Genomic DNA, 144,179 nt, shown 5'->3' with positions numbered 1-144,179 from the left:
CATGCATACACAATGGAATATTACTCAGCAATCAAAGAGAATAAAATCTTGGCATTTGTAGGTAAATGGATGGAGTTAGAAAAGATAATGCTAAGTGAAGTTAGCCAATCCCCCCTAAAACTGCCAAATGTTTTCTTTGATATAAGGAGGCTGATTCATAGTGGGATAGGGAGGGGGAGCATGGGAGGAATAGACGAACTCTACATAGGGCAGAGGGGTGGGAGGGGAAGGGAGAGGGCATGGGGTCATTAATGATGGTTGAATGTGATGATCATTATTATCCAAAGTACATGTATGAAGACACAAATTGGTGTGAATATACTATTATACAACCAGGGGGAAAAATAAAGAAAAAAGGGTAAGATTTCAGAGTACAAAGGAAAGGTGGTAGACTTATGAAGACAGGATTGAGAGTGTCAGAAAGTGAGAATATAAGAGATTGATTTCCAGTAAGTGAGGAAGAGGATCAAGATTTAGACAGATTCCCTGTCATCTATCTTTATATCTATATCTGTATTACTTTCATATTCCTTGGTCACTGTTAATGTACTTCTACTTTGTTTGAATTTGGCAGACCATATTTTTACTAACTTCTATATAATGACAACTGTCATTACCACTGTCAGTGGCTAAATATAAACAACATCAAAAATCTCAAAACTAAATAAGAAAATAAATAAAGCCTGGTTGAGTTTTTCACTGCTGCTTAGACTTGATTTCACCACAGAAACCACTTTCAGTTTGGGGACTAGTGACAACTGCCTGACAACTTTACTATCCCTCTCTCGGGTAAAGAGCACCTAATACGAGGTCCCAAAGTGTAACAAAACAAAGTAAAAAAATTCAAAAAGATAGTGGTCCAGTGACAATTATGAGATGAATACCTAGGATAATTCATCTCATGTATTGATAAAGCAAGGATAGTTGCCTGAAAGTTAGATAGAACCAGAATAAGAGAAGATATTGTCTAGGTTTGAGGTGAATGCCAGAGGAAGGCTTGTAGGATGGGAGAGTATAGCATAATATACAGGATATATTAGGGTGTTGGTGAGGGAGGCCAGGGATGTCTTTAAAATGGCTACGCTCTATAATAAAATCTTCCTACATAAATCATATGTATGAGTTCATATTGCTGTCAACCTAACAAAAATTTTTATGTCAACATAATAATAATTTTATTATGTACATGAATAATAAAAATTACCAATATTAGAACTTGAGTGGATACAGTGATATTCAGTAATATAGTTATTTTGGGGGGGGGATGGTCTACAACTTGGAGAGGGAAGGGGGAAAATTGAATTATATGACTACTGAGTTGGAGGAACATATAAATGTTTTATTGAGCAATTATTGTTATGGGGGGATTGTGTAATGGAAGCCCTTGAGCTATAAGAACTGAAAGCTAGGAATTTATAGCAATAAGTGAGAAGACAAAAGAGAACGTTTGGATGCACAAATTTCATTGGTGGAAAGGATAGACTTGAGATTTCCCCTGGATGTGCCGAGAGTGGGTTTGGTTATTCAGGTACTGCCTTTTCATTGGAAGAATTTGGAAGAAAAGAAAAACGGTTATGCAATACCAGTGTCACAATCTTTACCACTTCCAGAGCCTCCTGATCACCATGTACCAAAATTACTCCTCTACACCCCTTCTTCCTATTAATAATCTGAAGACAAGATTATTTGCTGACATTATTACTGAAAACATTAGTATAATACAAATGAGTTTAGCTTTCTGCAGAAGTCATTTAAACAGGATATTTTTTTTTGAATACAGCTACAGTAACAGAGAATAAAAATTAACTTAAGCCATGACCAAATAGGAAAGGAATTTGTAACCCCATCAAGGATATTAACATATTAAATTCATGAGCAGAAAAAATAGGGTTTGCCTGGGGCCCCTAAACACAGAAGCCACCACAGCTATTATCGTATTGCAGCTGTTTCCATTAAAATCAGAAGCATAAGAAAGCTGCTTACTATCCTCAGCAGCATTTGACATTGCTCTGTGTTTTCTGTTCAACATAATAATACCCAAAGGGCAAATGAGACATACAACAATTATAAAAGAGAAGACAATATTGACATCATAACCAGAAAATAAGACTTTGACTAGAAAATTCAAGAGAACTTACTTTAAAAATTTATTCACGTTTGAGACTTTATATAAAACAAATATATAAAATGATAAGGTTTTGCCATGCACTGATGTAGTACACTAACCAGCTTTAAAAAGAATGGTAAAAAATCAAGACTTATGTAGATGTTGGTGGGTCTGAATGTGTGTGCTTCTGTGTTCATTCGTATACGTTTACAACTCTTCATGGTTAGGCATATTTTCCCTTCAGAGGGGGCATCTGAGACAATACCTGGACATCAAGGCATACTAGGCCCTGCAATAATTAGTGGCTAATTGTGTGACATGGAGAAAACAAGAGAAAGGACGTACAGGTAAGAGATGCTTAGTGGGGCTGGGTTTGGGGTTTAGTGATAGAGCACTTGTCTAGCATGTGTGTGGTACTGGGTTCCATCTTCAGCACCACATAAAACTAAATAAATAAAAGAAAGGTTAAAAAATAAAATAGCATAAAAAAGAGGTGCCTAGTGTATTTAATAAACAGGAAGCCAAACAACAAACAGCAGAGTGCATTTGGGGAAGAGTCCTTGAGGATGGAGTTGCTGAGATGGTCAGAAGAGGATCAGAGGGCCTTGCTGTGCTAGAAGGGACATGATCACTTCTGCTCAGAAGCATCTGAGGGCCATTTGAAGGGTGGTTTGTGGGGATGTAAAAGAGGAGGCAAGAGAGCAGCAGGAGGCTCCAGCGTCAACCACAGCAACAGATGATAGCTGAACTTGGATGGCAGTGGTAGACGTGGAACAGAGGTGACGGGCTGGGATAGGTTTTAGGAGTAGAAGTAACAGGACATAGAAGCGGAAGGAAAGGGAAGAAAGAAGTATGGTGCCTAGATTTTTGGTTTGAGTGACTAAAGTTATAGTAGGAGGTGCCACTTATTGAAAAGGAAAAGATCTGGTAGAATTGAGGGGAAAGCGGGAGTTGTGTTTTAAACCTGTTTCGGTTTCAGGGGTATTTATTACATATTTAAATGGAGATTTCCAGAAGGCATCTGTATATATGGATCTAGAGCAAAAGGGAGATGTCAGAGGAAGCATCCTGAGTTGTCCAGCATTTAGGATTAGCCAGAGAAGGTTCTGGAAAAGATAATGAAGATGGCAGTTGAGGTGGTTGGAGACCCATGGAAGTGGGTGTTTCTGGGGTACTTAACTGTACTAAACAACATGCTGAGATATGACGATAGTTGTGAGCAGAGAAGTGACTGCGGGATTTGACACCGTGGGGGGCATCTGTAATGACCTGAATGGTCTGGTGAAGATGTGCAGCCAAGTGGGCTTTATAGAAACTGAGGATGAGAAGACGCAGGCTGTGAGGATGGACAGGTTTTAGAGAGAAGTCCTGCTGAGAAGGGAAAGGACAGTAGCTGAAGGGACGACCAAGAGGCTGTGTGTGGTTGTGTTAGTTGGAGAGAGATAGTAGAACAGTGCTGCAAGCCAATACGGAGGAGGAAACACCTCTGTGTGCCTGAGGGGACAGGATTCAGACTCTGAGGTGATCTTCTAGTACTGTAGCAGGAGATAGGGGAGAAAGTAAAGCAGCTTGGTAATTTAATGATTATTGTGCTTATTTTGCTTATTTCCTCAATAGAGTTAAAGACAAGAAAGGGCAGTGCTGTGTGTGTGTGTGTGTGTGTGTGTGTGTGTGTGTGTGTGTGTAGGGTATTAAAGGGATGAAGGGTTTGAAGATTGCTAAGAAGGTGAGAACAAGCCCTCTGGGAAAGTAGGAAAGCAATCCTGCTGGGAATATGTATTAATATTTACTAGGATTATGACCTGGGTCTTGCTAGAGGGGTTCACCATTAAAAAATATTTTACTGCAATATTTGACACTGCAGAAGTGTACATGTTATGCATGTGTAAATTATGCATTATATATGATAAAACAAAGATTGATGGTCCCAGCACCCACGAGAGACCTCTGTTTTGGAACTTGACCATACTGCTGATGCCCTGTGTACTCCTCAATGCCCACTATTAGTAGAATAAATACTATTCTGAAATGTATTTTGTAACTTAAGTATGAACCAGTGGTCCAGTATACCCTAATACCTTTCTGCATGATTGTTTTTTGAGTGACTATTATTCATTATATTGTTAAATTAACTTGGAGCAATTAGCAATTCGACTGGAAGCTAAGTTGAATTTAATATAGAATTTCAAGTAGCTCATATTTAATTCCTTTAAAATTATACCTTGAAAAGCAGACTTCTGTGAGATGATAAACAAGAGGATAGGTTTCAATAAATCTTCCATTTGCACCAGACTCAGGCTTGTATCACATTCAATATTACAGAGCAAGTGTGTGATTGAGTCTATACACTTTGGTGGCAGGAAATAGCACATTTATTTATTATTTTAAATCAATATAAAACTTGCTCTAATGTCCTATACTGTGAGAGAGATGAGAAACTCAGTCTTAGTCTTTAGAGCTCTGAGGTCTGAGCTTGGGACCAGCCTCTCTGGACCCAGAGGACATTAAACTCCTACATGTTGCGACTTCCCTAGGGCTCTGCCTTGAACCTGTGCTCAGGTTTCTGTACATACAACTCTGTTCTCTTCCTTCTCTTGGGAAATCTTTGCACTTCTCCTTGTTAATCCCAAAGGCACTACTACTACTTTATCGTTTCTTACCTCATGATGCACTTATCATTAGAATGTCAAAGAGTTGAGCTAGGAAAATTCTCTGATTTCAAATCCTTTCTTCTTTCCAACCTGCTGCAAATGTGCTCTGAGGTATGAAGCAAAGCCCTCCCCACTTCTTGGAATTGGTGGTGGGAAGAAAGGGGCAACATATTTAAACAAATTGCTTTCTCAGCGAAAGCTTAATAATTTTACTTAAGGCATCCATGTGTTACTGAAGAAAATATTTTAAGAAGAAAAGAAAGAGAAAAAAAAGAGATTGCAACCTATAAGTCACTAGATTTTGATCTTGTTTTTTCAGTCTCGTACTAAAAATTCTTGGATGCCTCGTTTAGTTCATCTACTTCTTTTTACAGGTGCAGCAAGTGACTTGCAGAGGATTTTGAATGAGCAGAAGCCAGATTCTGTGATTTCTTAGCTCCATGATCTTGGCAAGTTCAATAATCTCTCTAAACTCAACTCCTTCATCTTTGAAATGAAGATCACTTTACTGACCATTAGGGTCCATGGGAAGGTTTACAGAGGTGTCATGCTTTTGTACTATCTCATTCAGAGACTGGTATCTAGAAGACACTGGTATCTAGAAACACTGTGGGTTTCTCCCCTTGCTCAAAGCCATATATGCAATGTGTGGCAGATCCAGAATGAGAGGCCAGGCTCCTCCTTCTAGTGCAGCTCTTTTCCTATTGCACCATCAGTACCATCGTCCAAGAAAGGCCTTGAAATATGGACAACCAGGCCATATTTACAACAGACAAATCTGTCACCAGCAGACAGGCAGAGTGGATTCTCAGTGTGAGAAAAACAGCATGTCATTTATCAATCAACCCTTTTTATTTAAAAGATTTATGATAGTTGCAAAAACACCTGGCAACGTCAATGGCCTTTGTGACTGAGCTGCAGGGGGTGGGGCCAAGATCTAACAGTAGCAAAGGTCAGGCTCCCAGATGGTATTTTTCTCAAGTTGGCACTCTTATCCCCAAAGATGAGCCAAGCGGTCAGCAGGCACTCAATTAGCAAGTCTGTCATGCTCTGGGATGAGTGGAAACAAGGCCAAGGTTTTGGGTCTCCTCTCCTTATGCACAGACATGTTCCAAAAGCAGAAAATAATGTGTCAAGATGGCCAAGTCCATCTCTGATTCCAACGAGCTAACTCCCAATGGGTGTGACCTGTCACTAGGGCAATTAGGAATGACCCCCAGCCTGACCCCCATCACTAGCAAGGAAACAATTCCACTAGAGAATCTTCCTGATAGAGGGCCACCTGTGTCCTTCGAAGTGAAGGACAGCGTACTCATTACATGTCATAGAGTTAAATCAGATACACATTTATTAATTCACTTAGTCACTCAACCAGCAACATCAAACCTGGGGTTTTGTAAACAAATATTTTCAAACTTACCGCTTGTCAGCAAATTGGTTCCTTTGGCTATTAAAACAGAAGCTAACATTTATTGATTCAATGCATTAAGCACTTTATATGAATTATCTCTTTAATTATCACAAAACCACTTATGAGACGTTTTCTAGTATCTCTGCTCTACAGATGATGAAAATGAGGTTCATATTACTAGGGTCCCACAGTGGCAAGGCCAGGATTTGAATCTTGATTTGTCTATGTTTAAGCACTTGTAATACTACCTTTCAGGGCTCCAACCTAGCACATGGGACTTTTTCTGTGACACTTCATTTTAAAAAAGAATAATACTAATTGCAGTTGTAGCAAATGTGTGTGTGTGTGTGTGTGTGTGTGTGTGTGTGTTTTGTTTTTTGTATCAGGGATTGAACCCAGGGATGCTCAACCACTGAGCCACATTCCCAGCCCTATTTTTGTACTTTATTTAGAGACAGGATCTCACTGAGTTGCTTAGCACTTCACTTTTGCTGAGACTGGCTATGAACTCACGATTTTCCTGCCTCAGCCTCTCAAGCCTCTGGGATTACAGGCATTTGCCACTGTGCCTGGCTTGTATTTCATTTTGAGTCATGTCTCACTAAGTTGCTTATGGCCTTGCTAAATTGCCAAGGCTGGCTTTCAACTCACATCTTTCTGCCTCAGTTTCCAGAGGTGCTGGGATTATAGGCATGAACCACTGCACCTGACAGAAGTAACATTTTTGATGACTGTATTTCTCATAAGCGACATGGGCACCTATTCAGAAACATTCAAAGGAAAAAAATTACCATCCCCCCATACACAGCAAAGTCCTAGTCTTACAACAGCACCTGTTATAGTAACTTTCTGCCTGAAAGAGTGTCATCAATCTTGCTAAATAAGTGTCATGTTGGAGGTGATCTAAAATGTAAATATATTCAACCCTAAGCCAGAAAACTCATTATATAAAATGCTGGTCATAGTCAAGTGAGAGCAGCACCTAAAAATTAACCTGTTCATGTTGGTAGTGGGGAAGTACCAGTTTTCACAACTTCATACCTGTGTATCACCTTCTGGAGCAGGTGGTTGGATATAGAAGAAATAACACATGTAGTCTGGATATCATGGTACCAATCCTGATGCTATGTAAGATTAGGGCCTTCCCAAGTCAAATATTCTACATAAATCTCCATTTCTCCCCATCAATATGTTTGAGAACATCCTCCTAATGTAGCTCCTCAAAAATCAGAAGACTCTTAATATCATGAAAGTTTCCCCCATAGAACTCATTCAATAATATGCAGAGAGGATTGTCTTATCCTCTACTAAACTTAATGAGGTTAGTGACCATGTGACCATGACTTATATCTAATCTAAAAGGCAGAGATAGTTATACAATATATGTTCAATAATACTGCATTGAAAAAATAGAAAAAATAGAAAAATAGAAAAAATAGAAAAATTGAAAAAATAGAAAGCATTGGCTTTCTATTGCTGTAATAACAGATTACCATATAGTCTGTGGCACAAATTTATTCTATTGTAGTTCTGGAGTCAGAAGTCCCAAATGATTTAACTGGGTTAAAACCAAGGTATCTATAGGGCTGAATCCTTCTGGAAGCTCTAGGGCAGAATTTGTTTCTTTGTCTTTTCTAGAATTCTTTCATTTATGGTTCCTTCCACCATCTTCCAGGCAAGAAGAGAAACAACTTTAAATATCTGACTTTAAACCTCTAGCCTCCCTCTTTTAAGTATAAGGATACTGATAATTGCATCTTGATGGACCCACTATTTAATCCAGGAAGACTGCTTTATCTCAAAGTCAGCAACCTTAATTCCATCTGCAACCCTAATTCCCCATTACCCTAAAATATAACACATTTAGCTTTCAGGACATTGTTTTATGGACATCTTTGCTGGTGATGGAGGTGAGGGAGGTGTTGTTAGTCTGATTACCAGAGAGACTAATCTAGAAAGTAATTAAGGTGAACTCAAGATGTATTTGCACAATTTCGTCTTCTAATTCTACAAAAAATTCTTGGAAATTCTGAAAGGGAAGTAAATACTAGGCCTGATTTAATTGGATCTTCTGATCGTGTTTTTGTTTACGTCATTTTGAGACTTGTTTCACAAACACCTCAGTGTGAGGTTTGCTGCTACTGCAACCAGTCCTCTGGACTCTTTATGACTAAGTTGAAGGGTGTATTATTTTAAGTTGTATTTCAGTCTCTGGAAACTTTTTTTTGTCTGATATTGTTTGGTTTCCTTGATGCAGTCAGGCCTCCAGTCAAAGTGTGTCATCCTTGAGGGAAATCCATCTAGAAGGAAAAATGATATCAAACACACTCAAAGGCTTCCAGTACAATTAGAGCCCAGGAAATTTTAGATCCTCTCATAACTAAGCCTTACTGACATTGGATTCCACAAACTCTCTTAATATTTAGATATTATTTGAGATTTGCTGTCAAGAAATGAAGAAAAAAGAGGAGAGAGAGAGACAGAGAGAGAGAGAGAGAGAGAGAGAGAGAGAGAGAGAGAGAAAGGAAGGAAGAATGGGAGAAAGAGAGAAAAAGAAAGAGAGAGAAAGGGAAGATTTAATGATAATAATATGGTCTATCACTTTCTCCTGTTTTAACACAGGACACCACACAACATAAAAATTGACGATTTATATTGTCAATGGACAATGAAAACATGTTCAACTATAATGACTTAGAATAAAGATATATAGGAATGCCTAGCTTATTTTGTGTTTTTAATTCAATTTTTTAATTTAGCTTGTTTGTTGATTTTAGTTATGGTATAGGTATGAAGTGTCCCCCAAAAGCTCATGTGTGAGATATACAAGAAAGTTTAAAGGTTAAATGATTGGGTTCTGAAAACTTTAAACTAATCCATGCATTAATCTACTGATAGAGATTAACTGGGTGGTAACTAAAGGCAGGTAGGTTGTGACTGGACAGGTGGGTGTGCCTTTGGGGTATATATTTTGTTCTTGTTGAGTGGCACTCTCTTTTTCCTGGTGGCTATGTCTTGAGTTGCATTCCTTGGCCCAGAACAATCGAGACAGCTGTCTATGAACTGATATCTCTGAAATGCTGAACCTCAATAAATTTTCCTCCTCTAAAATTGTTCGTGTCGGGTCTTTGGTCACAGTGGCAAAAAAAAAAAAATTACTAAAACAATTTTGCTCACTTAAGAACCTCTGAAGCAAATTTATTGACTAAGAAGTGGAATAAAATCAGGCTGTTTTAAGTCTCAGAAGTAAATAGAATCTACTCCAATTAGTTGAAGCTGGCTTTAGCTCAAAATTCCAATTATTTTTAAGTTCTAGAAAAGTGAATGAGGATATTCTGGATTTGTGAAGTCATGGCACATAAATGTGTTTGCAATGAGAACTCTGTCAGTGAGCAGTGGCTTGCAGTTGTTGGGTATGAGGACCAGCATGATATCATGGGACTGGTGCACTACATGGCTATTGATGGCAGCTTGTGAGTGGGAAGTTTGTAATTATAGCAGGTTGTTAAACACATGGAAACATGCTCTCTGGGAGTCTTACAAGAAATAAATGGTGGGATGGGTTGTGGCTCAGTGGTAGAGCACTTACCTAGCATGTGTGAGGCACTGGATTCAATTCTTAGCACAGCATATAAATAAATAATAATAAGAAAGGTCCATTAACAACTAAAAAAACATTTAAAAAAAGAAAAGAAACAAAGAAATGGCAAAAGCACAATCTTTCATATTATTTTCTGTGATCTGCTAACTGGTAAAATATTAGGATGTAAAATCATGTGTTTCCTGCTTGCAAATTCCTTTATAAATTTAGCTCAATAAGTTTCATATATTTATAAATTATTCCTATGGATCCACCTGTGAATTAAACTTTGTAAGGAAGTAATGAGTTGCTACCAAAAAACCCCATAAATATGTCTCTCGATCACAACAAATTATTGAACTGGTTTTGGACCAGGGGTTTTTAACAGCAGGTTAATGGGTAATTGAGTAGTCCATGGAAGGATATCAGAAAAGTCTCTATAAGCATAGGAAAAATGTAAATATGATGGCATTTGTTTTCTGGTATGCAATGCCATAGCTTTCACCAGATTCTCATTGGACCCTGTGTCTAATAAATAAATGAAAGGAATGGTTCATGATGAGAGATGTAAAACTTTTTTTTTTTTTAACAAGATGCTGTTTACAAACCTCAAAAAAATTGTTTTGGAATCAGTAAGCTATTTTTTTTCTATCATGCATAAAAATTGAGCACTAGATTTTTGGAAAGTCAATGTTAAATTGTAAAAATTAATTGCTAGGCAACTTGTGCATTAAACATAGTTTTCAATTAACTTTAACTAAGAATTGGACTAAGAGTTTAAATATCAACCATCATATTTATAATTCATTAAAGTTACTTTCTTTAAAATTCACTTTGGGGGCTTTGCAAACTAGTGTGTCTTTATTTTTTCAAGCATTTCTGTCAGAGCTGAGGACATGGCTCTGTAGTAGAGCATTTGCCTAGCATGTTTGAGGTCCTGGGATCAATCCACAGTGCCACAAAAAATAAAAATGAGAGATAAAAATAACTTTTCCCCTGTTAAAAATATGAAAAGCCATAACATCTAGACAGACTTCTATAATATTGGAAATGAACACCTACCTTTTCTAACAGGGGCTGAAAAAGTTAGATTCTATTATTAAAATAAAAAATGAAAAAAATTTTCAAATGCAATATTAATTGCATTGTGAATTTCATCTGTAATTCAACATCCTAATTGGATTTATTCTTGACATATAAGAAAATCAATATCTTCCTTGAAAGGTAACAGTAAGAAATATTATTCAAATCTTCTAAAATCGTCAGTATCTATGGATTTTGGTAGGAGAGGAAATATTGACTACTGACCCTGACATACATATATATATATTGGTACTGGGAATTGAACCCAGGAAAGCTCTACCACTGAGCTACATCCCTAGTCCTTTATATTTTTAATTCTGAGACGGGGTCTCACAACATTGCTGAGAGCCTCCCTAAGTTGCCCAAGCTTGCCTTGAACTTGGGATCCTCCTTCCTCCTGCACCAGCCTCCTGAATCACTGAGATCATAGGTGTGCACCACCCCTCCTGGCCTGATCATGATTTGGGAAGCAGTGTAGATGTTGAACCTTGTACATTTAGACCCCATTGTGGGGGCTTTCATTCAGATGAACTAGGAACAAAACTTGGCTTTTCTAGAATGAGTCAAGAAAATCGTTTCAGAAAACTTCTGAAAGGAGAAAAACAGTTTGGAAATGAAGGTGGAATTTAATCACTTCTAGTATTATTGCTATTGATTTTTGTGTACTTTTGCAGGGTTTGTGTAATTTTATATTAAATCTGGTACCAAAGGCAATTTCAGGGATGCATTATCAATATCACTCTGAATATTTTTCAAATATGCAAATTTTTTAAGTGAGAAAGGTTTCATTTTTCTGAAAGCGCAGATTTCTTCTCCCCAAGATTCTCTGAGTCACCCCTAAAACTTCACAACTTGGGATTTTAAGTGAACTACCATGGGCACAAGTCATGACCCAGATGACGAAAATGTCTCCCAGTTGCACAGGCCTGGGTAGGAAGCCTCATGGCCAGTACAAAAACATTACAGCAAGATGAGGGTGAGGAAATGAAAATAAAAGGCACATTCTGTCCCATTGTGCCCTGTGGGCCAAGTTCCCCAATGCTTAATGGCCATGGGTGGAGGCAAATAGCAGCAGATCATGTGCCATTAGAAGAAAACCTTGAAAAGAGACATAGGCACCTTTTTTACTCCAACAGCTTCTCTAACAGAGGGACTCAGTGGATCTCCCTAAATAGCTGGCAGCCCTCTGGGATGAAAACTTTTCTGTTTTTTGTTTTTATTGTCATATTAACAATTTGTTTTTCTTATTACAATATAACAAACGTTGATTGTAGAAAATTTAGCAATACATAAAGAAAATTCCCCTCTGAACATCCCTCTTCCATTCCTATTTGCTAGAGCAAAATACCTGAATGTGAATAATTTATAAAGAGCAGAAAGTGCTGGGCGTGATGGTGCATGCTTGTAATCCCAGCATCTTCGGGGGCTGAGACAGGAGGATGATGAGTTGAAAGCCAGCCTCAGCAAAAGCAAGGAACTAAGCAACTCAGTGAGATCCTGTCTCTAAATAAAATACAATATAGGGCTGGGGATGTTTCTCAGTTGAATGCCCCAAGTCATGACCAACATTCACCTCCACAGTCATGACTCATCTCCCAATGGCCACACTTCTTAATACTTTTCATTGCAGATTAAGTTTCAACATGAACTTGGGACGAGATAATATTCAAACCATAGCACAATTAAGCCAGGAAGGACAACTACTAACATGTTACTCGTTTTTTGTTTGTTTGTTTCTACATCTATAGCTCTGTCTCTGTGGCAGCTCACAGACAAGGTCCAAGGCCATTCTCTTGATGTGTTATGCTTAAAAGAATTTCTGGACACTTGCTTCTGACTTTTCCCAGCCAATCCCTTCCTGCAGTCACAACCACACATCTCAAACACACATGTTTTGCAGAAAGAAAGGGCAGAAGGAAGGATAGTAGAGAGGAGAAAGGAAAGTAGGGAGGGAAGCAAAGAGAAGGGAAGGAAAAGGAAAAAGAAAAGAAAATGAAAGATTGCTTTTGTTCTACTTTGACCTTGGAAATTGTTTTTCTGTAATGTCAGGACATTTGTCCCCAGTGTGCCCAAATCCCTCCCTCCATCCTTTCCAAAATTTCTAAACAATTTATTTGTACCTGAAACCCATAGAATAGGAGATGAATGAAGAGAAGATGATGCTTGATTCATTTAGAACTGGGCTGTGAATAAATCTCTGTTAAATTCACCAGTCAATTCACTCAAAACCTCTTAAAGTGGGACGATGAGCAAGTGGTTCAACAGTTACTAAGTCCTGAATAAATGAGTGCTGAATTGAGTTAGATTTTATCTCTGAGGCCGGGTAGAAGAGGAAGACTAAATGAACAGGAAGTCATTCATTAGCCCCTGCAAGGAGGTGGAGGTAAAGGAAAGGAGACTAGGAACGAAAAAGACACACTTGCAAAACTCACCACCTCTTTTCTTCAGTGAAGCAGATCTAAGCAGATGTCATCCACTGAGGTATGTCCCATCAGGCTGCTGTGTAAACAACCCCTCAGCTTCTCCTCTGTGAGGGTGTTCCCCATCCAAAGGGGGTCCTTTGGGTGTAAATGGAGAGCTGTGTTAATCTGGGCAGGACTGCATTTGTATTGTGGAGTAACAACTCCCCCAGCTGAGACAAGCCTTAGGCAAAATTATGAGCACAATTTGCTTGGGGAAGTTAGACGCGGCTCCTGAAACACCCCAAAGGGACATCAAGATTTGGAATGCCTTACGGGAGCTCAAGAAGAAAATGAGAACAGACTCTCATAGTAAGGACCAGATAATTCTCAGTAAGTGTCACAAGTTTTAGGTTGTGTCCAAGTTAAAATGTTTGAGCATCCAGGATAGGCTTTTCTATTAGTGCCATGAGAGAGGTTATAGATAAAGCCAGAAAGGTAAAAGTACACACTAAGCTGTTTATGCAAGCAGAATATTGTGCATTTTATCTTGTTATAAAAGACAACAAGCCATAGAATTTTTAGGCAGAAAAATGACTTGATTAAAAATTAATATGTTTGATTTATGTAAGAAAGGGGGGTCAACTTGAGTCGAAGGAACTATATTAATGAATAAAGATTTAAGGCTTTATGAGTAGAGCCCACAAAAATTATTTCAGCTGTTTTCCTTGTTGTATTTAAAAACTCGGGTATGACTCATGCTATGGTTTGAATGTTTTTTTGCCCTCCAAAACTCACACTGAAACTTAAGCCCCTACAACAGCCTTGAGAGATGGGGCTTAATGGGAGGCATTAATGTCCTGCGGGCTCTGTCCTCAGGAATGGTTTAATGCCATCACACAAAGGTTCCTTGGAGGGAATTTGTTTTCTCTGTGTCTTTCCCTCATCCACCATGTGATGATGCAGCAAGAAAGTCCTCAGCTGTGCCTTGATTGGGACTTCCCAGCCTCCAGAACTGTGAGCCAATCAATTTTCTGTTCATTATAAATTACCTAGTCTCCGATATTCTGTTACAGCAGTGCAAAACGGACTAAGACAACTCACAACTTAAGGGGTTTTGAATTGAAACCGCTTCACTTTATGACTTTTCTTACTCTAAATAAAACCTCATCCCTGCCATTAGTAACCACCAATTCTTCTCTTTGTGATTACACATTATCTCTAAAAGGAATCCAAAGACCCACCCTATGAACACAAGTGCTATTGCAAAGTCAAAGATAGGACAGCACAGTGGATTGCGCAGCTGCACTTAGAAGGAAGTTCATTGAAGAATATGAAAATTTCTGTTTTCCAGAACATAGCCTTACAATGTGCCTGGGATCTTCCTGTTTAATGATCTTTTTTCTCTCTTCCTTCCTTCCTCCCTCCCTCCCTCCCTCCCTTCCTTCCTTCCTTTCTTTTTATGTTTGTGGTACTGGGGATTGAACCCCTTGGACACTCTATCACAAGCTATATCCCAGCCTTTTCTACTTTTTATTTTGAGACAGGGTCTCACTAAACTGCCCAAACTTGCCTAGAACTTGTGATTCTCCTGCCTCAGCATCCTGAGTAGCTGGGATAACAGCTGTGCACCACCATGTCCAGCCCAAATTAGACATTTTGAAGAGCAGAACTTAATTTAAATGAAGGAAAATCTGGCAGCCTCCAGCTTGCGTAGCTAGTGCGTCTTTCCTATTGCTCTCAAACCTGAGTGGCTCATCTCAGTGTTGCTTAGCTTCCCATTTTGCAAGAATGTCACAAACCCTGCTATCTATCCAATATCACTTCTACTGAGGAAAGTAGACTTTTATTTTCCTGTCTCCTGTGCCATGAATTGGGAACATAGATCAAATCTTTAGATGAGAATGCAAAATTTCTTTTTGTTTTATCTTTAAATTTTCATGTGATTTGCAAAATTGGTGTCGTATTTTTATTTTAGTTTTTAAAAATTCTTTTCAATCACCTGGTAAAATCACTGCTCTAGGAGGCTATCTGATATCCATTTTTGACTTGTAGTAGCCCAGGGCAAAACAATCTGTTCCTATTTTTCCAAAGAAAGCACATGTTATTCAGCTTTCTTATACTGTGACAAAATGCCTAAAGAAATTGACTTAAAAGGGAGAAATTTTATTCTGGCTCATGGTTTCAGTCCGTGTTTGGTTGGCCCCATTGTTTCTAGACTTATGACAGCATAGTATATCATGGTGGGAACCTGTTGTAAAGAAGGTTTGTTTTTTTCATGGTGTCTAGGAAAAGAAAGAGACAGAAAGCAACCAGAATCCCAATATCCCCTTCAAAGGTATGTCTCCAATAACTCAACATCCTTCTACTAGGTCTCACCTACTGAAGTCTCACCACCTCCTAATAGTGCCACAAACTGGGACCTGTGACCAAGGTGACCAAACTTGTAATACCTTTGGAGGGTACTTTCCAAATCACAGAAAAGCATTTTCGCAAAAAAATGATACAGAATGAGAAGACTGGAGTCCTGCGTTCATGTCAACCCTAACATTTATTAGGTGCCAGATCCTAAGCAAGGTAAATGCTCTGAATTCCAATAATACAAAATGTATCTTCTCTCTTAAGGATTAAAAATATAATTTCAAATCCTTTCCCAGGTTATTGATCAATTGGTGAAGGAAAAATCTGCTGGAACATGCATACTTTTTAAAAAAAAAACATTGCTCATGAGGTATGTTTGGATAAACTTTGTGAAAGCACACTTCTCAATACTCAATATTTTTTTTTCTTGGCACATGTTAAAATTTTGTTTAAGTAATTAATAAAGAAGCTGCCAGGAAGACAAAAGAGTTGATTTGACAAGTGCTTGAGGAATAGGGATTATCTTGTCATTAAGAAAAGAAATGTTAAATTAGTTAAAAGCTAGTTAGTAGGGTTAATTTCTCTTTTAGCAATAAGTTGTCATTTTCTCTATGATCTTTTAATAGTTGTAGGTTGTTAATCAAATACACTGTAGGAAAAATTTTATTCTTCTTCTTCTATAGAGGCATGAAACTCAAAGTAGATATGGTTCTTCTCAGCAGGATATTAAAAAATCCAGCGTCATCATCTAATCTTTTTTCACATTTTGAAGTAAATGATTCTTTCATATATCTAACAGAAAGAAATACAATCTGCAGATTGATTGCATTTGTCAGAAGACTCCTTAAAGCCTTCTTTGACATATAATGAAAGTTCAGGCGGGTTTCAATTCAGGCTGTGGATTTCGTTAAAGATTCCAGAAATTTTGTATTCAAGTTGATGAATTATAAGGTGAAATCTCATTTTAAAAGTTCTTATTGTGTGTTCACATAAGACTTGGAAAGGTGTTCTAAAATATGGAGATTAACTTTCAAAATCTGCCATTTATCAGTAAATTCTATCCCATTGCCAGGTCCACAGTGAATAGGAGGAAAAAGACTTAATGGCTGATGTTGTTATTTCTTAAATATTCATTATAAAAGTAGTTCAATGTCACGATAAAAAATTAGAAAGAACAAAATCATTTAAATAGAAATTAGAAGGATCCTTTCACCCTTTGATTTCATTTCCCTGTGGAGAGTTGTTTCCTGTTATGCATACAGTTAATATTAATATTGTGAACTGTATTCTGTTATGACCTGTGAGCTTCCCACATACACACACACACACACACACACACACACACACACACACACACAGAGTTTTTAAAGATGGGACCACACTATGCAAGATTATCTACAACTTTTTTTTCTCATGTAATATCTTTTTGATATATTTCCATGTCAATGGATGTGGATTTTTTCTGTTGAACACCACAAGTTCTTCCACTGTGTGAACATACTGCATTTCAGTAGATTCCTATTGAGGGGCACAAAGGGGACTTAGAATTTTCACTGAGGGGCAGCTAATAGAGTTCTTGAGAGCACAGACTTGCACCAGACAGTATGAGCTCCTAATCCCAGTTCCTCCACTTACTTGGGTAAACTACTTTATTTTCCTTATTCCCAGATATTTCAACCATAAAATGGGGTGAAATAGTCCTTACTGTAGAAGATTATTATAAAGTATTTAGAGATATTGAATGCTTAGGCCAGTTCCTACTTCAGAGTAAATACTGCATGAAGGTTTGCTGTGACATTTTTATTACTATAAACAATACTGTGATCCATTGTTTTATATGTATGTATCTGAATCCTAATTTATAATTAAGATCAGAGGTTTGAAAAATAAGACTATGGTGAAAATAGCCAATGAACTCTTAGTTTTCATTTCTTATTTAGCAGTGGTAGAATGATTTTAAAAGGCAGTGTATGCCCTGTTTATTGAATGCCAGTGCTGGACATGCCCTGTTCATTGAATACCAGTGCTGGAAACGAAATAAAAATATAGTGCAGTAATATGCTACATGACAATCTCAGACAATGATGGACTGAATTCCCATGGTGGTCCCGTAAGTTCATAATAGAGCTCAAGAATTCCTATTGCCTGGTGAATGCACAGCTGAAGAGGCAAGAGGAAAGGAAAGTGCAAGAGAAGAAAAAGAACTCCTCTGAAAACTCACAGGGAAGGGCTTAGCAGAAGGTTTTACAGATCTCAACAAGTTCTTTAAGAGCTTTGGAAAGATGGGCCCCAAACACTGAAAGGTATTCTTTAATAGAGAAAAACATTCACGGTGCATTATCTACTTAAAAGCAAATCTATGATGAAGAAAAGAAACAAACCTAGCAAACCTCCGTGGACAACTCCTCAAGAAGAGCCTCAGGCAGGTCCTCCAGAAGGATTCCAGATGACGGCATCCTTATCATAGGAGGTGACAGCTCCGGGCCCTAAGGACTTTCCAATGGGACAAGAAACGAGGTGGAAGACAGTGATTTTGATGGTCCTGACTCTGTGTAGGCCTAGGCTAATGTGTGGGTTTGTGTCTTAGTTTTTAGCCAAAAGGTTTAAAAAGCAAAACAAATACACAAATTCAAAAACATAACAAAGCTTACAGAATGAGGTTATAAAGAAAGGAAATATTTTTGTACAGGTCTACAATATGTGTTTTAAGTTGTTATTACAAGAATCAAAAAGTCAAAAAACATTTAAGATTTATAAAGAAGAGAAGCTTAAGTAAGATTAATGTATTATTAAGGAATAAAATTTAAGATAAATTTAGTATAGTCCAAGCATATGGTGTTCATACAGTCTACAGTGGTGCACACTAATTTCCTCTGCTTCAAAATCACTCCTCACTCACTCATTGACTCACCCAGAGCAACTCCCTAGCCTGCAAGCTCCATTCATGATAAGTGCCCTAAACAGGCATATCACTTTTTTATCATTCATAGCATATTTTTTTACTGTATTTTTAATATGTTTAGATAGATTTATGTACATGCATAACTATCACTCTGTTATAACTAACTACAGTATGCAGTAGAATTTTGTAGTTCAGGAGCAATAGGTTATACCATATGGCCCAGGTATGTAGTGAATTACTCCATGTAGGTTTTTGCAAGGACACTCTGCATGCACCACCATGCCCCACTCATTTTTTTTTCCCATTTAAAAGGATGTTGGACTTGGGTTTAGCACATATAGCTTTTACAATGCTGAGGTTATGTTCCTATAATCCCTAGTTGTTCTAGTGTTCTGATCATAAATGGATGCTATATCTTGTCCAGTGCTATTCCTCTTCTCGGACTATACCCAAAGGATCTAAAAACAGCATACTACAGGGACACAGCCACATCAATGTTATGGCAGCACAATTCACAATAGCTAAACTGTGGAGCCAACCTAGATGTCCTTCAGTGGATGAATGGATAAAAAAAATGTGGCATTTATATACAATGGAATATTACTCAGCAATAAAAAATAAGATCATGGCATTTGCAGGGAAATGGATGGCATTAGAGAAGATTATGCTAAGTGAAGTTAGCCAATCCCCCCCAAAACAAATGCCGAATGTCTTCTCTGATATAAGGGGGGTGACTCAAAATGGGGTTGGGAGGGAGAGCAAGGGAGGAAGATTACCTCTAGATAGGGAATAGGGGTGGGAGGGAAAGAGAGGAAGAAGGGGAATAGCAAGGATGGTGGAAGGAGACAGTCATCATTATACAAAATACATGTATGAAGATGTGAATTTGGTGTCAACATACCTTATATACAAACAGAGATATGATAAATTGTGGTAGAAAAGTGTATTAAGAATTGTAATGCAGGGCTGGGGATGTGGCTCAAGTGGTAGTGCGCTCACCTGGCATGCGTGCGGCCTGGGTTCGATCCTCAGCACCACATAAAAACAAAGATGTTGTGTCCACCGAAAACTAAAAGATAAATATTAAAAAAAATTCTCTCTCTCTCTCTTAAAAAAAAAAAAGAATTTCAATGCAGGGCTGGGATTGTGACTCAGCAGTAGAGCTCTCTCCAAGCACGGGCAGGACCCAGTTTCGATCCTCAGCACCACATAAAAATAAAGGCATTGTGTTGTGTTCATCTATACCTAAAAAATAAATATTAAAAAAGAATTGCAATGCAAAAGAATTATGAATGTAACACACTTCTCTATTGTGATGTAAGAAATAATAAAAAATGAAACTCTTAGCCATGCTAATGAAGAAAAAGAGAAAAACTGAAATTACTAAAACTTGCAATGAAAAAGGAAATATCACAATGAAAAATATCACTGAAAAACAGATGATAATCAGAACCTATTTTGAATATTTATACTCCAATAAAATAGAAAATCTTGAAGACATTAACAAATTTCTAGAGACATATGACCTTCCCAAATTGAATCGGAGGACATAGAAAAATTTAAATAGATCTATTTCAAGCAATGAAATTGAAAATGCTATCAAAAGCCTACCAAGAAAGAAAAGCCCAGGACCAGATATATTCTCAGCTGAGTTCCACCAGACCTTCAAAGGAGAAATAACACCAATCTTCCTAATACTTTTTCATGAAATACAAAAGGAGGGAACCCTTCCAAACTCATTCTATGAAGCTGGTGTCACACTGATACCTAAACCAGACAAAGACACATCAAGGAAAGGAAATTTCAGGCCAATATCCCTGGTGAAAATAGGTGCAAAAATTCTAAATAAAATACTTGCATATTGCATACAAAAGCATATTAAACACGATAGTGCATCATGATCAAGTGACCTTCATCCCAGGGATGCAATGTTGGTTCAACACATGGGAACAATAAATGTAATTCATCGCATCAAAAGACTTAATTACAAGAATCACATGATTATCTCAATAGATGCAGAAAAAGCATTGGACAAGATACAGCATCCATTTATGTTCAAAACACTAGAACAACTAGGGATTATAGGAACATACCTCAACATTTTAAAAGCTATATGTGCTAAACCCAAGTCCAACATAATTTTAAATGGGAAAAAAAAATTGAGTGAGGCACGGTGGTACATGCCTGTAATCCTAGCAGTTCAGGAGGCTGAGGCAGTAGGATTGTGAGGTCAAATCCAGCCTCAGCAACTTAGTGAGGCCCTAAGCAACTCTAAATAAAAATACAGAAAAGGGCTGGGGATGTGGGTCAGTGGTACCTGAGTTTAATCTCTAGTACCCCCCCCCAAAAAAAATGAATGCATTCCCTCTAAAGCTTGAAACAAGACAGTGATGCCCCCTTTCACCACTTCTATTCATCATAGTTCTGGAAACTCTAGCCAGAGCAAATAGACAAAAGAAAGAAATTAAAGGGATATCAAAAAGGCATAGTATTGGCATTAAAACAGGCATGAAGACAAATGGTACAAAATAGAAGACACAGAGTCAAACCCAAATAAATACAGTTATCTCATACTAGACAAAGGTGTCATATGCATAAATTGGAGAAAAGAAGACATCTTCAACAAATGATGCTGGGAAAAATGGAAACCCATATGTAATAAAATGAAATTATACCCAATCTCACACCCTGCACAAGATTCAAGTCAAAGTGGATCAAGGACCTAGACATTAGACCAGAGACCCTGCACCTAATAGAAGAAAAATTAGCCCAAATCTCCCATCACGTCAGTTTAGGAACCAAATTCCTCAACAAGTGCAAGAAGTAAAATCAAGAATTCATAAATGGGATTATATCAAACTAAAAATATTTTTCATAGCAAAGGAGACAATCAAGAACATGGAGAGAGAGCCTACAGAATGGGATAAAATCTTTGCCACTTGTACCTCAAATAGAGTAATCTCCAGGATATAAAAAGAACTCAAAAAACACAACACCAATCCCCTGCCCAATAACCCAATCAATAAATGGACAAAGGAACTGAACAGACACTTCACAGAAAAAGAAATACAATTGGTCAACAAATATATGAAAAAATATTCAATATTATTAGCAATTAGAGAAATGCAAATTAAAAGAACACTGAGATTTCATCTCACTTTAGTCAGAATGGCAATTATCAAGAATGCAAGTAATAATAAATGTGAGGATGTGGGGAGAAGGTACACTCATACATTGTTGGTGGGACTGCAAATTGGTGCAACTACTCTGGAAGGCAGTATGAAGATTCCTCAGAAAACTTGAAATGGAACCACCATTTGACCCAGTTGACATATACCTAAAGAACTTAAAAACAGTTTACTGTAGTGAGACGGCCACATTAATGTTCCTCACAGCTCAATTCACAATAGCTAAGCTAGGGAGCCCTTCAACAGATGAATGGATAAAGAAAATGTGGTACAATGGAATATTAGCCAGTCATAAAGAAGAATGAAATTATGGTATTTGCCGGTAAAAGGGATAGAACTGGAGACAATCACACTAAGTAAAATAAGCCAGTCCTCAAAAAACAAAGGCTGAATGTTCTTTTTGATATTCAGATGCTGACTCACAATGGGTGAGCAGTGGGAGGAGTGGAGGTTCATGGAACTGTACTGGGAGGAATGGGGAAAGTGAAGGGGAATGAGGATGGGAAAGACAGTAGAGTGAATTGGACATAACTTTCCTGTGACCAGCGTAACCCCATATCATGTATAACCACAAGAATGGGAAGATATGCTCCATGTATATATAATATGTCAAAATACATTCTACTGTCATGTGTAACTTAAAAGGACAAATAAAAAATATTTTAGTAAAAAAAAAAAAAAGAAAGAAAGTGGGTATAGCCATATTACAGGTATGTGGAGGCACATGCTTGTAATCCCAGCAGCTTGCAGGCTGAGGCCAGAGGATCACAAGTTTGAAGCCAGCCTCAGCAAATCAGCAAGGTCATAAGCAACTTTGTGAGACCCTATCTCAAAATAAAAAAAAATAAATCATGTTTCAGGGGTTAAGTGCCCCTGGATTCAAATTCTCAGTATCAAGAAGAAAAACAAAGTGGCTTCCTGTTGATTTGATCATTTATATATTAAAGATTAAAATGTCTTACAATAAATTTCCACCATGCCTGAAAATGTTATGCTTAAAGGGCATCCCTACTTGGTTGAAGATGCAGCACTCATACGGTTGCTGAGGGACTCGTTCAACACACACAACATGCAAGAATAAAGGCTTTACAACTCCTAATTACCAGTCAGTACTTAAAACCACCTTACAAGGACACCCCATAATATTGGCACTTTACAGATAGGGATGATATAGCTCATAATGCTCAGTATAAATTGTTTTTTGTAGGTATTTATTTATTTATTTATTTATTTTTGGTGTTAAGCTTTTTGAGTTCTTTATATATTCTGGATATCAATTCCCTGTAAGAAGATCAGCTGGCAAAGATTTTTTCCCATTTTTTAGGTTCTCTCTTCACACATTTGATCATTTCCTTTGCTTTGTAAAAGCTTTTGAATTCAATGCTGTCCCATTTATTGATTCTTAGGTGTTTTTTTTTAACCTTGAACTTTTAAGTGTCATGTTAAAGAAGTTGGTGCTTGTGCCAATATGTTTGAGTGTTGAGCTTACATTTTCTTCTAACAGTTGCAGAGTTTCTGGTCTAATTCCTAGGTCTTTTATCTCTTGGTTTTTGTTTTGTTTTTACTTTTGTTTTTGTTTTAGAGAAAAAGGAAAAAGAAGGCTTATTCTTTTGATAGCAAAGGAGAAAGAAACACAGGGGACTCCAAAGGCTGTGATTCTGCCCATCAGAAGGAACAGGGGGGCTTTTAAAGAGGTGTGTTTTGTCTCTTTGAATTGATTTTTGTGCAGGGTGAGAGATAGGGGTATACTTTCATTCTTCTACATATGGATATCCAATTTTCACAGTGCCATTTGTTAAAAAGGCTTTCTATTCTCCAGCATGTTTTGGCACCTTTGTTGAGTATCAGATGACTTTATCTGTGTAGACCAAAGCTGAGAATTCATCTGATTCTGGGCTTTTCTTTATTAGAAGGCTTTTAATTTTCTATTCCATCCTATTGCTCGATATCAATCTGTTTGGGTTTCTGTATTCTAGTGGCTTAATTCGGGCAGGTCACATGTGTTTATAAATTTGTCAACATATTCTAGATTTTCCATTTCATTGACTTCCATTTTTAATAATTGTTGGTATTTCAGAAAATGTCTGTGGTAGTATTTCCATTTTCATCATCCATTTCATCTCTAATTTTGTATATTTGGGTCTTTTGGTTAGTTTGTTTAAAGGTTTATCAGTCTTGTTTATCTTTTCATAGAATCAACTCTTCATTTCATTGATCCTTCTTATTGCTTTTTAATTCTCAATTTCTTTAAGCTCCAATCTTGATTATTACCTATCTTCAACTATATTGGAATAAATTTATTCTTTTTCTAGTGTCTTGAGTCATAATATTTGACTATATCTGGGGTCTTTCTACTTTTTTAATGCAGAAGCTCAGTGCTATAAATTTTCCTCTTAGAAATGTCTTTATACTGTCCCAGATATTTTGATATGTTGTATCTCTGTTCTCATTTGTCTCTAAGAATTTTTTTTCCTCATTTGATTTCTTCTATGATCAATTCTTCATTAAAAAGTGTATTGGTTACTCTATAGGTGTCAAAATGATTTTTGGTTTTATTCTTATTGTTGATTTCTATTTTCTTTACATTATGATTTGATAAGATCCAAGAAATTCCTACCCTATCCACCCTTATTTGCCAAGACTTGCTCTATGTTCTAAAATATGATCTATATTTTAAAAGTTCCATGTTCCATTGAGAAGAAAATAAATTCTGTTGTTGATGGATGAAATATTCTATAGATATCAGTTAGGTCTGCTAGATTAATAGTAATTTTTTAGTTCCAAGGAGCCCAGTTAACTTATATCTGGAAGATCTATCTATTGGGTAGAGACATGTATGGAAATCATACAATATTATTGTATTATGGTCTATTTGATTTTTTATATTGAGTAGGGTTTGTTATATGTTGTGCATCAACATTAGGGACATAAATATTTATAATCATTATATCTTGCCATTGGATATTTATCCTAGTTTCTTTGTCTCTTTTGATTAATTTTGGCTTGAAGTCTACTTTGTTGATATGAGAGTAGCTATCTGTGCTTGTTCTTGGTATCCATTTGCAAGCTATATCTTTTTCTATCCTATCACCTTTAGCCTGTGACTATCTTTACCGTTAAGTTGAATCAGTTATAAACAACGTGGTTGGGTCTTGTTTTTTAGTTTACTCTGCCAATCTATGTTTTTTGATTGAAGAGTTTAACCATTTACATTGAGTACTATTATAGAGAGATAATTTTTATTTCCTGTCATTTTTGTTTGTTCCTAATGCTTAATTCAGACTTGATTCTCCTTTGGTTGACTATTCTTCTAGTGTGATTCATCCATACACTGACTCAGATATTAATTTTTTGTTTCTTCTGCATTAAATATCTCATTGAATATTTTTATAGTGAAAGCTTAGTGGTTAAGAATTTTTAGTTTCCGCTTATTATTCAAGGTTTTAATTTCATCTTTATTTATGAATGATAGTTTTGCTGAATATTGTAACCTTTATTGGCACTTGTTTTCTTTCAGGGCTTGATATATATTATCCAAGCACTTCTGACTTTTAATGTCTAGACTGAGAAATCAGTTGAAATTCTAATTGTCTTACCTCTAAATGTGATCTTATCTGCAGCTTTTTCATGTGGCCTATTAAATTCTATCTTTATATTGTATATAAGGTGTTTTCATTATAATGTGTATTAAGGATGATCATTTTTGATCTTGACTATTTGGTGTTCTAAATGAATTTTTTATTTATATGTCCATCTCATTGATAAGGTTTGAAAAAAACTTTTTTTGCTATTATCTCATTAAAAAGATTGTGACCACCTTCAGTTTACATTTTGGTGCCTTCATCTAAATCAATGATTCTTAGATTTGCTGTCTTAATGTTTTAGTTTTTTGTATATTTTGTAATATATTTTGTATATGATCTCTTAACATCTTTTGTTTATTGTCAACTTTATTTTCAAGATTACATACTTTGTCTCCAAGGCCTGAGAATTTGCCTTCAAAGTTGCTTAATCTATTATTGGTGTTTTCAGTTGAATTTTTAATTCAATTTATTGAGTCCTTCATTTTCAGAATTTATTTTCAATTCTTTTAAAAATCTCTCTTTATTAAAATGTTCTTTTACTTCCTGTATATTCTCTGTAATTCCTTACATATTCTTTTAGTTCATTGAAAATTTTAATTATAAACCTTCTCTTTTCTCTTTCTGGAATATCCTCTCTGTGGAGATAATGGAAGGTATTTGGGGTGGCTTGTTCCTTTGATTTTTCATATTGTATTTCTACCCATCTTGTAGGATAATTATCTCTTCTATGTTTATAAAATAGCTTTTAGTGAACTTCTTTTTCTTTACTTGGTCCTGGGTTGGGCAAATGTCTTGGTTTTAATGTTTTCACACAATTTGAACTTACTACCACATCCAGATTCTAACACTATCTTAAGAGGAAATACTAACCTCCAGTAATTATGCTATTTCATAACAGCACCTTATACTAATAAGTCTTTAAGAAAACCTTAACAATAATGTTCTGCAGCAGTCCACTAATCTGAGTGGCAAACTAAAATAAATTTCATGGATTACACATTTGGCCTGAATTTTATTTGTCTCAGTTTCCCATCCACAAACATCCTCAGGGTGAGCCAGGCTCTTCATCTCAGAGCTCAGATCTCCTATTACAAGTGAAAGAGTTCCTCATTGTAGATTCAATTTGCTGATTTTGAATCACTCTTAGGGAGCTCTTATGGTAGTGTGGCTTCCTCCGAAGACCTTATTTCATTCCTGAAAGGGATAAACTACATGGATTTAAAGGATGTTAAAAATACAGTTCATTAAAAGTAAAGAAGTTGAGTATGAAGGCAATAGGAAGGTTAAACTATTCAAAATGTGAGAGTAGAGAAAATAAAATTAAGGTAGTGCATGATGGCCTTAAAGAGGGCGAAAGTGAAGGAATAGAAGAGAGAAAACAAGATAAATTGCTATTACAGGGATAGATGAATAATAAAGAATAATAAAGTAAGAACAATAAAACAAGCAAACAAATAGAAAACAACAATATCCCTTCCAATATCAAACAACAAAACAAAAACAAACAAAAAAGAAAACAAGCAAAAAATCACCACTCCTTAGAAAAACAGAACAAAATAATAAAAGATTAATAAAAGGAAAGGAAATGATAAAATAGGGAGAACCCTACCCCCAAAAAATATAGATAGATAGATGCGGATAGGTAGGTATATATGAACCGATTGGCAAATATAACCAGAACAACAACTAAAAATACAAATGATAATGGAGAAAAGAAAACTTCTTAATTAAAAATGCTTAAATTTTTTCCACTGAGGTAGCTGAAGTTGAGTATTTACATCCTATTCCAGACTATCCTTCTGTATTTTAGTCTTTAGGCTATGTGGCTCTTAAAGAGAACTCAATTTGGTTTATATTAAATCCGACTTCCTTTTTTGATTTTTGACTCTATGCCTGCTGGAGTACATTGGAAGGGTAGCTGGTTGAAATGATGCTCAACTTCACTGCTCACCAGGTACTGGGGGTGGGGTGGGGGGATGGAACTAGAAGTATCTTCTATTGAGGTTTTGTCCAGGTGTCTTAGAATACTACTCTTCCCATTGGAAGTGGTGCAGAGATCTATTTGGGAAGTTCTGATTGCTGAAGTTGAGCTCTAAATGGAACTTCGGGTCTTTGTTTGGGATATGTACTCTGGAGCAATTAAATTCTTGCACCCCTATGGCTGAATGGATGATCTCAGCTGAGCATCTAGCATCTCCCTAGAGTTCTATTTGTAGGGTAAGGTGAGAGTCCTCTCTGGGTGGATGGTGCAGGTTTTCTGTAGCCTACCCATCACCGAAATATGGATTTCCAAGTCTCCAGAATGAATGTAATCATGCCCACCTGACTAATTTCCCCTGATCCTTTTCAGCTGGTTCTTCCATCATACAACTCAAATGGAAATTGAGTTGCACTCTCCTGTCCTCCATGTAATTACTTTGCTTGGTCATTTTTCCCAATACTTTCTCATTAGTGGTTGGTTGTTTGGACCACAGGGATCAAAGGGAGAGCAGGTTGCACTCTCCTGTGTACCTCTGTCTTGAATTCCCTTGGATCCATTACTCTCTAAAATTTGGGATGGTGATTTGCCAGGTGTGCTCTAGGTCACTCAGTATGCTCTGGCTGATACAGAGTAGAAGTATTTGCTCAGGAATGTCAGGTTCTTGTAGGAACAAAATTTGGCATAAACTCCTTTAGCTAGATCTCCACCTCATTTCTTCACTTAGAAGTTAGGAAACATAGAGCACATTTTGTGTGTCAAGATTGTCTGCTGTGTTTCTCTATCTGATTATGTTGCCCTTCCTTTGCAGTGACACAGCACCGCTGCTGCTGCTGGTCCATGTGTGTTTCTTTATATCCTCCATTCAATAGACCAGAATCTCTGTGCTTCTTCTAATCTCTGACAGACAAATGATGATTTATAATGGTGTTCTTCAGACACCCACCTCATCATGAAGCCATATTCCTATTGTTCAAATTCCAAACAGCAGAGCCAATGAGAAACACCTCCTTTCTCTACTCCACTATCATGCACTGCCCAGATAAAATTAATTCACAAGTTGGAATTTTAAGTTGGATGTTTCATTCAAGGGCTATGCTCTCAGCATAACACCCCTGAGTGCAGGTGATGTAGGCAGGAAGTCAGTTCCAGGGCAACATGAACTGGGTACTCATGCAACATTTCTTAAATCTAATACACAAAGGAATCTTTTTCGCCCTGCCCTCAGGGGCTAGCAGTTTACTTACCCTCAGTCACTCCCCGAGCGAGCCACCAAATGCCGCAGTCTGGCTGGGCACAATTCAGGAGCCACTTGTCAAAAGAAACTAACTTTATTTTTAGAACTACAAACGCCAAACAAAACAGCTCCTCAGGAAAAAACCCTCAGAGCCCAACTGCCACCACTGGCTTCCACAAGCCTCTCACCCACACAAACCTCACCACCTCCCACAATCCTCCTGCTCTTGAGGCCGATTGGCTGGGTCGCGTGGGCGGAGCCAAAGAAGTCCCCCAATGAGCAGCTCCGTGGTCTGAAAGGGCAGGGAAACAGCCCAATGAACATCACTGCAGAGGAGCCAATCAGCTAGATGTTGCTGGGGCCCGCTGTGAGCAAATCATCAGCTGGCAGCTGGAAGTTTGCTGGGGTCCCTTTGGCTGTGGCTCCCAACAAATCTGAATCCTTTGGGGATGTTTTTGAGTTTTCAGGTATGGTTCAGTAGGGTTGGGCTTGGGCCTGAGATCCTGCTATTCATTGCTTCCTAGTGATGTCAGTGTGGCTGATCCTTCATCACACTTTGAGTACCAGGCACAAATGAAGTGAGACTGGTTCAGCACCACGGACAGTGAAATGGGTGGGGCACCACTACCATTATGCTTCCATTTCAGTCAAGTCTTTATTGTCTGTGGTAGACTCATACTAAAATACACTATCAGAATATTTTTTAAAAGAACTTCTTGGATGGCTATCAGCCATGCGGTGAACTTTCCATTTGTATAAATACAAATCTGTCTGGAGGAAATAACTAGGGTTTTTAAAGAGAGAGTATGCTGAGTATGCCCTTTCTAGCATGTTTCTTTTTCTGAGATACTGGGGATTGAATCCAGGGAGCTTTACCACTGAGCTACATCAACAGCCCTTTTTATTTTCATTTTGCTATAGGATTTCACTAAGTTGCTGAGGCTGGCTTCAAGCTGGTGATCCTCCTGCCTCAGCCTCCTGAGTAGCTGGGATCACAATCATGGGCCACCATGCCTAGTTCCCTTCTAGCATTTTTAACAGGTATGCTGACAGTGCCCCTTAGGCAGAAGGAATCTTATCAGGTTTATTATCTCATCAGGAAGTTAATACAGAATTTATAAAATATTTAAGTCGCCGCATCAGTCTTAACATTATAAGGCATCTATTTGAGAGGGATTAGCAGTCTCAGTTGCACATTTGATGAACAGAAAAAGAATTAGCAACAGCTTTCTTCTGCTACATCTACTACACTATTAGCCAATTATACCTAATCAAAAGAAAAAAAAATATGACAAACTGCTATTCCAAATCACAGTGAAATAAAATTATCTTAATTTATTTTAAAATGCATTTCCAATGCCCCTTTCTCTTTATTGTATTCATTCTACACATTTTCTTATTTCAAGGATAAAATCAGAAAAATAGTTTTCTGTTTTGCCTTTATTCTTCTTTGTCCCCTACTTTAAAACAGCAACCACGGCTGCCAGCAGAGGAACCTCAGGGGCTTTAAAACTATCAATCTATTTCACAGCAGGAGCAAAGTAATTCAGATAAAAGTCAAGCAAACAATTCCAGTTATTTCCCCTATTGAAGACATTTTTATTTTCTGGTTGAGGACCCCTTCTCAAATTTGGGGATACTGTGGAATATATTTGTTGCAAAAAGTGGGTATAATTTCACACACAATTTCTAACAGGCTTTCTTTTAGCCTTGTTATCTGATCTACTTAAGAATACTCATTTTCATTCCAATGTATGCTTCCACTTTTCATTAAAATTCTATTTCCATCCATTAGAAAACATTTATAATTTACCAAGATTGCGGATGTTGATCTTCATAGTTTGACATTTTTTCCTCAAGATAATGAGACTTTCTTTCTTGACCATACCATTAAAACAAATTTGTGGAGTGTGTGTGTGTGTGTGTGTGTGTGTGTGTAATTAAATGTGTTGAGGATCTATGTAATAGATGAGAAGAATCTTAATATTATAAATTATTTTAATAAATTTCTCAATAATATTTGAAAATAGGTAATTTGCTTCTACTTAAGGAATAGGAAATATTAGGTTCAAAGTCTTTATTTTAGGTGGTTAAACTTGAATGATAGGGAGGATCACCATCTTTCCACCATACGGTTTTCTAAGATGGGTTTGTTCTAGTGGAAGCTTACACATCTCAAGTAGATACAGAAAACAACATCAATAACAAAAACACATTATGTGTGAAGTACAGTGCTGATTTGATGGTAAGAGATAGGAAATAGTTAATTCTCATCTATTATTTCAAAAGTGGGTGTAGAACTAAAATTTAAAATCCATTACTGGCATATTATATTCACTGGGCTCTTTTCAGATGGAAAAAATATTGGCCATTAGCAAAGATTAAATAATTTACCTGAGCTTACATTGAGCACTCAACTCCAGAAAAGTATATCTTGGGAGTTGCTTGGACTACTGTAAGTGTAGATAATCCTCAATTTATATGACATTTTATCTCAATCTTCACTGAGACTAATGGTCATCATTTTTAAAGAAATTTAAGTAATTTCCTTTTGGTTCTCTTACCTAGTCCATCTTTCTTCTTTTTCTATTTTTGGTTGAATCACTGAAATCTAAGTTTAGAAACAAGAAATCACTGCCACTGAGCATAAGAATATGCTTATTTCTTTTTTCATGGTCCTCATCAGTCTCTTTTTGAAGAATGCTAAGCCACTAAATGCCTAAAATGGCTCCATGGCCATGGTAAATGTTTCACTGCATGTTTCAAAGAGGGTGTCAAAAGGATTTTTCTGCACACTATGAGCCTATTATTCATTAAACTAGTGAGAGTTATCAGGAAGTGTTCATTCTTAGGATCTTTGTGGAGAAATGTGGCTTCAGGTACTACTTTATAAAATGCAGTGGCAGCAGCTAGTAGGAAAGCCCAGTGGACTCATGTGCCTTTAGAGGGGTTTCTTGACAAATGTGTAAGAAAACCTAAGAGTATTGAGCAGGTGGCTCTGGGCAAAATAGTACTGGATGCACATGGACTAAAACTAAAACCACAGATGGGTTAGAAAGGTGACTCATTTCTCCACCCCACTCCAATTCTTTGGTCCCCTCCTTTTTTTTTTTTTTTTTTTTGATATAAGGGATTGAACCCTGGGAGCTCAATCCCTCAGTCATATCCCCAATCCTTTTTATTTTATATTTTGAGTCTGGGTCTCATTAAGTTGCCTTTTCTTTTTTAAAAAAATATTTCATCTATGAGATTTCTACTCAAAAGTAATCTGCAAATTATTTTACTCAAAGCAAAGTTTTACCCCAATAAGTCTATTTCTTTTTTAAATAACTGTTTATTTATTTATTTTAGTTGTAGTCGGACACAATACCTTTATTTCACTTTTTTATGTGGTGCTGAGGATCGAACCCAGGGTCCTGCAAGTGCGAGGCGAGCGTTCTACCGCTGAGCCACAATCCCAGCCCCCATACCAGTAAGTCCATTTCTACAGTCTTTCTACATCGCCATGTCTAATTTCTAAGATTTTCTTTTAATGTGGAAATTTTTGTACGGAAGACCGCCCCCTCTCCATACATTTTCTACCCCGGAAGTAGACTTTTCTCAAAAGTGATATCAGCAGATCATATATTGAAATACACAAATAGACAGCAACAGAATACCATATTTCCTTCCAGTTTATCACTTAAAAACATCCAGGAACACACAGATTTACCATATCACTACCGCAGGGGGCTGGTGTGCTTTGCACACTCCAGTGTGGTGGTTGAAATATTCAGTAATTCAGAATTATACGATAAACTTATTGAATTGACCTTCATGTATACAGTCATCACTCTATCTCTGCTGAATTGGGGGTAACTATTGTATTATTTGACGAATAGGGCACAGTTTCCACTCACTGAGACAAGGAGGAGGGGCAAAGTCAATCCCACGTTGACTTTGACATTTGGAGTTCAACTTCAGCATTGTTTATTGGAGCCCTGAGCGACTTAATCCGCCTCAGTCCTAGCTCTGACTCCTCAAGCCCTGGACCCTCGTTCCACACTCCCCAGGGCTGGGCACTGTGGGCAGTTCTCCACGTGGGTCTGGTTTGGTTCTTTCTCAGCAGCACTCGCGCAGCCGCCAGGGGGACCCCGACCCGCCAAGGTGGCATCTGATAAGAAAGCGTCTGAGGGGCGTGGAACCGAGGGTCCTGAGGCGCCGGCTCCAAGAAAATCCCCAAATCGGCCGGGGCTCCCCCAGTGCAGTAGGGAACCGCAGGACCGGGATCTCTGACTTTGGAACCCGGGTCCGGCTGCAACCAGAGGCGAGTGGGTGTGTCCGTTTCCGCCCTCTGGCCTTCAGCCCTGCGAAGGGCGCCTGAAAGCGGTACTTTGTTCTCCAAGATGGATTTTGTCGGAGGCTGATCTGGGCTCTAGAAGTGCAACTTTGCGACTCGGGGGCACATCGGCGAGACTGGGGGTCCTGAAGCGGAAGGAGTGGATTCTGTTTGCATTCTCCAGGAAGAGGGGGCCGGCGGGGCCGGAGGAGTTCCCACGGGTCGTGGGTGGCAACGCGATTGACACCACACCGGTCCCGAGCGCGCGGCGACGCTCCTGGAAGCCCGCCCCGCACCCCTCCCCCAGTTCTCCCCTTCGAGGTTTCGGGATTGAGATCTGGGGCTGGGATCCGTCAGGAGCCTAGCAGAAAACTTTCCCTCCCAGACCCAGATACCTTTTGTCTTTCTTGGAAGCGGCGGCAACGCCTGAGCAGTGGTCCCTTGCCCCTGCCTCGCTGGCTGCCCTCGGTGCCCGTGCCCTCGGTGCCCGCGCCCTCGGAGGGCAGGAACGCTTGGACTCTGCGCCCCCGATGGCGGCGGCCGGCGACCCCGCAGCCCCGGGCGGGCACAAGCAGCGGCGCGCCCCCGGGTCCGAGGCCTCCGGCGTCACCCAGGCGCGGGGGTAGGAGCGACTGCACCCCCTCCGCCCGCCCCCTCGCCTGACTCATCCGCCCCCGGTGACCGCGCCGAGTCGGCTGCCCGAGCCCCGCCAGGATGGGTAGGGAGACCGCGGCTGCTAGTGGCTGCCAGGATTCCTGCTGACGCCCCCGACCCCACCGCCTCCTTCTCTGCCTCCGGAGGCACCCGCCGTCGGGACAGCTCGAGGAGCGAAAACCAAGAGGTCACTGGACACCGAAGCTCTGCGCTCACGACAGGTGAGGGGGCAGGAAAGAGCGCTGCTGGGCGTGGGGAGGTAGGTGGGCAAGCCCTGTGGCTGAAACGGCACGCTTCTTCAGCCTCCTCTCCTCCCCTCCGCCTCAGCCTCCAGAGTTAGGATAAACACTGACGCCTGAAGTTTGGGAAATAAACCAAGTCCGACATCCGTTCTGGACTCCTAAGTCCCCAGAGCGCAAGAAAAGCCTCACGGGGCAGCCTCCGAAAACCCGGAGTCCTGGTGTGCCTGGCCAGGTTTCTCCAAGCTACACCCTCCTTTGTTTCGGTTCCAGGGAGTCAGCATTCTCTGTAAAGATGTCCATGTCGTTAATATATGGCAGAACAAAGTATGGGCAGGGGTTCCTAAAGCAGTATCTCTGTGTGGTTGTACCTACATGGGCAAAAAAGGAGAGGTGAAAGCAATTATTTGCAAAATTCAGCATTACTGTTTTTTTTTTCCCCTGTAAAGTCTGTCCTTAAGAGAAAAGGTTTGCAAGATTTGCTTCATTAATCATTCTTTTGGGATAATTAATTGTTCAAGCCAACACTTCACATTGTGTGGGCGCAATCTCTCTGTTAGTATTTGCTGCACTTTGATTTAGAGAAGTGTGTGTGTGTGTGTGTGTGTGTGTGTAATAATGATAATTCATTGTTCAGTAGCAGGCATTGGTAATGTCAGAAAGAAAGACAGGTGCATACACACACACACACACACACACACACACACACATATATATATATATATATATATATATATTAATTGGAATGTGCTCCTCTACACTTTAGTGTGGTGTATTTAAAATGTTGGTATTACCTTGTCATTTCTTCTGAAAACGTTCAGAAGTAGTTGTGGATAATATTTCAGAAATCTACAGATATTGTTTGTCAGTAAGTATATTTAACTTTTTGGTTTTGCAGTCAAACCAAGTTCATAAGTTCACTTTCTGTAGTATTTTTTGCATAAATGTTAACAATGCCTGTGAGTGCTGTTTTCTTTAATGGTTTGTCATTTTTTGCATTGTGAAAACACATAAAATGTCCTTCAGTTTGTTATTCAGGTGCTGATACTAGAAAATAATACCATTTTGTAAAAAGTAGGCTAAATTTTGAAACTTTTAAAACTTTGCTTCATTTTTCCACTACTGTTTACCCATACCAAGCATCTGGTAGTAGTTTCATGCTTTTCGACAACTCAAGTGAGAAATAGGAGTTCTTCTAAACAGAAAATAATGCTTCCGTTAAGTGGAAACTATAGTTCAATATTTTAGCAATTTTATGTTATGGGTGTTTTACTTTTAAAAATGTATAATGAAGTGAGGAGAATTTTTCATTCTTTTAATTAGAGATTTATAGTTTTATATATAGTAATTGGGTTCATCCTGACAAACTCATATGTGCATGGAAATCCTTTTTAGTTCATGATTCCCCTCTCCCTTTTCCTCCAGTCCTTCCAAGTCCTGCTACATAGCTTAAAATCATGAGATAATTTAGTTATAATTTGTATTTTTGGTTATATAATTATCTTCATTGTCTTTGTATCTAGTCTGGGAAAGCCTTCACTAAAGAAGAAATTGATATGTAGAAAGTCTCTGTATGCAATTTTCAAGCAGTTGGGACAGAGAAGGCTTTACCTGTTGCTTCTGATGCAGGTCTAGGTAAGTGCAGAGTATCCAAAATATACCAGAAATCAGAAAGATTTAAAAGATCAGGCAGGATCACCGTAAAAGGGGGTGGGTGCACTTGTCATTTCAATTTGGAAGAATTTTTAGAGAAGTGTTGAATGCTTCAAGAGTTACATGGCTATATTTGGACTTGTTTAGTTTCAGGATTTTGACAATAGCTCATTGGACAGAGAAAGATGACTACTAACATATAAAGTAAATGAATTTCAATTGATTGGTTAAACTCTCTCATTCCCAGGGGAAATCTTAGCATAAGGAAAAAAGAAATTCGTATTTTACTTATAGAAACTGATAAGGACAAAGATAGAAGCAAAAAATCACCTTTTTATATCTTAAGCAAAAAAGATAATATTAAGTCCTCATAGCAAGTAATACATTTTCACATTATTTATCAAACAATGCAAAATGTAAAAGAGGATATAGTTTAAAAATAAATTTCGTGAACTGTTACTCACTCTAAGCAAAATATATTGGGAAAAAGAACTTGTGTAGTGACAGAAAAATAAACCTGCAATGAGATCGACCTTTCATTTTACTGAGGAATATGTGATTTGCAGTTTTATTAAGTTTATCCACTTGTTTCTGTACTTAAAATATTTTTTGTTTGCTGAGATCCGAAATGTGCCCCAACACTCAGAAAACATCAAAGGGGCTTTGCTGGGGTGCCATGCAAGCTAACAAACACTCTGATGGTAGGTTCTGGGCTGGTGGTGACGGGTATGGTCAATATGCCACAGGTCACCTAGCAGAACAAGGGTGTCTGTGAGCACCAGGGAGCTGCTTCGGACCAGGGAACAGTATGGTGTTTTGCAAAGGGCAAGGAATGGGGAGCTGTCATCTTGACTGAGCTACTGATTACATGTCCCAGTAAAAGTTCCTTGACCTTTGTGGAAGAAAAAGTACTTTGGACTGGTGACCTTTACATTCTTTTAAAATACTGCATGATGAATTCTGATGGAATTAAAGGCAGGGAGAAATCAGAATGTGTGTGGGGGATGTGACTTTACAGTTGGAGGGAGGCAGGTTGGAGGATGTGCTGGTTGGAAGGCATGGATAATGGCTGTGATGATAGGTAATAAAGGCGATTTAGCCTAAGGCATCTGGCCCATCATTCATTATCTGAGTTGACAATACAGAATAAAATAATAAATACCAATTTTCACTTGGTACTTGATGTTTTTTGATGAGTCTTTACAAATAATGGCAATTGATTTTCATAGCAACCCTCCGAGGTAATTAGAGCAGAAAGGTGACAAAACCAAGACTAGTACTGCAAAGCAAGTTTGCATCAGTATGAGCCATTGACTTTCTGCAGGGTTTATAGAGATAGCAGAAGCTAATGCACACTTCAGAAACCCTGAATAAACAGGAGAGAAGGATAAGGTTGGTGTCAGATTTCTGTGGAGGTTGAATTTCTGAGTCAAAATTTAGCTTACATTTTCAAAGACAAGAATCTCCAATTATGAGACTAAGATGCCCAGAAGGACCTTAAGTTCACAGCATATATGTTCATTCTGATTGCTCCAATTTTCACTTCCCCCCACCTCATTTCCTTCCCCTTCCCTAGCAGATTTCTGGGAATATGTCGATCACAGAGTAATTGATAAGACTAGTTCAAGAGCTTTGAGTACCACTGGAAAAAGTAAATATCCATAACTTCAATAAAGGTGAGGATTCTTGTGTTAATTAGTGGGGAGTGTTCTAGTAGCAAGTTGTGCTTTGGAAACTTTGTCCCCAAAGGTGAAATTATGCAGAAAACATAAGAGTGTAGCCAATTGTGGATCCATACATTTCCTCTGCAGTACCTTCTCACTCTGTCCTGAACACCAGTTGTGTCAAGAATCCCCCGCCCCGTACCACCACACTACCCTGTGTTTTTCTGGGAGGGAGTTCGTCAGGATTCATTTAATTATGTGCACAAAGAAACTGCATCTACCTAGGTTAAACAAAAAGGATTTATTGACAGACATGAATGGAAAGTCCAAAAGTGGACCTTGTTTTAGTCACAGCTGGAACCAGAGATTCACATGTCTTGTAGGGTTATTTCTTCCCTTTCTCATTTCTTAGCTCCACTTCTCTCTGTATGTACAGAGATAGATCACTGTTGGAAGTTACAAGACTCCACTCTTGGGTTGGGGTCCATAAGAAAGAAAGATCCTGTCTCTTCCAGATTCTGTTTGTGTGACTCTTTTGGAAGGATTCTGAGTGGCCTTGCTTTGTGGTTATGGCATCAGTCTCTATGTCCAGCAGAGATTTGCTTCTATGATAATCTCAGACTAAATCTTGTACCCAACTTTGTGTATATGTGGTTCTGGTGGTAGCCAGATTGGGAGGAGGAGGCTGGTCCATGAGGGACAATTCTATTGAGATCACATAGAAATGTGATTCTCTCAAGAAAATGATGCTGCCAATTAAAAGTAACATGTCTCTTACTGTTGATAATTTCTCTTCTTACACAAAGATGTGGAGTTTGCCCATGGAGGCAACTCAGGTACCCAAAGCTGTTCAAGTTCCGATAGTGGGACCTTCCTCCTAACCAAGGTGATATTCAGTGATGAAATAATTCCCTCCTGCCTAGGCGTGTTAAAAGAAGTGTGATTTCCAGAATAATATTGAACAAGGAGTCCCCAGTTTATCCATATCAGTGTACTATTAGCAAATCCCTGTGCTTTATTTCCAGCCTAGGGATTTCATTTTCAGAAGCTGCCCATCTGGTCATTATGAGATTGAGGACCTTTGCTTTGGGCATTGTAGACCAGGGAAAACTCAAACATGGAAGTGATGTGATGAATCCAGAAATATTATTTATGCAGTTCATTGGGTTTGTTGGAGATGGGCTAAGGGGGAGCAGCTGGCACAACTTAGGGTTTGTACTTAAGATAAGATATTGGATCCCTACTTAGAGTATTGATGGAAACTGTGTGTGAGCAGCATTATGAATTTCTGGTGAGGTTTTATAAGTCAGGATGAAGAAGTATCTGTGTTAATAGAAGCATTTGTGGAATGGAATGAGTCAGAAGGGACCGGACCAGGAAGACAGGCTGGGCCAGTAGGTGAAATGGTTGTGCATGGTGGTAGATAGGTCAACATCAACTGGATTGTGTAGAAAGGCAGCCAGTGGTCACTCTGAGTCCTAGAGGCACGTGTAGAACTGACTTTTATTGAGGACCTACCTGGTATGGGAGATCCTGTGTTGTATGCTTTGAGCTCATTGTATTATTTAAACTTCATAACATCCCTCTAAAGTAAGCAAATTAAAAGTTAGGGGAGGTAGGTTTACTCAAGATTATGTTATTATTAAGTAGTAAGTCTGGAATTCAAAACCTGGAATTTTGATGCCACACCCTGGTATGTAACCACTATGGAATACCATCTCTCAAACCCACTGTATCCAAACTAGATAATGGACTCAAAAAGCCTTCTATTGTGCAAATCAGGCTTCCAGAGTACAGGGCAGACATAAGTTGTAGAATACAGGTTATTAGAGTGAAAGTGCAGAGTGTCCATGTTCAGAGAAAAGATGGACAAGGGTGACAAGGTAAAACCTTAGCAAAGAATATCATATAGATTCTTGGTTTGGGGGTTGGGGTATAGCAAGGAAAGGGATTGGGGGCAGTATCAGGAAGTTGAGCAGGTGGGCAGATCAATAGAACAACTGACTTTTGATTGTTGATCTGAGAACAGGAGCTCTGCCATCTGCTCTGGCTTTAAATGTCCTTCCTGGGGTAAGTCAATAAGTATGTGGAATGTGCAGCCTCTCTGAGGGAGACTGGATTCTATTCGTTATCAGGCACTGTGAAAAAGAAGAGCTAACATATGTAAAGCATCTACCATGTTCTTTAGATATATGATCTCACTAAATCTTCATTACAGTCCTGGAAAGGTAAATATTATGCCCCTCCCCTTTTTGAGCAAGGAAATGAAGGCTCAGAGAGATTAACTTGCTTGCCTGAGTTCCTGGAGCCAGATCAGAATGTAAAAGAGCTGGCACAGAATCCATGGTCTATCTGAATCTAGAATTCATCTTGAATCGTCAGGGTGGCATCCTAGCCCTAGCAGGGCAAGGTCAATTTCAAGTCTGAGTGTAGCAATGGGGAAATCAGCAGGGGTATCTTGTTGTGAAAGAAAGCAGTGATCTAAGTGTTAAGACCTATGAGTGCAAATGAGAGAAGACCATCTGAAGAGACTTGTCCAGCAGGATTGCACTCAGCTTTGGCAGAAACTTAATGATCTAGTAGGCTTTTGCCCGTCCATGCAGGATCTCTATCATTATGCAGGGTAGACACGTCAGCAAGTCAGATGTTTGGAAAGCTTAATTTTAGTCACCGACTTCAGTTTAAAAGGAACTTCTGCCAACTGCTATGGCCTGAAGTTACCTTGATACTTATACTTTGTCCTGAAATATGAAAGATAAGAAGGAGGTGGGGAGGAGGGAGAGACCAGCACGTGCTGAATGCAGTAGGTATGTGGGACACACTTAAGTTTCAAAGGTATGTATATCTGAAGCTGCTCTAAATGAAAAGGTTTACTGATGGAATATGAACCACATGTCATGCACCAACAAATGCAAAGGGAAGTTTGTATCTGCTCAGATGTACAATCAAATATACAGAAGACTATTTTGTTCCCATTGGATTGTGAGATCCTTGAGATCAGGGATTCTGTCTTATAATAATTCAAGAATTGAATGACACACACACACACAAGCACATGCACATGTGCAAAAGAGGAAGGGTAATGAGAATGTCTATGACAATAGATGTATTTGTGAGAATCTTACAGCCTATTTGGGGAAGTAAGACAACCATGCATAAAACTTAATGCAATGGAAAAAATGTAATTTTAGAGTTGAAAGAATCAGAGAGCAACCAGGAGTGCAGTGTCAGCTAGTGTGGTGAAATACAAAATTAATAGCAGCAGCTGAACATAAGTGTTATAGTGCCCTTCTAACGTGAAGAAGCCAACAGGAGGTGAGTGCTGATGAATATGCATGGGCAGAGAGGGGCAGAGAGCATTCTGGGAAGGACTAAGAACTTATCGCCCTCCACCCCGAGACCAGCAGAAACTCACCTGTTGAGCACATGATACTCCTTATAGAGAGGGAGAATGTACTGTGTCTCAGCAGGAGAGAGTGAGAAATTTCTGGTAGGATTTGGTCTTGTGTTGGGTGATTTGGGAGAGGGCTTTGCTCTGGATTGAAGCAGTTAATCCTATGATTCTGTATCTTAATATAGCTGATACAGAGAGAGGCAAGACTAGAGGGGCTCCTGATGGGGGGGTAAAGCAGCAGTAGTCACGATAACCTGAATGGGGGATGTTTGGCCCTTCTGGGATTCAGATAATATTCATGTTTTTGTTCTCATTGGATTGTGATATCCTTGAGATCAGGGATTCTGTTTCATAATTTAATAACTTAAGAATTGAATCTCATAATCTAATAAGAGAGCCAGATGTAAACAAATGATTGCAATACGGTGAGTAAAGCTGGTAGAGATGAAAAGAATTTTGGAGTCTGATGAAACAAAAACAATGCAAGCTCTTCTGGAAACAGTGAACTAATCACAGAGGTGCTGAAAAGAAAATATTTTCCTTTTGAGAATCAGCATCTTTGGGCTGAAATGTGGGATGAATCCAAAGAATTTCAGTATTTTCTCTAAGCTGATGTTGGCAGAGGAGAGACACAAATTTTGGCTCCCTTGGCAACGTGAGTCAGATTGGCTCAGTGAACATATATGTGCAAGTATTTGTAATATATTAGCATTGCTGAAGAGATGGCATTATTTATAATCATAAAAGCAATGCACACTTCCCATAAAAACTTTGAAAAATATATTAAATATTAAAAATCCAGGGAGAAAATTTACCTATAATTCTATGACCCAAAGGTACTCCTAACATTTTGGCATTTCTTCTTTCTAATTTTTAATGATTTTTTTTCACAGTTGGTATTACAACTTGCTCTGTTAGCTTAACCTTGTGTCCTAAACTTCTAGGCAACTTTATTAATGTTGTAGAGTATTGGATTGTGTGTGTGTGTGTGTGTGTGTGTGTGTATGTGTGATAATTTATCAACTGTTTCCTTAAAAATGGACCTTTAGACTATTTAGAAATATTTGGTATATAGATGACACTTTGATGAAATTTTTGCCCAAATTTCAGGTTACATTTTTATGGGGGGATAAAGATTACACATTTACCTGTATACCATTTTATGAATTTTATCAGATTATTTCTTTAAGCAAGATCCATGGAAAGGTAATTCTTGGATTTAAGGACATGAATGTTTCCAAACTTAAGATACTCAATGCCAGTTTGATTTTCAGAAAAAGTGTAATTGGGATTGACAGAATATGGAAATACCCCTCCCTCACCAGGCCCTCACTAGATTGATTTTTACTTATTTGTTGTTTTTAAAAAGAAAAGCTACCATATCAAAATAAATACTAGTTTGTGCTGACTGATGTTACCCAGAACTCTCTTTTAGAATGTAGATTGGTACATTCCAAAATACATGAGCCACTCACTTCAGTTTTGAAATTTATTTAGAAGTATTCCTGAGCATGCAGAGAGGGGCCATTACAGAAAGAAAATTAGCTTATGAATGATATTTTTTTGAAAGCCAACTCTATGTGCCTCCTGTGAGGGGACTCCTCAGGTCATAGTGTGGAATGACTTGGAGTAGAGGGACTGGGAGACCATGGCCCCATGTTGCAGAGCCCAGGCTTCCAACAGCCCTGCCTCTACAGCCTTGGTGCTGAGGTCCTGGGGTCATGGAGTGATCTGACTGTAGCCTGACTTGTGCTCATGGCCCTGGAGTGTCCCCTGTCCCTGTAACACAAGTGAGGACAGGTCCCTATTGGTTTTGTTCCTGGTTCAATCCCCATTGGTAACCCAGGCCCAGGTTGTCCTGGGAAGTAGACTATAAAGATAACTTGAGATTTTCTCCTAGAGAACTTCTGCTCAGTTGGTCACTGAGATTGCAAAACAAAACAAAACAAAAAGATGCCAAGTTTTGAAGTTGCTGATGTGATTGCTTTCCAAAGAAAAGTGAACCACATCATGGTGTTGAGTTTTCATACAGATGAATTGATTTATTTCACAAGAAGGAGGAATTTGGATTATCCTTAAACTTCTGTAGGGTTTTCATTATCTCATTGCATGTGACTACAATGGAACTTTTAAACTTACTGCAGGATCACTTTGGGTGACAATTTCAACTTTTCTATCATTACCATATTTCTACAAAAATCATTCACAATTCACAATTCTGAAATAAAAAATATTTTGGTTTTCTTTTAAAAGTTTAAGAAAAATATTACAACATCATTTTCTTTTATCGATCTCAGTCAATGATTTTGGATAAAATTATTTTTATTCATTTGCTCAGCAAATAGTTGCTTAGGAAGATGATGCTGCAGATGCTGTTAAATTATACTTATGACCCACTTTGTCAAGTAGGAGACACCTCTTACACAGTGAAAATGTAGAACACTGTGTGGGAAAGCATGTCCTATATATTTATTGTTTGCTTACTGATATGTGAATTTCTGATAAAATGCATAAAATAGCGAACTCAAACTTGGTAGGTTGTTAATTAACAAATGATTCAATAAATATTGTGTGCTGGCAGTTGGGGATTGGGTGATGATCTGAGTAAAAGTGTGCATTCTAGATGGGGAAGATGAATAGTAAACACATAAACAAGCAAAGCAGATGGTCAGAGAAGACCTCTGGGGCATTTGAGCTGAGACCTGAGAGGCAATAAGGAGCCCACTTCACACATTTGAACAGAGAGGGATTAGGGTGGACTGTACACAGTCCCCTGGGAGCCATTAGAAGGCTGGGCTTTTGGAGCATGATGTTTGAAGCCATGTGTTAAAATAGAGGTTGGAGTCATGAATAAAGTGATATCTTAATATGATTATGGATATTGCAGATGGGAGATACGTAGATATGCTCAAGATGTGTCATATATCACTCTTTGGCTGAAGACATTTCATGTTTAGTATGCCCACCTTCAAAGGAGTTTTAGTATAAACAAAATATTAAATATAAATATATAAATATTAATAAATGACAAACATACTTAATGTAAATGAATTTAAGTAAATATAAATCTCAATGAATATGCATAGCTTAGTAAGTCCACTAGAATGCTTTTTGTGATGTGAAGCTTATAATTTTAAACTGTGCTTGTCATGGTGACTTGTGTATTTTATGCATTTGGCAAACATTTTCTGAATTAATTATATAAAATATTTTATGTTGTGACGGGGAAAAAAAATCCTAGTATATAAAATTGCATTTAAGGCACAGGATTTTTTTATAACAAGACCAACTCTTTCTTAGGAAAAAAAATAGTATGTTAACTATTCTTTGAATATTAATAGTAATTTAAAATTATATTCAAATGTTGAAAGATGAAATATTGAAAATAAAAATATAATACAATACAAATATAATCATCTTCCCACATACCTTTTGTTCTCCCAGTGTAGGTAGAAATCTCCACAAAGTCCACATTTTAGGTAAAAGTTTCATTAGCATCATGTGGTTATATCATACCTTACTTGACTTGTGCAAGTTCCTTATGTATTTTATGAGTCTCTCAAGCCTGGAACTGACCTCTATTCAGAAGATTTCTGCCAACACTGGCACAATGGAATATAAGATGATAATAGCACATAATCAATGAGGCTTATTAATGAAAATTTAGCTCAATCTTTTTCAGGAGATCTGTTTCACAGTATACTGGTTGAGTCATCAGATGCTCATTGAGAGCATTCTAAGTGCCTGCCACTGTGTTTGGTGCTAGAGCCTAACAGACTTCTCTCAAGGACTCATCGGCTAGAGAGCCACTGGGTAAGACTAGGTACGTTCTGCAAGAGTCTTAAAATAAGATGATACAGGGGACTCCCTGAGTCTAAATTTGGAGAAGAGGTGTGATAGTGCAATTGTCAAGTAGTTCACAGATGCCTTAATTTTGGAATTTGGCTAAATGATTTTAAAAGGCAGGTTATAAAGAAGACAGATGAAAACCTCAGCACATGCCATCCATCTCCAGGTAACAAGGCCACCTGTGCCCTGCTTCTCATGTCTACAGATACTGCCCTGGGGATTCCCTGTTCTCTTCCACAGCTGCCAGAGACTCGTCTGCTCTTTTGGCAGGAGACCCAGCTGCTGGCTTGTTTGGCAGGCCCCAGGGATTCACCCCTACCTGCAGCCTCATCAACGCAGCCCGCCCTTCTTCCCTTTCCTGAATGCAGGGCTGCATCTTGGCTCTCCTGCCTTGGCGTACAACAACCTAAGTTGCTCCTCCAAGTCCTCATTGGCTCCACCTTGCCCTGAGCTTCAAAGGCTCCTGCAACTTTGGGTTGGAAGAATCTTAACCCTGCTTCCTCTTGATCATTATTATTATCTTCCTTCATTCATTTTGTAAATATTTTCTGAGTATTTACCATGTACTCTTTTAGTCCCTGGAAATGTCAGAGGAAACACAACAGATTTCCTGTCTTTCTGACCCTTACATTCCAGTTAGAGAAGACAGATAGTACACATATTATTTGTTGTGACAATAAGAAGAAAAGTAAAGCAGGACTCAAGGACAGAAAGCAATTGGGATGGAGATTGCGAGGTGTGGACAAAGAAGAGCCCTCTCATAAGGTCTGACATGGAGCTGAGACCTGAATGAAGTGAGGGAGGAAATCATCAGACTGACTCAGGAATGTGCCAGGCAGGGAAAGCAGGAAGCGCAAAGGCCCTGAGGAGGCCAACTGTGAGGTGGTCATGGGCTTGGAATGCTTGAACAGCCAGTGTGATTAGAACAGTGTAAGGACTTACAAAGAGCACTAGGGCTATGAAGGAACTTTGGACTTTACTCTGAGAAACCTAGGAAGCTTTTGCTGAAATTTTAACCTACAGTGTGGGCTTCACTGAGCCTCATCATCCTCACATTCAGTATTAGTCCCAGGAAGAAACACGCAGTGAGCAAGAGCCCAGGTGCCTGTACCTGTCAGCAGTAGGCCCTGCTTGATGGACCTGAACTCAAACCCAAGGTTCTTAGACATCATGTGTTCAAATGAAAGTGACCTTGATAAAATCCTCAAAGCAAGAACAGCCCTGAGGATTCCATAGCCAAATGGGAGATGTTTTGCTTCAGAGGCAAACAAAACTTGGTTGTGGGTTGAAAATGGTATGCATTCACAGAATCAGAATGTGAGGGCCAGGAAGGGAATTTTTCAGACAAGAGTGAAAAATCTGAGGTCCAGGGAAGCAGTTCACTTTTCTAAAGTCCACTTACCAAGTCCAGTACAAAATTAAACTCCAGGCCTTTCTCCTCCCAGTTATGTCTCTCGAGGAATGTAGGTGATAGACGCGTGCTGAGGAAAAGCAAAGCTGTGAAATTTGGATTGAGATGAGCTACTTAATAAGAACTGGGCTTTCGGGATTAAAGACCTTGAGAATTCCCAAAAAGCTCCATTAAATCCAGTATTCATTTGGTCTCAGGTACTCGTGAAGACCTCCCATGTTTCCAGGTACTAATTGTGCATGGGAATTCGGAATTTGGTGGCCCTGGAGTTTATAATCTGGGAGTGAGGGGGTCAGAAAAAAATTACACCATCAATAATGATGTAATTGTACATGTGATTAGTGCCACAAAGATGGCTGAAGAATACTCTCCAGCAAACATCTAAGATGGGACTAGAGACAAGAGAGGAGCTAGTTTGGAGAAGATAAGAGCCAGATGAAAGTCCTGTGCAGCAAGGTTGGGGGAGGAGGAGTTTGGTATCTTTGAGAAACAGAAAGACTGTCCTGTTGCTGGATCCCAATGAGAGGAGGACAGAGGATAGGAGGAGGGTAGGTTTCCATCATACAGTGCTGTGAGAACCAGTAACATCTGATGCTTGATCCTAAGAGAAGCATAAGGCTTTTTAAAAGGAAGATTGATACTGATATAAGGTGAGATTGAGCACTTTGGTGAATTTGTGGTGGGAGTTGGGGGAGGCAAGACTGCATAAGGGAAGAGATAACAGGGCCTGATGCTGGGTGGTGGCCATAATGTTGGAGTGACATGGCCAGAGTCAAGAGAGGTTTTGAAGGCAGCATCAGCAGGCCCTGTTAACTGATAGCCCACGGGAAATTGTGGTCCCCAAGGCTCCAAGATTTGAGCATGAACAAGTAGATGGATGACAGTAGCATTTATGCAGATGAGGAAGCCTTTTTTCCTGTGCTTGGTGAATGAGTTCAGTTTTGTACACACTGGGTTTGAGATGCCTGGGAGACATCGCTGAGGAAAAGGTAAGTCCATGCTTGGTGAGATGGGTTAGGAGCTCAGATGAGACGATTGGAATGGAGACATAAATTGGAGTCATTAGTATCACGTTGACAATTACTATACAGAGAGAAACAAGGAAGGTGGCTTAGGAACAGGCACGGGGGCTTTCCAGATTTCAGCGAGTCTAGAGAAATGTACTAAGAAGTAGCAGCCCTGAAGATGGGAGGAAAGCCAGGGGTGATGTCCTTGATGGAGGGCACATGTTATGAGCGATCAAGCTTTGTTTGTGCTTGGTCTTTCCTGAGCCCTTTTTGAAGATTTGGGTTCATCTTTGTTTCCCTAACTTAATACATCAATGTAATCCTGATGTAATATAGCCTTCAAACTTTGGGATAAAATGAGATTAAAAATTACTGAAAGGTAATCTGTTTTTGATGTTCACAGCTGTTGATACTGGTAGGACAGAATAGATGCAGGAGTCATACCTTCACATTGGTTATATAGCACATCTGAAGGTCAATTTCATTATCATGCCATTTGCGGCTCCAGTGCCGCCTTCCAATTTAGTAGGTCTTGGTATTTTTTAAAGCATTTGCAAGTTTATTACTAGTTTGCATACTGTTTCATGATAGATTTTTTTTTTTAAATCATGAATAGAAGCTTCAGCTTTCCAGAGTATTTATTTTGCAGGACAGTATAGGGGGAAGTTTCTTATTTAAAAGAGAAAGGTTTGAATCTCTGAGAATTACCGTAGTAGCTTTTATTTTGAATGTATTTGAGTTCATTAAAATTGAAAAGAAACTTGTTATTGGAAGTTGCGTTTAACCTCTCCATTTGGGAACCCTCTCAGCCCATTCCATATGTGATGTTGGATCCTTAGGGAGCCTCACATCCTCGTTCTTATTTTTCCTGCAGGAAAAGACACAGTGCAGAGTCATCGGTAGTACAGAACACTAATGTGCAAAAATTGAAAATCAGCCTTGTGTGAACATTGTCAAATTAGAAGTGATTAACTACATTTACTGTACATTTTCTCCAATCTTTTAATATAGTCTTTTCATTTTTCAAAGTATTTTTTTATAATATTAAAAGGCTAAAGGCTGGGGGTATAGCTCAGGGGTAGAGCATTTGCCTAGTTGCACAAGGCCCTGGATTCCAACCCAGCACCACACACACATACACACACACACACACACACACACTCACAAACATACATAAATATTAATATTCATAAGTCACCTGATTTATAAATGAAGTTATAGAAACACTTAATATTCCTTACGATGTTCCTAGTTGTCTCTTAAGTTATGATTTAAAAGTAAAAAATAGAAACTGTCTTGGCCTTTGTGTCTTTGGGGCAGTAGCACCTTGCTGTTCCGGGTCCCCTGTTGAATAAGAAGCCTTCAGTCAGTCCTTCAGCACCTTTTCTTCTTACAGAAATATTTATAAGGGAAACTTACCAGTGGGCTTATCTGTCCTGATGTAAGGGTTCACACGTTATGTAAGACCTTCATCAGAAATGTGTCATAAGAAGTAGTGTCAGTTAGCATATGCTGTTAAGTACAGCAAGATCTATCCTTTTGCTTGCCCTCAACAACAACAACAAGGGTTTTTTTTTTTCCCCCAGATCCTTGCCTTCAGACAAACCATCTCTGAAGATGACTCTTGCAGAAAGCGGGTAGAGCTGTTTTCCTGTTCAGAGAGGACTCTGTGTGGACATTGACTTCCCCTTGGACACAGTGGGGGAAGGATGGTGATCAGCCTTGAGTCATTGTGCTGGAGACTCTGCTAACTTTTCTCCAAGGGCAGAGCTATGAGAATACCATCCATCTTTCTGTGGCAATCACAGAACATTGAGGGACAGTCCCAAAGCTGCCTTGTATCCTGCTAGACAAACATAAGAGTTTGATATTAAGCCTTGGAAAAGGGAGATAACCTTATTTTTTTTCCCTGTAATTTTACCTTCAAGAAGCTGGTTAATTAACCCAGCTGCCCAGGGTCCTCTCTGAATGGAATCTCATCCTTGATCTGTCACTTCGTCTTCCATTCACTCAAGAACCCACTACTACCCGGCTACCTGCCTGGAGTGGTTCTTCTTCAAAGATAGTTGTACAGATATATAATCAACTTTTGATTATTTGGATTCCTTATGACTTAAGAGAGGTTTTCTTTTTTCTTTTTTTCTTTTTCTTTCTTTTTCTTCTTTTTTTTTAAGAGATCCATTGCCAAGAATAATTTGAAAATCATGAGATAATTTGAGCATCACCACTCAAGAGATATTAGACCTTGGGTAAATTACTTCACCTTGCTGAGCCCCAGTTCAGTGAGGGACAGAATGACCTCCTTAGAAGGGATATCGGGGGTGGGTATAAAAGGTCAAGTAAGTAAAGAATATGGCTCAGTGGATGATACCAGTTGTTGGTGTTGCCCAGTATTGATTCCTTCCCTCCTGGCTCCCACTGTCCTCTCTCTGTCCCCACTCCCCAACCTGGGAGTACGGATTCTACACACAAGCTCTGGGTTCAGCAGCTGTTAGCTCTGCCTGGATGAGAGTCCTTGTGGGGGCAGCATCTTCAACTCTTTTAGGTCCACCTTGCACTCTCCTAGGTTCCCTTGAATTGAGATACCTGTTATGTGGAGTCTCCTTCCTCTTTTGGGAGGGTGCCTTGCACCTTTCAGACTTTCAAGGAACTTTGCCAGCAGTTAAGCCTGTTTGTATTGACAGGGACTTGTTTACCTTTGTCTCTATCCCAGACCCAGGGGATAAGGAGCAAAAATGGGCATAACATATCCCTAGGACAACAAATGCAGTCTGGAAAGGAAATAATTTTCCTTTAGTGATGTTGCTAGTAGCATTGTTACTAAAAATAGAACCCACTTCAGCTCCCTTGATGAAGAATCGAGAGTTTGCTTTTGGGGGGACTGTCCAGCTTGATTCAGAAGAAAAACTGCAGCTCCACAAAATATATCCCCCTCCCCACCCCAGCTCCTCCAGGAATTTCTGCCTTAATCTTCTTGGGGAAGGGACAAGGTAAGCTGCACTAAGCAAGAATTGGTGCTGTCATTCAGTCACTCCTCTGTGGCCAGGGTCCTCAAGGCATCTACCTTGGCTCCTCAGTGACTCTAAACCAGGAAGCAAGTCATCTCACCTGAGGAACAACTGGTGCTCTCCTAGAGGCCAGAGGTGACATTGTAGTGTGTTCACAACTCCTTATGGTCCTCATCTATTTCCTTAGGGATTATTGAGTTTGTGAAATTAAATTGAATTAGAATGGTAGCTCCAAGGGATTCATTAAGTGACTACAGCATCTGCAGGACAGCGTTGTGAGGACTGGTTTCACAGCTCACAAGCAAGTTGTACCAAGCAAGAGTGTTAGTTAGTTCAGGGGAAGAGACTTTATCTGATTCATGATTGCTAAGAAGTCAGCAACGCCATCCTAAAGAGAATGAAATGCTGTAAGTCGGCCAGGCCGGGCATGCTGGCATTCCAAAGCCCAGCCAGATGGGGACTATTAATCTACAGGAGCTGATCTAGCTCCTTTCTTGGCCTCATTCATGTTGATGTTTTGAGGCATCCTTGAAGCCATCTTAATAAAAATGAAGAGTGAGCACTTGAATGTCTGGTGGTGGCATAACTGGTTCCCGGGGCCATTAGAATTCAACCATGCATCCAAATACTGCTTTCTGGGTCTCAGAAAATACTGATTAATAAATTATGAACTTGTCATGCTTAAAAATGCAGTATTTCAGCATTCTTGTACCTTATAGTATTTTGCTAAATCACATTTGATTGGCACAGAGGGAAAAATGAATACCAAGACGTGATGAATATGTTTTTATTATGAATACATAGCATTAGCTTCCCCCTTTTCAGTTTTTGAATAATCCTGACAAATATTAAAAAGGAAGTCCATAGAAATAATTTATTCAAATAACATGAGAAAATAAGAAATCACTTCTTAAATACTTGTTCAGTATTGTAACATGGCTTTAGTCAGCATTTTATAAGAAATAAATTTACTTTTTAATGAATGTTTTGTTAGTCAATTTTAAGGATTTGATATATCATGGAAATTTTTGTATCTGTATCTCTACAGGCTCCATGATATTCTGTTGTCTATACTTTTAATTAATGAAAAGGGAATATCAATTCTTATGACAACTAGAAGTTTCCTTCGTAATTTCCTTGACTCAGAAAGGAATAATGTGTTTCTCAGATATATTATTTTGGTACTTTCTACAAAGCTTAACCTTTGAAATAATCATCAGGTTATAGCGCAGTGAACTTGGAAATATGAGCATAACTCTTCTACAAAACTTTCTGATGGATTTTTTTCCCTTCCATTTTTTAAAATGTTTGAGAGAGTTGGTTTGGGATTATTTTTGCTTTTCTTGATGTTACAAAAATTCACTTTTGGAGTACCTTTACTGTCTTTTTGCAGAAAGATTCTCTATCATGGCATCCCATCCTATGGAAGAAAACACATGAAGACCAGTCAGTCATTTTTAATACAGTCTTTCAGATATAAATGTGGAATAAAGTGGGGAATGAAAGCAGCCTCTGTTAACAAAATGCTTTAACATTATGCCAAGTGCATGTGCATTTGAGGTGTTATCAGTTGCAGAGATCATATAACAAACATTTGAGTGTCACTGTAACCACTGGAAGGGAATGAAATGGGGGAGAGCGGGCTTCCTACTGGGATGTTTGGTCCTGGAGGTGAGTGCTTGACAATCAGGCATGCCATTCCAGAGACTGAATGCCACTTGGAAGGTGGCTTTTTTTTTTTTTTTAAGGAAAATTATAACTTTATCCTGCTCTTTTATTTGTTTGTTTCAGTTGTAGATGGACACAGTACCTTTGTTTTATTTATTTTTTTATGTGGTGTTAAGGCTCGAACCCAATGCCTCACATGCACTAGGCACTCTGCCACTGAACTACAGCCCCAAGCACTCTATCACTGAGCTACAACCCCAGCCCTGGATGGTGGCTTTTTATGATAATTTTTGTAGTCTGTTTATTCAGAGTTCATTTAAATTCTAAACAGAGTTTATTGTTGGGGATTTGTCAGGCCATTTCTTTCATTAAGTTGAGTAAATGAAGTAGATGTCTCATTTTGCAAATTCAAGAGATCCTTGCAATACGTGTTTTTAACTTGAGGCAGAGATAAGTCATCTACCCTGGTAAAACACTCACTGTAAAATAAGTTAATAGACCTTTTCGTAAAGTAGGCTATTTTAGCAGGATTGTTCTCCATTCCTCTAGTCCTTCTCTCTCCACCCAAATCCCCAAAAGAAAAAGCCCTTAATTAGAAGCTCATTGTCTACAAAAAATTAATTTTCCTTGCTCTTCTGTAATTTTAAAATTACATTGTGTTCTGCTTGGAATAAAAGGAGGTTTATAACCTTGTAACCTATGATCTTTCGTGCCATTTTCCTTTTTGAAAACCTTCTCTAAGAGTCTGAGCATCGACCCACTCATAATGTTGTGTTATCTCTCACATTATTATAAATAAACTATAAAAAGAATTTTCAGATGAAAATTTGGTCATGCTTTGAAATGCTAAATAGACAGTTCAGAAAATTATCCTTCAGTTGAGGAAGAAAATTCCATTTCTCCAAAAACCAGTGCTATGTAAGACAATTGTTTTGTGTTTATGAGGGCTCTTAAGTTTGAATTATCAGGAATTTTCTTCTATTCGTTATTGCTCTTGTGTTTATGTACCCAGGTGTTTTTTGAGAAATTTGAGAAAACAACTAATATTCAGTTTCACATTTGAAAAATTTCTCTAGTACTGAAAGAGCTTTTTGGTCTTTATTCTCTGTGGTAATCCCAGCCCTCTAACACAGTAAAACCAGAAGCTTGAACAAGAACCAATCCTGTTCACAGAAGCACAAAGAAAGAGGGAGGGAACATAGGGAGTCATTTCCCTGCACAGCACTGGTGGGTTTGAAGTCTTCTCTGATGAAAGGAGTAGCTGCAGAGTTTGCTTGGGGAAAGGCTGAAAATGTCTGTGGGCCAAGCTGCTTGTCTGTGATGATGGCCCTCGAGGTATACATTTTATAAGCTAGTGTTCCAGTCACTGAAAGCCACTGCAATATTGTTAGCCATAAAGATTGGCATGAGGGAATTGCGCTCTTCACAGACCAGCAGGGAACATCTGAGGACGCGGTTTGGGAGGCCTTCTGACCTCTTCATCTTCGACATCCTTTTTATTGCCTCCCACAGGTGAAAACTTGCTCAAGTCCTTATCCTTTCCAAACATCAACAACACCTTGTGTAGAAAAGAAACCATAGGTCTTTAAAAGCTGGTATAGATGATTCAAATTAAGTTATTCTTCTCTCTATATCTGTCTCTCTCTCTCATACCGCACACAAACCAAACAAGCAAGCCGAATGTCACTTCAGTAGACATGAGCCTGGGTCATTTTGAAATAAAACAAATTTGCTTTGCATCAATATATGTTATTTTAAAACTGCTCAAAGGCAGCATTCCCCTTTTCTCACCAGCAGCGTGTGAAAACTAAGTTCTTTTATGGGTCCCCTGTAGTGCTCCCAAGTACTCCTTGTGGAGGAGTCTAAGCGTGGAGCCTCTGGATTGTATTGGAACACAGCTCATCTGCCAATAATCCTTCAATGCTAAGAAGTGAGAAGCAGAAGAGGGCCCTTCCTTTAACGATCAATCCCAAGGGGGCATGACCTTGAAGATCCCTTCCAACTCTATTATTTTCTGACAGTATATAATGAGAAGATAGTGGTGCAAGATGCTGAGAGCTTAAGAAAAAAGAATGAGGGGTTAACTGCCTGCAGCCCTCTTCTATTTATGGGAAAAGTAATCAAACCACATTAAAGGCTTTTGCAAATATTTGCATAATTCCTTTGTAGCAGAAAGGGAAGGATGTTTGTATTTGGATAGAGTTTTAAAGAGGGTAGAGTATCTGAGCTGGATGGAGTGGCCCAAGCCTGTGATCCCAGCTAACTTCAGAGACAGAGGTAGGAGCATCATGAATTGGAGGCCAACCTGGGAATGTAGACAGAACCTGTTTCCAAAAAAAAAAAAGTGGGGAGCTGACAGAGGTGGAATCCTGTGGTTTTGGCCACATGACTTGTTGAATATTTTTAAGCATTTGTTCAGCCCCCAGGACTCAAATCTGTAGAGGGAATTCTAGACGGTTATCATGACATCATTTCCATACAGTTAAGTACATTTCCCTGAAATGCTCATGTGTGAAGCTCCTTGGCAACTAGACTTGTTAATATTTAGGTTTAAACTCTCTGCCGAGAGTGGCTTAGAGCCCTGCTCAATTTGGGGGGAGAATTTCTCTTAAGATTTTTGAAATCCCGTTTGCCTTTGTGAAGGCAGGAGGGGAACACAACAGTGAGAGTGTTGGTATCCTGTGTCTTAGAGAATTGAAAATTTGCAGTTGGTTTCTGATTCTCAAAGCAGTTTTCCTTTCATAGGTGGAAGTTTTCATAATGCATACGATGGGAAGTCAAGGGAAATGGCAAGTACCACCCACACAGGGGAGAGTGACATTTCAATATTCAGTGACTTAGTATATTGTGTACTACTGGAGACCTATAAAAAAAAAAGTGACAGGGTTGAGGTTCTAGGCACAGTAAGGCTTTATCAACAGGCTAGTAAATGTGAAAGGAAAAGGGCTTATTCTGGAGAAGAGAAGGCTTGGGTTCATAATGGCTTTCAAATACAGGAATCAGAAATCTTGCTCCCTAGGGGGAAAAATCCTTTGAAAAGGTACTGCATTTAAGCCACAATTTTAGAATATTAGCTATGTAAGTGTTTCCTAAATTGGTAAGCCTGGAATGAATTATCAAGAGAGGGGCTGTGTATGTCCTTAGTTAAAGAACACGAGGCCTGTCCTCAGGATATGACGGGTTTAGATAAGTTCTGTGTCTGTTGGTGTAGTATGTGTATTATTGTTTTTGTATGTTTTCATTCAGGCATAGTATTTCATGATCTAAATTCACACATTCTCACTTTTTCTATTTCCCATAAGGTGATTGACTCTTTTGGTGAGTGGCGCAATTTGATAGTTATGCTTTCTCAATCTTGTCAACCAAAACAATGACTATTAACTTTTGTGTTTGTAAGTATATATTTGGCACTTAAAATAACTTCATGACTTAAGAAATACATGCATTACTCAATTGTAAGCACCAAAATTACTAAGGTTGAAGAAAGGAAAGCAATAGAATATCATTATAGAAATGTAATTCCTCCAATATATGAGAATTTTATCAACCACTGTGGGTATGTGTGCTTATAAAACTGTCTTAACTCACGACATTTAACACATCACTATGTAATAATAATTTAAAAGTTGGTTATGTTTAAGTAGAAGTCAGGTAAACTGATAAAAAAATTCTTAATCCTTTCTGGAATAATGATTTACCACATATAAAATAAAATAAATATTATAATATAATATAGATGCAACATGAAAATACATTCTATTCATGCTAGTTCTAACTCCATTATCTTTAGATAAGGCAATGATCCTTTTTCATTGCCTCTCACTTAAAATATTTGGATATGTTGGATTTGAATAGAAATGAAAATCTTTTACGATAAGCCCTTGATTTTATAAATGAGGAAACAAAGTTTTGAAATTGGTATCTAGTCGCACAGCAGGTTATAAGTGGAGGCAGAGCCAGATGGGGTCCTGCTGATTTTCATGGCATATTCCACAGTAACATGCTGACCAGAACCCCAAGTGTAGATTCTGAGAAAGGCAGTGCAGGCACATGCTGGAGATAGTGATGAGAGTAGATGCCTTGCTCTGCTTGTACCATTAAGTAAAGAGAAGAAGCAAGTTGTGACCTTGTGGCAAAATAGGTAGGACCAGGAACTGTGGTTTCCCAGACCAGCTCTACTGGGTGTGTGTGCAAGGTGACCTTTTTAACATGAAGGGCATGTGAGGTAATCATCATTTTAGAAATTGAATCTCATTTTTCAGTTAAGAATCATGCCTAACATTTGTTAGTGTGTACTCTGCGTTCGTTACTACATACTTGCCTTCTCATTTGGTCTTCACTGCATAGTGTAAGGTAACAGCACTCCACATAAGAATATTCTAGAAGGGTGAAGGAACATGCTCTGGGTGCCAGAACTCTTGCTCTTTGATGTTGCTTCCTCCCTTGATCCACAACTATTATCATATTATAAGATACAACTTGAGAGGAAAAAAGATGTTATAAACTTGAAGGTTTTATATATAAAGTTAAGATGGATCCCAGGGCCCTCTACCAAAAAAAAAGGGGAGGAGGGGGGAATAACAGGAAAGCAATGAAGGAGCTCTTTAGAATATTGAGAGGTTATTAATTTTAAATACAGAAGATTAAATAGGCCAGATTTAATATCAGCAGTTGATTCTTGAGTCATTGAATTTCAGATTTTCTCAGAATTCTAAGTCATTCATTGAGCTTCAGGTTTCCCCAGAAATTTCAAAATGTCTCAGTTGTGTTAAGCAAGTGACTTTGTTCAAGATTCCGTGGGCTCTTTTCATTACATGGGCTTCCATTATTACAAAAGAGTTCTAGAATCCCCATACATTTCCTTGTTAATCTACTTAAGATGGCTTCACTATACAAAAATTCCTTATCTGGATACCTGAAAGTAACTAATGAAAGTTACTTTGCTTACATGTTTATTCAACACTCATTAAGTATGGCCAGAAACGAGTGCTTTGGTTTCTTGAATTTTCTGGTTAACTGACAATTAACTATAAATGCTTTTGGCTCAGTTCTCAATAAGGTCTTAAAATACTAAATGCTCTATATCTCCCAAACAATTTTTTCATTGTAATTTAACCTTCCTCTGATTTACAAAATTTTAGGGCCTGAGAGATATGATGATTTATTTATAAATCATACCATTTTGTTTGTCTTGGTGATTTGGTTCCTGGAGAAATACAATCTCATTTTAACTCCCTAGCCCATTGTATTTTAACTAAGAAATGTTCTCAAATTCTGTAGCTGTCACTGTAGAAAATTTGAATGTGCTGCATTTTGGTGAAATAGCCACTGGCTTTTACTGTATCGTGAGACTGTGACATACATTACGTAGGATGCTGTTACGCAGACTGCAGGAGCATAAAGTGATTTGAGTGCAGAGCCGCTCTGTGTGGCTTCAAATGTATCATTGAATCTCATTGAAGCCATTTCTTACTTTACAAAGTGAGGGTAGGGCTGCCTCCCTCATAGGATTGCTCCAGTTTAAACAGGAGAAAAAGCTTGACAAGCGTTAGCACTCTTTATGCACTTTAAGGCAAAACTGTCTTTTTCATGGCTGTTTCTCTTCCATATCCTAGAAATGAATGCATTGTGTATAATGCAATTATTGCTTAATAAATATTGATAATGATTGAGGTTATGAAAAAAAAATACTGCCCAGCCAGGAAAAGATGATCACTAAAATCAAACACGGATTCATTAGCCTGGGAAATTGCTTCTTCTGGAGTCAGGTTCATCGTTTGTGATGCTGCTTGGCTCCTCTAAGGCAGTTTTGAGTGTTTTGTCCCCTGCTGTGGCCTTTGTCAGCTTCCCTTCATTATGGAAGTGTGTCTCAACTTCCACAAGATAGCCTGTTTAGCCTGGATAATTCTTTGTTTTTTAGGACTGTCCTGTGTTTGCGGGGTTTTTAGCTCTACTTTCGACCTTCACTATAAGATGCTACTAGTGTCCCAAGTAGTAGCAATAAAAAATGTCACAAACATTGTCTAGAGTCTTCCTGGGGACAGACTTTTTCAGGCTTAGAATAGCAGTACACAAGTTGCTGCCTTGTGATATAATTGTTGGTTTGCCTGGGCACCCCGAACCCTGTCCCACCAGACCGTTGGCCCCTAGAGGGTTGTGCTGAATCACAGCTTCTTCCCACACATAGTAGTAGTCCAGTAAATAGGGAGAGAAGAAAAGGAAGAAACACTTAATAATTAGTTATAATAGTGTGCTACTCCAGTGTATGCTGTGGATTTTTGTTTCCTTTTGGATCAAAAGGGCAGGGACTAACTATAACCCCTGGTCTCTTCCTGAAACTGTTAATGCTATTACCATCTTCTCAAGTCTTCTCTCCTTCTCCTCCCATCATTGACAGAATTATGCAGCATCTTCACTCAAAGTATAAAATAATCTGGGATTGAATGCCTGAGTCTGTAGGTTTCAGTCCAGGCAGAGATTAAAGATACTCCTCTCACTTTCTCTCTCACCCTGGCTCTTACTCTGTAACACCTTCCACACTGTGGCTCCAGCAACCACCTATACCCCCAAAGATCCCCACATTTTTATGTCTAGCTGAAAGCCTCCCTATTAATTCCAGAATCTTGTATCTTGGACCTACTAGAGCTCTCCTCCTGTGTATTTCATAAGACCCAGAAACAGAAACCTGGTATAGGTAAAACCAAACTTACCATCTTTCTTCCATACCCCTTTTAAACTTTCTGCAAAAATTATCCCAGGAATGGCACAGGAGTTGTAGTCAGAATCTTGCTTTGCAACTGATTACTCTGTGACCTTGTGTAGATCTTAGCCTCGTTTTTCTCATCAGGCAAATGAATACCTATCTCCCAGGGTTGTTGTGAGGGCCAATTAGGAAATGTGTATAAATAACTTATATGAGATAATATACATCAGTCACTTAGAAAGCAATGTTTTAACTGGGTGCAGTGGCGCATGCCTGTAATCCCAGCAGATTGGGAGGCTGAGACAGGAGGACTGCAAGTTCAAAACCAAGCCTCAGCAATAGCCAGGTGCTAAGCAACTCAGTGAGACCCTGTCTCTAATAAAATACAAAATTGGGCTGGGGAAGAGGCTTAGTGGTTGAGTGCCCCTGAGTCCAATCTGTGGTACTCAAAAAAAGAAAAAAGAAAGAAAACAATGCTCGGGTCATGTAGCAAATGGCAGATGCTGTTATTATCTGAAACTATGCTTTAGCTGGATACTCAAGAGCCATCTCTTACTCCTGCCCTAACCAGCTCTCTTCCCACCTAATGCATTGCTATCCTCTGAAACTTCCATCTGCCATTTCAACACAATGTGGTCCATCCTTACCCATCTCCAGTGCATGGTTTCATACCGGCCTCCGTCTTTTCTTGCCCAGATTCTTAACCAGTTTTTCCACCTCCAGTTTTCCCATCTGCCTATATGCCTATTTGCTATCCAGACAGAGATATTCTTTAGTCTTCCGCTGGCTTACAATTAAGGTCAGCTTTTCAAGCTTGAGGCACTGGCCTTTCATGACCTGTGTCCTACCCGCTTTTCAGTCCCATCATCAACAGCATCCCAGCGAGCATTAGGACTCAGATCCCAGTATGCCAGGCCCACTCACTCTCTGGGGCCTTGATGCTGCCTGTTCTCTCTTCCTTGTTTTCCTTTCTTCTCTTTATTGGGCTCATGTCTACTCACCTTTACAACAGAGCCCCATCATTTCTTCGTGTTGGAAGCGACACTTATCCCCCATCACTGAAATCAGAGCTTCTGTCGCTTACTGTTAAGCACTTGCTACAGAGGTATTTTTATCAGTTACCATGCATAACTTAATGTTTCTTGATTGTGTCCCTTGCTGTGAGGTTTTGATGTCTCATTCATTTTGGTTTCTGTAGTGAGTAGCACAAATTCTTGGTATGTTTTAGTCAGCTTTTTCACTGCTGTAACTAAAAGACCCGACCAGAACACTGTAGAAGAAAAAGTTTATTTGGGGGCTCATGGTTTCAGAGGTCTCAGTCCATAGACAGCAGGCTCCATTCCCTAGGGATCAAGATGAGGAAGGATATCATGGTGGAAGAGTATGGTGGAGGGAAGCAGCTCACATGACAATGAGGAAGCAGAGAGAGACTCTATTCACCAGGTACAAAATATATACCCCAAAGGCACACCCACAATGATTCACCTCCTCCAGCCATGTCCTACCTGCTTTCAGTTACTACTCAGTTAATCCCATGGGGGGGGGGGATTAATTCACTGATTGAGTTAAGGCTCTCATTACCCAATCACTTCTCCTCTAAACATTCTTGAATTATCTCATGTATGAACTTTTGGGGGACAATTCACATCCAAACTATAACATGGTGCATAGTTGGTTTTTCCTAAGTATTCATAATTTAATAAAACTAGGATTCTGCAACATTCAGTCAGTCAGTATAGACTGATAAAATTACAGGAACAATGTAGAATAAGAATAACTGGGTGGAATTAGCCAGGAGAATTGCAAACAAAGAAACCACACAAATACCTCTGATGGACAAAACCAGTAAATCAGTAGATCCACACAGAAGGTAGAAACTAGGATTGATTAAGATATTCTGTAGTAGGTAGCAGAGGAAGGAAGACTAAGGGGGACTGTGCATTAGGTTGTACTATTCTGTTTTATTGACTCTGACTTTAAGGAACCTGATCTTTTGAAGGAGAAACATCCAAAGGGGGTGGAAATCAATTCTGACAATATGGAGCTATTTAAAAGGTATGTTTGTAATGTTATTACAAATGAGACAAAGTAATTTTTCATCAAGTGGAGTCCTGCCATTACCTCTGTCAAACATCAGAGGTGGTTTGCTGAGGGCAAATGTTTTACATGAGCCTCAAGGCCTCTAGGTCAATACACCTTCACATAAGTACCCTGACCAAGGATGATGTTCAGTGGGCCAGACTGCCTCAGGCTTACTTTGCCTCAGCTAGAAAAGGAATCAGCATTTTATCATTTTCTACTTAAGCATAAGGTTTAGATTAGTTTGCTTCTAAAAATGATAGTCTCAAGAGTTCTCTTTTCAGGAAGATTATTTCTCAGACCTGTCATATAAAGCAAGGAAACAGTATACAGTTTTCATAGCACTAAGGAGATGGCCAAAACATCATTTAGCAACACTGCTAACCATTTTAAACCAGGATTTCTTCAAGGAAACCATGTTGTTCTTTTTGGTCCAGGGAACATGCTCTATATTGCCCAAATACATAACTTTAACAATACTATTTGAAGCATCTCTAACCACCATTTACCTGTTGCTATCTCGTCTTACCTTTGGAGGAAGGAATTTCCTCTCTATCTTGAATTTACAAACTGAGTATCATATTCAGCTTTTTGTTAGATTAGAATAATGAATGTATTTCCATTCCTACTTTTCACACATTGCTTTGCTGATGAAGTGAAATAGCAGTGAAGCACATCCCTATGTGTATTTGGTGATTCTATCGACTGTCTTATGATTTCAGTATTAGGGTTTGAAATCAGTATTTGTCTGTCCATTTCTCAAAAACTTGGACGAACCCTACAAGATCTAGATCTTGACTGCTGTGTATCTAAGGGGCCAGCAGCCATTCCCCTTCCCCTGAACCCAGCCAGCTCAGAGTCTGTAAGCCTGAGGTGCTTAAGGGGAATGCTGAACTGATTTGCAAGAAAGAGCCTTGATCAAGGCTTGATACGAATTTCCCATTTCACAACTGTCATATTGAAATCCCCTTCCCCTCCCACAGAAAGGAATACTTATTTCTGCCAGCAGGTTTCTGCCGGGAACTGGAATGCATCCCTGTAAATACTCAGAGTAGCAGGAATGGAAGAGCTTTCTTCTCTCCCCACGCTGCTTCTGCTGTGGCAGAGGCTTGGGTGTCTGTAGGGGCACCCGCCTCTGCACAGTCTGCTCTGGGAGGTGGGGGGATTCCTCTTACTTCCAATTACCAGTTTCTTTATACGTGGGAGGACATTTTTTGGCAGGGAGTCTCCTCTTCTCTCCATGTCTGGCTGACAGCACCCTTGCTAATTTATTTTTTGGCATCCCGTATGCATTTGTTAAGATGTCAAAGGGTACATGTGAAGTATTGAAGTGCAGATAGAATTTACATTCCAGAGCTTCCAGTGGGCACAAGATGCTAGAAGCACTTTTTGGAATATGTGATGGGGTAAAGAGAGGATAGCCGGCATGATTTACTTGCCCCCTTGCAAAAATCTCAAGGCCCTTTAGTGAATCATAGAATCCCAACTTTTATGAGGGATAAAATTTAAAAGTTCATGGCATTTATCACCTTCATTTCTAAGCTATGGAGATTGAGGCCAGAATCAGTTAAGCTGACTTAACTGTCCAGTGACTTACCCAAAGTCACCCAGCTGGCCAATGCTAGAATCAAATCTAGGATCCTGGTCCACTCTCTTTATCCTGTTTTATTTTCACTTTATCACACTGTTTTGAAGATAGTAGACACTCAGAACATATGTATTAGATGTATTGAACTTCAGTCTCTTTCTGTATGTAAGAAGTAAAAAAAAAAATATGTTGCCCCTTTCTCCTCCAAAACAAATTCCAACCAACTACAGAACCATGCTGGTTGGATTGGTTGTAATTCTTGCACCTAGACTGAGGTGCCTGGAAGAGGGGTCACTTCAGCAGTTTTTCCCTTTCTCAAGGGAATGGAAGGAACCCTTAGTTGAAATGCCAGCCAGCTGAAACATGTCAAAATCAATCTGTGATTTCAGAGGCTGTGGAAAAGCAGGTCTAATTGTCTGCTGTTAAAGGATCTGAGGCCTTGATAGTGGATCTGTGAAGGATATGCAGGGAGAACAGATCTCACAAATTGTTTCTTCCGAGGAAACGATTATATAAACAACCAATTTTGATTGAAAGTAGACCTAAAAATATTTCCGGTCCTGGTTGAGCATCTTAAATGCCCAATTAAATAATTTTTTAAAAACGTGTAAACCTAATTCAGGAAGTCATTTTTAAAAAAATAAAATATGAAAGAACTAAATTTCGGTCCATAGCAATTGCTTTTAGATCGACTGGTCAGATGGAAGAGGTTTTGCTGGTAATGATGCTAAAGCAGGCTCACACTGCACTCCGAGGACTGCACTGAGTTATGTATCTAAGAAACTAACGAGCAGGATAGAAATCTGATTGAATTTAAGGCAAGCGTTACACTTAATGGAAGTTTGAAATACTGAGACAGTGTCTCACTGGTCATTCAAGACAATCGTTTTGTGACCACAGTTCAAAAGAGGACATAGATTTCCACCTTGTCATGGGCTGCTAATGGCTCACATGTGACACTTTCACAGCCCCCTCTCCTTCTCTGGAATGTATGTGAAAACAGTGAGTAGGTTCATTTGGTGTCAGAATCATTACCAAGGAAATGTACCAGACATGCATTTGTTATAAACCTGTAGGCAAAATCAATATGGTTTATTCCTTTTTATTTTTGCTTAAAATTATCCACACAAACTTTTTTAAAGTTTTCTATACTTCCAGACTTTTTATTTATTAAGTTTGCTTTTCCAACCTTTGTGGACACGAGGCTAATAATTTCTTGCATATAGCATGTGTTCTGCAAATGTTAGTGATGACACAAGAGATTAAAAATGTAAAAAATATGCTATAACATTTTTTAATTTATGTATTTTTACTTGCTGATATTTTTATTGTAGCTTTGAAAAATTCCTTAAACGTATTTGGGACTCTAACAAGTTTTATTTATTTATTTTGTAACTAAGACTATTCCTAAGGGGCAAGATAAAGGTTGCAAAGAATAAAATTTCTTAATAATAAAAAAGAGTTGGATTTGCTGGTGGTTGTTCTGGTTTTATGAAAATGATACTTTTCTTTAAAAAAATAAATTGGATCATTTAGAAAAGTATGAAGAAGTAAATTAAAGTCAGAAATAATCTCTTTCTCGAGATGTTGATTATTCATATTTTGAGCATAGCCTTTCTGATTTCAAAAAAGCACATAAAATAGACATTACATAAATACCTATGTGTAGAATTTATAGATTCAGGATTGTTATGTTCTACTGGTAAATTGTTCCTTTTGTAATGTGTTTAATAAAAAACAGAATTACTATGTCTCCTACATCTACTGTTTTATGTTTAATAGTGAATACTTAAAATATAAAAAATTGCACAGAGACTTTATAATTTATTATATTGTAATGTATTTTATGTATTCATTGCTAAAATATTTTGCCATATAAAAGTACTTAAAAATACTTCTTTAAAAAACTTAACAACAACAACAAATAGGCGCTGCAGGTTCTGTTGGAAATGCCTCCCACTTCCCATGCTCCACTTTCCCTCCTTGGGGTAAATAGTACCTGTGCTTTTACTTTGTAGGTTTGTATCTTTTATTACTTAGAGACTCGTATATTTTAAAATTTACACAAGTACTTTTCCATTCCAAATTATCTTTGCATTTTTTTCATTAAATATATTTTGGGTTTTAACCAGATTGACTCCTGTGAGCTTTAGTTGGTTATTTAAACTACTGTGTAGTATTGGATGGCACTGTTGAATCATCTGTTCCCTACTGATGGACCATTAATTGGTTTCCAATTTTTCCTTATTAAAAACAACATTGCTGTGGATTTCACGTCTCCTCGAACATGCATATAAGATTTCTCTGGGATTTATACTTGCAGGTAGAATTGTAGACTAAAGGCAGATTCAAATATACTAATAACTGCAGGTATGGAATTCAGTTCTCCACTAGCAGGAATCAATTTTTTGTTATAGAGCTCATTTTTGCTTTCTATATTCTGAACTCATGTTGTTGGAGGAACACAGATCCAGGGTTATTGTATGCTAATGGTAAATTATTCCTTTTGTCATTATGAAATACCCTTTTCATCTTTAATAGTTTCTTATTTTCTTTACAGTCTATTTTATATGATGTTAATATTGCTATTCTACTTTCTCTTTCCATCTTACTTTGTGTCATTTATGTTTTAAGTTTATGCTTCTTTTTAATATCCAATCTGAAAATTGCTGGCTTTGAACTGGTAAATTCAATCCATTTGGCTTTACTGTGATTGCTGATACATTTGGATTTATTTCCACCACCCCATTTTGTGTTCTATTTTAAACAGGCTTTTTATATATTGAATTATTGCATTTGTTGCCTTTTTATAGGTTTTCATTTTTTTCTTCTGCTACTTTGAAAGTTATATACTCAGATTATTATAAAAGTAAAAACATATTTTTTTGTTTTATTGTGTTTAGACATATATTCTTGTCTAAACAGCCTAAAATTGAAGATACTTGATGATACTGCCTTCTTTTTCCCTCCCTTCCCCTTCTCTCTCCCTCCTCCCCCTCTAATACAGGACTCTAAAGCAATTTAATTCTGATGATCTCCTCTTATCTTTCCCCTTGTTGTTGCCTAGCATTTTGCTGTTTCTTGCTTTCATTTTCCCTAAGTCACCATCTGATCATATTATATTTTTATAGATAATTCTTACAGCTCTTTAGTCTTTTGTTGACCATTTTTCTCTGTTATTGCTTATCAGATCTAATTTTTTCTTTCATGGTTCAGTATCCTTCTAACTGAAGTGTATCCTTTAGTATTTATTTCATTGAGGATACTTGAGTATTTAACTCAATCCTAACTTGTCTGAAATGTCTTTTCTCCCTACCTCCTGGAAGAGCAGTTTAGCTGGGTATGCAATGATTAATGGTTATTTTCCTCAGTATCTTGAAGATCTCTCCCTTTCATTTCAGGCTCTATCATTTCTTATAGAAAATTGATTCTCAGTCTCATTGTTTTCCCTTGTATTTAATGTTTTATATTTTTCCTGATTGTTTTCAAGATTTTCTTTTTCTTTTGTTCTGTAGTTTTGCTGCCTTGTATATAAATCTTCTTCCTCTTCCTCCTCCTCCCCTCCTCCTGTTGTTGTTCTTCTTCTTCTTCCTCTTACTCTCCTCCTTTTCCTCCCTCCTTCTCCTCCTCCTTCTCCCTCTCCTCCTCCTCCTCTTCCTCTTTCTCATGACTTAGTGACTTAGTGATTTCCTTCTCCTTAAGACTTCTTCAACCTGATTATTTATTTCATCTGCTATGGAGTTTACAGACACTATCTTTTTAGATTGTCTCTCTACCACTCTCTCTATCACTTCTCCTTCTGGAACTCTTAAGAGACCACCTTTGGCCTTTGATTCTAGCCACTGTGTCTCTTTCCCCCCTTCCAGTTCTTAATCCTGGTACTTTCCTCAGAAGCATCTTTTGGTGCCCCACTGCCATTTCTAGCAATGGCTAATCTGCAGCTGTATCCAGACTCTGAGATTGTACTTTAGCACTATCTTTTGCATTATACAAATTTCATTTAAATATACCAGTTATTTTTTCATAGCATTTCATTCTTTATTTATGTTTTCTAGTTTTTCTTCTATTTCTGTACTAATTTAAAACTCTTCTTTTAGTCGCCGATTATTCTATTACCTCTGGTTCTTGGGCTTAGGAATCCTACTACTGGAGGATTCTTCTGACTTTGTCATGGTGACACCTTAGGTCTTATGCCTCTATTTTTTTATATATACAGTGAGTTTATTTTTAACTAGAACTATTTTCTCATGGGATCTCTGAGTTATTTATGTTTACTTCTGGTATGTTTTCAGGGGTTTCATCAGTTCAGGATCAACATTTTCTTTTTCTTTTCTTTTTTATTCTAATTTGTTATGTATGACATATTACACATATGGTTCAGAGGTAAAGCACTTCCTTAGCATGCATGAGCCGCTGGGTTCCATCCTAGGTACCACATGAAAATAAAATAAAGATATTGTGTCCGCCTATAACCAAAAAAAATAAATATTTTAAAATAAAGGGGTTTTTAAACTGTAATTTCTCAAGATTTTTATACCTCATAGAGAATTTAATTTAAATTCTCCTTATCCACACACTTGGAGCCCCAGGCAAAGAAAAGTTTTCTTGTCATTTTGCTGGATAAGTGATTGAAGTTTTCCTGTTGCCTTTGAAGCATGATTGACTTCTAGGGCCCTTCTCTATGTAAGGATTCCAAGTCCAGCCCTCTGGTTTAGATGGCCATCCCATCACACCTGCTGACCCCACACACATGTTCTGGAAGCAAAAAACCTATTAAGGAATGAGACCTACATCTAGGTGTGAAATTATCCTGGGCCTTGCTGTCAGCTAAAATCTTTCTTTCTGGCTCTGGGTTCCTCTTCATTTCTGGAAATAAGTAGAGGATGAGGATATCTCTTTCTTTCATTGGTGTTCAACTATGCACTTACTGTTTTTTGTTGTTGTTGTTGTTGTTGTTGTTGTTGTTGTTCTGTTTTGTTTTAGTTGTAGATAGATACAATACTTTTTATTTTATTTATTTATTTTTATATGGTGCTGAGGATGGAACTCAGGGTCTTGCACATTCTAGGCAAGCTCTCTACCACTGAGTTACGACCCCAAACCTTTGTTTTTCTTTTTTTATTTGGTACCAGAGATTGAATCCAGAGCGCTTAACCACTGAGCCACATCCTCAACCTTTTTTACTTTTTATTTTGAGACAGGTTCTCCTTAAATTGCTTAGGGCATTGCTAAATTGTTGAGGCTGGCTTTGAACTTTTGATCGTCCTGCCTCAGCCTCCTGAGCTGTTGGAATCACAGTTGTGCACCACTGAACCCAGCCAATTATCCATTTTTGTCATAATACATTATTCAGCATTTTTATATATCGATAACAAGGAGATTCATCTTAACCCAGAGAGTCACCTCACTGTATCCAGGTGTCCACTGTTTAGTATCTTGCTCTTTAATCCACCTATCTTGTGAGCATCTTTTTTATTGGCCGCATGACATTTCATTGTGTTCAGCTGATCCATAAGTTAAATCAATCCTTGTTACAGATCCTTTATGTTGTTCCCATTTATTCCTCCACTACATGAAACAATGCTGCAGTTAGGTATCCTGGCACATATATTTTGTATACTTGACAATTAAAGTTGTATGCAACATGCCTAGAAAGGGCATCATTGAATCAAATATATGCACAGTTTTAAAGATTGGATAAGTATAGCAAGATTGTTCTCATAGTTTATTCGTCTTATATTCACAACTTCACACATTTTCATCATTGTCTTCGATTGCTTTCAATGTGTTTATTTAATAGGTTAAAAATGATATTTCACTGCATTCCTTAGCACTTTCTTATTAATAAGGTGTGTGTGTGTACACACACATGTATATGTACGTGTGTGAGCTTTTTCCATTTTTCTCTTTTATAAATTGCCTGTTTATGTTTTATTTTTCCATTTTTTAAGCCATTGATTTTAAAGAGCTCTTTAAGTAGCAGAGACAGTATTCCTTTGCCTGTCAGATTGTCATTTGTTGCTGTTTGCTGTTTGTGTTCTAAATCTGACTGTGGTGGGTTTACCTTACAAGAGTTCTCAATTTTGTATGTTGATAGCTACATTAAGAAATTTTTAATGGATTTTGGTTTTATTACTATAACAAAAAATAAACTGAAAAGAAGGAATTTATGAACTGCTTTGATGGGGAAAATACTCTAATTTGCCATCAGAGTAATTCATATAATAAGTAAATGAAGTATTATTCAAAAATAATGCTTCCCCAGATAAATAAGGAAAAAAACTTGAATGCTTAAATGCTTAAAATAATTAAAGCGATGAAAACACTAAAGTGAAAGAAACATAGCAAACAATGTTCAGGGAATAAAAATGGAAACACAGTGCTTCCAACAGAGAGGCTGCAGCACCATGCATGGAAAATGGGAGCCAGTGGAGTGGAAAATGGAAAAAAAAAAAAAAAGGTCTAAGAGTAGATCTAAATGAAAGAAAAAAGTATTAAACCACGATAATTTATCTATATGTTTATTACCAGGGGTTTATTATTAGCCAGATCAGATGGGTAGAGAATTTTCATCTGGCCCAAACTGGTAGGAGCTTGGTTGGATTCTTCTGTCCTCCTGCCTTCTGTTTACCCACCAAGCTCCCGGGAGGAGTGAAGACTCTGTTACCCACATCAATCTTCCTAAGGAAATGCACTACAGAAGCAGAAGAGAAATATAATGTGTGGAATTTTAAAAACTCATAACAACTTAAGAAATTTCTACAAATCCTAGGCTTTCAATTTGTCTAGTTTTATAGAAAGTTGTTTGTAAAATATATTAATGATACACACATTGGCTGAAGTGAAATACTCTTATCTACTACTAGAAAATTTACTTATCTAATATCTTCTTAAGTTATTTTTAAAATATAATGTATTTATCTCCATGTATATAATAGCCTTCTTCATTTCTTTTCTCTCTCCCCATGTCACTTTCTTTTTTTTTTTTTTCTTTTGGTTCCGGGGATTGGACTCAAGGGCACATAACCACTGAGCTACATCCCCTTTTTATTTCTTATTTTGAGATAAGGTCTCACTAAGTTGCTTAGGACCTTGCTAAATTGCTGAGGCTCGCTTTGAACTTCGATCTTCCTGCCTCAGCCTCCTGAGCTGTTGGGATTATAGGTGTGCGCCACTGTGCCTGGCTTCCCCATGTCACTTTTACTGGAATTTTTGCATCTTGGTCCTATTGCCACCCTCTACCCTCTGAATCTGCAGTGGCTTGATGATTCTCTTCTACTTCCATTACTGACATTCCTACCTGCAGTGGTATCAGGTAGGACCACTTAGGAAAAGCACATGGATAGACACTCTGGGTGTCTTCCATCCCAGAGGCATCTGACATGACTATATTAATGATCACTAACTAGAAAATTGAACTCTGTTGATAAATGTAACAAGATATTCATAAGAAGCCATTTTATAATTAACTATGATAATAGTAGATGGTAGCCCTCTTTCCTAGGAGCTCAGACAGAATATAACCAGATAAGAGAATACTTTCATACCAACTGAATTCTAGATACTGTATTGATGGATTCTTATTTATTATTTTATTTTGATAAATGGTATCCAAAAGCAGTTCTTTTTATTTTCACATGGAAGTGATCATTTGTATAATGAGAGTGGTATTGAAAGAAGCAACTTGTATCTTTAAAATTACAGAATTCAAATTAAAATATATACTCTTTAATAATTTATACTTTTACAGTAGAAAAGCGCAGTTCATTCTATGATTTTTGAGTAAATTCTTCTTTCAGAAACCTTTAGGAATGACTCTTGCCACTTCAATGCCACTAGTGCAGCAGTTCTGTGCTTTGACCTCTTCTTGGAGTTTGTTTTCCATGAGCTGGCTTTCTGTAAGTGAGTCACTCTGAGATTGAGGATTTATGTGCATGGAAATGGTTACTTACATTCCTAGGGCAACTAGCTTGCTCAGGGCTGATGGGCAAAATGGCACATCTTGGTGGACCTGGTGCCATTACCTTTGGTTTTCAGCCCCATGTGTGCTTTCAGCGCAGTTCAGCCATAGCCCTCTTCCTATGCTGACTCTCATCTCCCTCCCAGGTCTCCTGACCCATGGCTGACCTGTTTAGATGGCCATTTACTAATCCAGATGACAGACACTGCACACAGTCAATACCACACTGTACGGTCGCTTCTCCATGTGTTAAATAAACGTACATGAAATTCTCCTATCAATGATATCTTTAATTTCTGTTTATCCCCTTTTGCTTTTCTTTATAGTTTGATCACATGTATGTGCCCCTTAAAAGTCTTCTGTTTAGCTTACATGTCGTTTAACATAAATAGAATCTAAATATATGCAGTCTTCTCTATCTGAATTTTTCACTCACTGATGTGTGTGTGATACCAACCTGTGTCAATGTGTGTCAACAGTTTCCTCTCATCTGGTTCCCATTTCCCAGGCACACTGTTGTAGCCTCTATACCTGATACATACATATCTTGAATGCCAGACAGAAGAACTTTACTTTCCGTTTATACTTCCTGGAAATAATTTGTTTGGTTTTACAAAATTCTTCTGATTTAGGCAGAAAACCAGTCCCCCCTCCTTATACATCCATCTCAAGTAACAGCCTTTCTCCTGTCTCTCAAGACTAACATCTTAGGAAGAGTAGTTCCTACTGACCATCTCTGTCTTAGCTCACTATATAGGTCTTATTTGATCTCTCATCAGTGTTTTCTAAAATTCCCTTGCAGTTGCCTTAACAAAGCTCATAAATGTTAAATATAAGCCTCAGAGAGTTTATATTCTGGTTTTCTTGATTTTGAGCACTTTGTACTTGATTTTAATCTGGCCTTCCTGTTATTTTCATATAGATAGAGTGAAGACTCTATTACATAATGTAAAAGCTCCTGAAATTATAATTGTGCTCTGGAAGTCTCATGGTACTGTAATAAGCCTGTGTGGATGAGGAGATGGAAAAGGCAGAGAAACCTGACCTTGCATCTAAAAATGCTCAAATGTATTTTAAGCACCTTCTGAAATACCGTGATAGAAGCAAATTTAATTGGAAGAAATCTAACCTAATGTTTTCTTTTATCCAGAGATTTGGTTCACTTTGGAATGTGGTTCAGGATCAAGATTATGAAGTATCACACTTGCTCAACCTCAGAATTAATTTGGAGCTTGCCATAGCAGGATTGTTAACGGTCAGGGTATCAGTATGATCTGCATTTACGAAGTTTAGCAAGGAGAATTGAAACAATGATTTAAGTAATTCAAAAGCAGAACCTTTGTTGCCTCAATTATCTCTCTTCAGAATAATTATCTCAGCAATTTAGCATTATTTACCCAGGTCCCTTACGTCTGTGTCTAAAAAGATACTTGATTTGGTTGATATCATAACTGCTTACTGTATTTAAAACACAAATGGGTGCAAGTAATTCAGAGATGAATAGTAAGATGTAACCTTCAAGTTGCCCTCAATCTGGAGGGGGAAGAAAGTAGAAAATTTACTTTGAAAATGAGACTACAAATAACATTTAAGAAACAGAAAAGGCATACAAAGGATCAACTGAAGGGAACTTGATTCTCCCAAACTTTGAAAATTATCCTTTTTCAAAGGGGTTTAATCAATTGTGTCTCACACCTGATGTCTCCTTTGGCTATCCTCCATCCTCTTTAATTTTATTTAGAGCTGTACTGATTGGTATTCACATATATCTATATCCTTGCATTTATGATAAATACAGTCCATTTGACAAACCATTGTTGAATACTTACTATGCTCCAGCTACGAAGTGTGGGACCTGCAAGGGCTGGTAAGATGCGGTTGAGTTAGTTAGAGCCATAAAGAGGCAAAAATGTAGACAGTATTCCAGGGCAGTACTCAAGGGCCCATAGTACCTTGTACTGAAGTGACCCGCAGGAGGGAATTATGAACCCTGATGGATGGACAGAGCAGACTGCAAAGGTTTCAGAACCCAGTGGGTGTTCTGAATTTGCCGCTGAAGGGGACCACAAGAAGAACATTCCAGGTTTTTGTCCCATCAGGCACTTCCCTAAGTGTTTTCTCCAACCACACCTGGGATTGGAGAAAGTCTATGCTAAACCTCCTCCCCAGACCTGTAAGTATTTCTAGCCTTGCTTTTGTCTTTGCCCTCCATCCTCTGATCCTGACCCAGTCTCCTATTTTCTATGACCTCTGTCTCTGCATGGTTCCAGAGACCATAATGGATTTGTCAAGGGCTGAAGCTTAGACTACACTAGGGAATAAGATGCAAACAGGCAAAGAAAGAAGTATGAAAAGTCATGTGTTTGGGGGAGCTCTAGGCACTACACAGGGTTTGAGTGTAGGTAGGTGCCATGAAAGAGAAGAGGTGGGAGATGATCGGAAAAGTAGAGTCCAGATCATGAAAGACTGTATGTGCTTTTCTGAGGGGTTTGGCCATTGCTGTGTGGGTGAGGGGGAACTTTCAAAGACTCTCCAGCAGTAGACTGATAAGAAAGACTTGTGTAGTGTTGCTTGTTTCTGAGTTGAAGTCATTCATTAGAGGCACAGCTCAGCTTTCCCTTCAGAGAGAACCTGCTGTAGGAGAAGCAGGCCAGCAGCTCGTAGTGCCACAGCATTCACACAGGGCCACAGTGTCCCTGGGCTGCTCTGTGTCCAGGCATGGTGGGGTACTAAGGCCTGGCCACCTTGCCCACGTGACTCCTGTAATGGACCATCTTTGCTGGAGGAGTTCTCAGAGCCACAGACATCCAAGGCTCCTCCTGTCAATATTTCTCTTCTGTCTTTCCCTGGGGCCAAGTCTTCATGGTGGTCTGAGGCTTTCTCTGCCTATTCTTTCGCCTTTATCTGTCATGGGTGTTTCCCTCAATAATCTCATATTTCTAATTATGTCTTCACATCTGCTTCCCATAAGATATGAACTGACACATGGTGCCTCAAAGTCTATTTTTAAATTTTAGCATTTAACTTTAAGTGGTTATTTATGTTTCATCCTCTGAACTAGCATACCTTCCTTTCTATGAAATAAACTTTTTTTATGAAGTCAGAAATGATTCTAAACTAATGATCTCAGGGTAGATTGGAGCTCTGGGCCATGCCAAGCTTTCCTGCACAAGTTCATTACAGCTCACTGGGATCTGACAGGCTTCTGGGGACAGTGTGGAGGTGCCAGCCCTGCTTAGTTCTATTTAGTAATGTATTTCCCACATCCTATCCATGGCAGAATTGGCTCAAGTTCAAAGACTTGATGGACAGGAAATGCTTCAGACAGATACGATTTTTTTTCTATCATTCTTATTATACAAAGTATTTTGATATCTTATGACTAGCAGGTGGCTAGATAAAAGAGAAGGATAATTCAGCATCTTAAAAGCAAGTGACCTAGCATTTGGGAGGCCAGAATTAATTACAGCGAATCACCATGTGATTTTTGAGGCAGTTTTTCTCCATGGATTATTATGCCTTATGTATGAAAGGCTCTCTCTCTCTCCCCTTCTTTTTAAATAATAATTTACTGTTTAAGTAAAAACAGTACTTCTTGTTCTGGAAATAGTTTGTAATCTTTAAATGTCAGAAAAATATGGAAGTTAATTTTTAGTTTTAAGACATTCTATCATATTTATTACAGTTTATATGACTATAAGAACAAAATTATATACTACATTTACATAAAATAAGATGATGGGTTGAATATCATTTATTTTGAAATTTTAAAAAATGTGTCTAAGCTGTGTAATTGAACTTTGTCTTATCTCCTGAGCAGACTTTTGCGTGTTCCTGTGATCAGACTCCCTTTGTGAGTTTCCAGCGAGCAGGGATTCCCTGTGTGATCCAGATGGTGATGAGAGGGTTTAGAAACCAGGGTCTTGCGGTTTTGACTTCACTGCCTCACTCTCATCTTACACATTCAAAATCCTTTAGTAAGGGACAAGTTACTTATTTTAAAAATCAACAAAAATTCAACTGGATTGAGAAATATTTGGAGTGATATATTGGGCCTTTAAACATTAACTTTCCCATATTTTAAAAAATGTCTTTTAAGTCTAAATGATCTCATGGTAATTGTGAGCATTTTCTAAATAGTTTTCATTTAAAGAGAATGCATGACAGTTGCTTAAATGTAGAAAGAACCACGTAAAGAAAAAAACTCATATTTCTATAAAATTGTCTAACAATCATCCTAAGTCTGGTTGGTGAAAGGATTTCACATGATATCATAATTGTATAGTATTTAGAACCCATGCACAAATGAGATATTGTTCCTGTTGAGCTGGTGGATCCCCTGTTCAGACAAAGCTAAGTAGTAATCAGCCAGCATGACAAGAGAGATGACTTTGAAAGCCCAAGTGAAATGATAATGAATTTATGTCTTAATTGTGATAAGATTGAATTTGGGGGCCATGACCTCCTTATTTAATTAAGAATAAATTATTGGTGTTATTGTAGCTCCAGGGAAACCACAGAGAATCATAGACATAGCTGTTACAGAGAGGCTGTCTATATTAAGTAGAAATTTTGGAAAAACAATATGGTGTCTCACAAAGAAGCTCAAGGTTTGTTCCAAACCTGCAGTTGATAGCATGACTCTGTAAAGTTTTACATTGTTCTTTAATTACTAAGTATTCTGTGAGGGGGTATTTTGAATTTATGAAAATATCTTATTCATTTTGGAACTTCTGATTTATACATTTGTTAGTTTATATTATGGTTTTGTGGTTTAATAGGTTATAATTGAATACTACCAATCATTTATTTTAATATTCAATCTTCTCAATTTGGCCAGTGGGAGCTCACTCAAACTGGTTTCCTTTTGACATACCCCATCAATCATTCTTGGAGCATTTTCTTGTCTGTTTTTTTTTTTTTTTTTTTTTTTTTTTTAACAAGTTGTGAGCTCATCTTCTCCTTTCCCTACTCTGGCTGTGAAATTAGCTATTTCTCCCAAAAGGCTAATTTATTTTAGTAGAGGATGATATTTAGAAACCATGATCTGGATGATTGGTGTCATTGCTTATCAGGGTGTCACGACTGCTCATGGGCCCTCTCAGTACGTGAGCACTCTTTCATCCTGCTGCCCTCGCCACATTTCACCCCACAGAGACTCCTTCCTCGCTCTCAGCACTCTGAGCCCTTGCACTAGGTTACTTTGCCATATGGCTCCTTCTTCATACTGCCCGGGTCTCAATATCCATGTCAGGCCACCTTGTCCTCTCCCTTGGGAAGTCTTGTCTCTCCCCCCGGTTCTAACACCTTGTGCTGGCCCACTGCCCCAAGTGGAAACACTCCTTGCTAAGTTAGTGCTTAGAAAATCGGTGCCGATGTTTCTTTACCCACTTCCTGTGGGGATGCTCTCTTTACCTGTTCAGACTGTGACAACCCAATTCAGGCCACTTCCTCTTTGAGTGAACATCCTCCACAGGCCAGCCAGCTTCTGACACTTCTCTGCAGCCCCCAGGGGTCCCCTACCTTGGTGTGGATCCCTCCCTTGCCCAGGCGCACCAAATGGATTTTGGAGTAAATTGCTCATGAAGGAAAATGCAGTTCAAGGTTGAATATTGATTTAGAAGTTACCTAATGATTGCCAAACTCAAAAGATCTCCAGTTGTACTCTTCAACCAAAATTCCAAAACATATAATTAAAGATAAATGATCTTTCTGTGTCCTCGTGTCAATTTTTGAAAGTGAAGGTACAGACCTTAATAAGGCAAAACTTTCATGTTTGATAAATTCTACATTCAGTGAGAAATGATCACATATTTATAGCTTATCCTTTCTAAAATATACATGTGCATAAATTACTTAGGAATAATGTCTTCAGAGGATTTTGTTTGCAAAGGAATGCAAGATGGAAACCTCAAATTCAAATACTAGCAATGCCTCATTCACATTCCATCACATTTGATTTAGACCAAAGGTTTAAGGTAATTCCTGTTATACACATGGAATGTAGACCAGTGACCCCAAATTTATATTTCAGCCCAGATCTTGGCCCTGAAACTGCTTTCAAAGCCCTGCAGTTTGGATTGCCCTCTTGTCTCAACTGTGTTAAAAATGTATTATTGAGATGCCTGTGGAATGTCAAAACAGAAACGTCAAGCAGGTATCCCCTAAGCTTCATGCTCTTATAGCCAGTGTTTACATGACATTTCCATTTTGACATCTTACAGGCACCTCAGACTCGGCATACCCACACCTGAACTCTTGATTCACAAAATACTGCATTCTTTTGCTTTAGCCTCCTCTCAGTCTTCCCTGTCCCAATAAGTGGCATAACCATCACCCAGCCAGAGGTCTGGAAGTGCCGTTGATTATCCTCCTTTATGCCTTCTGTAGGGCATTTCACTGTGTCTTGCGGTCTGGTCTCTCCTTTTCATCATCTCCTGTCATAGCCTAATCCCAGTCACCACCATGTCTCACCTGGTCTATTTCTTGCATCCATTCTTTCTACTTTTTGATCCATTGTCCTTACAGCCACCTGAGTGATGTCCGAGTATCAGACTCAGATCATTAACTTGCCTAAATGTATTTAAGCAATCACACAATTTTCATGTAGGCTGCATGATCAGCTCCTGGTTCCTCTCCCCAGTCCATCTCCTACTGACCCCCATTCTCAGTGCCCAGCCACTTTGTTCTTGTTTCTGTACCTGAAATGTATCAGACATTTTACTACCTTGTAGCTTTGGAACATTATCTGCTTAGAATATCATTATCTTTCCTCTTCCAAATAGAAGTTTTGAATCCTTGCACTAGAATTGAATGCATAACCAATGAGTATGATTTGGGGAATAATTTCTGATCTCTTACAGTATTATTTATTTTCAGCTTCAGGAGACTCTCAGTGGAAATTAGCATGAAATAATTATCAAACTTAATTTGCTCTTAAGAAAACAAGAAAAAGCCTGCTTTTCCTGCTTTCAAAATAAAAGTCTCAATAAAATCAATTTAATCATGTCATTGAAAATGTAAAAATGAAAAAAAATGCCACAATATCTGGAAAATATTTGGTGTATAAAACACTTCAAAACCATGGAAGAAAAGGGTATTCAAGGTATTGTTATCATCAAATTATTATTAGTTTATTCAAATGACTCATTTCAGCAAAGATGATGAATTTCCATTAATGATGCTGGTAACTACTACAATAATTTCTCACATGTACAAAAGTGTGCATACCTTGTCTGTCTTAACATCCACAATCTCATGAGCACAGAAGAGCTGAATGACTTATGTCATTGATGGCCAAGATCAATTCCCTGGACTCCACCTTCACTCAGTGAATTTTGTTTGAGAGCATACTGTTTGTCAGGCACAATGCTAGGGATGTGGGAACAAAAATGTTCCCTTGGAGTTTATAATCTACTCAAAGAGATCCAGAATAAACAAGTAAACCAGAAAATATATATGAGGTTGGAGGAGTTTTCTTTCTTTCTTTTTTTTTTAAACTCCATACATACTGTTTTTCTGGAGCCAGGGTCACACTGAACTTCCCAAACCAACCTCTGCATGTGAAATAAAAAGGGAAGAAAGAGCCTTGAGCATACTCATTCCTGGGAGGAAAGTTAATCAGGGAAGTCTTATAAAATACTTTATTGTCTTGTAGATAATCTACCAGAACTGAAAAAGCACCCCATGCCCCCATTCAGAATACAACTCCAAGGAACAGAAGTATTTACAAATTTGGCTTTAGAGGGAGATGGAGGAAAACAATCAGGGGGTTGAGGACCATGGGAAGGGATGGGAATAAGAAAGGTTTGGCCCAAAGGGAAGGGTTTTTCTTCCCCTACCCAACATGCAATAAAGGACCAGGACTGGAGGAATTGAGAGGATGACGCCTTCCCTGTAAATCCAAACCTGAAGGGATGAACCATTTAACAAGTTTGCCTCAGTTCTTTGTGCTTAACTTGCCAACAGCTAGCTTCATTACTAATACATTGCATCATTCCTTGGTGAAGAAATTGCCCCTTAGAATGAAACAAGTTCAGGTAAAAAAAAATAAAATAAAAATAAAAAGAGGGCTGCGGTTGTGGCTCAGTGGTAGAGCACTCGCCTCGCACATGCGAGAGCCTGGATTTGATCCTCAGCACCACATAAAAATATATGACTAGGATAAAGGTATTGTGTCTAACTTCAACTAAAAAATAAATCTTAAAAAAAGAACTAAAGTCTCCATAAAATGATAGATTCTTGCATTGGGACAGACCCCACTTTCATAGTTTAATTATGAGAAATCTGCCCACCTGTCCTTGACCCAGGAGCTAACCTTTCCTCTGCCCAAGTATGATGACACCTCTCTGTTCTTACTGCCCACAGAACTGTTCTTGGAGGGTGGCTGAGATTGTGTCAATATTTAACAGGGAAACTTTGATGTAAGGCATAAATGCCTTGCCATGGATGCATAAAGAAGTGTCATAGTATTTATCAGCATCATTAGTGAACATCCATCATCTTTCCTGAAACAAGTCATTTGAAAATTAGACTTGAAACAGTTGGTAATGATAATACTTTCAATTTCCTTTTCTTGCAGGGTTTCAAAAGACTTCTTATACTTAATATTTTGATAGATATGTGGCTTCTTTCCCCTTTTCTATATAAGTGTCATAATTGCATTGCTTTTTATTAATACTTTTATTTTGAAAGCAGGGAGTTTTTTTTGTTACTGATGCTTTCCAAATTAGTAAATTGTTTTGGCAATTATTCCATACTAATTGCTATAGCAATGCTTCTTTAAGTCATAAAATAAACAATAGTGTAAGAGAACAGAAAATAGTTCCCAAATCACATTCATCAGTCAGCATTTGACTCTGGCAGGAAGATTCAAAGATTGTATTTCACTAAGAAAAACAACATTACTTTGATTCATTCTCATTAAGACTCACACTTGTTTTGTCTATGGATTAAATGTTTAGCTTTTGATTGCTGGGTGTATCTGTACATACAGTCAATTAGCAGAAAGTCTCTGGGAATATGAGAAACGATAGCATTCAAACAGCTTTTCTTCATTTGTTCTAATTTCAGTGGAAGGTGCTGTCCTCCTATCTGCTGCTCAAGGCATCAGCTTGACAGCTTCCTCTCCTTCACCTCTCACAGTTAGTGTCAGGGTCTTTATACTCTGTCTTCTAAATCACTGTTTTGTCCACTCTCTTCACCCCCATAACCCCCACGCTGCTTCAGGCTACCATCATCTCTTGTCTGGATTGCTGTAGGGGTTCTTAAAATGCTTGTCCTTTCAAGAAGACCATCCTACACTTTCCGTACGGCAGCAAGAATCTCACAAAAATGAAACTTTGATCCTACTCCATCTCTGCTTGAAGCCCATGCATGATGTCTCCTAAGATAGAGTTCAAAGTCTTCATATGTCCTATGAAATCTTGTATGATCTTGCTCCATTCCCTTTTCATTTGCCCACCCTCAACCAGTCCAAGCCACATAGGTTTTGTTCATGTCTTTGAGGCTGAGTACTCTACCACTCGAGTCCTGGCACATGCTGTTCTTCCTTCTCTTCTCTGCACTCTCTCATTAAAACTAAGTCACTTACTCAAACTGCCTTCCAAAATCCCTAGGACTAAGATAGGCCATTTCTTTTTCCTTTTGTTTGTGGTGCTGAGGATCGAACCCAGGCTGCACACATGCCAGGCGAGTGCGCTACCACTTAAGCCACATCCCCAGCTCAAGATAGGCCATTTCGATATGCACTCCCTTGAATGTTTCATAGATCACTTTTGTAATTATTCATTCAGTTTGGATTTAGATCCAGGAAGGTGAGGATGCAGTTCGAGTTGTTCATTATTTTATCTCTGGCCTACTGGCAGAGTGCTTTGACTCCGTAAATAACTTGTTAGATGACTGAAACAAATAAATGAAACAAACTAGTGAATGAATGAAAAGCTGATTGGCATGTCACTCAAATACTTTTGATGCTGAATTATTCTGACAATCTGTACTTGAAAAAAATAAAATTTTGAAAATTTGAGCATGATTGGGTGGTGTTTCTTAAAATTAGTTTGCAAGTATCATTGACAATTCTATCTACCAGATTGAAACTGATTTATCAATGTGTGTGTGCATATAAAAAGAATCTTCCAGGTGAACAAATTTAAATATATTCATAAGCCTTGAACACACGGAAAGGATTCTTTGTGAAAACATATGGAATATAAAATCTAGAACAAATATTTATTTTTATATCACCCATACTGCAATATGTCCATACAGCTCTCTAATCACTTAAAGGCTGATCCAACATCATAAATTTACATTCAACAGAAATTTGCAGACTTAATAAGGCCAAAGTAGCACCAGCAAGTATACACACAAAAATCAAAAACAAGCCAAAGAGATACATTCCCAAAGTTTTCACTCTTAATTTGCACACAGAGTCCATAAACCTGTTTACTTGCTTATCTCACTACTAGGATCACAGCAAATTAGAACCTTCAGATGAGAAGCTGAACAGGGCAGGACAGTTTCAGTGGCCCACATGCACCCATGGTGGCATTGACTGAGTGGACTCATCTAAGCCTCCTGAGGACTCCTATGGACCCTTACTTACATGAACACACTGAATTTCACCTAGAAGCAAGATGATACTTCAAGAAAGTCATTTCCAGTTCTCTTCTTCTTCTTTCTTTTGGTGCTGGGGACCCAACCCAGGGCCTCCCCCACGTCCTCAGCACCTGTAGCTCTACCACTGAGCTACACCCACAGCTTGAGTTCCTTATCTTGATCACAAGCTTCTTCAGGATGCTTGGCTTTTCACATAGCTGTCAGAGGATTGCACAGAATCTTGTCATAGTAGATATTCATTAATATCAAAATAAAGCAAACCAACAATGACTCATCAAGAGAAAACAAAATTAATGATTAATACAGTTTGAAGATTCTGGAATGAAGTATTCCATTTCAAGTATTATATTTTAAAAATATTTCCATACCAAATAATGAAAGTAAAGTTTTTTTCTTCTAAAAGAGGTGAACACAAATTTATTTCTTCTTTTTTGTAGAGCTACTTATAATCCAGGGAATGTCCCAAGCTTATGTTGGACTGCTGTTTACACATTTCAATTCTATTGATGTATTATTTGTGTTACCGCTGTTGACCGGTGACGAGTTCTTGCTCCCCCATGTTGAAGAATAACACCAAAGAAGCACACCGAGGCAAGGTCAGAGTGGAAATTAGAAATTTATTAAAGGACAGAAGAAAAGACTTCTCCTGGAGGAAGAAGGGGACCCAAAAGGTGGAATCCGTGGAAGTGCAGTTGTCTCCCCTTTTTATAGTTCTTTCAGTGATGGAATGTAGGTTGGAAGGCCCGAGGGGTGGACACAGGTGGGCCAAAGAAGTGGTCTGAGCAGGAAGGACTTCATTATCACTTCTTTGTGATGGGCTATCTCCAAATCTGCTGGGGGCTGTATCCTGGGCTTCATTAACATTTCTTTGGGATGGGCTGTCTTCAAATCTGTTGGGGGCTGTTCATTAACATTTCTTCCAGGTGGACTTTGGCTTAGGGCCTTTTGGGAACTTTATTAACATTCCATGAGTTGTCCTGTTTTCCCTGAGTCATTCCCAGCATGGCCTCCATTTTAGATTTCACTCGATGTTAGACCCGATTTACCTAACTACACTGACTACCTAACTTTAAATCTGGCTTCATTTTCAAGGACTTTAAACTCAATGTAACTCATAATAACCTGTGAGAAAGGGAGGGTTAATATTCCCACTTTACAAAAAAAAAAAATCTGAAGCCAAAGCTTAAACTATTACCTCAAGGTCACAGTTATTAAAGATAAAGTTAGGACCAGAACTTTTGGTCAGTTCAAGATACATAGCCATAAAAGCAATATAGCACTATAGTAAAACCACAGGCTTTAGAGACTGAAAAATTTGGGTAGGCATCCTTCTTTTGGTCACATACTGAGTCACAGTGGACAATATGCTTAATCCTTTATATGGGGACAATCTCTGATCAATTATTAGTCATGATATTATCACATATCAGTGTAGTGGTTTACAGTCTAGAGCAAGAGGAAATCTTGTGAGATCAGTTAAACAAATTTCCTTTGGCTCATGAATCCAGAGATTCAGAGGTCAAACAAAAAGACATCTACCTAATGGCACCACCTGTATTAGTGTATTCTTGTTGCTATTGTAGTAAGATGCCAAAGACTAGATTATTTATAAACAAAAGAAATGCTTTTGTCATAGTTTGAGGACTGGAAAATCCAAAGTCAAGAGGTTAACAGATTTGGTGCCTGACAAGAGTTTGCTCTTTCCTTCCACGAAGCCAAATCCTCACATGGCAGAAGGCAGAAGGGCAAAAGGGGATGACCTCTTATGAGATCACTAGTCCTGTCCAAGAGTGTGGAGCCCTCATGACTAATCACCCTCTACAGGCCTCATCTATGTCACATTGGCTATGAAGTTTCAAAATATGTTCTAAAGAGACACGTTCAGCTTATAACAGCACCTTTCTGTATTTCAGTCAATTATTTCAATCTCTCCCTCATTTTGTTGCAGATAACATCAGAATAATACTAGTTTCAGTTTGTGTAAATCAGAATAGGATATGTGCAATAACAAACAACCTTCAGTGTTTTAAAATGACAAAGATGTATTCCTCTTTCTTGTGCATTGTGATATAGCCAGCAGTCCCTCCCCATTGTTCTTATATGAGAACCTAAGGATTTGGGCTTTTGGCCATGCAGGCAGTGGTTGGTCACCATGGCAGAGGGAAAGGGATCATGGCAAATCACAAACTTGCTCTTAAACGTTTTCTCAGGAAAGGACGCAGCTCTCTTCACTCACATTTCACTGATCGCAACAAGTCAATACTTAGTGCTTAACTAACTTCATGGTGTTGGGAAACTGTAACAAACGATGGACCCATAGCTGGAAAAGATATGGTCCAGATAGGACAGAATTGGTCATTGTCACTGATGGATGGATGGATGGATGGGTGGATGGGTGGATGGATATCGAGTACATTTTACCCCAACGGACTTTGACCACATCAATTCGGTTGGCCCTTCCCTCTTGCATATGCTACTCTGTCTCTTCTGGAGTGAAGAGACTTTTGTTAGCTTCAAGTCTCTAGTGCCCAGCAGGGTCTGAAACTTAGTCTTGAAACAACAGGTGAAAAAAGAACTGAATGAATATACAACAACAACGATACGATCCTCACTTAAAGGATCCAGGCATGGGGAGACGACAGGGGGACATTTTCTTGGTTCTGGACACCTTAGTCCTATGCTTATATTCCTTTCATTTCTGCTCACTTCTTCATTCATTCCTCATGGACAGGACAAGATCACTGGGGAAAACAATAAGGAGCTCCCTCATTATACAGTACCTGCTGAGATAGTGGCCTTGAGCCATCTTTCTGTAATGATAGCATCCTTTGTCCTACCTCTTTCACCCCCCAAAAATAATCTTCCCTGTTTTATAAGAAACAGAGGCAACAGGTCCCCCTTCCCCTGTTTCTTCTGTGCAAAGGCAAGGACTGCTGGAAATGTCTATACCTTAGTGGTTCTCAGATTCAGCAGGCATGGGAAATACCTGGAGGAACTGTTAAAACAGGCTGCTGGACCCACCTAGTTCAGGGTTTCAGATTCAGAGGGTGGAAGTGGTCTCAAAGATCTGTACTATTGCTATACTATACTTTTTATCATTTTAGAGTGCAAACCCTCTATTTATTAGAAAGAAAAATAAAGTTTAGAGTATGCCGTGTTATGCTGGTTCTAGCCTCAAATGTCTCTTGCTCAAGATGTCCCTTAATTGTGTCATTATCTCCTGTGCTTGATTTAATCTCCTGTTCATTATAGACTCAGAAGCAACAGACTCCTATATATATCATATATATGCACACACACCATATGTATACCATATAGGTCCTATATATACCTCCCATATTACAGGTTTGTATACCCTATAGCCTAGGTGTGTAGGAAGATTTACCATCTAGGTTGTGTAAGTACATACTGTGATGCTTACACAGACTGGAAGTCATCACCTAATGACACTTTTCTCAGAACATAGTTCCATCTTTAAGTGAGTTATTACTGTTTTTCAGTGCACGGCATAATATTTTGATATACACAGTAAACTACTCAATACAGCCAAGCCAATTAACATAGCCATTTCTTCACACAGTTTGTGTGTGTGGCAAGATCTACTTTGTTAGTGAATTTCAAGAATACAAGGCAGCATTATTAACTGCAGTCTCCCTGCTGTGTGTTGGATCTCTCGGACTCACTCATGCCCCATAACTGAAGCTTTGTACTCTTTGACGGGAATCTCCCGTTCCCCACTGCTTTCTCCATTCTACTCTATACTGTGAATTCACCTTTTTAAGATACCACATGCAAGTGAGATCATGCAGTATTTTTCTGTCTGTGTCTGACTTATTCCACTTAATGTCCTTCAGATTCACTCCTCATGTTGTCATGAATGGCAGACTTTCCTTATTTTAAAAATAGTATTCCATTCCGTTTCTGTGTGTGTGTGTGTGTGTGTGTGCTTGCACGCTCATGTGCACACGCATCCCACTTTACCCATTCCTGTGTCAGTGGATATTTAAGCTGATTCTGTACCTTAGCTCATGTCAATAATGCTGCAGTGAACGTGAGAGTACCGATGTCTCTTGACATACCAGTTCCATTTCCTGTGTATACCCGGAATAGGGCTTGCTGGATCCTACCGGAATTCTATTTCTTTATTTTTGAAGGAGTTTCTGTACCTTTTGCACATGGCTCTTCTAATTTACATTTTCACCAACAGAGCACAAGGCTTCCCTTTTCTCCACATCCTTGCAACACTTGCTCTCTTTTATCTTTTATTTTGATGATAGTCGTCCTAACAGCTGTGAGGTGCTGTCTCATTTGAATTGGTTAATGTTGCTTTTGAGCTATGGGGATGGTCCTAATTATCTCTCCTTCTGATATTGTGATACCATTGTTGTCTTTTATGTGTCTGCCTGAATGTTGTTTTGATTGCTGTGGAATATGAAGTCCTAAACGTGGGCATTGCCTAGTACCAGAAAAACCTACGGAGAAAGCTGAGGGGGATGTCCACCTAGTACTTCCAAAGGCTGTGTGGATGGTTTCCCTCGTAGCAGATATTTGAGTCATTTTAACTAGTTTAAAATTTTATTTGAGTGTTTTTATTATACTGTTGTTATCTGGTTAGTTAGCCAGTTGGCTTTTGTGAAATCATTTAAAAAGTTACTTCAGCTGCACTGGTGGGAGGTAAAATTAATATGTCTATAATTTTGCTCAAAGAATTTTGTTAGTTAACTGAAGCTATAAATTCATAAACATAGCTCTGAAATTGATCTTAACAAAAAAGTAATTTAATTTTTGAGAATAAAGATGTACATGACCTTGAAGAAATGAAAGTCAGTGTTTTTTTTTTTTTTTAAAGAGAGAGTGAGAGGAGAGAGAGAGAGAGAGAGAGAGAGAGAGAGAGAGAGAGAGAGAGAGAGAATTTTTTTTTTAATATTTATTTTTTAGTTCTCCGCAGACACAACATCTTTGTTGGTATGTGGTGCTGAGGATCGAACCCGGGCCGCACACATGCCATGCGAGCGCGCTACCGCTTGAGCCACATCCCCAGCCCCGAAAGTCAGTGTTTTAAGTGATCTTTTCTTTGGGGTGCTTCTTAATATGTGAGCAATATTAAAAATTATATTTAATTACACCTTAGCATAGCCTTTTTCTAAATGGCTTCTCTGAGTATTTCCTCTGTGTATATCTTTTTTCTGTATGCATGCAGTTGCAATAAGGACATTTGTGTTACTGAATCAGCAGTAGATATAGACATATATTTATATGTAATGTTATATTACATATACCATAATTATTGAAAATTTCTTCCTGTTATTAAATATTTCCCTAACATTTTTTAAATTGGCAAAGCATTGTTTTAAAACAAATGAAAGGGAAAAAAACAAGGAAATCTTTTCGTTTTTATTTAATTTCCTGAGGTCACACTTCTCATATGATACTTAGTGGAGAATGAAATCTTTAAATTGATTTTAAAGCTTTATCAGTTTGAGGCCATAGGAGTCATTTTTAATATCCTCTTAGCTTTGGAGACAGATAGATGGTCCAAATGTGACAGTAAAGGGTTAAATTACCAGATACCATGCCTCAAAGTAATAAAATACATAAAAGATTAAAGAGATGGTGATCTTCATGTATCTGCTTTGTGCAGTATTGAATCCTTACCAACACATTAGGTGGAATGTGTGTTTGTTTCTGTTTTGAGGTATTTGATTATTGTTCACATACAGTTTTGATCATGTTTATAGAAGTGAGTCCCTATGAAGATTAGAAGTTGAACTCACTTTACCTTCACCAATAGCTACCTGTCCTAGAGGACATGGCACTGCTGAATGCAATTTAGAGATGCTTATGATTTCTTTCTTTAAATAACATTTATGATTTATTTCTTTAAATAGCATATTTTTCTCACTGAATTCTAAATGCATAATTATAAACTCCTCTTTTTTCTCCTTGTCTCTGTTTTCTCTCAACATTTCAACTATGCTTCCTTTTAATTCTATTTTTTTCAACATGCAGTATGACAAAGGAGAAATAGTTTGTTCTCTGAACTAAATAGATCTGGATTTGTAACCTCACCCTTATACTTCCTGGCTGTGTGACACTAAGTCAATTACTGACCCTCCCTGAATGAAGTGGGACAGTTTTTCTTCCCTCACTTTTCCAAAGACTAATTATAATAACACATATTCAGTTCCTTAAAAATATTCAGAAATCAACAAACACTAGTTCTCTTTTCCTTTCTAATTATTTACTCTTTTTTTCAATTTTCTTCCTTTCCCTCCAAGTCTCCAGATGAATAATTTGAACTTGTTCACAGTTCTCTTGGGAAATAGTTAATATAAACTTTCTTTTTGGAGTTCTTCATTATTAAAAAGTCACGATTTAACTCATATTTACTTTTATCTCACTAAGCTGGGAGACCGTAGTGTAGTCAACTTCATTCCATATAAACCTGAACAAATCCTAAAATTATCTTTTAGTCAGTAGGGAGACCTTAATGTCTTTTATGGGAAGGAATTATGGGAATGAGCAGGGAGAGCTGGGTCAGGGGCCATGATGATCACTGGTGTCCCCATGGAGCAAAACCTGGAGATTTTCCCTCTGAATCCCAGCCTCTGCTTGGGGGTTGCTGATAAGAAGTTGTAGTTCTTATACCCAAATCCCAGCTAACCTGACTGCAGGTGAGATAATTGAGGAAGTACTTTGAGCTCACCTTCCTTAGGAATTTGTCTCTCTCTGCTTTTCTTTCTCCCTTTTCAGAAAACAGCTCAAGGATCTCCTTCTTAATGATTCTCTCCTGCTTGCCCCCTCCCCATTTCCTGTCCCCCTGGTGCATGGTCTCCCTTTGGCCCTCTCTGTAGCTCATGAACTCTTCCATCACTGGGCCAGAACACTTTCTAATGTCTGCTGCTCTCGCCACGTCCAGGTGCTCAGTCCAGTAGCAGCACAGAGGATGCTAGATTCAGTGACAGGACTCCGGCACATAGTTGAGGTTCAACAGCTATCTAAAAACATACATTAAACATCACAGAGGATCTGGAAACTATCAAAAATTAAGCCAATGATCACTGGTGTCCCCATCGAGCAAAACCTGCAGATTTTTACCTCTGAATTCCAACCTCTGCTTGGGGATTCCTGATAGGAAGTTGTAGTTCTTATAGCCAAATCCCAGCTAACCTGACTGCAGGTGAGATAATTCAGGATGTATTTTGTACTTAATTCAGGATTGCCCCCAAACCCAAAATCAAATGTTTTCTCTGATAAGCGGATGCTAGCACACAACAAGGTTGAGAGAAAGAATAGAAGTTCAGTGGATTAGACAAAGGGGAATGAAGGGAAGGTAGAAGGAATGGGAATAGGAGAGACAGTTGAATGAATCAGATACAACTTTCCTATGTTCATATGTGAATATACCACAGTGAATCTCACCGTCCATAAGACTGGGATCCTAATTAGAATAAGATATACTCCATGTTTGTATAAATATGGATTCCAACAGGCTCTACTGTCATGTATAACTAAAAAGAACAAATAAAAAAATCACAGAAATGTCAGATCAAAATCACAGATCACTCAAGTAAAGGAGCATAGAAAGCTGCAAATGTTTTCATTGCTGATTTGAATTAGAAGCAACACAGGCAGAGCCAAAGAGATGTGAGATAGATGCCCTGCCTCCCAGTCAAAGTGAAATCTGAATCAGTCATGAACATTGTTCTGAAAGACTTGGGAATGTTATTTGATGTACTTACTTAGGTGATTTCATTACTTTATGCAGATTTAAGAAGAAAGAAGAGTCCTCTTCATCACTTGGAAAGTAATACAAAACCGATAACAGCCATCTTGTATAAAAACAGTCGAATGCCAATGATCTTGAATCCTGAGCAAACTGATCAGTTATCAATAACTTTCATTTGAAGACACAAACAGCCACTTTGGAGTAACATAGTGGCTACAGAGATTATGCAGTCAGAACTTGAGTTGGAAGACTTGTTCCAATTCCTCCTTACATACAAATGATGCATCCCCTTAGCCCCTTAGCTCATTTGTGTAAAGGGATGCTGTGGGCTACTCTTCATTATCGTTGGGAAGACTTAATGAGCCAATATGTGGATAAGCCAACAAACATTTGATTAATATTCAAACAACTACCAATAAAACCTGTATCTTAGCATATAACTACAGCAGGTCCAAAAAAATATTAGAGCATTACAGTGGGTTATGGCTCTCTGTGGATCTGATATCATTGAAGATCAAAAATGTAAAAATTGCTAAAAAGCATACAGTTATCAAAACTCATCATTATAACCCTATTAGTATTTGATTTTGATTTAAAAAAATCAAGATTGGAGGCATTTGTAAAACTTGGGTTGAAATGACTTGCATTTAGAGACAGCTGTCTATCACATGAACTCATTTTAAATAAGCCCCAGGGATTTTAATTCCTTGAAACAAAGTCAGAAGTAACCATTCATTCTTTGGGTTAAGATTATTAAGCAGAGAAAAGCAGGAACTGGGAGAATCCTTGATGGCTCTGCCATTAGACCCACACCCGCTGAGAAGAGCCCTGGTTTCTGTGGAATTGGAGCCACCATGAAGCACACAAAGGGTGAATCAGGGTAGAGGAGGGGGTGGAACAAAAATTTCATTTCAAGGCAAGAAAAATTAAATAAAAGTCTTACTCCATCCTCCATGAGGAGGTGAATACAAATCAGGTTAAGTGAAAGAACTTTCTGGAGCCCGGCTTAGATTCCCTCTTGGAGGGAAGCTGGAGATTCCTGTCCAGCTTCTGTAGTTGCATTCTTTAGGAAAATAATCATTCTGAAGTTGCAGGATGCCCTCGAAAGGAGTCTTTTTCCAGCTGGCTTTAGAGCAACAGAAGACAGGCTGATGGACTGGCATGGAGATAAACCTACACACAGTGAAGGCTGAGCTTTGGGGGAGAAAATGATTCCACCCTCTTTTGGAGGCCAAGAGGAGCCAGGATGAGCCCTACAGAGCCTTAGTACTTCCTATTTGTTTTATGTAGTACAGCTTTAGCCTTAGACAGATTCTAGATTATAAGCTTCTTAAGGGATAAATTTGTAATTTATCCTTTAATGTAACCTTACCCCTGCTTAATGCAGGTATTTCCTAAATGGGTAGAACTGTTTTCTGTGCTTCAAGATTAAGATGTATTATAACTCTTTCTTTCCTTTGCTTACTTAGTTTGGTTAGTGATGTTAGATATCTTCTTTTTTTTTCTAGTCTTGAATTTTTTACTACACTTGTTCTTAAACTAGCAAGCATACCTAATCCTCCTAAAGTACCAAGTTGATCTACTTTTTTACTCTCCATCTTTAAGGCTTCCAAAGTGGAAATGAAATAAATGCGTTACATGCTCCTTGCAAATAGGTCAACAGTATCGTTCTATATTACATGTATAGTTCTGCAGCACAGCACCAGTAAGCACACTCTTTAAGCATGTGGGCTGTTAAGTTTGGTGTTGCCTTTATATCCATTCAGTACATATATATTTCACATGAAGAGGTCTTATTCTATATCTGTTCTAAAATTTCAAAATATTTGAATTTTTTTTCAGATAAATATTTTTTTTTAAAAATTGTTTTATTTACTCTAATTTGTTATACATGACACCAGAATGCATTTCAATTCATAGTACACATAGAGTACAATTTTTCATGTCTCTGGGTGTTCACAAAGTAGAGTCACACCATTTGTGTCTTCATACGTGTACTTCGGGTAATGATGTCCGTCTCATTCCACTGCCTTTCCTACCCTCATGCCCCCTCCCTTCCTCTCCATCCCCTTTGCCCTATCTAAAGTTCCTCCACTCCTCCCATGCTCCTCCCTGCCCCTGCCATCCCCATTATGGATCAGCATCCATTTATCAGAGAAATCATTGGGCCTTTGGTTTTCAAAATATTTGAAAAATTAAAATCTGAATATGTGAGCATTTTTTTTCCTTATTAGTTTTTATTCATCCTTTTAAACATCTGTATAGTACTCCACCATACAGGTGCCGTATGTCTACTTAGCAAGTCTTCTGTTGCTGGGCCTTTCAGCTCTTTCTAAGTTGCTGCCATTACTATAGTACTACAGAGAATATCCTTATTTCTAAAGGAAGTATTTTTAGAAGTAAAATAGGCATGGGGTAGAGAGCATAATGAATGAATGTTTCAATTTGTGAAAGTCAATCTTAAATTAACCTCAAGAAAAACTACCCATTTTTCCTCTCCTTGACAGCCTATTAAAACCTATTTCTGTATAGTTCACCAACAGTGGGTGTGATCAGTCTCTCTTTTTTATTTTTCATTTTTGACAATTATTAAATGACAATTATTTACTTTTACACTTTAAGTTATTTTAGTTTCCATTGCTTTGTTCCTTGTTCTTTTCATTTATTAATGGAAATTGGTAATTTTTTTATTCTATGTATTGGCCATATAACAGATATGTGAAGCTAAAAATATCTCAGACCTGATCCAGAAAATACCATGCACTTGTAGAAAGTGGGAATGTGCATGGTGCTTTCAGAAATGTGGTTTATCTGTTTTTGTTATGTTTGGCTTTCCTGAAATCATTTTTACTGCTAAACATTCTTTTCAGTCTTTTTAATATTCCTGACATCTTATGCAATTTGTCATTCTTCTCATTTTTCCCGTTCAGCTAATACACTTGGGCAGACGATTCAGTAATCTCAAAATCCCAGGAGGAAAATCCCTAAAAACATTTTTTAATGTAATAGAAAGAAATAAGGACATTTCAAAAAACATACAGGAATTGTTACCCCTGCTTCCAGATATTTAATGTTGACATTAGTAATCCATAATTTTCTCCCACAGTTCAGCTTTCTTCTTCTCTGCCTGCCCTTTATCCTCCGCTGGCTCGTTCTTTCTTTCCTTGTGCTTCCCCCTTTCCCTCTCCTCCTTGTCTTCCTCTCCAGGTGGAGAGGTCTTCCTCACCAGCAGCATCTCTGAGTCAGTCACCAGTGTCCCCTGGCACAGACTGATACCTCTATGGGGCGAGGGGAGCAGTAGTTAGCTTGTGAGTGCAGGATCCAGGAAGGTGTCCACTGTCCTCTGGTTGTTTGCCCTTGCACAGGTGGTGCCAAGTGACACAATTGGAAAAGAGCAGTTGAGGTTTAAAATTGCAAAAGGGGAGGCAAAAATGTTGAGTGATATAATTGTATTTCTACCACACCTAAGACAATGAGCTAATTTAAAAAAAAAGAGCAAGTTTAGTGAAATAGCTTAATACAAAACTGATACACAAAATCAGTGATTGTCTACATCCAAATGACCCCTTGAAGATAGAAATGATAGTAAAAGAAATGATAGAAAACACTCAGGAAGTAAACCATAGCAAGAAATTGGAGACATTTATGTTAAAAAAAATAAAAGAGCAAAAAACTATGCCATAAAATAAACTTCTTTTTAGATGAAATGCTATAGAAGGATTTTGAAGTCCTTTCTTCCTACAATTATGTATGGATTTAGCATTATCTCAATAAAGTTTAATAACCATATATTTTTTAAAAAAGTCAAAGTTCATTTGCAAAATAAATAGTGTAAAAACAGATAAGAACTTTTGACACAGAAGTAAAATGAATGTTATTATGGTTTGGAAGTGGAGAGTCCCCAAAAAGCTCAAGTGTGAGACAAGGCAAGGTTTGGAGGAGAAATGAATGTGTTATAGCCTTAACCTAATCAATGATCTCTGATAGGATTAACTGAGTTATAGCAAGAGGCAGGTAGGATGTGGCTGGAGGAAATGGTTCATGGCTACAGAGTATATATTTTGTGTCTGGAGAATGGAGTCTCTCTCTCTCTCTGCTTCCTGATCATCATGTGAGCTGCTTCCCTCTGACACACTCTTCTGTGCTGATGTTTTAACTCACCTTGAGCCCCAAGGAATGGAGCCATCCTTCTACGAACTAAGACCTCTGAAACCGTGAACCCTCGAATAAACCTTTCCTTTTCTACAATGTGTTGGGTGGGTCTTGAAAAAAACTGGCTAAACAATGAGAATACCTAGTATTTTGCATTCAAATACATAATACTAAAATGATATGTCAACTTGATTCTGGCAAAGACAAATTAATGGAATGGGATGATATGTCTTATTATTGACCTAAATGCATATGAAATTTGCTATATTGCACAGCATACAAAATTGGTATATAATGAAGGTAGCATTTCAAACCAAGGAAGGCAAGATTGATTACCTGTTAACAAAAGTTAGATCCCTACCTTGAATTTTATAAAAAAAAAATTAAATAAATTTCAGATGCATCAAAAATTTAAATATAAGGCATAAATATAAGGCCTTGATTCATTCGTGTTGCTGTAACAAAAATATTATAGACTGGATGGTTTATGAACAACAAAAATTGTCTCACAGATCTGGAAGCTGGGAATTCCAATCTCCAGGCGCCAGTGGATTCAGTATCTAGTGAGGGCCTGTTACTTTGTTCATGGGTAGTGTCTTCTCACTCTGTAGAGTAAGGGAATTCTCTGGGGTTTCTTTTATAAGGTGCTATGGTTTGAATGGGTATCCAGAAGTTAATGTGTTGGAAACATAATCCCTAAATGTGAGTGTTCATGGTATTTAGATGAGGTCATGAGGATAGGACCCCCATGATGGGATTGGTAGCTTTAAGAGGAAGCCAGACCTGAGTTGGCCTGCTCCTACTGTCTCACCATGTGATGCCTTCCTCCCCATTGTGATGCAACAAGAAGGCCCTCTCCAGATATAACACCTTCACCTTGGACTTCTCAGCCTCCAGAATGTGAGAATCATTTTTTTTTTTTTTAATTACCAAGTCTTGGGCTGGGGATATAACTCAGTTGGTAGAGTGCTTGCGTCACTTGCACAAGGTCCTGGATTCAATCCCCAGAACCAAAAAAAAAAAAAAAATTTACCAAGTCTCTAGTTCTGTTGTAGGAACACAAAATGGCACTAATTTCAGTCATGAGGGCTCATAGCCTGATGACCTAATCACCTCCCAAAGACCCCACCTCTTAATACCAATGCCTTGGGGGTACATAAATATTCATTCTATAGGAAGTAGTTTCCAAACAGATAAGAGATAGATAAGTAGACTAACAAATACTTTTCTAAAATTGGGCATCTACAAGTCCGTGTTTTCCTCAATTTACCTTATTGCCACTAACCCTCTCCAGTGGAAATGATGTCGTTTGAATCATTTCCTACTGATTTTATAAGGTTTTGAAAATACTTTACTATTAATAGAGCTACCATTGGTTGGAAAACTTTATATGGTATTTACTGTACAGTCTGTTATTGTGGATTAGAAGATGACACAACTTAATTTAAATTGTGAATTTGCTCTGACAAGAGCTGGTTCCTCATTTGCAGGAGAGAAGTATGTAAGAATTCAGTAGCCTTAACAGTACTGGCACAGCTGTGCTACTTGAAAAACTGTTAGACTTATACAAGGTATTTGGTAAATGGAAAAAACTAAGAGTTGAAATTAGTGTAGCTCACCAGCCAGCTTTCCCCCTGGCCCTGCAGGAGTGTCAACAGTGTGTTTATGATTTCCCAGGCATTTTAAATCACAGGAAAGCATATTAATACTTATTGGAGTCTCACTTTCTAAAACCTGGTCACCATTCCTCCAAGAGAAGAGACCATATGTTCTGCTGTAATGGAGGAGACTTCTCCATGAAGTCCAACCTATGATTTTAAAAGCTTTAGGTCTTTATCCAGGACTACCTCAGCTAATTTCCTGTGTTTTAGTAAATTGGTGACTTATTTAGCGTAGCTTCTTTACACCAGGTTCAAGTCACCTTCCTGTCAGGAAATGCAGTGAGTGGGAAATACGACAGTTATTGTTAAGAGCTTGTCTACGTTTGAAGAGTTGGACTGCAGGGCGGGCAGCATATTTCTACTTTGGGGGAAATAGGCTTCTAATTTCTTCTGTTCTTGCAGAAAATGCCTCCCACAGGGTCCCAGCAGGGTGTTTTCTAAGCTCATTATGGATCTGTTATTCAGCCTCCTGGAGACTTCTGTGTTCCAAGGCTTCATGGCTTTTAGTCCTTGGAGAGCAATTGTTCCATGTCATTGTTACACAGCTCATAATTGGTTTGAGCCCATATTTTGTAGTTTGTGAGCCTGGCAGGTTTTGAAGGCTGTGTACAGATTTCCAAGTGTTTCCTCTATTTCTAGCAATGTCTGCAGGCTTGGGATGCACTCAATCATAATGTTATATATTTAATGACTTGAGTAATATTTTGCTAATTATGTCAACATTCTGTATTTCCTTTTTATTCATATAGAATGTAGAACTGTACTGAATATTAAGAAACCACACTCTCCAAAGAAGATCTACAAAAATCTCCAGAATGTGCACGAACTTCTTGACACAGATTTCATATTTGCAAATTTTCACATTCTGTTACCCTTATGGCATCTTCTCTAGGCTGCATATTCCCAGGCTTCATATTCTTCTCTTTTCAGTCTGTTTTGTGCCCAAGTGTCCCAATGGCAACAGAATGGTGTTTGCAGAATTGATCAGATCATGCATGCATTTGATCCAGTTGCTTTATTAACGCAAGTAAAATCATCAGATAAACCAGTTTGGGTTTTCTTACCTTGATTTTATTATTGCCATTATGATTTTATAAGCCAAACCTCTAAATATGAAGAGAGAATGAATTAAAAAATAGCCATGCTCTATTTTATCTTTATCTCCCAACTGTCTTTCTTATATAAACTCTACTTTGCAACTACCAAATTATTGATGCTTCCACCACTAAAATGCACATTCTCCATTCTCTTTTTAATTCTAAGTCCCTGTACAAATTCGTAGTCATAACTGTTGCTCCAAGTACAGTGAGTCATCATTAATCATTTAACTTAAAATGAGAGAGACAGAGAAAGAGAGTGTGTTAGTGCTGGGGATTGAATCCAGGGCTCACACATGCTACGAAAGTACTGTACCACTGAGCTACACTCCCAGCCAAAATATTTTTTTTTTGCCTAGCTGAGCAATGAAAGAATAATATGAGTAATGAAGTGTTAATGCAGCTATTGTTTTTTGAGATTTTATTATAGCCAAACCATAGTAAATACTATATGTATACACACAAATATGTATACAATAAGAATATGTATATATACCCATATAATGTATGTATATATGAGTATATATGTATGTAAAACTTCATTTTATCCTTGAAAAGACTTATAATCAGAGACTGCTGGCATCACTAATGTAGACCTTAATTGCCAGACACTGAGCTGTCTTTTGCCTTCATTATCTCCTTTGCTTTACAACAACCATACTGTTGTTAGCTCTATTTTACAGGTAAGAAAACTGAGGCTCCAAGAGTTTGGTGAATTGGATAAGTGCGATTATTTGTGGTGTGCAGTGATTCAACAGACCCAGGTCTTGTGTTTCCAGAGCACAATCTATTGTGTATTAAAGAAGCCTTTTGCCATTTTACAGATGGAGAAACTGAGATAAGAATAGTTTAAAACAACTTTTCCAGGGCTGCATGGCTATGAAATGATGAAGCAAGGAAGTGGATCCCATCTCTCTTATTCCAGTGTTCCGTCCATGTGCAGAGCCATCATGCTGTATGTGAAAAAGATGATTCCTGTTCTTTTCTTATTTTTTTAAACTTTATAAGATTGAACTATATAGGCATTTTCTCTTTCAACTCTGGTAAGAATATAGATTAAAAAAAATCCTATTCTAAAAGTTTTAAATGTCTCTACTGGGAAGAAAGTCCTAAAACTGTTGTAGCTTGAACAGAAAATATATCCATCTGTCACATTTGTGGATACCACATGGAGTTTTATATAATGTTTTTATTTGGTCCTGAAGGCATAAATTAATTTTATTTCCTTTGGACAGATAGTCTTGCATTCTGGTGAATTTTTTAACTTCTGAATAAGGATAGAAATTCAAATATATAAATATCAATTATATTTAAAATAATAGGCCCACTTAAAAGGAGATGATGAAGAACCATAGAGCAGGGACACTTGTGCAGCAGTCAGGAACAAGGATTAAGGAGACTCTGTCTGCAGAGCACACACCTATTGGAGTGCCATGCCTCCATTAACTGTCACCACTTCTAGGAAGCCTGCCCTGATTCCTCCTGATTGTGGAGAGCGTTCAGAGGCACCTCTGAAACTCCATCACAGCAGTTAGTTCATTTCATTTTAGACATTTATTTTGACTGCTCTCCCACCAGATGCCAGACTCCTTGAAATCAGGGACTGGGTTTTCTTAACTGTGCTCCTAATGCTTTACACATTTCAGTGATATTGAAGCATTTCTCAGATCTATTTCCAGCTAACAGATACTTACTTAGCATTTATTACATCCAGGAACTCTGCTATGCACTGGGCTAGAAGGCAAAACAACAGAAAGAGGAACAGATAGCCAAGAATGAACTCTAGACCGGGAGTCTGAAACTTTGCATTCCAACTCTTTTCTTTTTGCTAATTCAGTATTTGGTCTTGGACAACATTCTGGTTGGTTAGAGGAAATATCTGGATTCAAAACTTGCCAGTCTGTTTAATTGTCATTACCTCAGATACAAATGTGTGGATGCAGCTAGAACCATGTCTGATATGCAATAAGCTTGCAATGTGGTCAGAATATTAGGTCAATGTGGTCAGAAGAGGACCTAAGTATATTGGAATAAAACTTCTAGGAATGTGAGAATACTAAAACCTGGCATGAGTTAGTGCCATGAAAAGCACATTCCAGGCTGTACTTAGGCCTATGAAAAAGGTTAAGGACAACAAGGGTTTTAAAAACTATTAGAGCAAGAATAGGAGAAGATAAGCCTGAAGATTCGAACAGATTGTGTGTGATGTAGTATTCCGCATGATGCACAAGCAGAAATCCTCTCAGTCAAGGATAGAGAGCTTTCGGCTGAGAAGGGTAAGGTAAACGTGGTTCAGAAGGATGCGAGAGCCCAAGGTAGGAAAGTAGACAGTTCAAGTGCTTGAATGAGGGCGAGAGTCTACATTTCTCTATGGTGACAAAAGTGGCAAATGAGACTGAATTTCTGCAGATGAGCTGGAGTCCTGTTGATGAGTCTCAGACTCCAATAAGGGGGCACAGGCCTGAAGATGGCCCACCAGTGTCCTGGTTAGCACAGTGAGGAAGAGGGTATGGTTTTTTTTTTTTTTTTATTTTAAAGCTGGTAATCTTGATACCCATTGTTAGTAAAATTGAGACTAGTTTATGAGCACTGAGGATGGAAAACAGGACGATCAACAGGTGGCCCAGAGGTAATCCAAATTAATTTTTTAGTTTTAGCTGTCAACAGATGAATGCATACATATAATATTTCTCTTTTGGCTTTGGACAAAATCATATCTTTTGCAGGGAGCATATGGAAACATGCATGTGGCTGACCCTCTGATTAGGTTTATTTATAGCTAGTTGAATAGCCTCATCAAAAAGATGGTTTCTGATCATTATATTCTTCAGGCCAAGAAACCTATTTGGAGCCCTCTAGCTTCCACAATGGCAGGTATCCATTCTAATGAATTGCATGAATAAATATCTAAACCAGTAAACAGTGTCCACCAAGGAGGAGGTCCCTAGTGGAGTACCACAGGGCTTTGCAGTATGCTTTCTTCAATTTCCAAAAGCTTAGGAGAGCTAAGGAAGGCAGGGTTTACAGTATTTGCAGATGAACATACACTGAGAGGGTCAACACTATTTTGGAAGACAGATTCAGGATCCAAAAAGGTTAATATGTGAAAGCTCTGTGCCCAATATAACAAAATGTAATTCAGTATTATAAAATTCTCCAATTGGACCTTTGAGGAAATGAGTCCCTGTCCTGCCCTATGAAACAGAGGGCAAAGATGAGGTGTATGGAGCAGGGGAGGGTGGTCTGTTGAAGCTGCATCTTTAGATGCTGGAGGGGATCAGGAAACAGGTATAAGAAGCTGAACACTCACCTGAAGTTACACCTTTAACCCTATATATCCCTCATGGACTTAATTACTTGGTCTTTGTAATTTGAGAAATGGAAGTTGGTTCTGGTCTATTGTCCTAGTTTTAAAGGCAGAGCAGCATTCCTCAGGGTCTAGTGTTATCTTGGAAGCAGGAATTGGAATAAGGAAAACAAGGGAAAGAAAATTTGAAGTGAAAAGCAACTTGGAAGCCCATCCCCACCTCAGATTCTATAAAAACATAGGCAAGTTACCTAAATTCTCTGAGTTTCAGTCTTCTCATCTGGAAAATAGTGATCATAATTATCATAACCACCTCCAGCATTGTTGTGAGAATACATATTTTTTGTACTTGAAGCACTTACAAAATGCCTGACCATAAGCAGTATGGTTGGCTGTTGTTACTATTGATATTATAAAAACTTAGAAGAATGCTGTGATTTATTTATTGTAATACGGAGACTGGATAATGGGACCTGTATACCTAACCCTCCCAAGTCACACCCACAAGCAAAAAAAAATATTGGGGGACATAGGATAGAGGAGATGTGGCTTTGCGAAATAAATTTTAGAAGTAGATGTAGGCTCATTTTGCACCAGCTGAACACTTTGGACTAATTGGCATTGTAGTTTAAAGACAGAGGGCTAGTAGATTCACTCTGGATTTTATGGTTTCTCTAGGCTTCTTATTGGCAAACTGCTGCTAGCATCCTCATGTGGTTTCCCATTATCAGTCTCTCACTACTGATCTCATCTACTTGAGACTAATTTTTCTAAAATAATGACAGCGGTATTTGCTTCATACTCCAGCACCTCTGAAGATGGAAAAGTGGAGCACATAGAATGCATTTGCCATCTTTCAAGATCCAGTCCACCCATCTAGCCTTGTTTACCTACTTGTCTCTGCAACACGGAGATGTGCATGTGAAAGGCAGGCCACATTCCTCCTCTTTTCCAGCCTGTTTGCTTTCCCTCAACCTTATCTAAAATGATGTTAACTTGATATTTCACTGTGATAAATGTGGAAATGCTGTCTCCTACACGAAGCCTGTTGGAAAGGCCCTTCCTAATTGAAGCTTTCATTCTGGGAATTACCTCATTCTGCTTCATGTACTTATGAGCTTTTTTTGCTAGGTTTCAAGCTCCTTGCAGCTGTGACCAAATTTGCTCACCTTTGTATCTAGTTTGTTTCCCAGGGTCATAAATGAGACTCATGGAGTGTTGAAGACATTAGCACCAAGCCCCAATTTGCTAATCTGGGGGAGCCTTATTGACTCTGATTGAGCCTGACCAGGGCAGGCTGGCTAAGGAAACTGTGTGGTCCACCTGCTGTGCTGGGGATGGAACCCAGGGCCTTGCACACGGAGCCAAGAACTCTGCAGCTGAGCCATCCCTAGCCCTCTTCTTTTGTTCCCAATACATTTGCATACTCTTAAACTACATTTCTCTTCTTTCAAGCCCAACCTACTTACTGTGCTTGCCCACACAGAGGCTCAGTCCTTCCTATTTTCCACTTCTCACCTAAAATATTTCTTCTCTTCCAGCCCCACTTCCTCTATCAAGCTCAGGAATGGAAAGTGGCATCTTTAGAAGACCATGTTTTTACAAGTGGTAGAGAACTAGAAATTTGCAAGGAATGCAATTCATTGTGGTTCTTTTTAAACCAAATGAAAGGCTTTTGTCCTTGTTTCCATTTCCTTCTGAAATCCATCAATTCAGAAGGATTTCAGACTGAGTCCTTAGCCTGCCATATGGAAATAAGGTGGCTGCTAGCTAATCTAAGCATTTTCTTCAAACAGTTGATTTTTAGTTCAAGAAAATATAGGTCGACGCTAAGCTTTGTTTTAGCCAAGGTTTGGGAGATATTTTTAAGATGTGGTGTTATACTTTGATAAATTTCATCGACTAGAGCTAGGGGCTACAATTTAGTTTGTTCTTCCAACATTAAACTATTTTAATCCTAGTTATAATTCCACTGAAGGCTTGATTTACTCAACAGCTTGCTAAAACTGTACATACTGTCCACAGCCTTGCTATTTAAACACAATTCAGAAATCATTAATAGAAATTCAAAAGGAGAGAGAACTCAATCTGGAAGTTGATATTTGATGCCCTCTTGGAAATTTGCCCAAGACCTCATAGATCTTAAAATATCCTTTGTTTCCCTAAGAGACAAATTTGGCAGCTTGAGAACTATTTATTATAAAAACAAGACAGGTATTTTACCAAGTTCTAAAATGTTGCTTTTGGGGGGGGATATTAATTTTGTTTGTTTATATTTTTTATCAGTTAAGTAGAGTAATATGAAGGTCATCCAGCAAATCCCAGAAAAGAATTATTCCCTTATTCAGCATTTTAACAAATGTTGCTCAAGCGCTGGTTCTGTACATACAAGGTACTACAATGAATGTTTCTGATCTTAAAAGTATGGATTAAATTTGGTGTTCAACCACAAGAAGTGAAAGAAATAAGACATTAACATGGCAAGTGCCACAGAAAACTTGCTCAAATGCTATGAGGAATGAGAGCATGCATGGATATGGGTAGGAATCAGAGAATGCTTTATAAAGGAAGTAAAACATGAGCTTTGATGACTAGCCAGATGTCAATATGTGAAGATGGGTGGCAGGAGGGATCTGGACAGAATGACAGAAACAGTCTTGAAAAAGTCTCAGGAATGGAGAATGAATGAGAAATGGGGAACATTGGATGAGTTTTGGTTGTATGCACATTCTAAAAGGAAACTCAGATTAGCTCAACCTGGAATCCCAGATTAAATTTTGGTAAGTAGAGGGGAATATTTTCTCCATTGCTTCACTTCTTAAGCAATTTCAAAAGTGTGTCATACAATATGTAATCTGCCTTCTGTATATAAATTTGATCATTGGAAAAGAAACTGGAGACTGGAAGGCTAGTTAAGAGGTCATTGTAATGGTCTAATAGGAATGAATTAGAGCTTCATTAAGCTGGGAAGAGGAGGGTTGGAACAGAGGGTGGAATTAAGAGACATTGTGTAGGGAACGTTTCTAGGAGTTAGAGCTAATGGGAAAAGGGAAGGAAGAAGAAAGTGGGGAGTTAAGGAAAACTGTAAAGAGCCAGGCTTGAAAACTGAGCCATTAAAACAGTGAGGTCAAGCAAGACAGCTGGCATCTGGTGGAAGATGAGCTCAGCTTTGCTAACAGTGTGTGGATGTGGGTGTGTTCCCCAGTGGGCAGTTGAAAATGTGAAATCAAAACTCAGAATGTGACCAAAACGTAGACTTGGGACTCATCGGCATAAAGGAAATGGTGGGAGTAGTAGGAGTGGATATGAATGCTGAGGGACAGTAGAGAAGAGAAAGTGGCCAAGCACAGGACTCTAGGGGAAGGTGGTCTACTTTTAGATAAGAGAAGAAGAGCCAAAACTGAAGCAGTCAGCAAGGTCAGGGTAGAACCAGGAGGACCCGGCATCATAAAAAACTGGGGAAGAAAAGAGAGACCAGTAATATCCATGGAAACAGAGGGGTAAGCAAGATGGAAATTGACGGGGACATTAAATGTGGTTGTTGAGAGTTCATTGATGACAGTGATCTTGGAACAGTGAATTGCAAGAATGCATTCTAAGCCAGGGACATATTTAGATCATCATGTGTTTGCTTTCTTTTCAGAGTAAAAAGCTGAGCTATGATAGCCACTGGCGGAGTCATAACAGGCCTGGCCGCCTTGAAAAGGCAAGACTCTGCCAGATCACAGCAGCATGTCAACCTCAGCCCATCGCCGGCTGCCCAGGAGCAGAAACCAGTCAGGCGGCGGCCGCGGGCCGATGTCGTGGTTGTTCGTGGCAAGATCCGGCTTTATTCCCCATCTGGATTTTTCCTCATTTTAGGAGTGCTTATCTCCATCATAGGAATTGCTATGGCCGTTCTTGGATATTGGCCCCAAAAAGAACATTTCATCGATGCTGAGACAACATTGTCAACCAACGAGACTCAGGTGATTCGGAACCAAGGCGGAGTGGTAGTTCGTTTCTTTGAGCAGCATCTGCATTCGGATAAAATGAAAATGCTTGGCCCCTTCACCATGGGGATTGGCATTTTCATTTTCATCTGTGCTAATGCCATTCTTCATGAAAACCGTGACAAAGAAACCAAAATCATACACATGAGGGACATCTACTCTACAGTCATTGACATCCACACGCTGAGAATCAAGGAGCAAAAGCATATGAATGGCATTTACTCGGGCTTAATGGGAGAATCAGAAGTGAAACAGAACGGGAGCTCCTGTCCCTCAAGACTGGCGACAAATGCAGTTGCCTCTTTCTCAGGTTTGCGCAGCAGTTTTCGAATGGACAGCTCCGTGGAGGAGGACGAACTGATGCTAAGTGAAAATAAGAGTTTGGGACATCTCATGCCCCCTTTGCTCTCAGACAGCTCTGTCTCTGTCTTTGGCCTCTATCCACCTCCATCCAAGACAATGGAGGATAAGAGCAGCAGTTCCAAGAAATGTGAAACCAAGTCAATTGTGTCATCATCCATCAGTGCTTTTACACTGCCTGTGATCAAGCTTAATAACTGTGTGATTGATGAGCCCAGTATAGACAACATCACTGAGGATGCTGATAACCTCAAAAGTAGGTCAAGGAATTTGTCAATGGATTCCCTTGTGGTCCCTTTGCCCAACACCGGTGAATCCTTCCAGCCAGCCAGCACACTGCTTCCAAGGAATAATTCCATCGGGGAGTCCTTGTCCACTCAGTACAAGTCCTCTGTGGCCCTTGGGCCTGGGGCTGGACAGCTCTTGTCTCCTGGGGCTGCTAGAAGACAGTTTGGCTCCAACACATCTTTACATTTACTCTCATCACACTCAAAATCCTTAGACTTGGACCGGGGTCCCTCCACTCTGACTGTTCAGGCAGAGCAAAGGAAACATCCAAGTTGGCCTCGGTTGGATCGAAGCAACAGCAAGGGATATATGAAACTAGAGAACAAAGAGGACCCCATGGATAGGTTGCTGGTGCCCCAAGCTGCAATCAAAAAAGACTTTACCAATAAGGAGAAGCTTCTTATGATTTCGAGATCTCACAATAACTTGAGTTTTGAACATGATGAGTTTTTGAGTAACAACCTAAAACGAGGAACTTCTGAAACAAGGTTTTAAAGTTTAAAAATATCATTTTCCAAGGGTATATATTTTAAAACTATTTTCACCAGTGTTTCCCTCTTAAAGCATTGGTTGTAAGCTTTTTTAATCAAATGTTTTGTAGTGTATTACTGGCTGCTTAATTCTGTAATGGAGATGGTTGTGTGTTTGGGTTACTTAAGACTGTAGTACTCTAGATTAGCACATGTGATTTTGATTTCTCCATTCTTTCAAAAGCATGATAGCATTTATTGGTGTGAATACGAAATACTTGCATCAAAATTAAAACTTTGCTTTACTTTTAAGTTCATTCATTGATTGTCATAGTCATAGAATAAAGCGTCTAGTAGGGAAAACATAGGGTACCAAAGTGTGGACCAAAAGTACCAAATCAGGCTCCACAATATATATTTACAAATGAGTATGAGTGCAAATCTTAGGATGTGATTTTCTGAGTAATTGCTTTTATATAGAATTGGTTAAATCATTTCAAAGACAAAGGATCTAGTTTCTGTGTGAGCTAAATAATACAAATTGGCCAAATTTGTGAGCTCAATATTACAAATTGGTTAAGTTGGCTATGAATCTTATTTTGAGCTCTAGGTAGGTAGTATTGTTTTAAACATAAGTTCTGTTTTAGTGATATATTATCAAGAATTGATGTATTTAAGAGTCATGGCTGAGAATGCTATATATACTTGAGAGATAAATGTCAAAAAGCTATCAGCTGTAACTTTAGATATTCAGAATCAAAATTTCTTTGAAAACTGACTTGAAAAATGAATGAACCAATGTAGTTTGTAGAAATGCTATCTTGAAGTAATTATATACTGGAAGAAAATATTGGCTAATAAGTGAGGATACCTTTTATACTAGTTAATGCTAGGTAGCCTTAGTCCCTTTTTCTAGCCATCTGTTACCATCCAATATACACCCACCCCCACGTCCTTATTTTCCCCCAATATTTTTTAGATCATATTATTTGGAAAATAGTCAACTAAACTTGATATTTCTTTTTATCTTCATTCATGTACCACCAGGTTGGTAGCTCAAGAAAATTTAGTCCTTGATAAATTGCCTTGAAATTTTCCTTGTGCTGGAAAGCCTTATGCTAACTCCAAAGACATTCTCATGGTGTAATAAATTCTTAGGGTTGTAGTTCTGTTATTGAAGACGCTAAACGCTAAAATGGATGCCTCCATCAGAAAAAATTTCATGTTTTCCATTAAAGTAACAATTTTAAGAATTGTTTAATGGAATACTCAGGAAATTTTACAAGTTTTCCTCAAGGCCTAACCATTTCAGAGCATCAGTGTTGCAGGTGTGAAAGAGCAGAAGGATGGTACATTTGTGTGTGTAGCTCCCCATAGTTCCACCTATGTTTGCATCATGAGCTTTCCTCAGTTGAGGCACTGTGCTAATTATTAGAACATCAAGCCTGTGTATTGTGGTAGAGTGGGCTCAATATTTTACTATAAAGCATTTAATAAACTTCTGTTCTTCATAGAAGTCGGTGTTCTTCATACCTTTGCTATTGTTTTTAAATAAAATGTACATTTCTGCTTAAGGTACTGTTTCCCTAACTTTCAGATGCATTCTGTTGAGGGCACTGGATGCCCTAGTACAGGCACTGGGTGCCCTGGGGCTTTAATTTTGCTTCTGTTAGGTTAAAGAGCAAAGTCCAGCCACCTGTTTTATGAGGGTTTTTTTCCCATTTATTGTTATTTTGAGATCATTTCATTGACTCTCAAGAAAATAATCAAACTGCATCCAGCAAATATTAGTGATGCTCCCAGATTTGAAAACAACGGCTTTCAACACCCCTGTTGTGACAGATGACTAAAGCCACATAATTTGCTCAGTTTGTCCCCAAAAGAGTTCTAGAAATGTAAAGAGGATTAAGCAGCATGGTTCTTGGAGGATCCAAAAAAGGAATTGAGGGCTTCAAGCAGTGGTTCTTGCTCAGCCTTCTCCTCATCAAAAAACCTGAGTTTTTTGTTTATCACATGAGTCACCTTTCTTAAGTGATATATAATTTCTAAATTTTAAATTAACTAAAACCATATGTTCCTAATTAAATTTCAGGCCAGTTTGAGATAATTCATGATACCATTTTGATTTGGTATTATTCCATCCAAAAGCATTGAAACCTGGAATTTTTATTAGCTCCAATTTTGTACATTTCCTTGGGGCTTTTATGAATACTGAAAATTACTTAGAAATTTTACTTTTTGCTGTGAAAAGTTCCAGCAATTTGGATCATGGACTAGCTGCCTTCAGCCTAAACAGTTTCTCAGGCCCATAGCTGACCTGGGGTGTATTAGTTTTCCAGAGCTACAATAATAAAATTTCACAGATTGAATGGATTAAACAATAGAAATTTATTTTTTCACACTTCTGGAGGCCAGAAGTCCAAGATCCAGGTGTCATTAAGATTTGTTTCTCCTGGGACCTCTCTCCTTGCCTTGCAGATAGCTGCCTTGTCACTGTCCTCATGTGGCCTTTTCTCTGTGCATGCACACCCCTCTTGTCTTTTTTTAAAATTTTATAGGACACCAGCCTTAACAGATTACAGGTGCCCCAACCTATAGGACTCATTTAACCTCAGTTACCTTTTTAAAGGGATTGTCTCCAAACACAATTGTCTTCTGAAGTACAGAGGGTTGGGGCTTTAAGATATGAATTTTAGAGGAACATGTCCCCAAATGGCTTTGCTGTCCCAGTTGTGTAACCTTTAGCAAATCTCTCAATTTATTTCTTAATTTCAAAACAGACCTTGAGGCCTGGTGCAGTGGCACATGCCTATAATCCCAGTGGCTTGGGAGGCTGAGGCAGGATTGCAAGTTCAAAGCCAGCCTCAGCAACTTAGTATGGCCCTAAACAACTTAGTGAGATTTTGTCTCTAAATAAAACACAAAATACGGCCGGGGATGTGGATCAGTGGTTTAGTGCCCCTGAGTTCAAATCCGAAAAAAAAAAAAAAGAACTTGGTTTCTTCAACTATGGAGTGAGATGAGTAATAACAAACTATCAAACCCTTTCAAACTTGTAAGGTCCAGGGTTCTCGGTGCCTTCAGATGAAATCATCACCTGTCAACATTTCTTTGTATCTGTTGTTTCTTAAATGATGAGGGTCAAGAACTGTAGGAGAGCAAAAATACTTAATGTTGCAGACATTAGAGCCAGAGTCCAGACATAAATTCTGGTTCTGCCGCTTTCTGGTCAAGTGGCTTGGGGTGTGGGCAATGACCTGTTGGTCATGCTGAGAACTACTTACACAGACCCATCAATGTGTACCAATAAGCACTGGTTTTGATTCCAGGATTCTAAAGATTAAATGAGCTGATCTGTGTAAAGGGTTCAGGATGGTGCCTGCCAGGCACATGGTGAGCATTAATATATAAATGTTATTACTATCTGAGAGCATCACATAAGAGCTTTTCCAGCCTTCACCCATCCCCATCCCACCCCCAGCCTGCTGTAGGGTGGATATCAGCCTCCTAAAATATGGCCACATCCCAGTCCCTGAATCCTGTGAACGGTACTTGTATGTCAAAGTGGACTTGCAGCTGTAGCGATGCCAAGGATCTCAAGATGGACAGATTATTTTGGATTATTCATGTGTGCCCTGTGTAATCACAAGAGTCCTCATAAGAGAGAGTGCTGGAGTCCGGCTGCAGCAAAATAACCGGGGGGGTGACGAACAACTTGTGTACATTGATACAGCAGGAGTAGGAGCCGTTTATTGTAGGACCCGAGGGGTATATATATTCCACACAGTTTATCTAATTAACATAAAATAGATACAGCAGTCAACCAATAAGGAATCTCCACACTTAATGGCTCTTTGGCCTTACTTCACAAACCACTCCCCCTGGCAAAATGCCAGGCGCCATCCTGACCTGTTTACAGACTCTAACAAGAGAGGACAAGGGCAATTTCACTACAAAGAGGCAGGTGATGTGGCCAGAGCAGAAATGGAAGATGCTAAGTTTCTGGCTTTGAAGATGGAGGGAGGGACCATGAGCCAAGAAAGGCAAGCTCTATAAACAGGAAACAGGAAGGAAACAGATCTCCCTTGAGAGATCTGGTTAGCTGGTTAGTTCTGCTAGTATTTTAACTTTAACCTAGTGAAACAGGTTTGGGCTTTTGGGCTTCTAGAACTACAAAGGAATAAATCTGTTATTTTAATCCATTAAATTTGTGTTCCAAAAGTCACAGGAAATGAATGTATCTCTCCCAACCAGAGGATCTTCTTCAAAGCACTGAACCATTGGTCAGTAACTTATAAACTGGATCATAGTGGGTGATGATAGGTGGCCCCAAGTAGACGATCTTGATCAACTTTACTTTTACACTGATAATCTCTTTTTTAGCACTGATGATGTCAGTATAATAATTTTTAAGAAGAAATACAGCTTTTGGAAGCAAAAAAAATGTTGATTTTTAAGACTACATAAAACATAAAACCCCAGAGTTGGTTTATGAACAACCATCACTTGTAAAAGCTTTCAGGCTTAAGTATGTGTTTCCATCTATATAAAGAAAAAAATGATGTAAATTCTATTTTAGAAGAAACAGTGTAAATTATCTTACATAATATGTAAAGTAAAAAGAAACAGTTTAGCACACATTTATGTCAAAATATGTATTAAATCAGCATTTGACAATTTATTAGATAAAGATAAATTTTTAGTTGCTTATTTTATCAGTTCAAACTTCCCTCTTTTAAATCCATCACAGAAACACAAAGTGGATGACTAGAAGAAATAAAATATATTTTTAAAAAGAAAAGGTTTATTAGTTTACTAATACTTTTCCTGTAACATGTTAGATATTAGAGGATTAGCCTGCCCAGTGATACATATCCATCTACTATGATATTCAGGTCATTCACAGGTTCTTTTTAATAGGTATTTTCTAGTTGTTGATGGGCCTTTTTTTATTATTCATTTATTTATATGTGGTACCTCACACATGCCAGGCAAGTGCTTTACCACTGAGCCACAACCCTAGCCCTTGTTCGAAAATCTTAATCACTATTTCTTCAGGCACTGTGAAAATAGTACCTGGGTTATCCTGTCTCTTATTTCAATAAACTGCCCTGTTGTCCTGCCCCTTTCTATGTGTATCCTATTTTAGACATTTTATCAAGATTTTAAAATGTATAACCTTGATGTTGGACTATTAAAGAACTTCATCTTTAATCTCCCCTTTGATGGTTCAAGTCTTTATTATCTGAATTCATATGGAAGGAACATATTGATTTCTCTGTATATGCTGCTTCTCTCAGCATGATGACACAAGAGAAAAAAGCCCATTTCATTGAAGAGTCCTTTTTTAATAGCTGGTGTTTTGTCAAGATATTGTATTAGTTTACTGGGGCTATTATAACAAAATATCACAACTGGGTTGTAGGCTTAACAGGATTTCTTTCTCCAAGTCCTGAGTTTGGAAGTCCAAGATCAGTGTATCAGTGTCTTTTGATTTCTCCAGACAACTCTTCTTGGCTAGCAGGTGACCACCTTCTCACGGTGTCTTCATGTGTTCTTGCCCATCCCTGGTGTCTCTTGTGTATTCAAATTTCCTCTTCCTACAATGACACCAGTTAGATTGCATTGGGGCCACCATAACAGCTTTATTTTAACTTAATAACTTCATTAACATCTCTATCTCCAACTACAGTCACATTCCGAGGTCCTGGGATTTGTGGTTCAATGTAGGAATTGAGGACAGGGGTCACAATTCAGTCCATAAAGATTGTAAATTAAAAATCAGACCTGTCAAGAACAGGGCCCAGAAAGGTGACAGAATTAGTCAGTCAACCTTTAAATGTCAGCAGGTCAATTCCTGTTCTGGAAACACATTTTAGGTAAACCAATTTACATTTACATTTCAACTTTTACCATCAGCTTACGAGGAGAGAAAATAAGCAACAAAGAGAATATGGAAAAGCCCTATACATTATACATAGGATTTTGTCATTTCATACTCTCAAGGTGGTTTTCAACAAACTGGGCAGAAGGTGTATCTTTGGCTTTATGTCTTTTCTTCTTATTGCCTCCTTTTACTACTCATTGGTTCATTAGTTGCTTTTCATTACAGAAATGACTCAAAGTTACTCTTATTTTTGTCTCCTCCCTTATTAATTCATGATTTAATAGTTTAAGACTTAAAATGATTTTCTAGTTTTTCTTATCACCAAATGGTATCTATTGTGTCCCCAAAGAATACTCTATAAATTAAACATAAGAAATTTTGTTCATAGTGCAGTTGTTGATTATGTAGATAAGACCACAGTATTTATAGTGCAAAAGACAGAATAATTTGCTAATAGAAACACAGCACGTGGAATTCAGAAGAACTAGAATGTTTGAGCTGATCCCCAGTGAGACATATAAGTTATTGGCAGAATCAGGACCCACATACTTGATTCCACATATTTGCAGCAGGATCAAACTAGGTTTCAAAAACATATCATGTTCAACATCTGGTGATTAGATTTTTGGGTTTCTTGGGATAGATAAAAAGAGATATATCCATAATTACAGGCAGAAAATACAGTGCTGAAATTTTCACCACATTTTAGAAATATTGAGGGTTTAAAGAGACTAGGGACTGATTCAGAAAACGGATCTAGCTTGAAATGGGAAATTTTAGTATTTATTTAATACCTTGATTTCCTGTGTTTTAATATATTAACAATCTAATATTGCTATGAAACTCTGCCATTAAGCTCTCTTAACCCCTCATATAAGAATTGCAGATGAAAATGACACATTTGTATCCATATTCAATAAGCCACACTTATGAAAAGGAAGGCAGGAAGACAAGGGTGGTGTGGGATTTGGGAGATAGGAGAGAACGCCATATGTTTTTCCTGCTTATTGAAAACCTATGCACCGCAAAAGATACTCCATTTATACTTTATTTTGGAATGAAACCAAGCTCATGATTTTTCATCACTGGGGCATGAGAAAATATTCTTAGTTGATTTAAAAATACCTTTTAGGCACTAACCATGTTTATGAGCCAGCTCATTTAAGTCACCCTAAGGGTGCGTGAATTAATCATTAATTTGAAGTTGTCAATTAATGAGTTGTCAATAGCTCAAAGCTGTTCAGAGATTGTTATTTAAAAAAATAAAAAAAGAAACACTTTTTTTTCCCCCTGAACTCAGATATTTCTTATGTTCATTAGGAGTCTTTTTCCCTAAAGCATTTCCAAATTCCAATGTGTTACCTTGTGTTATCACTCACAATTTAATAACCTGAGAAGCCAAATTAACTCTAAATAAGTTGAAAAGTGAAGGAAATATCTTCCAAATGGTCCTGCATTGTATAAGTTTGTTATTGTAGAATATTACTGTTTTCAGGGCCTTAAGAGGGTCAAATAAAATATAAATGAGCAAAAAACCTGGACAACAGTTAGAACCACGATCATATTCAATATAGAATATAATTAATTATACCTTATTGTATAGCCTGTTCATTGTCATTTTAAAATAGGACAGAGATTCTTAGGAAGTAATGTGAATAAAATGTACTCTCTTTAGCATGTGGATACTGCCTGTGTTTGATATTGGCTTGCAAGATGTTCAGTAACTTACAGAGCAAATTTAATAGAAGCCATTCTTTTCTAACTCTGGACTTCTTCTGGCAATATGTACTAAGAAGTTCTGATACAAAATTATTGTATGCTTACAAAATTCCCTCCAAAAGGGAAAACTACAGTCTTCTCTCAAATATTTAAACATTTAGTTTTTAACCTATGATTCATGCAGGCTCTCCTCTTATTTATTTTTGTTAACCCAATTTTATGGCCATGTTCTATGACTGGTAGATTAAAGGTGAGGTAAAATTGAGTCTTGACCATTCTGCAACAAAACGGTAGCACTGACCTACTCTGTCCATGGGCCTAAATGGAAGGCGAGGGAGAACATGTGAGAAGGTGTGATGAGGAATGTATCTAAGTGTATCCTTACGTGCACTTCTGTTCTCTCATTCCTGTTGCTGTAGTCCACCAAGAGCTGATTTGTCAGATGGAGGTTGCTGTCAACCTAGGAATGTCACTGAATTTTTTTGTATACTGAGAAGTTCAGGAAATTCTGGAATTAACTTATCAGGGTCTTACACAGTGCTGCTACATATTGGGTTCCCAAACAACATTGTAGAATTACTTGGCTTTCTGGTTCATAGTGAAAATTATAGGCTAAATTTCATTATCATATACTTACGGATCAGTTTTCCAGAGTCTCAGGCCAAAAAGAAGGGGGATAGGTTATAAAATTTTAATTTTTACTAGGATATAAGCAATGGATGGGGCTCTTACCCAATTGCAAGGCTTTGGAATTAACACAGGAGCACTTTTTGTTCAATTGATTCTAGAATGAATGAGGAAAGTAATTTCAGAGGCTGTGAATATCTTTTTTAAAACAAAATATAAAAGCTATTTCTGAAATTCAAAAGAATTCAATATGTGAGAAAATGGCCCAGGGCCTTTTGTAACATTAACTGTATTATTATTTTTTTGTTGTTGTTGTTCAATATATTTGCCTTTTAGCCTTAAGGCCCCCAAGCCATATTTGAAATAAAGAAGAAATCTCCATTTTATTGATGAAACAATTACCCAGGTATACATAATATTTCAATTTTATAACTTTATAATTCAAAATGATAATCTTCAGTTAGTTTCTGGAAAGTTGCAGGTTACATTTCATTTACCAGGGTGCTGTGATTCACAGCATTCTTTCCTCATTCTCTAGTCTCCCAGGAATTCCTTTATTACCTGTGCATGCAAATTACCTTCGTTTCCTAGATGTGAACCTGAAATAGAAATCTGCTCCTAATGAAATTTTACACATTTGAGCTAATAGCAGATACCATTCTTCGATTGTGAAAAATAAAAATTCTAACTGCAAACATTCACTCTCCTAAAGAGAATAGAAAAAATCCTAATGTTATTAATTTTAGTAAACAATTCAAGAAATTAATTTTTTAAAAGCCCCTTAAGTACCTTATACACACTCAATGCAGCTTCTGCTTATGGTATTGGGAGCCAACTATGAAACAGGCATTGTCCTTGACATCCAGAAGGAATATTAAAAGGAATTATGTTTGCTGGATGAAACAACTTGAGGTAGACTTTGAAGGGTTTCTATGAAGGAAATATTTCAAGGACTATCTTATACAGGGAAATAGCAGCCAAGGCAAAGACCTACCCCAAGGGAAAAGTAAAGCCAGTTTCAGGATTGGCACATGGCCTGCTGAAAGTACTGAGTTTGAATTGAAGAGAAATAGAATGTAAGCCTAGAAAAGAACTTTGGAGAACAGATTAAGAGTAACTTTAAAAGTCAGGCCAAGGAACTCAGTTCTATGGTGGTGTAAGCCCTCCTCCACTTAGGATAAATAAATGGAGAAAGATTTACTAGGAATGTAAACTCGGCCATCATCTGCAGAGTGATTTAGGAAATATTAGAATCAAGGAGAAAAATAAAGTGTAGTTGAGACCTGGGTGAAAGTAGTAGCAAGGAAAACAGATGTGTTTGATTCTTGGTCACCCTTTTAGTTTACCCAGTGTCTTTGATTTTCTTTCCCTCAATCTTGGTTTTTGGGATACCATACTCTCCTGGTTTGTTTGGGGTTTCTTGTTTTTTTGTTTTGTTTTGTTTTTCTCTACTTCTCTAATTTCTTCTAATCTGCATGGCTGGCTTTTCCTTTCTTCACCACCATTTAACACTGGAGTGCTCCAGGGCCTTGTTTTTGGCTCACCTCTCTTCTGAATTTACCCTTTCTTCTTGTGATGTCATGGTCTTAGAAACCATCTATCTCAAGCCCATGATTCACAGATTTTTTTTCCTTTATTTCAGACTCCTGTCTCTTCCACTTGGATGTTTAATTGACAAATGAAATTTAACGTATCAAAAACTTGGGACCTTCCCTCTAAATATGGTGTCCCTCTTCTCTGTGATGACAACACCAGCATTCCAATTGCTCAGCCCCAGGCCTTTACTTCATCATTAATTGAACACAAGTTCATACTTCACATCCAAGTTTCCTGTTAACTGTTCCCTATTCACCTTCCCAGCTCTGTCTAGTTTTTTCCTTTTGATTTGACACCCCAAGCAGATTATTCATTTTTGCTTTCAAGACTTTGTTTAAATTATTACAATAAGTGCATTTAAAGTTATTTGCAATGATTTTGCTGGTTATAGAAATACTTATATGTAGGCACTCTAGAAAAAAACACATTAAAATATAACTATATAACTTATGAAGGGAAATGCCCCTCCTCCCCCATCCTACTCTCAGCTAGTGTCACAATCACTTTTTGAGAGCCCACTGGGCAGCAGGCTGTGTCTACAGGGCTACAAAAAAAAAAAAAAAAAAAAAATAAGACACTGTCCTCTTCTTCCAGGATCTTACAATGCTCAATAACCAAATCCTCCTCTACTACATGATATGGCCATTGTGCCAAGACCTTCAGCTCACTCCCCACTCTGAACACTAATCATCTACTCTGGAGGGGATCCTCCTCCTGCTCCAGCCACAGGGGTGCAGAGAACTCTCTGCTGACAGCCCAAGGGATGAGGGGGTGAAAACAATGAGCTCAGAATGGAGAGGTTGGAGCAGGCCAGGAGATACAGAGCCTTAAAAAGAGTCTTTAGATTATTAAGTCATGTCACCTGCAAATAAATGGATTTGAGTATGTTCCAAGTTTCTTACCTTTTTAGGGGAAGATCTGAGAACTAAATTATAAAAGAAGATGAGGCAGGGAGAGGAGAAGGAGGAGGAGGAGAGAGGAAGGAAGGAAGAAAGGAATGAATGGAGGGAGGGAGGAAGGAAGGACATGTTCCATGAAACTCAAAGAAGCAGAGTATCATATATTTTTAGCTACACTTGAACAAGTGCCCAGGCAAGGAGGTGGATTTCACTCAGGAAATCCACAAGGATAATTCTAATACATGCTCAATTGCTCTGTAGCCTTCACTATTCTCCTCTCCACGCCTCTCTCATGGTTCTTTGAGAGCAACCTTCACCACCTCCTCAGGTCCCAAGAGAAAATGATGAAAGATGATCCTTCATGCCTGTCAGCTGATTAATGGATCACACTTTGATTTCAGGCCTTTTGTCTCTAACTGTGGAATCAATGTTTTTGTTCTGTATTCAATCATGGCAGACTTTGCAGGAAGAGATTTGGAGAATTCTGCTGCTTCAGGCTCCACTGCCCTTGTGAAGACCCCTTTCCCAAGAAGGGAAAGCCAGGGCCGGACTGGATGGCAGCCAGAGTACTATTTTCAGGAACTTCTGGGGATGGAGGAGCCCAAATCCCACATCATCAGATCTTCTCCATTCTCTACATTCCAGACCTTCTCCCAACCTCCCTTCTCTGCCTAAACTTAGACTCCATTAGAGTCTAAGTCTAATCCTTAGCCTCCTCCAGTTTTCTAACTCTCTATTCCAAGACTCCTGAGCATAAGCTTTGTGGCTTCATTACGGGCACAAACTCATCTAAGCCAATTTGGTCACAAATAACCATCAAGTTCTTTTTGGTTGTTTATAATACTTACTAATAATACTAGTTACATAGGGGTATAACTAGTCTCTTACCTTGCATTAATTTACAGGACATACAAAGAACTCAAAAAGATTCACACCTTAAAAAAAAAAAAAAACCTCAGTCAATAAAGGGCAAAGGAACTAAATACTAAATAGACACTTCTCAAAAGAAGAACTATAACAGTCAACAAATATACAAAAAAAGTTTTCAACATCTCTATCAATTAAATAAATGCAAATTAGAACTACACTGATGTTTCACCTCACTCCAACCAGAATGGTGATTATCAAAAATACAAGTAACAATGAATATTGGCAAGGATGTTACAAAAGGTTATGCTCATACATTATTAGTGGACTGAAAATTATTGCAACCACTCTGGAAAGCACTACGGAGATTCTGCCCGCCCACGCCACCAAAAAAAAAAAAAACTAGGAATGGATTACCATTTGACCCAGTAATCCCACTCCTCAGTATATACCCAAAGGGATTAAAGTCTGCATACTACAATGACACAGCCACCTCATTGTTTATAGCAGCCCAATTCACAATAGCTAAGCTATGGAATCAACCTAGGTGTCCATCAACAGATGGATGGATACCCAAATTGTGGTATATATATAAAATGGACTATTACTCAGTCTTAAAGAAGAATGATTATAAATTCACCAGTAAATGGATGAGTCTGGAGACTATCGTGTTAAGTGATATAAGCCAATCCTCAAAAATCAAAGGCTGAATGTCCTCTCTAATATGTGAGAAATTTGGAGACAGAGATAACCTAACCCTCAAATGGGCAAGATTTAGCCCAATGAACAAGTCCCTTCCCTTTTAGCCCTAGAAGGGAAGTAAGTTTGAAATGACCAAACTGCTTTTTTCCCTGTTCCTGCTTTTTCAGTCCTTTTCTGCCTATAAAACCAGATTTCTCTCTTCAGCTTATGGTAGAACCTTTCTATATTTTTAGAGATGTTTCCCTGATTCATGAATTTCAAAGAAAAGTCAATTAAATCATTTAACTAAATTTGTTGTCATTTGGTCTTTTCATATTTATAAAGAAGGCAAGACTCCTATCAAGTTCTGTGACAATATAGGTGATTTATTGACAAGTAGGTAAAAAAACAGCTTGTTTCATATGCTGGATAAAATCCTTATTCTCAAATCCTAATATGCCTGTTATACCTTGCATAACAGTGTCACTGAACATAGGCATGAAAACAATCCAAAATAGTAGTTCTCAAACTTTTTGGCCTCAGAACACCTTGTACTCTGAAAATTCATGAAGTCTCCAAAGAGATTACATTTTTTGTTTTATAGCTATAGATATGTCATGTATTAGAAACTATATCCCAGAACTTTTAAATTTACACAGTACATTTCCCCTCTCTGACCTCTGTGATACTGGGGATTGAACCCAGGACCTCAAAAATGCTAGGAAGCACTTTATCACTGAGCTACATCCTTAGCCCCGAACACAAGAATATTTAAAAACAAACACACACCTTACTAGCAGCCACAGGGTGACATTTTCACAAATCATACAGGATCTGGAAATCTCCACTGCGTGTTCATGAGAGAATGTAGGGAAGGAGAGCAAACATAACCTTAGTATTATTAGAAAAATAATTTTGACTTCACAGACCACTTTCAGGTCTTTTGGGACCCCAGAATTCCCTGAACAATACTCAGAAATACACTTTTGAATATGAGCAGAGGCAAACAGAATCCTCTGAACCAATGTCATAACCAATGTGATAGTTTAGGAATAGAACTTCAAGTGTCATCCCTTGGGATGAAAGATAAAGAAGGAAATCAAAGGAATCCCAGGATTATTAAACCTCTTAAAGCCAGTGAAAGGATAGTGCCACAACATTTTGTCAAATCCACTTGACTTGAATATTATGGTTTTCACCAGTGGAAGACTGTTGCTCATGATCACATGTAGCTTGCTATTAGAGATCATTTAACTTAACAATGGAAACCCATTTCTGGCATCATTACACTAATTAGCAAAGTCTCCATAGTTGCTGACAGATGTTTTTAAAGACAAAGGTCCTTGCCTCCCCTCCTCCTACACAGTGAGATATTTGGGAACTAATCCAAGAAATACCATTTCATCTGTAAATATCTCAACATTTGTCCCAGAAGGAGTCTCCTATCATTTGAATTTAATCTCAATACTATTATCCCACCAAGAAATTTAACATTAGTTACATTCTTTCTGCAACGTTATCAAATACCCTTGATATTCCTCAGCTGTTTCTTTTCTTTTTTTTTTTCCTGTTGGTTTCTTCATATCAAGATTCAAATAGAGCCCACATGTTATAGTTGAGTAATGTGTCTCTTAGTCTCTTTTAGTTTCCTTCTCCTTTTTTTTCCCCTTGCCATTTCTTTATTGAAGAAACCAGGTCATCATTTGTCCTGTATCATTTTCCACATTCTAGATTTAGGTAATTGCATCCCTCCAGTGTTGGTTGACAAGTTGTGCCCCACGTGTCCTGAATATGGGTCATTTGATCAGTTAGGCTATTTGGCAAGGACATTCTATGATGGCATCACGTACTTCCCACTGGGCTTCCTTAGGACATAATATCCATGGTCTCTTGCTGTGATGAGGATTGATAAATGGGATGTCAAACTGATGTATTAGAATTGAGAAATACTGTTTATTAAATCATAACTCTACGATTTTCAGGATTTTCTGTCATAGCAGCCAAGTTATCCGTCATTACTAATACATCTATGGTAACATTACTTTGTCTAGGAGATAGTATTGCAGAGTAAATTACAGTCACCAAAACAATCATCTTTGACATTATTCAACATTAAATATTTTATAAGGTAGCCCTCTTGATCCGAAAAGCGTAATTATACCTATTGTTACTTGTCCCTCTGCTACTCAAGTTTTTGATGGAAGTGTGTGAGTGGAACAATCTCTTAGTTGATAATGTATCATTGTCTTTTAAAACTGGGTAGCCACGCAACATAAGGAAGGTTTTCATTGCCTCTGCATTCCACTAAACACTCTTGTGCATGCACCAATAATGTCTTCCTATCCGCTAATACACTCTTGATAAAGGCGTGTGTATCTGATGATTTGGCAAAGCACTCTCAAGCAAAGCAATCTTTGCAAAAGCCACAAACATTAAAACTTCAAGGATTATAATAATCTAGAGTCACAAGATTCTCAAAAGATGAAGACTTGCAACAAGAGAGAAATAACAGAAAAGAAAAAAGTGCTTGTAAACTTACAAGATGCACTTTCATCATCAAACCTTCCTACTGCACCCTGCAAGGGACAACCAGGACTCCTGACAATTGAACCAGTGAAAAGTTGTTCAGTGATTGTTGAAAATGTAGCTTTGTATTAGGAAAATAATTTGCTCACACAGAACAAACTTTCATACTAAATCTGAAAGCTCTGGAAAAGATGACTTTGGCTCTTTTGCCTTTTGTAGAAATGTTTGCTGCTCTTTGTATGGTCATGATTGATTGGACCAGAAATTCGGTGACTGCAACCTCCACTGTCAGCCTTACCAGTATTAATCATTTCCAAGGTGATTTCAGTTTCCACTGGCAACTGGAATGTTTATTTTTGTGCTACAGCCCTGACTGGTCTCTGATGGCTGAGATGACAAAGTAATCCTGAAACATTAAGTTGCAGTCATAAATTTCTCATATCACTGCTGTTAGAACCCCAATTCACCAGTTCCAAGTATTATTCCTGCCTTGTATTTATATAATTGGATTACAAAGATATTCATGCCAACTCTGTCCTTTGGTCCTGAGGTACCAGGCTTTAAATTCTAAAGGACTTTCACTGACTAAAAAGCTTCTGATACTTTCATCTAATTTTTAATAATAACTTTACATATACACAATGTATCACAATCATATTTATATGGAAATAGACTGAGTGGGTCTGGGTATATATAACACCTCCAAGAAAAGGAAACAAGTATTAAGTACAATTTTACATAATCTTTGAATAAAAGATATCAATCAAGTTCAACTGACATTAAGTTAAAGTTTCTGAATTTCATTAAAATTAATAAAATTCAAGAGTGAATTGTAAATGAGAAGTCTCTGATCTTTCCTGTCTTCATCAGAAGTAATAAATATTACAGCAGATATAAAGACTTTCCTAGAAAGAGTCTCTGGAACAATGGAGGAGAGAAGGATAGGGGAGAAAGTCATTTTAAATAGATAGCCTGGGGGAAATTCTTGATTCTGGTACTCTTGAATTAAGACTGTTCCTATCCCTGTTATGGTTTGGATGTGGAGTGTCCCTCAAAAGCTCACATGTGAAACAAGGCAAGAAGGTTCAGAGGAGAAATGACCGGGTTTTAAGAACCTTAACCCAATCAGTGAATTAATCCCCTGACAGGGATTAACTGAGAGGTAACTGAAGTGGTAGAGTGTGGCTGGAAGAGGTAGGAATTGGGATTCGCTTTGGGATACATATTTGTATCTAGAGAGTGGACTGACTCACTCTCTCTCTCTCTCTCTCTCTCTCTCTCTCCTACCTGATCACCATGGAGTTGCTTCCCTCGGCCACACTCTTCCGCCCTAATTTTCTGGTTTACCACAAGCCCCAAGGAATAGAGCCAGCCTTCTTTGAAACCTTGAGGCCTCAAATAAAATTTTCCTTATCTACAATTGTTCTGGTTGGGTATTTTAGTCACAGTGGTGAAAAAGCTGATAAAAACAATCCCTATCCTATTTCTCCCAAGTTCTTTTCATCTTTCACGTCTTTGAAAATATCAGATTAACCCATTGGATTGATAAACTAAAATGCTGGTTATTCTGGGCTTTTCGAAAGGTCATGCCATCCGGTCGCAATGGCACGCACCTGTAAACCCAGCAGCTCCGGAGGCTGACGCAGGAGGATTGCAAGTTCAAAGCCACCTTTAGCAACTTAGTGAGGCCCTAAGCAATTCAGTGATACCTGTCTCTAAATAAAATACAAAATAGGTCTGAGGATGTGGCTCAGTGGTCCAGTGCCCCTGAGTTCAATCCCCAGTATTGAAAAAAAAAAAAAAAAAAGCCACAGCAACATCTTCCATGTGCCTCTGAACAAATTGGCCTCTTCTTTTTCTTTTTCAGGGATTGGAATGACACCACCAAATGAAAGACGGCCCTCTTAGAAACCTGTTCTTTCAATCCCTGGAGCAGAAGGCCAGGGAAAGTGTGAGCAGGGGCAGAGAGGGGAAAGACAAGGTCAACCAGCGTAGTCACAAATGCCAAACCAGCCAGGTAGAGTGACACAGCTGTGGGCACTGTGCCACCTCCACTGTGGCTCCTGAGAGAGTTGTGCCCCTCAGAGTTCCTAAGCCTTCATACCTGGTGCCAGGTGCTGCTGAGGATAAAAAGTTTAGGGAAACGGAGCAAACAGAAGGGGTCTTTACTTTCTATGTGCTCAGAGTACTCATAATAAGAAAATGGGAAGAAAAAATAAGCTAAGTATTTATTTCCAGCCCAAAGGCACCATGTCAAACAAAGAGAAACCCTTGAAGTTGCATATATCCAAACTTTGGACCACTTTCTACTGTATTCCTTGATGGAGAGGCAGCGGGTACCTCCAGGTATGAAAATATGACCTCATAAAATGAATCTCACCCCAAGTTCCTGCTGCTTTCTCCAAAATTCAGAAGTCTACAATGAAGTCTTTCTATTTTTTTTTTCAATGCTTCTAATATCAAGGGAAGAGGGAGCGGGATTTGGGCACAGAAATTAGGTTTGCTTCACTGTCCCGTTCTTTAGCTTCTATCTAGGAAAATTCCCATAGAACATCAGACTGATTTCGAAGTCCACTGTCATCATGATAGAAGGAATCACTTGAATAAGACATGAAGGTAATTAGCTCAGTTCTCTTAAAGGGAACACTGTATCTTTGAGGTGGCTGCGGAAGCCTTTAAAATAGACAAGATTGATGTGATTCTTGAAAACCAAATTATTTTATGAAAGCAAGTTGCAGAATCTTGGTTTCTGGTAGTGGCTGCTCTCTATTGGGTGAAGAGAAATTTGGGGTTTCTTGCTTGCTTTTGTGTTTGTGTTTTTGTTTTGTTTGTTTTGAACACGAATTTCTTTGGATGGAAATGAAGGGATGTTCTGCTTCCTTTCTTTCCTTTTAATTTTAAGCATTTCTCTTATTGTATACTAGGTATTTCTCTCTCCCAAGCATGGACACTCACCACCAAGACACTTAACCATTGTTAGAGGAGCAAAGTGCTTGTGACGGTCCCCCCTGATGTTTTGCCCCAGCAAAGGTGCTGTCTCAGAGCTAAGTTCTACCCCCAGGATGAGTATACATACACCAACCCTAAATAGCAAGAGATCCTGAAGTAAACAAGCATAATCCTGTGATACTGCATTCTGGATCCATGATTGCTTCATACAATGACCTTGTACAGACGAAATCAAAGGAGGGGCAGTCTCAGGGTACTGTTTGCCAGGTAACTCTGTGCATAGCCAGGTCTGAAGCCCTGCCCTGGCCTCTTGAGGGAATATTCTGTTGTAGGGCATGATACCTTTTGAAGACGGAACTACAGCTTGATTGTATGTTCTGAATGACATTTTCTATGTGACTTGGAGAATTTGAATTTTAGGAGACTGCAAATGGTAATCAATGTAATATAGGGTGCTAGCAACTCAAAGTCACCTTGACTTGTCCTTGGTCCTGCTGCTGGAGGCACCATGTTTTCCAGATCAAGGGAGCAGAGAGCAAAAACAAAGGGAGGAAATAATTTCAAAGCTGATAGAGTCATGAAAGCACAGAGCAGAGGGATAGAGGGAAGTTCTAATATTAATATGCTTGATTGGATGTTAAAATTGTGTGGTCCAATCAGAATACATGTGTTCTTCTCTCTCTCTCTCTCTCTCTCTCTCTCTCTCTCTCTCTCTCTCTCTCTCCTTGTTCCCCCATCATCACTCCTGCCTCCTCCTTCTTGTCTCTCTCTTCTTTCTTCCCTCCCTCTCTTTAGCTAAAGCAAGCTTGCCATGTCTCCAGACACTCAGCTCTAAGGCCACTTTCCTTTCCACCTTGACCTTCTCTCCTCCATAGTGACTGACACAGAGTCCCTTAGGGTCTCATCAGGGTCATGGAGCCCAGCCTTCCCTGGAGGATGCAGAGCAGGAGAAACCCACTTTGGCCCTTCTCTTGTGTCTTTTATTTTTAAGTGAATGAATTCAGATAAAAGAGAATGTCTTAGAGGAGCAAAAGAAGGCAGTGTAGAGAAAGAAAAAGAAATCAAGTGTTTGTTTAAAGGGCTCTGGTCTCTCTTTGCACCAACAGAGAGAATAGTTTCCTCTTCCAAGGTCCCTGGGGTGCTAAGCCCCTGCTCTCCTGCTGGACTCCTGGGGGGTGGTCCCACTGACTCCATCCACAGTCCTTCCAGTCCCTACTTCACTGGGGTACCTTGCTCCTTCACGCTGCAACCCACCAAGAACAGGGCAGCCAGACAGGATGCTGATAGGCTAGAAGCCTCAATTATGAACTAAACCAAAAACAGAAGCCTGAGTGAACCTTCACTCCCTAAAGAGTGTTTTGCAAGTCAAATTCTTTGGAATCCAGGCAGCCTGTAATGTCTTGGGTTAGAGCATGGATCAGAAAAAAAAAAAAAAAAAAAAGACACATGCATTCAGATCATGGACACTTGAGTCTTCCCAAAGGCAATGGGGAATAATAAGAGTGCCTTCCTCCTGGAGCTGGTGGGAGAATTAAATGAGAGCATGCCCATCAAATGCATAAGCATGTTACAAATATTAGCCGTTGTTATAGCAGAATTTGCCACAAGCAAAATGTTAAGGCAGGCTTTGTTCAGTTTTAGACTCCTTCTATCCTTCTTTCGGTTCTTCACTTCTTACTGGCAGGTTCTGTCCTCTGACCTCCAGGGATCCACTGCCAGCATACCACACTTTGGTAACCACCAGCAACAGTACTCCCATAACATCTAAACCCATTGCCCCAGTTCACAAAGCACATGGCACCCATGAATCAATAAATGTAATGAACTGAAGTTATCTACACAGAAATATCCTGAGGCTGTCCTGCTTAAAAAAAGAAAAAAAGCTTTATATTTTAAACTCAGAAAACATCTAAATTTAAATGTATATTTACCATTCCTCCATGCTTAATGCTAGGACTAACCTTAAAATGAAGAGATACTAAGATGTGAAGGGTCTTCTCTACTAGGTAATGCTTGCAGCATAATAATGACTGTTCTGGCCCAAACTTACATGAATGATAAGTGGTAGAACTGGCAAGCTATGCTGGCCAACTGCGGCAAAAAGGAAGTTGATCAGTGCAAAAAGGAATGATCAGTGCTGTCGACATGCCCACCTTTTATTTTGGAAAATACTATATTAAATGCAGAGGCAAGGGTCAGTCATGACATCCACATGCCATATCCCTGAGGATATGGAAATAGCTTTCTTAAACAAAATCCTGGACTTTAAATAAATTCATAAATTCAGAGTTTCATGCTTACAGATGAGATGAACACATATTATTGGAATATCAAAAACAAAATCTCTATCTCAAAGCCATAGCTCCTGCAGGTCAAAGGGAAAGAATTTCTTAGAATGCTCATTAAGACACAAATGCTGGGATCTTAGAGAATCTGAGATGATCCCTAGCATCCTGATTTTTATGACCATGTTAAGTGCTTGTTTTAGTCAGCTTTCTTGCTTCTGTGACCAAAAGACCTGACATGAATAATTAGAATAAAATAAGTTTATTTGGGGGCTCATGGTTTCAGAGGCTTCTGTCCATAATGGCGACTCCATTGCTCTGGGCTCGAGGAAGAGCAGAACATTATGGCAGAAGGGTGTGATGGAGGAAAGTGGCTCAGGACATGGCACCAGGAAGCAGAGAGATAAGCTCAACAAGGACAAAATATATGCACCAAAGCCAGAACCCCAAGGTCCCATGTTCCTTAGCTATATCCTGCCTGCCTGCAATTACCACCCAGTTAATCCCTTTTAGGGGATTCATGCACTGATTAGGTCAAGACTCTCATAACCCAATTATTTCATCTTGCATTGTTTCATGCAAGATGAAATAATAACTTTTGGGGGACATCTAAACCATAACAATGCTTTTCATAGATGGTTTAAAATAATATTTTGAGGAAAACTGCTGCAGACACAATCTCTATAGTAATAGTTCTCAATTAGGAGCAAATCTGCCACCAGGGAATATTTGGCAATATCTGGAGATATTTTTGGTTGTCACACCAGGGGTTGAGAGAATGGGGGTGCTTCTGGCATCTAGTGTGTGGAGAAACCAAGGATGTCAGACATGCACAGGACCACAACAAATCTGATCCAAAATGTCAGTGGTGCTCAGGTTGAAACCTGCCCTATGCTGCAATGACCTAATCAGATTTGGGTTCTCAAGCCAGAACATTCTGCTTTTCATCTACCAGTTACCCGCTGGTCAGGCTTGGGAGTGGTACTTGCTGCCCAGGAGTTACTCAAACTCCAGTTGCCTTAGACCCAGGAGTTGGGATATAGAGCATTCTGACAACCTTGGTTCAAAGACTTGGGTTTAAAAATGCTGAATAACTTTGAGCCTCTGAAGGCAATTATACTCCCAGGCTTGAAGGATGATTGGCTGCTGGGAGGCCACTCCTGAGTCACCGTGCTTGGCAGATACACTGGTGCTGGAGAGATTTCTCTGTGGATTTCCATTCTCCTTGCAGTCCTGAAAAACAGTGGAGTTGGAACCAAAGAAGATGATAGGAAAAGCACGGTTAAACTAGAAAGCTGTGGAGGCTTTGCTGACCAATTATGTCAGTATGATTTCAACTCAACAATTCAACAAATGGTTCTGTGCCAGGAAAAGTGGAAGACACAAAGAAAGATTCAAAATTGGACAGACGATCCCTTCCTCCAGGAGTGGCAGCCTCAGGTTCCCTCGTCTTTCTTCTTTCTGCTTGTGTACTTTTTCCCAGCCCACCTAGCATGCCCTTCCTTAGGATTAGTTATATTTATTGGATGCTTAGGACCTATATGACTTAAAGGATCCAAAGAGACCAATCTAGGAGCCCCAGAAAAGGTAATTGCACAATATCTTCCTTATAGGAAGTTTGGGCTAACTTGTTATTTTTGAAGTAACAGCCTTCACTGGGGCTATTAAATAATTGGATTTCTGCATTTAGGCACCATCTCCTTTAAACCTCTAACATGGCCACTGGCAGAGGTCATTACTAATTTAGGTGTAATAACCTGGGGACTCAGTTTTTCCGTGCAAAAGACACTGAAGTATAACTAACACTCTGGAGTCAGAACAACGACCTTGGCAGCACACCCTGGAGATCAAATCGACATCCAGGAACTTACTCAAGTGACCTCTGCAGCCTAAGACACTGGGGCTGAGTATATAGAAACACCACGAAACAACCTCACATTTCTGGGATCCAAGTGGAGGGAAAAAGAAATATTAAATAGGAGAAGGGAGGTGAGAGCAGCAGGTTGAAAGGGACATTTGAGGAACTCTAATAATGGACAATGCTCATTGTCTTAGTTGGGTGGTGGGCCTGTGTATATTCAATATATTATAAGTCATTAACCTTTAAATCTATGTTACACATATTCCTTGGGCTACATAAAATATTTTGTTGAAATGAAATGTCAAAAGGAGGTTTACCAGGTACTTCTTAGACTGTACACAGAGTGTGTTTTCATTGTCCCCCCCCTTCTAATTCCAAACCCCTATACTGTTATTACCTCATCTCTCTCTCTTTCTCTCCTGTATCTCCACCTGCCAGTTCCTCCCACTGCCTCCCCTTCCCTTCTGGCTCTGTGTCCCATTTCTGCAAAACCTCCTACACTTCCCTCCCACAGCCCGGGCATCTGTGAGGAAGGAGGGGCTGGTGTGAGCAGGCAGTCAGGTTAATTCTGGACCAAAGTTTCCCTTTAAGATTATCCACATGCTCCCCAAATCCTCAGATGTTTTCCTAGGCATGCATCTTTAAAAGTGTTACCTAACTGCACCAAGCATCTCAGGCTATTTACAAAGAGGTGTAGATTATAGAAGGACTGAATGAAAGTCAAGGGAAGGAGAACAAACATCCCTTCATTTGGTTGGGTAGTGTTTATATCAAATTGACTAGAACTCTACTTTCTAGAATCTTTGTCCTTGGGTAGTTCCAGGAAAGAAGTGGGCAAAAGAGAACCTTGTATAAGATTTGAAAGGTGAGAATTAAACAGCAGCCTCCTTCTCTGAAGGTATTTGGCCAGAGATACCGGAGTCCAAAGGATTCTCATCTAACCATTCTTGCTGACTGACCTGCTGATCAACAGCATCCCCAAGCCCATGCCCAGACTTCTAGCTCTGTATCCACAGATGTCTCCTATAGACCTATCCACCAGCACCCCCTTTGCAGTCCACATATGTGACTGGATGTGTTTGGCTTCTCAAACTGACCGGTTATGGACTCCACTGATGCTCCAGCTCTCGTATCACACCATCAATCCCCAGGGCTCTCTTCCTCCCCACAATTGTGAAAGGTCTAATTCCTATAATAAATCCATGGCATCATAATTATTGGTGGTTCAGCCTCCTGGATTGATTCAGTAATAACAGTGTTCAGGACCAACCAGACAATGCAAATCAGAGCTTCCCTTCAAAGCATTGACTGTGAGCACCACAGAGATAATCCAGTTCACACACCTCATTTTTACAGATGATGAAACTACAAGGCAGAGGCAGGAATTTCAGATTGTCATCAAGGTCAGACAGCTAATCTTTTATTTAACAATGACTACAGCTATGCTTCAAATTACTGACTTTTAAATTAGTTTACTTAATAAAAAATTATGTCAAAGCAATAATTAGTACTTTGACACTGCTGAACACTTATTTTAGAAGATAGGTAACTGTTTTGATTATTCTGTTTAATATCTGACAGAAAGCTAGATGGGATATCAAACAAGTTCTGAATTTCACTTCCTTTAAAAAAATCAATAGTGAAAGTTATTAGAATGAAAAAATATGGGAGCATAACTGACTTCAAAGTTGATTCTGACTCTGAAGTTACTATGGCAACATTACTACCAAAATTGTATTATTAACTTTGTGGCTCACTGAAGATATTAGCGTCTTCAGTATTTAAAAATAGACATTAGTCTCAAGATGTTCCTATTTATATTTTCAACAAGTAGATATGTAGACTGGAGTGTATTTTTGCTGTCATTAAGAGAGACACATAAACACTGGAATTTCCTCACTTCTAGAAAGTTTCCTTCTTAAAATCAAATTTGCATTTATAAAAATATAAATAGAATATGTGTTGTTTGAAACAGCAATAGATGCATGAAATTATTTTCTGGGTGTGAAAGAAAAGAAAGACTGAGACTGTGCAAACTACTGTTTATGCAGCTCTTGGGCATGGCCCCTGGGCAAAATATGGAGCCTGGCAGCCCTGATGCTGGTTCTCAGGACCCTTGGGCAGCTGCGGGTAAGGCAAACACTAGGACACCAACCCCCCTGGGTGACTCACTAACTGTAGCTCTGAGTAAATCACATCACACCTTTCTGGTTTGTATCCTCATCTATAAAATAAGAGTCTGTCTGGGTCATCTCTAAAGTATCTTTTTGTCCTCGAAGCCCATTGTTTTGTAGCACCATGATATAAATAATGATTTAAATGAAACTCTGTTAGGAATAATGTACTGGCATAAATATGCTCCACTTTTCTATAATTCAGTGAACTGTAATTCTGACAAATTTCCAAACACTATGGATGTCATTAACAAAATTAACTTTGGGGGGACACCTATGGTGCATGCCTGACTCATATTTGGAACAGATTTTTGTATGAGGTAAACCTGGGTCCTTTGACTAATAAAGAGTTATATCAGCTCAGATAACCAAGCTCCCATCAGACCCCCCTGGAGCATGGCTTGCGGGTGCTATGGCTTGACTACACAGAGCCAGTCCCTATCCTCTTTTCCCTTTTCTTCCTAAACCACAAGAGCTCAACAGACTAAAATACTAAGGTCCCTAAGCTTCCTTATTTCTGGAAGGCTCACCTGTCTTCCACCTAAGCCATGAATGTGATCCAGTAGTGCTCCTGATACCACAGGTCAAGGCACAGCTAAAGAAGGAGGAGCAGGGCAGAAATCTTGACCCTGAAAGCATCTCTGAATTGCTTTCCTGCTAAATACAACTCAAACTCTTCTCTAGGGAGGACAAACCCCTGATTGGTTTAAGTTTCAGAAGTTCTATCCCTGTTAGCCAAACTCAGTCTTAACTCATACATATGGACGGTGAGAGCAGTGTTAAAATAGGGCCCTAACTTGCAGAGCTTAAAGTAGGAAAGGGGGACAAACAAATTTAACCACTGAGAGCCATTACCCAAAACTGCAGATTTTATATAACCACAACAGGAGCAAGAACCGCTACAAACAGAAGGACTGCAGAAGAGTGCTGCTGCTTTGCAGATAAGTCAAGGTCAAAGCAAAAAGTCTTGGAGAGAAGGGGTTAAAGCAGTCATGAGGATCTTCTGAGAGGAATGGGAAAGTACAATCTTTCTCTTTTTTTCTTCTTTGTAAATTATTCCTAAAATAGCAGAACAATCAATAAAATAAAAGCAAATGCAAGTTTTAAAAATTTTCATCATAATACTTCCTCTCTGTCCTCTATGCTGCATACTGCTCTTCAGTTGTCTGGAACGATTCTCAATTCTTCACATTCTCAAAAATGCAGACAATTTCTAATGGTTATGATCGTTGCCAACCGGGCAGGATATTAGGTGTATAGCTTCTTAGAGTTTTACTGACTGAGGATGGCTGAACCTACATCCAAATCCTCAGAGTCTGTGAATATGGTAAAAGGCACTCTGCAGTTGTGATTAAGTATCTTGAGATGGAGAGAGATGGATTACACCCAGAGAGTTGACCTAGAAGAGCCCAATGAAATCACAAGGTTCCTTATAAGAGGACTCTTAGGAGATTGCCAAAGTCAGAAAAAGTTGAGGCAATGACAGCACAGAGAAAATTTACTGGAAGATACTATGCTACTGGCTTTCATGGCAGAGGATGGGTCCCTGAGTCAAGGAATGCAGGCAGTTTATAGAAGCTAGAAAGGGCAAGTAAATGGATTCCCTCCCCGAGAGCCTCCAGAAGGAACACAGCCCTGCCAGTGCTTTGATTTTAGACTTGTGATCTGCAGTACTGTAAGATGAGTATGTAGTTTTAAGCCATAAAGTTTGTGAGGATTTGTTACAGGACTGGTAGGAAACCATCACACTGAGGTTTTTCACTTCCTAAGTATCAGCCTAGACCATGCCAAGCCAGCAATACCAAGCTCTTCTGGGGCCAACCTCAAACAGCTTTAAAGTAAGAACCAGATGGGCTGGTTTCAGAGGAATTTCTTCACCTGGACCTACCACTCTCTCTGCATAATGCTCCAGGACCCCTGGCCCTGTATCTTTTGCTCACTCAGTCTCTCATTCATCTCTTGTCCTCTCATTTGTCCACCTTTTTTTTTTTTGATTTGTTTTTGCTTTTGTGGTGCCAGGTATAGAACCCAGGGCCTTGATCGTGCCAAGCAAACACTTTACCACTGACAAACATCCACAGCCCTCATTTTTTCCACTTCTGATATATGTTCTCTGTCTTATTTCCTCTGGCTATTCTTGTTCACTGTAGTTCATAAGTGAACCTGTCAATATAAAGAAATGTTTATGAGGCTACAGATTCCAGATGGTGGATTCGAGGAAGGTTGCATTTCCAGTTGCTTCATGGCTCAGGATACAAGCATTGGATTACTGCTTCTCAGCAAGGTAGGTGAAAAATGGGATTTGCTGAAATTCAATATCAGAGACTCAGAAATTCAGGTGCACGGAACAAAGAACAGGAAAGGACATTGGAGCCAGGTCAGTTGTGGCAGTGGCAGGGGAGGAACAAGACAGATAAGAGAAACACAATGGATAAATTTGGCACAATCAGACCCAGTAGATCATATAAGCAGCCTGAACTTAGCTGGTCCAGAGGCTGCATAGTAAATTGGTATTTGAAAAGTGCTCCGTTTCTCAACCAGCAAGCAAAGAGCTGAGGCTGGAGCCATCTTGGGGGGGCCCGCACTGCGGCTTGTGCTTGGGAGCCTGGGAGATCATAGTCATACTGGTCTTGATAATCAAGATCTGGTCCTCATTCTCCATGAGTGTTGAAGATTCAATGCCCCAGAAACGCCAAGGCAAGTCCAGAAAGCAAATTTTATTTATGAGACAGAACAGAGAGGGAGGGGCGGGGGGTGGGGGGCGGGATCGGGGAGCCCATGTGTTTTGTGTTTTGTCTCTTTATAGATCTCAGGTTTCTTCCTATCTTGCCTTGTAATGGGTAACTAACCCAAGCTGGATGCAAAATAAGCTAAGAACACTTATTTGAGAATTAGTGCCTGCGAAAAGGAGAGTTCCCCTCCCCTTTCTAGTCAGCTAGACTTCCAGGAACTTGATTAGCACCCTCCATTCCTACCTTTGGATTGTAAATTACTTCCCCTAGGATCTAACTTCTTTCCTTTGAAATGTAAACGCCCTTGTGCAGGCTCCAGGACTAAAGCTAGAGATTTATTGAAGGCCTTGTAAAAGGAGCCAGTTCTTTCCCCTTAAGGCACTCTGCTTCCTGCTTAAAACCCCAGGTGTAACTCTGTATCCTTTAGACTAGAACATTTATGACACCGGCTAGCCTATAAATGTTGTGGAAAACTGCTGATGGGCTCTCAGAATTTGGAGTCTGATCTCCTCTGTTCTCCTCTCCCAGTGCTGCCCGCTGCTTCTCCACCAGTCTGTTTCCTGCAACCGCCTATGTGACCCAAAGGCAGGCAAAGAGCTATCTGTCCTTTGCCCTGTCTCACTGGCAAGCACCTACTGTGTGCCCAAAGTGCAATTAGCAGGACATGAGTAAAACAGGCACAGGGAAGATTGTGCCCAGGAGGATTCAAGTCAGAAAAACCAAGAGGAGTGCAATTCACTTTCTCATTGAGTCTGGCAGCTCATGTGACCAGCTGAAAAGGGTCAGGTGGGTGTGAATATGCTCAGGGATAAGCCCAGGAAGGCTGTATTTGTGGATAGCAGAATATGTGGGAGGTTGGCTGGCTCCCCTGCCTTGTGAGTAGAATTTGGGGGAGGTTCCTGAGATCCAGAGTTCCAACAGAGATCTACATCTGCTTGGCCCGAAGGCTGTGTCCCTCTGATCTCTCCAGAGCAAATATAACCCAGTAAAGGCCAGGAGGCCTGATTGGACCTGAGCCACCCTCATGGAACTCTGCAGCAGCCCCCCCCCCCCCCCCCCGCAAGTGTATTGATTTGGTCTGTCCAGATAAAATTCCAATTGACAGGACTCACCAGTCCATCCTGCCTGATAGTGGTGGGAAGAGAAGCCGAGAGCTGCTTTGACCAGCTATAGTTTTAGGTCACTCCAGCTGGCAGCCCAGGGAGCAGCACAAAAAGGGGACAGGAAAACAACCCCCAGGCTTTGCTCTCTATCTCCTCAGTAAACAGCCCAAAAAGAAAAAGAAAGAAGGACAGTTGGGCCCAGGCGGTGGCCATCCATCCTTGCCAACTGTTTTGACCACCTCAGTGACAGAGTTCCTTCAATTTTCATTAAGAATCTTTTTTTCCCCCATTTTCCTGTGCATGTGTGTTTGTGAGTGTGGGTGTGTGTGCATGTGTGTATGCGTGCATGTGTGTGTGTGTGTGTGTGTTCTTGCTGTGCTGATTGGTTCATGGATACCAACACACACACACATACACACACACACACACATACATATATTTTTTTTCACTTTTAGCATTTTTTAAATGAAAGCTCTTCTTCCATGTCTTGTTTCTTGAGGGTTATGGGTTTGGTTTGGTTTACTTTTGTTTGTTTCTCTTATATCTCTTTCTCTCCTTTCTTCTTCCACTAGTAGCCAAATTCTCTTGTTAACTCTTTCTTGCTTTACTTTGTTTTTTCTATTTTTTTCCTCCTTCTCCTTGATAACCCTCACTTGCTACATCTCTTCTGTATTCTCTCTGTTCACATTTTGAACATTTTCAACTTTCTTTTACCTTCCTATCATAATTTCTTTTCTCTTAATGAACTTCATTTTTACCATTTTTTAGAACTACTTAGTTTATAAAACTCCTGCTCCCACCATTTACGTTGTTGGGCTTATTAGTACTGTGGATGACATAGTTGATACCTGCTGTTTACTTTAATGCTAGATTTATTTAAGTTATTTAAATATTTATTCTATTGATAATTCTGACCCCACCATTCCTGTTTTGTGGTAATTAGTGTTATAGATATCATAATAGGCACCAAATATTTATTTGAATGCTGTATATTGTTTTCTTCTGTTGTTAGTATTGTTTGTTTCCCCATTTTCTGTGAAGTACTGAGACTCTACAAGGACCATACAATTTCAGAGGGTAGAGGTTCTGCTGCTGAACTAAACCCAGCCAAAAGATGGTGCACCATGCTCCACACACACATTAACCATTCTCAAAATTCAGCTATACTTTAATACAAAGAATAAGAGAGGCAAAAACATCCAACTAATGACCAGGCCTCAAGAATGGTGTGTGTATGTGTGTGTGTGTGTGTGTGTGTGTGTGTGTGTGTGTGTGGAGGGGGGTGCTCAGGTCCCACTCACAGATATCTACTCTTATAGTAAAAAAACAGGGGATTGACACAAAGGCTATGGATACCACGCTTGTGAGGGATCTCAAAGTAGATCACTCTAGAACACTCTGGGAAGAGAAGGCTGTGCCCTAAAAGATCCACACATCAGAGTGGAAGAGAAACCCATCACAAGAGATGCATAAAATACAATATAAGATTAAAAGTAACATGAAAAAACAAGGTAACTTGATGCATCCTAAAGTTCATAATTCACCAGCAATTGACTGCAAAGATATTGAAGTGGATGAAAGATAAAAAATTCAAAAGAATGATTATTAAAACGACCAATGAATTCCAAGATAAAAACAACTGAATGAATGAAAAAAGACCATACAGGACATGAGTGAGAAATTGAAGAAGATAGAGATACTGAAAAAGAACAAAACTGATATCTTGGGAGTAAAGACACAATATATCAAATTAGATATTCAGTTGTCTAACAGAATAGATCATGATGAAGACAGAATCTCAGAGCTGGACAACAAAGTGGCCAACCTTGATCTTTAAGACAGTATTAAAGAAAAGAAAATAAGTAGCACAACCAGAATATGCAAGAATTCAGGAACAACATTAAGAGACCAAATTTAAGAATCATTGTACGTTAAGATGCTTCTGAAATGCAAGCTATGCAATGGATAATCTCTTCAGGGAAATAATAAGGGAAAATTTTCCAAACCTTCAGAATGAGATGGACATTCAGATACGAGAGATATTCAGAACCCCAAATAGACAAGATAAAAAAGAGACTCTTTATGATATATTATAATTAAAATACTTGAAGTATAGAACAAGGATAGAATTTTAGAAGCCTCAAGATAAAAACATCAAGTTACATTGAGAGGCAAACAAATCAGAATTACTTTCAATTTTCAGTACAAACTCTAAAATTCAAGCAGGCTTGGAATGATGAATTTCAAATACTGAAAGAAAATAGCTGTCAACCATGATTGCTATACCATCAAAGTTTCCTTCAGAATCAAAGTAGAAATAAAAACTTTCCAAGATAAGCAGAAACAAAAATAATTTGTGACTATTTAAACCAGCACGACATAAAAAAACTTAAAGAAATACTCCACACAGAAGAAATAAAAAATAAACCCTAGAACTCACAAAAGAATACATCTGATTTGAAGAGTAACTAAATGAGAAACACAACAAAATGAAATATTAGAAATAAATCAAAATAGCAAGAATTAATAAACATTTCTCTGTAATAACATTGAATGTAAACAGTATTAAATCTCCAATTAAAAGACTTAGATTGACAGAATAGATTGAAAAATAAGACTCAACTCTAAGTTGTTTGCAAGAGACACATCTTACAGGCAAAGACAGCCCCAGGTTGAAAGTAAAAGGAGGATAGAAATTGATATATAATGCAAACCAAGACCCCCAAACAAGCAGGAGTAGCTCTTCTTATATAAAACAAAGCAGATTTCAAGCCAAAATTAATCAGAAGAGGCAAAGAATGTCAATTCATACTGCTAAAGAAAACAGTCCAACAAGAAGATACAATAGGGGCTGGGGATGTGGCTCAAGCGGTAGCGCGCTTGCCTGGCATGCGTGCGGCCCGGGTTCGATCCTCAGCACCACATACCAACAAAGATGTTGTGTCCGCCGAGAACTAAAAAATAAATATTAAAAATTCTCTCTCTCTTTCTCTCTCTCTCTCTCTCTCCTCTCTCACTCTCTCTTTAAAAAAAAAAAGAAGATACAATAATAGTAAATATTTTTGCCCTAAATGTTGCTGCCCCTAAATACATAAATCAGATACTAGTCAAATTAAAAAGACTAAGATAGACCCTACATTAATACTGGGTGATTTCCAAACACCTCTCACTAATATATAGGTCATACAAACATAAACTCAAAACTCAGTAGTGACTCCTTGGTTTTGAAAAAATATTATAAATCAAATGAACTTAATTGACATCTATAGAATATTTCATTCATCAACAGATGAACACTTATTCTTCTCAGCAATCATGGAAGCTTCTCCAAAACAGATCATGTTTTAAGCCACAAAACAACTCTTAGCAAATATAAACAAATTATATATTTCCTTGCATCATATCAGATTAGTATGAAATTAAAAATCAACACCCAAAACACCTACAAATACTATATAAAAACATAAAGATTGAATAAAGCCCTTTGGATTGATGAATGCGTGATAGAAGAGGGAAGAAATTTTAAAATTCTTAGACTCCAATGAGAATAGTGATACAACATACCAGAGCCTCTGGGACACTACGAAAGTTGTTCTAGGAGGAAAGTTCATAGCTATGAGTGCCCACATAACAAAACCAGAAAAATTCCAAGTAAACAACCTAATGATGCATCTCAAGGGCCATCAAAAACAGGAACAAACAATTATAAACAAAGACAAAATTAAAAATTAAGAAACAAAATGAAATTGAAAATTTAAAAAAGCAAAATAATTCAAAACCTTAATGAAATGAAGGGTTCATTCTTTGGAAAGATAAGCAAGATTGATAAATCCATAGCCAAACTACCCAAAGGAAAAAAAGAGAAAATCCAAATTAATACAATTAGAGGTAAAAAAAAAAAAAAAAAACAAACCAGAAATCACCATAGACATCACAGAAATTTGAGAGTCATTAGGGATGATCCTGAAAACTTATACCCTGCCAAAATTTAATCAAGAGAAAGTAGAAAATATAAACAGATAAATAGCTACCAATGAAATAGAAGCCATAATAAAAGCTTCCCAATAAGCAAAGTCCAGGATCACATGCATTCTCAGCTGAATTCTACTAGACCTTTAAAAAAGAGCTAATAACAATGCTCCTCAAATTGTTCCATGAAATAGAAAGAGATGGAATACTTCTAAATTTATTCTATGAAAACAATATCATACTCATATCAAGACTAGATAAGGGCACATTAAGGAAAGAAAACAGAGCAATATCTCTAATGAACTTAGACCCAAAAGTTCTACACAAATTATAAGCAAATCTTATTCAACAACATATTAAGAAGATTGTACATTATGACCAAGTTGGTTTTATATCAGGGATGCAAGGATGGTTTAACATACACAAATAAATAAATCTAATTCACCACATAAATAATATTAAGGACAAAAGTCACTTAATTATTTCAGTAGATATAGAGAAAGCCTTTGACAAAATTCAGCACCCATTCATGACAAAAACACTGAAGAAATTAGAGGTAGCAGGAGTCTACCTCTAATTTGTCATAAAGGTTATATATGACAAACCTGAAGCCAACATCAATGAATGGGGAAAATCTGAAAGCATTTCCTTTAAAATTAGAACAAGTCAAAGATGCCCACTCTCACCACTCCTATTTAATATTGCACTAGAAATCTAGCCAAAGTGATTAGGCAAGAGAAGGAACAAAAAGGAATAAAAATAGGAAAGGAAGTCAATTTAAAATTGCTTGCAGAGAATATGATCCTATACATAGAAGATCCATAAAGCTCTACCAGAACACTGCTAAACCTAATGAACGAATGCAGCCAACTAGTAGCTTACAAAATCAACATTAAAAAATCAATAGCTTTTCCTTACCTCAACAACAAATCTGCTGAGAAAAAGTCAGGAAAACAATCCCATTTATAATACTCTCAAAAAAAATCTAGGAAAAACTCTAACCAAGAAGGTAAAAGACCTATACAATAAAAATTATATAACATTAAAGAAAGAAATTGAAAAAGACCTCAGAAGATGAAAAGAATTCCAATATTTATGGATAGGCAGAATTAATATTGCTTAAATGGCCATACTACTAAAACTAATAGACAGATTCAATACAATCACCATCAAAATACCAATGACAGTCCTCACAGAACCAGAGGGAAAGAAACTCCTAAAATTCATGTGGAATAATAAAAGACACAGAATATCCAAAAAAAAAAAAAAAAAAAAAAAGCAATGCCAGAGGCAGCATGATACCTGCCTTTAAATTACACCACAGCATTGAATTAGAGAAACACAAACTGCATAGTACTGGCATAAATATAAACACCTAGACCAATAGAAGAAATGGAGACAAACCCACGCATCTTCAGTCATCTGATCCTTAACAAAAGGTGCCAAAAACATACTTTGGAGAAAAGACAGTCTATTTAACAAATTTTTTTTTTGGAGAAATTGGTTATTCTTAATATAGAAGAACAATATTAGACTCTCATCTCTTACCCTGTAAAAAAGTCAACTCAAGGATCAACATAAGGTCAACACTCCAACATATAGGCTCAGGCAATGATTTTCTCAATAGGACCCCAAAAGCTCAGAAAATAATGCCAATAGTCAATAAATGGTATGGCATTGAATTAAAAGGCTTCTGCACAGCAAAGGAGATACTAAAGAATGTGAAGAGATAACCTATAGGAAGGGAGAAAATCTTTGCCAGCTACTTTCCTAACAGAGGATAATATCCAGAATATATAAAGAATTCAAAACAGTTGTCAACAAAAAAAAAATACAAATTTAAAAATCCAATTAATAGATGGGCAAATGAATTAAATGAACACTTCTCCAAAGAATAACTACAAATGGACAACAAACGTATAAAAAAAAAAAGTGTTCAATGCCATTTTCAATTAGGGAAATACAAGTCAAAACTGTATTGAGATTTCATTTCACTCCGGGTAAAGTGACAGCCATCAAGAATATAAACAATAATAAATGCTAGAGAGGATGTGGAAAAAACAGAACACTTTTACACGGTTGGTGGGATTGTTAATTAGTAAAACCACCATGAAAATGAGAAGAGAATTTCCTCAAAAGACTAGGAATGGAACCACCATAAGACCCAGCCATATGACGCCTTGGTATTTAGCCTCAAGAATTTAAGTCATCATACTATAGTGATACATGCACACCCATGTGATAGGAGCACAATTCACAATAGCCAAACTATGGGATGAGCCCAGGTGTCTGCCAGTGGATGAACGGACAAAGAAAATGTGGTATATATACTCAATGGAGTTTTATTCAGCCATGAAGAAGAATGAAATTGTGTCATTTGCAGGAAAATGAATGGAACACTATGTTAAATGAAATAAGTCAAACTTATAAAATCAAGGGTTGTATAGAAAACATATCTCCTAGGTGGAAGCTGATAGGAAAAAGGAAAAGAAGGGGGAGGGATCTCATGAAAATCAAAAGGGAGATCAGTAGAGTAGAGGAAAGTGACCAGAAGGATGGAGGAGAGGAGAAAAATGTTGTTTTGTGTGCATGTACACAAATAAATCCTACTACTACATACAAATATAATGCACCCACAAAAATATGGGGGGAAAAAGAGAAATATTTGTGATTTGTTTCTAGGTTTGGGAATTGGACTGCTAGGATTCAGCCTGTGGCCTTATGCAAACTAAGTTAAGCAAAGTAGTTGAGTTTCCTCACTTGGAAAATAGGGATAACAGCAAATACCTTACCAGAATGGCACTGAGATCTGAATACATGCAAAATGTTTAACCTGGGTATATAGTAATGCTCAGTAAAAATTAAGAGTGAATTCTGATGATTTGATGTAATTTCAGTCAAGTCATTTGAAGTTTTAAAGAACTTCCTAAAAATGACATCTTTACACATATTAGTTTGGGTGCTACTGGGTCCAGGAAGACCTTCCTTGGCTTATCATATCAGTCAGGCAGTCTATAGCCATGTGTTAAGTATCTTCCATTCACTCTGTGATGCAGTAAGCCATGGGGTTGGGAGGGAATCAAGGGGACAAGAAGAAACAGATAAATAAGCAGTGGTTTCTTCCCTCTAGAATTTCATGGTGCCCAGTCCCTCTGGGTTTCTTCCCCTAGGGTTAGCCTACCCATAGAGACCATCCAGTGTCCCAGGTGGGGTTGTATATGTGCAAGAGTGGTGGTGGGAGGGTAATGATACCCTGGGCCCCAGTGAGGCTCTTAGGGAACATAACTTGCTGCATTTGGGAACCAGATGGTAGGAATGGAAATGGCTTTTGTGGGCAAGTCAACTTTATCATCTACCTACTGTGGGGTCACAAAAGGATGCCTCAGATGCTCATAAGTAGCCACTTCTTAGCAAAGGAGATGGTTTTCTGAAATCGGTTTATGTAATTAACCACGTTCTTAGTCAACAGTGATTCTCCAGGACTAAATGTCCTAGGTTTTAGTCCAGCCAATTTAAGTGGCCATCAGAGGTAATTTGGGGGAGTAACTGGGGACTATAAGTCAAGTGTAGGAACTTTTCCACTGTTATCAAACAGGAGTGACAAACAGGTAATTAAGGCTCACATGTTTCTAATTAAAACTCTAATCCCATCAAGCTTTTCTGACCCAAATAGCAAGTCACAATTCCTACTGCTTAATGAAAGCAAAATTCTTACCAATCGATGCTCAACTCTAATGCTCATTCATTTATATTAAAGGTCAATTGCCACATAACATCCACTGCTGATGGCCACCCACAGAAAAAGTGGTGGGAGGAAAAAATCATGTGATGCTAGTTACTCTTGCCTAGTTTTCCAGCTTTTTAAAATGCCCAAGTCTGTGTGATGACTGTGATTGCAGCCTGTTTTTTATACAACGGGTTAGAAAAGATGTTGCCTTTTAAGTGTTATGATATTGTCTGGTACCTACAGGACAGCAAGTCCCTTTGTTTGCTGTCATTATCATCACAGTTAGTCATCCAGAGAGAAGACGGAAGCGTATCCAGCTCAATTTCTCAAAACGCCCCTATTACTCATTGGAAAAGCATTGTCACACACGATTCACGTTCCCACCTGTCAAATATTCAGTCCTATTTTCAAACACTTATGGAACAAGATAACATACCATTCACCTAGTCATAAAAAGTAAGATTTCAGAGGAACTAGCTGCCAAATCATGAAGCTAAATGCTCTCTTCCAGCTGTTACCTAATTTTCATGATAGAAATTTTACCTGCTCTGCTTACTAGCTGACCATGAGCAGAAATGCAACATCCCATGACCCAGGAGAGGACAAGAAAATCATAAGGAGCATAAAGTAAGAAGTCTTTGTTTTTTTTTGTTTTTTTGTTTTGTTTTGTTTTGTTATTTGATGAGAGAAAAATAATGCCATTGGTGGAATAAGTTTAGGAATGAGTTCCTGGCATACTTGTGCTTTAAGGCATGTTTGAAACATCAGAAGTAAAGTATATTTGAGAGTGCTCTCTGGAAAGCAGAAGGGAAGCTGTGCAAGTAGGTGTATGTGCTCCTGTGAACAAGTATGAAGCAGTATTCTGGGATGGAGGAAGGCAATTCAGAGGTTTCTCTAAGACACTACAGAATGAATGTTATGCTTTTCCTCTAGAATGAACCCCTTTTGCCTAAAGTGTTCCTGGTCTGCAATGACTTCACTGTGTTGTATGTGATACCCCAACCTCATCCCCATTACTACTAGGTGATGAATGTGAAGTTAAAAAGGAGATTTTTGCAAAAGAGCATCTGAACCCAGGGTATAGATTGTCCTTGAGAAAGTACTGTCCCTCCAGAGCTGATACCAATCTCATGGGGCTGTTGAAATGACCCCTCACCCACAGGGAGCAGGAGGACTGTGGCTGGGGTGGTCACAGTCAATCTCTGTGGATATCATTTGGCAGCAAGTGGATTGAAGTTGGTGAATGTGGACTGGGCCAGCACTCACGGCTGTGGGTGGAGAAAGCTTTCAAATCCCTGCTTAGATGTCTCAGTCTCTTGTAGTGTGGATTTGCATATGTATAAGTAAGTTCAATTTTCTTTCATGTCCTTGTACATATTGTAAAAAATTTTTAAGATGGCCTTGTTGCTCTGTTAAAAGCCAGAAGGATCTTTCAAAAATGCAAATCCAATCATGTCGCTGTGTGGCTTAAAACTCTTCAATGCCTTTCCATTCTCTTTTAACAGAGGCCAAACTCTTTCATGTGGCCTAGGAGCCCTTGTCTGATCTGGTCCCACCTGTCTCTTCCAACTTCTGTCCCCTTTGCTTCCTCTTCCTGTACTCTCCTACTCCGTGCTGGTCTGCTCTTGTTAAAACTGTAAAGACTTCATTCCGGACTCTTGCAATAGATGTCAAGACTATCACTTTAGGATTGAGAGGCTGAGCTTAGCCCTACATACAATAAACACAAGCAGGTGTTTATAGACAACAAGCAGAGTGAGGGGTCAGTGGTGGAAAATCACTAAGAGGAAGCATCAAGGATAGGGGGATTCTTACTGAAAGCAGGCCACGCAGTTCAGATACCAAGGGTGGGAGATTCTTTCAAAAGAGACTGAGCAAGACTCTTGCTAAAGCTTGGCTAGGCCAGCCAAAGAGAGGAGGGGCTTAGGCTGGGGCCTAATCAGGAAGAGGCTCAGAAGAACCTAATGCCTCCCTTTAAAAGCCTTCTTTGATGCTACAGACACAATGCCAGGTCTTCTGAGATCCCCAGGAACCATCAAGGTGTCTATATTCACAGAGTTGAACAGAAGCTCTTTATCACAGTCTCAGCCCATTTTCACCAGAGGCTAATATGGGCAGAGCACACATATGGAAAACCCATGGAGAGATTCCTGGCAGCCTGCTTGGCTGTTTGTTTAAAGGTCACAATTGCTTAATAAAAATATTTACTATACTATTTTGCAATTTAAATACTTGGAAGTAAAAAAAATGACGTAGAGAATGACTCAAATTTTTGATAAAAATCCAACACAAAGTTAATATGTAGCATTGAACTCCTAATTTTTTAATCTGGCTCCTACATATACCAAATCTGCATAAATTAAAGATTTTCATGGAAGGTTTTCCTCATTTCATATAGAAAGCAGATATTTATTTTAAAAAAATAAATAAGGGACGTTGTAATGTTTTCTGGAAGGTTTGGCAGTAATTTATCAGCATTGAATAATATACTCTAATGTCAGCATGCGTTTCTGGATTATGTTTTTCTAAACCATCTGACAAGAAAACACTCTTAGCTTTTTCTTAAACAGAGGTGATTCAGTCTCATTTTCAAATTCACTTTTTGATGTTGACTCAATTTCTGAACCTTTTAAATTAATAATTATAACTGAATTCTTCAGAAAAATCCTATTTGGGGTGATTTTAGAATGATGAATATTTTACCGTAGGAGCTTCTGTACTAAGTTAAAGAGGGTATTTGACGTCATCAATTTGTCCGTTTGTTATAGAGTACTCATTTAAGACCATTGCTTTGGAAAACTTGAAATATTTTCTCTTGTGTGGGTCCAACCGATTGCTTGAGTCATATGACATTTCCCATCCCAACCCTGAGATGAGACATTTGTGATGATACTCAAACAGTTTAAAGTTCTGAAATGGTTATTTGTCTGCTTTGTTGAACGATGATTAAAGGATCTTATGTATCTTTTTCATTGTAAAAAGTACTCTGAACCCACAGTGATGCCTAGGAAAACTGCGTCAGCTTAACCAGTCTTTTGCCACCTGCTGTTGGGTCTCAGAAAACAATATACTAACATGTCTTTTTTTTCTTTCTTTCTTTCTTTTTTCTTTTTTATGTGCTGTATACCTTTGTTTTAAAGGTAATTGGAAGTCCTTAGCAGTTGCTTCCTAACTAAGAACTTTTGAACCTTCTGTTCCCCACTCCCGAGTATAAGGAGAGTGTTCTGGTATGGATAGAGATGTCCTCCAAAAGCTCTGTGTTAATGCAGGAAGGCTAGGAGGTAAAGTGATTGGATGTTGACAGCTGTGACCTAATCAATCCAACCTAGTCCGAAGGAACTGACTCGGTGGTGACTGTGGGCAGGTGGGGTATGGAGAGGGGTCACTGGGGTTGTGACTTGGAAGGGTTCATCTTCCCTGTGTCCCCTTTCCTTTCCTTTTTCTCTCTGCTTTCCAACCACCAGGAGGTGAGCAACTTCCCTCTATGGTTCCCTTTCCCCATGATGTTCTGTCTTACCTTGAAGGGCACAGAGTAATGGAGTTGGCCAACTATGGACTGAACCTCTGAAACCATGAGCCAAAATAAACTTGTCTTCCTCTAAGTTGTTTTTGATAAGTATTTTGGTCACAGTGACAAAAAGCTAACACACACACAGAGGAAATTTCTTATTTGACTGAGGAAAACTTTCATGCCCCCTCCTAGGAATCCCATTAAGTTACCAGGAGAGATTAACCACCAGAAAAGAGAAGAGACTCTGTTGTTACCCATACCCAGATGGATGAGGCATTTTCCCAAGGGAAGTTCCAGAGGTTACCTGAGAAATTATCTGTATAACATGACATTCTCACAGTGTAGTCACTGTGGAACCATCTCTCACTTTTCTATAATGTCTCCACATGCTATTGAAATTTTTTATCCCATTCAGTTTTCAAAGAGAATCACAAACTATTGCTTGCGTTAGGCCTATTCAGTTCCTCTACTGTCCCTCAGGATAGACTGCATTTCCTCGTCTCCCTTTCCTATGATGAAGGGTATGTGGGCATCAGAACCTCCCAGGGTGTTGGGTACTCACCTTTCTGTGATAACCTGGTGTACATGAATGAGTGTGTGTGCTTTTTCTCCTGTTAGTCTGCCTACTGTCCATTCATGTCAGTGAACCTTCAGGAGGGAAGGGGAAATCCCCTTGCTCCTACACCACATAGCATTAACTTACATTATTCCCTGAGCCATTATTTTATTTATTCTTCAAGCCCATAAGATATGTCATAAAAATGTAGAGTACATAGTTACTATTGATTATCATTATTGATAAGACATGATCTTAAATTTATCATGGGATAAAAATTACACCATTTAATGGAGCAGTTGGTTGTGAATATTGCCATGAGCAGTTGACAGTCCTACTCTCAGGGAACTAATTATAATCATAAAAATAGCTAACATTTACTAAGCCCTTACCATGTGACAGGTTCTGTGCTAAGCGTTTTATATATGTATTTCATTGTAGTCTACTAGGGTAATAATTATCAGCTAGTAGGGAGATTCTCATTAGTGTCATTGTAACTTTTAAAGCATAATTAATATTGTAATTACTTTGATTTATTTATTAATCAGGATAATTCACTTCTTGGAATCTTGTGAAAACATTAAAATGAGAGCGTTGATTTTTTTTTCCCCAAAAAGAAAGGGAATCAAATAAATTTACAAACAGCCATAATATAAAGCCAAATCGGAGAACTGCCACAAACAGTGTCTGAACAGAAGTTCTCAGCTGACTTATGAAGAGCAGGATGGTGGTCAAAAAAAGTGTTAATGAGAGATCACAGTTGGAAAAAACTGTGTGAGTGTTTCCAGCCCTGCCCCCCTTGATGGGCAAACACTGGCACAAGTCAAGATGGGAGCAAGATTGACAGGGAGGAAACAGCAGAGCTATGGAGGCAAGCAAGGAATGGGAGATGGTTCAGTGAACAGGAGGAAGACAGACAGGTTATATAGAGAATAGATAAAGGAGAAGTAGAGTCCACTCCGGGAGGGTAAGATGGGTGGACCTCCAGAGCAGCTGATTGAGGAGCTGGGCCTTTGTTTGATAAGCAGTGGGGGCATCTTAAAGCTCTGAGTGGAGTTGCGACAGGGTCAGCATCGCTTTTAAGGAAAATGAACACTGCAGGGATATTTTCAAGGCCCATGTTCCGAAGGAGACTGATTTGCAGGAAACCAGTTAGAA

General features: G+C 38.5%; 1 protein-coding gene across 2 annotated transcripts; it reads left to right on the top strand.

Annotated features, from left to right (window-relative positions):
* Positions 1–33,536: 33,536 nt before the first annotated feature.
* Positions 33,537–103,377, top strand: Tmem200a (transmembrane protein 200A). Of its 2 annotated transcripts, none has more exons than XM_026381500.2 (2): positions 33,537–33,674; positions 101,886–103,377. In XM_026381500.2, the coding sequence occupies exon 2, from the start codon at positions 101,902–101,904 to the stop codon at positions 103,375–103,377; it is 1,476 nt and encodes a 491-aa protein (XP_026237285.2). In that variant the 5' UTR covers positions 33,537–33,674; positions 101,886–101,901. The 2 variants fall into 2 exon arrangements, with proteins under 2 accessions (XP_026237285.2, XP_026237289.2); XM_026381504.2 differs by lacking the exon at positions 33,537–33,674 and adding an exon at positions 95,818–95,890.
* Positions 103,378–144,179: the final 40,802 nt, after the last annotated feature.

The sequence above is a fragment of the Urocitellus parryii genome, chromosome 8 (genome assembly GCF_045843805.1).
Source record: "Urocitellus parryii isolate mUroPar1 chromosome 8, mUroPar1.hap1, whole genome shotgun sequence".
NCBI classification, from domain to species: Eukaryota; Metazoa; Chordata; class Mammalia; order Rodentia; family Sciuridae; genus Urocitellus; species Urocitellus parryii.
This window is presented reverse-complemented; position numbering and strand designations above follow the sequence as displayed.

Coding starts and splice junctions, on each gene's coding strand:
- Tmem200a (XM_026381500.2), top strand. CDS start 101,902: ATGATAGCCACTGGCGGAGTCATAACAGGCCTGGCCGCCTTGAAAAGG.